Here is a 144,179-nt window from a genome sequence, read left to right as displayed (position 1 = left end):
CCCACCCCCCATCAACCCTTAGTTTGTTCTCAGTTCTCAACAGTCTCTTATGCTTTGGCTCTCTCCCACTCTAACCTCTTTTTTTTTTTTTTTTTTTTTTCCCCTCCCCCATGGGTTTCTCTTAAGTTTCTCAGGATCCACATAAGAGTGAAACCATATGGTATCTGTCTTTCTCTGTATGGCTTATTTCACTTAGCATCACACTCTCCAGTTCCATCCACGTTGCTACAAAAGGCCATATTTCATTTTTTCTCATTGCCACGTAGTACTCCATTGTGTATATAAACCACAATTCCTTTATCCATTCATCAGTTGATGGACATTTAGGCTCTTTCCATAATTTGGCTATTGTTGAGAGTGCTGCTATGAACATTGGGGTACAAGTGCCCCTATGCATCAGTACTCCTGTGTCCCTTGGATAAATTCCTAGCAGTGCTATTGCTGGGTCATAGGGTAGGTCTATTTTTAATTTTCTGAGGAACCTCCACACTGCTTTCCAGAGCAGCTGCACCAATTTGCATTCCCACCAACAGTGCAAGAGGGTTCCCGTTTCTCCACATCCTCTCCAGCATCTATAGTCTCCTGATTTGTTCATTTTGGCCACTCTGACTGGCGTGAGGTGATATCTGAGTGTGGTTTTGATTTGTATTTCCCTGATAAGGAGCGACGCTGAATATCTTTTCATGTGCCTTTTGGCCATCCGGATGTCTTCTTTAGAGAAGTGTCTATTCATGTTTTCTGCCCATTTCTTCACTGGGTTATTTGCTTTTCGGGTGTGGAGTTTGGTGAGCTCTTTATAGGTTTTGGATACTAGCCCTTTGTCCGATATGTCATTTGCAAATATCTTTTCCCATTCCGTTGGTTGCCTTTTAGTTTTGTTGGTTGTTTCCTTTGCTGTGCAGAAGCTTTTTATCTTCATAAGGTCCCAGTAATTCACTTTTGCTTTTAATTCCCTTGCCTTTGGGGATGTGTCGAGGAAGAGATTGCTACGGCTGAGGTCAGAGAGGTCTTTTCCTGCTTTCTCCTCTAAGGTTTTGATGGTTTCCTGTCTCACATTCAGGTCCTTTATCCATTTTGAGTTTATTTTTGTGAATGGTGTGAGAAAGTGGTCTAGTTTCAACCTTCTGCATGTTGCTGTCCAGTTCTCCCAGCACCATTTGTTGAAGAGACTGTCTTTTTTCCATTGGATGTTCTTTCCTGCTTTGTCAAAGATGAGTTGGCCGTACGTTTGTGGGTCTAGTTCCGGGGTTTCTATTCTATTCCATTGGTCTATGTGTCTGTTTTGGTGCCAATACCATGCTGTCTTGATGATGACAGCTTTGTAGTAGAGGCTAAAGTCTGGGATTGTGATGCCTCCTGCTTTGGTCTTCTTCTTCAAAATTACTTTGGCTATTCGGGGCCTTTTGTGGTTCCATATGAATTTTAGGATTGCTTGTTCTAGTTTCGAGAAGAATGCTGGTGCAATTTTGATTGGGATTGCATTGAATGTGTAGATAGCTTTGGGTAGTATTGACATTTTGACAATATTTATTCTTCCAATCCATGAGCAGGGAATGTCTTTCCATTTCTTTAAATCTTCTTCAATTACCTTCATAAGCTTTCTATAGTTTTCAGCATACAGATCCTTTACATCTTTGGTTAGATTGATTCCTAGGTATTTTATGCTTCTTGGTGCAATTGTGAATGGGATGAGTTTCTTTATTTGTCTTTCTGTTGCTTCATTGTTAGTGTATAAGAATGCAACTGATTTCTGTACATTGATTTTGTATCCTGCAACTTTGCTGAATTCATGTATCAGTTCTAGCAGACTTTTGGTGGAGTCTATCGGATTTTCCATGTATAATATCATGTCATCTGCAAAGAGCGAAAGCTTGACTTCATCTTTGCCAATTTTGACGCCTTTGATTTCCTTTTGTTGTCTGATTGCTGATGCTAGAACTTCCAGCACTATGTTAAACAACAGCGGTGAGAGTGGGCATCCCTGTCGTGTTCCTGATCTCAGGGAAAAAGCTCTCAGTTTTTCCCCATTGAGGATGATGTTAGCTGTGGGCTTTTCATAAATGGCTTTTATGATCTTTAAGTATGTTCCTTCTATCCCGACTTTCTCAAGAGTTTTTATTAAGAAAGGGTGCTGGATTTTGTCAAAGGCCTTTTCTGCATCGATTGACAGGATCATATGGTTTTTCTCTTTTTTTTTGTTAATGTGATGTATCACGTTGATTGATTTGCGAATGTTGAACCAGCCCTGCATCCCAGGAATGAATCCCACTTGATCATGGTGAATAATTCTTTTTATATGCCGTTGAATTCGATTTGCTAGTATCTTATTGAGAATTTTTGCATCCATATTCATCAGGGATATTGGCCTGTAGTTCTCTTTTTTTACTGGGTCTCTGTCTGGTTTAGGAATCAAAGTAATACTGGCTTCATAGAATGAGTCTGGAAGTTTTCCTTCCCTTTCTATTTCTTGGAATAGCTTGAGAAGGATAGGTATTATCTCTGCTTTAAACGTCTGGTAGAACTCCCCTGGGAAGCCATCTGGTCCGGGACTCTTATTTGTTGGGAGATTTTTGATAACCGATTCAATTTCTTCGCTGGTGATGGGTCTGTTCAAGCTTTCTATTTCCTCCTGATTGAGTTTTGGAAGAGTGTGGGTGTTCAGGAATTTGTCCATTTCTTCTAGGTTGTCCAATTTGTTGGCATATAATTTTTCATAGTATTCCCTGATAATTGTTTGTATCTCTGAGGGATTGGTTGTAATAATTCCATTTTCATTCATGATTTTATCTATTTGGGTCATCTCCCTTTTCTTTTTGAGAAGCCTGGCTAGAGGTTTGTCAATTTTGTTTATTTTTTCAAAAAACCAACTCTTGGTTTCATTGATCTGCTCTACAGTTTTTTTAGATTCTATATTGTTTATTTCTGCTCTGATCTTTATTATTTCTCTTCTTCTGCTGGGTTTAGGCTGCCTTTGCTGTTCTGCTTCTATTTCCTTTAGGTGTGCTGTTAGATTTTGTATTTGGGATTTTTCTTGTTTCTTGAGATAGGCCTGGATTGCAATGTATTTTCCTCTCAGGACTGCCTTCGCTGCGTCCCAAAGCGTTTGGATTGTTGTATTTTCATTTTCGTTTGTTTCCATATATTTTTTAATTTCTTCTCTAATTGCCTGGTTGACCCACTCATTCGTTAGTAGGGTGTTCTTTAACCTCCATGTTTTTGGAGGTTTTCCAGACTTTTTTCTGTGGTTGATTTCAAGCTTCATAGCGTTGTGGTCTGAAAGTATGCATGGTATGATTTCAATTCTTGTAAACTTATGAAGGGCTGATTTGTGACCCAGTATATGATCTATCTTGGAGAATGTTCCATGTGCACTCGAGAAGAAAGTATATTCTGTTGCTTTGGGATGCAGAGTTCTAAATATATCTGTCAAGTCCATCTGATCCAATGTCTCATTCAGGGCCCTTGTTTCTTTATTGACCGTGTGTCTAGATGATCTATCCATTTCTGTGAGTGGGGTGTTAAAGTCCCCTGCAATTACCACATTCTTATCAATAAGGTTGCTTGTGTTTATGAGTAATTGTTTTATATATTTGGGCGCTCCGGTATTCGGCGCATAGACATTTATAATTGTTAGCTCTTCCTGATGGATAGACCCTGTCACTATTATATAATGTCCTTCTTCATCTCTTGTTACAGCCTTTAATTTAAAGTCTAGTTTGTCTGATATAAGGATGGCTACTCCAGCTTTCTTTTGGCTTCCAGTAGCATGATAAATAGTTCTCCATCCCCTCACTCTCAATCTAAAGGTGTCCTCAGGTCTAAAATGAGTCTCTTGTAGACAGCAAATAGATGGGTCTTGTTTTTTTATCCATTCTGATACCCTATGTCTTTTGGTTGGCGCATTTAGTCCATTTACATTCAGTGTTATTATAGAAAGATATGGGTTTAGAGTCATTGTGATGTCTGTATGTTTTATGCTTGTAGTGATGTCTCTGGTACTTTGTCTCACAGGGTCCCCCTTAGGATCTCTTGTAGGGCTGGTTTAGTGGTGACAAATTCCTTCAGTTTTTGTTTGTTTGGGAAGACCTTTATCTCTCCTTCTATTCTAAATGACAGACTTGCTGGATAAAGGATTCTCGGCTGCATATTTTTTCTGTCTAGCACACTGAAAATCTCGTGCCAATTCTTTCTGGCCTGCCAAGTTTCAAAAGAGAGATCAGTCACGAGTCTTATAGGTCTCCCTTTATATGTGAGGGCACGTTTACCCCTTGCTGCTTTCAGAATTTTCTCTTTATCCTTGTATTTTGCCAGTTTCACTATGATATGTCGTGCAGAAGATCGATTCAAGTTACGTCTGAAGGGAGTTCTCTGTGCCTCTTGGATTTCAATGCCTTTTTCCTTCCCCAGTTCAGGGAAGTTCTCAGCTATTATTTCTTCAAGTACCCCTTCAGCACCTTTCCCTCTCTCTTCCTCCTCTGGGATACCAATGATGCGTATATTATTTCTTTTTAGTGTATCACTTAGTTCTCTAATTTTCCCCTCATATTCCTGGATTTTTTTATCCCTCTTTTTCTCAGCTTCCTCTTTTTCCATAACTTTATCTTCTAGTTCACCTATTCTCTCCTCTGCCTCTTCAATCCGAGCCATGGTGGTTTCCATTTTGTTATGCATTTCGTTTAAAGCGTTTTTCAGCTCCCCGTGACTGTTCCTTAGTCCCTTGATCTCTGTAGCAAGAGATTCTCTGCTGTCAGCTATACTGTTTTCAAGCCCAGCGATTAATTTTATGACTATTATTCTAAATTCACTTTCTGTTATATTATTTAAATCCTTTTTGATCAGCTCATTAGCTGTTGTTATTTCCTGGAGATTCTTCTGAGGGGAATTCTTCCGCTTGGTCATTTTGGATAGTCCCTGGCGTGGTGAGGACCTGCAGGGCACTTCCCCTGTGCTGTGGTGTATAACTGGAGTTGGTGGGCGGAGCCGCAGTCAGACCTGATGTCTGCTCCCAGCCCACCGCTGGGGCCACAGTCAGACTGGTGCGTGCCTTCTCTTCCCCTCTCCTGTGGGGTGGGGTGGTCTGTCTGGGCTACTTGCACACTGCCAGGCTTGTGATGCTGGGGATCTGGCGTCTTAGCTGGGGTGGGTAGGCAAGGTGCACAGGGGCAGGAGGGGCAGGCTTAGCTTGCTTCTCCTTAGGTGATCCACTTCAGGAGGGGCCCTGTGGCAGCAGGAGGGAGTCAGATCCGCTGCCGGAGGTTTGGCTCCGCAGAAGCGCAGAGTTGGGTGTTTGCACGGAGCGAGCAAGTTCCCTGGCAGGAACTGGTTCTCTTTGGGATTTTGGCTGGGGGATGGGCGGGGAAGATGGCGCTGGCGAGCGCCTTTGTTCCCCACCAAACTGAGCTCTGTCGTCCGGGGGCTCAGCAGCTCTCCTTCCCTTTTTCCTCCAGCCTTCCCGCTTTCTGAGCAGAGCTGTTAACTTATGACTTCCCAGACGCTAAGTCGCGCTTGCTGTCGGAACACAGTCCGTCAGGCCCCTCCGCTTTTTGCAAGCCAGACTCGGGGGCTCTGCTTGGCCGGCGAGCCGCCCCTCCGCCCCGGCTCCCTCCCGCCAGTCCGTGGAGCGCGCACCGCCTCGCCGCCCTTCCTACCCTCTTCCGTGGGCCTCTCGTCTGCGCTTGGCTCCGGCGACTCCGTTCTGCTAATCCTCTGGTGGTTTTCTGGGTTATTTAGGCAGGTGTAGGTGGAATCTAAGTGATCAGCAGGACGCGCGGTGAGCCCAGCGTCCTCCTACGCCGCCATCTTTTTAATCCCTGCTCTCACTTTTGGTGTCAGATTAAAAAAAAATCATCACCAAGATCTATGACAAGAGCTTAACACCTATGTTTTCTTGTAGAGGTTTTATGGTTACAGGTCTTGTGTTTAAGTCATTTTTCCATTTTGAGTTACTTTATGTGTATTCCTGACAACATTTACTGAAGAGACTGTCCATTCCCTACTGTATACAGAATACTGGGCTCTGTTGGTATAAATTAATTGACTATATATACATAGGTTTATTTTGGGGCTTTCTATTCTCTTCCATTGATCTGCACATTTATTTTTAGTCAATATGGTACTGCTTTTATTACTATAGCTTCATAATATAATTTGAAATCAGAGAGTACAATACCTCTAATTCTGTTCTTATTTCTCAAGATTGCTTTGGCTATTCAGGGTTTTTGGTGGTTCCTTACAAATTTTAGAACTATTCTATTTCTGGGGCGCCTGGGTGGCGCAGTCGGTTAAGCGTCCGACTTCAGCCAGGTCACCATCTCGCGGTCTGCCAGTTCGAGCCCCACGTCGGGCTCTGGCCTGATGGCTCAGAGCCTGGAGCCTGTTTCCGATTCTGTGTCTCCCTCTCTCTCTGCCTCTCCCCCGTTCATGCTCTGTCTCTCTCTGTCCCAAAAATAAATAAACGTTGAAAAAAAAAAAATTAAAAAAAAAAAAAAGAACTATTTCTTTGAAAAATGCCATTGGAATTTTGATATGGATTGCACTGAATCTGCAGATTGCTTTTGGTACCTATTAAACTATAACACCTTAAATCCCCCTTTCTTTAGCCCTAGAAATCATCTATTCTCTGAATAGAACTACTCTAAGTATCTCGCATAAGTATGGTTATACAGTATATGTCTCAAAAAGAAAAAATTTTAATAAGATTTAAATGTTTGTTTCTTTGTTTATTTATTTATTTATTTGGAGAGAGAGGGGGTCAGAGAGAGTGGGAGACAGAGAATCCCAAGTAGGCTCTGCTCTGTCAGTGCAGAGCTGGATGCAGGGCTCACACTCAAGAACCATGAGATCATGACGTGAGCTGAAACCAAAATTTGGATGCTCAATTGACTGAGCCACCCTGACCCCACTCAAAAGAAATTTTTTAAATTGTAGGAACATCAAGGATCAATGGGTGTAGATCAGTGGATGTAAAAAAAAAAAAAAATATTTGGGGGCGCAAAAAGCATTCTAAGTGCCGCTAAAATCACATGACACATGTAGCCAACTATTTGATATGTGCACATATATAACTCACTTTGACCAAAATGAAAGGAAAAATCTTATCTAAACTGCCAATGTACCCTATAATAAGCAAAAACAATATATGAAATGTATATTTATGTATGATGTAATAAAACTGATGTTTAAAAGTAAAATGATTAAAGCTTGATAATTAGCAATAATTTCTATAGTGTTTTATACTTAAAACACTTTAACATTTTGGATGTCATTTTTTTGTTTCCATAACATCTTCATAAGATGAAAAGTGGAGTATTATTACAGATAATAACATTTACAGAGGCCAAAATGTTTTTTTAATATTGTTTAATGAATATTTTTGAGAGAGAGACACAGGCAGAGCACAAGCAGGAGAGGGTCAGAGAGAGACAGAGACAGAGAATCTGAAGCAGGCTCCAGGCCTTGAGCTTTCAGTACAGAGCCCAGTGTGGGGCTTGAACTCATAAGCCATGAGATCATATCCTGAGCCAAAGTCAGACACTCAACTGACTGAGCCACCTAGGTACCCCACAGATGCCAACAACTTAACCTGGGTCCACGGTCAGAACCTAGGAAGCCTTCCACCTATTGCAACTGTATTAAATTTTCACTCATGTGGCTTTATAAAAATGGTACAGGTGAAGTTAGATGAAGGTCTTGTGCCCTAAGCTTGCTGTGTCCCAGGCACTGTGTTCAATCTGCCATGGATACTGTCACATGGGCACACATTGCAAGTTCACTGCTTACTAGCTGTGTTACCATGAGTATATTATAAGAACTCACCAAGTCTCTGGGCCCCTTCCTGAAAAATGGAAATCATACCCCAGCCTCCCACTTTTCTTTTGTCTTTCCCTAACCTGTAGCAGAGGTCTAAACAAAGCAGATACCAAGTGCTATTATGGGGAAAGCATGAAACGCCCTGAAGATTTTGATGTGCTGCACTAACATAGACACAAGTCTGCAAACTTAACCACAGTACAACTGTGAAGAGCAAAGGACTATATATCACTTTAATTTCTCTAAAATTTCAGTGGTATTCTTCCTCAGCCAACCCAGTCAATGGGTGAGGCGAGGTAGGGGACAACATTTATTTGAATCTGAGTGTCTTAACAGCACTCCATAGTTTTAGGAGTCTCTTTAGATAAAGCAGCTTCTGGATGAATTATACATCTTTTGGGGCTCTGCTCCAATCCTTTCCCTGGTGGAGTCTGGGAAGAAGTGTACATAGTCACATGGCCTTAATGGGAAAAAGCCCAACTTCTCTGGGCCTTGACTGTAACTTAGCAGATACTAAAAGATGATAAATTTTGGCTCTGTCCTTCTTGTTCTGGTAGGTACCAGTGATTCTTTCCAGCTAACATAGCTTCTCCTTAGCTTTTGCTAGTGCTGAGACCTTCTGAAGTTCTGTAATATCTTTCCATGTCAAGCCTAGACCACCCAAAAGCTGTAGGGGCACCTCAACAGCTCTCCTTATCTTATCTCCTTGAATATCCTCCTCCCCATCTACCTCTACAAAAAGCTCCATGACCTACCCATTGGCTTGCAAACTACTGTCCCTGCCACATAGGGGCTGGATCAGGGCAAGGATACAAACTAGCTACTCTCTCCCTAAGCCACAAAATCTCATTCTAATTGCATTAGGGATGTCCCATGTTTGCTCCAGATATCCCTGTATGGTGGTTCCAAAAGCATTTAGTTAACCTGAGTATTCCCCCCTAACCTGAGTAACACATTTCCTCCCATTTTGTATTTCAAAGCCCTTTAAACAGGAAGGTTGAGCTCATAAGTTACCACATTCTCTCCAACTGTCCCTCCTTTCTTAACTCAGACATTCTTTGTCATGAAAGGATTGGACTCTCTCTCTCTCTCTTTTTCCTTCCAGGTTGTATTCTCCTGTTAGCTGAGCTACCTTTATCATCTCCCATTCCCTGAAGTTAAAATGCAGAACAAACTCTGGTAAACAATAAGGGGAAACAGAACTATAGGGATAACTTGGAAATGACATATCAACTGCACCCACATAGGATTTAGGTATTTGTATTGGTCTGCTAGGGCTGGTACAAATACCATAGGGAAGGACCACAGTCAAATCTTTGTTGCTGTCACATGAGGAAGCCAAGGCCTGGAATGAATAGTGACTTGCCTAGGTACACACAGTTACTGTTGGCAGAGGTCAGTTGGAGCTTGGATACAGAACCTCAATTCCTCGGTTTCTTCCTCTACATCATTTTGCTCAGTAGAAAGGTATTTCACATGTGCTACAGTATACAGATATATAGATAAGTGCCTTAATTGAAAATTCTGTTAATGCAATAAAAGGAATCAGTACACAATCAGATATATGAGGGAAGTTCATTTCATTGTTTTGCAAAGACTAAAAAATAAACCATTATTTTCTCATTTGGTACCATATGGGAATAAAAGGAGAAATATTAAGAGTAATATTTAAAAGAAGATGTTTCTAAACATTTTACTTTTTCCGTCATATTTCTTCAATTCATATAAATCATTATTCATTAATGAGGAGGCATAAATAAAAGCCAATTTATCACTCTTTCTCTGAATAATCCTAGTTATATTCTTTTGAAGGTCTATGATGCTTTTGACTATATTATTTCAGAATCAGTAGTACCCAATAGACACATGTATCTATCTCTTTTCTATGGGGCAACTGAAATATCAATCTTTATGCACACTGCGTTCTTTGTCCAATGACCTTGAATAACATAAAAGCCAAGATTAGTGAAAACATTTTTAAAACCTGACTTATCAATAGATCATGATATTGCCTTTGCCTTTGAGCCTTATTTAAGGGTCTAGATTGCTGGAGCTGGAAGGTCCCTCAGAGTTCAGCTAGGCCAACACCCTCATTTTCCAGATGAGGAACCTGCACCTGGGAGAAATGAAGTGAATTACTCAAGGTCACACAGAAAGTCACTTTCTGAGTCCTGCTAACATTCACGTATTTTGACATGAGTTCACTTTCCAATATGCCAAGATGTCTCAATATTAATAAAACACAGATGGTATTTACTAATATTCTCTAGATGAGTTTAATTTATTCCTTAATTTCTATTTACCTCTTACCTCTAAGACTTAGCTTCAAAAATTAGTGGAAGTAGGAGAATGTGGGCATTGAGTTGTCCAGAGGACAAGGAAATCCCATAATCAACTTTCTTTCAAGGATGACTTTTTTTTACCTTCTTTTATAGAAGACAGCCTTGAAAGTAAGGCTTTATGGAAAACCAAAGGATTATCAAAATTCATTTTCTTCTTCAACATATAAAGAAGTAAGCTTAGAGTCCCAGGTCCTGGAGACTTCTAGGGAAACTGTTGGAATGAGGAGAATGCCCAGAATAGACAGGCCTCCTCTACATGTCATCTAGAGCACAGCCAATCTTGAGACTTCAGTATGGCTTAGTGCTTATGGAGAAAGATGATTTAAAATTAATTAGAGCAATGACAGATCCCGACTGAGAACTTCTTGAATGCACCTGGAGGATGATCCTGGAGTTAACTGAGGATTTGGGATGCTTGCCAGAAAGGATCACTGACAAAGGGCCAAAGTGGTCATGCCTCTGAGGTATTCGGGGCTGGCTTCCAAAGCCAGATACCAGATATCCATTTCTCCCTTATCTCACACCCTTCCTCTGACAACTACCAATCTGTTCTTTGTATCTATGAGCTTACCTTATTTTTAAACTCTCCATAAAAATAGATCATACAGTATTTGTCATTCTCTGACTTCACCTGTCTCAATATGCCCCACATCTCTTCTGAGACCGTGGATAATCTGGTTGCTCTCTTGTCTCAGAAGATCCCTCCATTATTTTTCTCCAACCCTCTTGACTACTCAGGGTGTTTGCATCTATAACTATCCCTTTAACCCTGCATCTCCTTTCTCTTTGCTTCTTTGTACAGCTTTCATTTTTTGCTCTGTTGTTCCCCATTGATGAACAATCATAAGTGATATCTGCCATCTTCCTGAACCACATGTCCCTTTCCTGCTATTAATGTCTTTGTTCTTTTTTATTGATGGAATCTTTGAAAGACTTTCTGTGAAAACTGTCACATTACCTGACTTTATGGCCTTCACAGTTTAGCAAGAGAAAGGTAGAATTTAACAAATAAAGACACAGGTTAGCATATAATTATAAAATTTATGTTGATAGAAAGATTATAGATAGATGACAAGTAGATACATACACACACGCGCACACACACAGAGAGAGAGAGAGAGAGAGAGAGAGAGAGAGAGAAGAAATCTAACTCAATAAAATATTTAGTTTTAGTTTGAGAGTAACAGATATGCTCAGATATAGAAGGTATCTGGAAGCATATTACACATGCACACTTTTTAACAACTGAGAATTGAGGGAACTTGTCAGAAGGGACCTCCAACAGGGGCAAAATCAAACTGAATAAAAAATTGTATTCACCAGAGGTAACTCAACATGGAAAACTAACTATTGAAGAAGTTGTATGTGAGGAGACCAGCAGCGAGCATTGAAGCCATGTAATCATGGATTTAAATCTCAGTAACTATAGTGAAACTTAACCTTTATAACTATGGAGAAAAGATAAGTGAAAAACAGTAATTTTTATGCAATAGTTAGTGGCAGAAATCACAGTGCATGCTAATTATGAGATAAGGGAGTGAGTGAGAGATTGAAAGGAAGAAGGGCAAAGACGCCAATGCATGTATCTTGCCTCAACAAGACCCATAGAGACCATTTCATTTCTGATTATGCTAATTTGGTAAATAAGTATAAATCCAGTTTTGAAAATAAGCAAAGAGAAGGAACTATGAGAGATTACAAACAAAACAAAACAAAAATACCCACAGTCTTCTGTCATGAATTTGAGATAGAAGACATACTTTCTAGAATTTTTAATAAAAATTACATTATTTTAATTAAAACAGCAACATAATATAAACATAAACTGGATTAGATGCTCTTTGAAAATAAACTTTGAAGAAAAATATATAGATAGCAATTTTCTATTGATCTTGTTTTCTGTTATATTCATTTATTTATTTGTACTTCCCATTTCGTGACTTCAAAAATAAATCTTTAATTTTCACTCATGCTTCCTTGTTTGAAACACTCACACCCCCCACTGCCTCCTCTAAGGATTCATACTCCATGAGTGCTAAGAGCATTCAGACTTACTGGATTGCAAACTTCAGCAGAGTTGAACACAGATTGCTGGGCCCACCCAGAATTCTGATAAAATTCCAGGCAATGCCAGTGTTGCTGATCTGGATCACTTTTTGAGAACCCCTGTTCTGGAAAATAGAGGCCCAAGTTTCTCTTCCCAATAATAGATGAGGTTTGGATTCTTGGCTCCGTTATTAACTCCCTTATCCCATCAGCTTAATAAAACGTATTAGTGCGGTGGCATGGGGAATGGAAAGACAGTTATATTGGTTTTATTTCCTGGTCTTATCTTCACTGCTGTTCCTACATGTGGAAAACAGAAAAAGACAATTACATGCAGACTGTTTTTTTCCACATCAGAGAGATACAACAAAACTTTATTTTCTCATCAAAATCTTGAGTTTATCTCTGGGCCATGTGGGAAAAAGTTGAAAAGTACATAGTCCTTTTCTTTTTGTATCCCTTAGTGAGGGTGATTAGATGTTTCTGTGTAATAAAACTTAATTACAGTGATTCCCTGAGCCATGGATCTAACTCATACATACACCTGGGTCAAACACAAAATATATTCTGATAGGGAGATTTTTGCTTACAAATCTAAGTCTATGCTAAAAATACAGTTTTGAGGAAGAATTTAAACAGGATTTTGTAAGATTTTATTGGATACCTTTACTTTATACATTAAACACTGCTGTTGATATGGAAGATAAAGGCATAAACTGGCTTCAAGGTGCAGTACTAAGACCACCTACATCAGCATCTCTGTTTAAAGTGTAGATTCTGGGGGTGCCTGGGTGGCGCAGTCGGTTAAGCGTCCGACTTCAGCCAGGTCACGATCTCACGGTCCATGAGTTCGAGCCCTGCGTCGGGCTCTGGGCTGATGGCTCGGAGCCTGGAGCCTGTTTCCGATTCTGTGTCTCCCTCTCTCTCTGCCTCTCCCCCGTTCATGCTCTGTCTCTCTCTGTCCCAAAAAAAAAAAAAAAAAAAAAAAAAAAAAAAAAAAAAGTTGAAAAAAAAAATTAAAAAAAAATAAATAAATAAAGTGTAGATTCTGACCTAGAGGATGAGGACCACTTAGGGCGAAGCCTGGGAAGCTAATTGTTAAGCAGTCTTCATACCGTAGCGTGGAAACTCTGGATGGAATGTCCCTGCCTCCTTCAACCCTTCTCCATCAAGGCATTTAGTCATCAACTTTGGTTTATGGTCGGGACCCAGGCCCTACTCATTCCTCTTCTTCCCCATCTGTACAATTTTTTTATGTTTGCATTTGCCTGGCAACTATTCCAGTAACATATTTGAAAATTACATTTGCATGTAGATTTTCCTGCTAGATTTTGAGATTTCTGTGTGCAGTATCATGTTCATTTTGAATCCCTAATGGCTAGCAGAGTTCTAGACATATAGAAGTGTTCATAAACATTTATAAAATGAATAAATGGAGGAATATATGGATGAATTAATGAATGAGAAAGTAAAGTAAATAAGGCAATTTGTGGCATATGTGAGGTAGAGATCATCAGAAGATAAGGAAAAGCAATATTAAAAGGAGTGGAACAATCCATCTGAAAAAAAAAAACAAAAACAACATTAGATACTCACAGGAGGGTTCATTGAAACATTATTTATGATAGCCAAAACCTAGAAACAACCTACATATATATCAATAGCGCATTGGAGAAACAAATTATGATGTATTGAAAAAATGAAATGCTATACACCAACAAAAATGAGCATACTATTGATACACATTACCACATGGATAAATCACACACACACACACAAATATTATGTTGAAGGAAAGAAGCCAGAGGCAAAGTAGTGCAAACTGAACAATACCATTTATAAAAAATTCAAGAACAGTTGAAACTATGTTGAAAAAAGTCAAAATAGTGGTTACTTTGGAGGGATGGCTTTGATTGGAAAGGGGAATGAGAGAGTTTTCTGGGGATTTAGAATGTTCTGTGTCTTGATCTGCCTGGTGGTTATACAGTTACATACATAAGTGAAAATTCCTCTAGCTGTGCACTTAAGAGTTGTACATTTACTGTGTGTAAGCTATACTTCAGTTAAAAGAAAAGAATCCATACAGGGAAAGCCTCAGAATGGGAGTCTCAGCAACAGGACAGTGGAAGATGCAGGATGTCTGAACACACCAACTTGGGGATGTGCAGTTACCTCAGACCTGCTCTTGGAGGAGCCTCGGGGGAGTAAAAGCTGTACTTGGAAGGCTATATTTGCCAATGCATGTTGAGATGGCTTATTTCTTCAGTCCATAGAGACTTCCATGACCACTCCATGTAAAATAGACTGGGTCCTGGCTGTCTTTTGCTTTAGTTTTCTTCACAGTCCTAAACACTTCCTGGCACGTGAATATTTATAATTATCTGTCTACCCACCACTTTATTGTGAGCTCCATGAGAGCAGGTATAGTCTATTTTGTTCCTATTACATCCCCAACAGAATTCCTTACATGTGGATGGCACTCAATGTGTTTGTTAAATTAATGAGAGAATAAGGGAGAGAATGAATTAACCACGCATGTCTGATTAGGGGAACTGATTAGAAGAAATAAGAAGGGAGACATTTTAGAGCAAGTTAGAGTGAGACAAATTTTCTTCAACTCTGGCTGTGCCCAGGGGCTTGTGAGAGGTTCCTAGGGAAAAGGGAGATCTAAAATACAATAAGTTTCAATCAACTAAAAACTCTCTAGTCTTTGGAGCGTAGAATATATCCTGGAAAGTAATGGAAGTTGGGGCAAAGGGGTTCACTCATGACCTGTAGTAAAAGGGGAAGGAGGCAATGTTATCCCTCCTTCCGGTTTGGTTGGGGGCGAGGAAACAATGCTGTCTCCCTTCCTATCTCACCTACAGACAGAAATGTGGCTAATGGATACCTGTACTAGACCATTTCAAAGCACTGGAACCTGTCCCAGTGCCTCCATTTCAGCCAAACTGAGAATCCTACCTGAACAAACATCAAGGCAAACAACCTTTGATCGTTATCTCTTGAAGTGACCTTGTTTGTTGATGACTAAATGCCTTGGATACCCATCTTTCATGCACTCAAGTCAGCCTTTGTATGTGTTCTCCCTGCTTCATTGTGCTAGATGTGGGTGTAACTCTTGGCCTTTCACAAAGGTGTATCTCAGAAATACCTATCTCACTTTCTTGTCCTGGATGAACTAGGCAATGATATTCTGCCTTACTTTGTGTCTCTTGGGGCTGTAACCCTTAACTTGAGCTAGGTGGATTGGTTCCCCTAAGGCCGACAACTTCCCTGGGGCCCTGAGGTTGTGAGGAAAATGGGAAGTCCACCACGAAGTAGCAGAGGGGAGATGGCAAAGACATTAAGAAGCATGTCTATTGTGTATTAAAATGTCACATGTCCTCTCCCTGTAATCCTACTATAATTTCTCTGAGGTGGGAGAGGTTATTAAGAACTTAACATTTATGGATTTCTCTGACACAGGAGGCAGGTATGAATTTGTTTTTATTAAGGTATAATTTGTTGCATACAGTGAATTGCCAAAATAAATTAATTAGAATCACCACCCAAATTAAGATATAGAACATTGCCAGGTCCCCAGGAATGCCCCGTTCCCATCGTGTACCTACTCTAAGGTCATCCTTGTTCTACGTTCCATCACTATACAGGGTTTCAATTGTTCCTTCACATTAAATAATTAATTCTACAGTATGTCACATTTTGTATCTACATTATTTTTTTCAACATAATATTTTTAAGATCCATCCATATGGTTATATATTTTGTTCATGTTTATTGCTCTGTCATATTCCATAGTAGGATATATCACATTTTGTTTATTCAGCTCTCTGATTGTGGATACTTAGGTTATTTTCATTTGGGGATTATGAATAGCACTGTTATGAATATTCTTGTACAAATGTTTTTATGGAACCATGTTCTCAATTCTAGAGGATGAATACCTAGGAGAGAAATTGTCAGGACATAGAATAAGTATATGTTTAACTTTGTTGGACCTTTTTTTAGTCAGAGCTCCTTATAGGGGAAAAAGTATGTATCAATGGAGGGGGGCGGATCTTTGTCTATCTAGAGAGATATTAATTACAGGAATTAGCTCATATGATTATGTAGGCTGAAAAGTCCCAAGATGTTCCATCTGTGAGCTGTAGAACTAGGAAACCCAATGGTAGCGTAATTCAGCCCTAGTCCAATGACCTGAAAGCCAGGGGACACTAACGGTGTAAGTCCCTATCTGAATCCATAGGCCTGAGATTGTACATGATTTTATAATATTATTATAACTCAAATTCCTGCAGTCAGGATTTGTCTGAACAAAGGATTATGCTTATTATGAATACTGTTCAAGGAAAACTTTATAGATGAAAATAGGCCACTGTATTTCTTAGTGAAAAAGTGAACTCACATAGGGAACACAAAAAGTGGGGTATTATTTTTTTTAATGACCTCAGACAGAACCACTTATGGGGGATTCTAAAATGTACCAAGGGTAAAACGTCTGTGAAAGCCAAGATAGAATCTTCTACAAGGAAGCAAATTCTGTGGCTGGGCCAGTCCTCATATGAGTGTGGAGGGATCAAAGCTTTCATCATCTATCCCTTTCTTGCCCAGATGCCTAGCATTTCCATGACCTTCACTGGTGGCCTGGATTTCACAGTCTACTTGCTCTAGACAGTGGCCCTCATTGGATAAATCTACCTTTAGACTTTGAATTCCAAAACTCTTGGTTTCTAAATCTCATTCCAGGCCCTGCTTGGGATGATATCATACAAGGTCCATGTGGTGATGCCAATGACGTTACCAGTCCCTTGTCATTTCTGATGCCACAGTGGTAATCCCAATTACCAGAGTCTTAGCAGATTGTACTAAGTGGCCTAAAATTTAGAACGCTAGAATTACATAGATGAGGTTTATTTTTTTCCAGCAAATACACATCAATGATGGACTATTTATATATGAAATATGACTATATAAATTCTGACTATTTGTCCTCTCTAACATATATTTAAATATAAGAATTAGAATATGCATAATACATGAATAGATAAATATATGATCTGGTTAAGAAGAAATATATAATAGAAATGAGATGATCAAACATCCAATAAAATAATAAAATCCCATCCTAATAGCAGTTTTACCAAAGACCAAAATGTGCTTAAGCCTGTCACTTCTCACCATGTTGTCAGGCCCACTGAAACCTTTCTCCGACAGGATTCTGTCAGCACTGATGCCATTTAGACCTTAATACCTAATTAAAGGCACTTTTATTTTCTTCACAGCCCATTTTTCTTTGACATTCTGTAGCAGCTTTCCTCAGATATGCTCCCACATTGTCCCCACACTATAGAACATCATAGAACACCCTCTTCACTACATACTTAATACAAAAAATATGTGGTTTGGTGTATATTTAGTGTATTTGGCTCATGTAATTAAAACACGTGTTTATCATACAGTAATTTTTTAGCCTGGCTTTAGTCACAATGTATAACTATAGCTACTTATTTATTCACCTTCCCTTTCAAGTGAGGGTTGCCTCATCTGTAGCTTAACCTATTTACATTGTTTGAAAATGGAACAGCATCACACAAATTTCTGGTAAAAAGAATAAATGGAGAGGTTTTTCTTTTTTTCTCAATTGAAAAGAAAAAGAATAGTTAAAAGTTAATAGCTTTCAAGTAACTAATCGATATTATATCAAATGTTTCTGTACTCTATCCCTAAACAACAAATCTCTTATGGCCTAAGGCATGCAGATACATACTCATGCCACTGAGTATGTGTATTTTGAATTTTTACATACATACACATATGCACTTTTCCCAGAAAACGTTTTTTTTCTAATTCATATTTGCATAGATTATGTAAAATTCCCATAAGATCCCTAGATTATAACTCCCATTTGAGGGAAAGACTGAATTATTCATAGTCTTTGCTCATAATGCTGCAAACATGAGTTTCATACAGTAAGCACTTAATTCATATTTGGTAAACTCAGTGTAAAGTACTTTAAGAGAGTTGAATTTGCTATACTCTAACACCTGCTGGATTGGCACCTACCCTTACTCTGATCAACTAAAAGAGACAATGTATACTGAAAGATAAAATGTTCAAAAAAAGGTAAAAATATGAAAATTATGACATATTTATTAATGTTAAAATAAGCTAAGTTCTATGGTGCATAGAAATAGATACAAATGCCAAAGTATTTCCTAAGTGTCAAACTGATTAACAAGTCAGCTCTTTAGTGATTGGCACAGAGGAAGTACTTCACAAACTCTTGCTGAGTGAACAATATCCATGTGTTGGTATGTGCTTTCTATATAAAAAATCAAAACTATTTATGGAAACTAGCCCACAAGTAGATCAATTGGTAATGCTGATTGATCCAAATAATAGATACCTTAAAAACTATTTTTACTGTGATGCCTGGGTGGCTCAGTTTGTTGAGCGTCTGACTCTTGGTTTTGGCTCAAGTTGTGATCTTATAGTTCATGGGATTGAGCCCCTCATCGAACTCCATGCTAACAGTGCAGAGCCTGCTTCAGATTATCTCAAGTCCTCTCTCTCTGCCCGTCTGCAACTTGTACTCACGCTCTCTCTCAAAATACATAAATAAACTGAAAAAAAACTTTTACCTACCTCGTATTTAACTGTGTTAGACTAAAAGGAGTATAAGTTTTATCAGGTTCCAATATTATTGTTATGTTAATCTTTCTTTGAGCACATTCTGACTCAACTTTGGAGAAATGCCTCCAAAACTCTGTTGAAGACCACCAGTTCCCACTTGTCTATTATACATTGTAGTAGGTTTGTAGTAGGTCTTGTTAGTGTCCCTGCCACATCCCCTGTTAATAGCTCACTGCTACTCCTTCTCTGAGAAATTGCCCTGGTCTAAACAAGAGCCACCTTGCCCCAGAGGTTACATCCCCTCCTCTCTGGGCAGCCAGCAGCCAATGACTAACTAAATGGGGTACAAAAGGCTGCCTTTGCCTCAGTGTGGGACAAACTCAGCACAGTTCACACTCCAGAGCTCCCAGTGTAATTAAAGTAAAACTAGACTCCAGCAAAGATCACATCCTTGCTTAGTTCATTTTCTCTTCTCTAAGACTGCACTCTTGATAAATCACTTTCACTAGAATTTCACATGTTCCAAGTTCTGCTTTTAGGAATCTCAACCTAACACAGTTGATACAAATGATAGTCTTAGGAAGAGGACTAAATATGGGATCTTGGAGATTGACCACTCATCAGCATGATGGCCTGATGGCAATGGGAGGCCTATTGGGAGTAGTAGATGGAGTATTGATAGTTGCTGGGTTATTTAGAAATATGATAGCTAAGATTTTCATCTGAAGTGACTGGAAGGAGATACAGGTGGAAGAAGATGCACTAGCTGGTGTAAAGTCTCTGGCATTTGATAATTATGGGAAAATAGTAATGATAAGGCCTAGAAATGGGTGGCTTATGGCTATTATTCATGGATGAGAGAATCACAACAGGGGAAGAATGAATAATCCACAACTTGAAGCATTTAATGAAACACTTTTTCCTGCAGTTAAAGAGCAGACTAAAGACCAGGCAAAGGACTTAAAAGTGGTGAAACTTCAGAGAAAGGTGAATCTTCAGTCTAAGAAGATCTACTATGCTCAAATCAGGACTCTGATAGGGAAGAAATGGAATCCTGAGACTCATAGTAGAAATATACAAGTAGATGCACCTAAGACCCTTAAATCTCCTGATTGCCCCGATCACTTAGACCTGGAACCAGCCCTCCTTTTTAAAATATACAGCATTCTCCTCCCTGCTTGAGAAGTATACAGCAGCCTCAAATAAAGCAGGCCTTACAAGGGGAATGCTTGCCATACTGGAGGTTTATTTTTACCTTTATTCTTAGCTATCAGATGAAGAAGTAATATCAAATGTTAGTGTAATTCCGTGGGGAAATGCTGGGTCTCCTAAGGGAGAGGAGGGATGTTATACAAAAAATGCTTCAGGATATGTCCTACATATAAGAGTGGATCCTGAGGGATCTAGGGGACTATCAAACTGCATTAGGGAGATAATAGGGTACACTCTCATTGCACAGGGCTTAACATTTTCCATGGGCCCTGAGAGAAGTTCAGAAAAGAGATGGTGCTTACTGGGGCATCTGGGTGACTCAGTTAAGCCTTCAACTCTTGGTATCGGTCAGGTCATGATCTTGCGGTCGTGAGATCCAGCCCCTCATTGGGCTCTGTGCTGAGTGTGTAGACTGGGATTCTCTCTCTCCATCTGTCTCTACTCCTACCCTACCCCCAAAATAAATAAATAAACTTTTTTTTTAAAAAAAGAAGAGGAATTGTACTTACTAATTATGAAGAGATGCATGAAATGCGGTGGCAAATTCTTAAGTAAAGACTCAAATTCTCAGAGAAGTGGGCATACTAAAAGGGTTTTAGTATATAAGATTGGAAGACCTAGCAGTTGACTATCCCTCCAGAGGGCCAGAGTACCCTTTGTATACCAACATGATTACATGATTAAGAAATGCAGCGATGAGGGAGCACTAGATTTGCTGAGGAATTCAATGATTGTTGTCCTCTGTCAGGCTGGAATCAATAAAGGAATAACGTTTCAGGACTGTCCTCCATGGTAGTAATAAGACCATAGGAGCCTAGAATAGCAGAGACCAGGTGGCAGCACTTAACCAGCAGAAGCAATGTGGTCATAATGACTATAATAGGCAATGAGGGCAGAATGGCAACAGGGAGCATAGCCCATAGTGATCTACAAAGATGGTTAATAGAATATAATGACTTTGTTCTTTTTAATACTCATCAGAAAAGGATCAGAGCAGTTTGTAATCAGATTGGAAAGACAACAGTCTCCTTTCCCGGGGCTGTATAAATTGTCCTGCCCTCTTTTTACAATCTGAAGGGACTTGATTGGACATTTCAGAGAACATTACAATAGCCCATTGTATCAATGACACCATGTCAATTAAACCTCGTAAGCATGAAGGAGGAAATATGCTAGGTTTTTGAAAGGACACAATTACTCCAGATGGTGGGACATAAATGCAACCAAGGTACCTGATATGTCAATGACATTTTTAAGGCTGAAGTAATATTGGGCATGTTGAGGCATCCCTTCCAGAGTACTGGCAACTTACAGCTTGTACCTTCTACTACCAAGAAAGACACAATATTTGGCAGGCTTCTCTGAGTTCTGGAAGAACGTATTTCACACGTGGGAATCCTGCTCTGATCTTGTTATTGAGTTGCATGGAAGGTTGCCAGTTTTGAGCAAAGAGTGAGAGAGAATTTTGCAGTAGATCCAGACTTTGCAAAGCAGATTTGTCACTTGAGCAATATGACCCATAAGCCAGAAAAACCCAAATGACTAGAGATATATATAATCAAGATATATGCCAGATTAAGCCTCTGGTAGACTTCAAAAATAGAATCACAGGATGGACTCTTCAGGTCCTGGAAAGAGGCCATGCCATCAGCAGCAGAGATCTACAAACTTTTAGGAAAACAGGTCTTAGCATGCCACTGAGCCCTGGTAGAACATCAAGTGACCATACAAGTAGAGTTATTCACCATGTGCTGGCTATAGTCAGACTCCAAAATTGGTAAGTTCAGGTGGGGCCAGCAGAAATCCATCAAAAAATGGAAATTGTACATCTGAAAGTAGGCTCAAATGGATTTCTTTGATGTGGCATCATCCCTTAAGGAGGCTAGCCAGCCTTAGAAACCAGGTTTGGAAAGGGTCACATTTCAAGCTAAGTTGGACAATTGCTTATGGGTTTGCCTTTCCTGCCCCCAGTGTCTTAGCTACCATCTCTATCTGAGGACTGAAAGAACATGAGATCCTGCATATTAATACTTCAGACCAAGGGCTCACTTTATAGCAATGGAGTATAGCAATGGGCCACAATCTTTGGATCTATCTCTCCTAGCACATACCACACCATCCAGAAGGTGCCAGTCTAATAGTACACTGGAATATCCTCTCAAAAGTGCAGCTCATCTGTGCCTCACCCTGTGAGGATGGGGTGCCATTCTCCAGAATACACTTTAAATCAGTAGTCATTATGCATACAATGCTATGTCCCTGATAGTGGAGTGCATTGGTCTGGAAACCAAGAGGTGAAAGTAAGGTGCCTCTGCTTATTATGAGCTTCAGTGACCCACTTTGGAAATATGGGCATCTAGTCCCTACCGCACTATTGGTTCTGGGCCCAGAGGCAAGATGTTTCCACCAGAGAATACAATAAGAATGTGGTTTAATTTAAGCTGTGGTTGTCTCAAGTTTATTTTGGTTTCCCCCTGTCAGCAGACCAGCAAGAACAAAAAAGAATATTTGACCCCAGTCATCATGAGGAGGTAGGATAGTGGGAGCAACAGAAGTATGTCTGGAATGCAGGTGATCCACTGGAGCATGTGTTAGTACTCTTATGTCCTGTAAATACAAATGGATAGTATATAACCATAGCATGAAGAGGGCATGGTATCAGGGAGCCACATCCCTCCACAGTGAGGTTCTGAAGACTCTACCAGCCAACTCATCCAACCCAGTAAAAATGCTGGCTGAGGATGTGGGAAGTCACCCATCCTAGATGGGTAGGATAGATGATGAGCATTTAGGGGGCCTTTCCACTCTTCTAGATTTTCCCAGAAATTATGACTAATCAGAATCCCGGATTAGCTGTGTCTGGATGTGAACTTAATGTGAGAGCTAAGTGGATGTGAGTGGTACAAGAGGTAGACTTTAGTGTCTGTTGTTTTTACCCTACTCATCTTGCCTTTACCTGACAGTGCACCCATCTTCCAGTATTTCCATCCCCCAGCAACTGTAACATCTGCTCATAACTTCGTGTAGCTTCCCCCCCCCCCCCATTTTTTGATCCCCTCTGCTGAATGGGAGCCATCTCTTACCTGGGAGCGTCATCTTGGATATGACCCCTGCCATCTCCACTTTTGCCAGGTAACAGTCAGCAAGCAATGACTGAACCGTAGTAAAAAAAAAACCAGCTTTCATGGCCCAATCCTGTGGTGTCAGTCAGCCTCTGGGGTTCCATGTGAGTCAAGCTGAAGCCAGTCTCCACTACAGAGAACACTTTTGCTTAACTGTCTCTTTAACTATCCTTTGTGTTGTAATCCTCTTGTTAGATCCCATTCTCAACAAACTCCTTTCAATAGAATCCCCATTTGGGCACCGCTTCTTGTGAACTGACTGTAAGAGATGCATTTATTGAAGCAAACCCAAATTAAGGAATTGAATGCTGACCATACTTTTCTTTCCTAGCCTAGATGATCTTATAGTCTTCAAGCACTGAGCATGTAAAAAGGATTCCACCCTTTTGTTATATATGAGAGAAACAGCAATTAAATACTCATTCCTGTCATGCACTTTAAGAATAATATGTCCAAAGATATTTTTTTTTTTGTCTTTGAGATATATGGTATCCACTTGGGCAGCTAAAACTATGTCCAGAAATTACAAAGATTAATGAACATAATTGTCAGACACCTTTACTCTCTAGATATATATTATTCAAAGAGTCTAGAAAATAGGTTTTCTAGATTACAGAGAGTTTATGGGTGAAACATTAACATTAAAATCATAACCGGTTTGGATGGGAGTCTATAAATTTTTATTACAGATTTGCATGCTTTCTTAGACAGAGGATATTGAATATTATTTCAACAGTTCTTGATGACTCAAAGTTACTGTTATTAACAGCTATTACTGCTGGAATGTACTATCACGGCGATGCCTCTGACTCTGCTTAGATGTGCTTGGATCTGTACCAAATGAATAATGATAGCTTTGTTTTGGGTTCTTATGTCTGATTTTGATTGCTTTGCTAGCTCTTTCCATTACTTTACAATGTCACCTATCTCTATCATGAGTGTACCTACTCCTGGCAATTCCTCTCTCCCTTTCAATTTGTTATTGTTAGTATTTGGAAAATAAATAATAATTATTATTATTGAATGCTTACTATGCACCAGCCAAAGTCTAAGTGTTTTATATATTTTAGCTCATTTAATATTTATAAACTCATCAGTATGTTTGTAAATTAAGAGTAAGTTGGTCCTGCAGAACATCATACATGGCTCTCTTTTGTACCATGTATATAAATTTTAGTACCTGAACTTACTGACATTTATTTATTTTATTTTCTCAGAAATTTAACTTTTGTGTCCTTCTAGATTTTTAGTTATACTTTGGATAAGTAAGACAGGTAAGATATTCAGAGAGTTCAAGCTATGCCTATAAACATAGGAAATTATGTGACTGAGACAAAGAATGCAAGGAAGTTGGAGTATAAATCACACTCGAGTAGGTGTTGGAGATTTGCTTGTGCAATGCAAGAATGAAGGGCATTCTTTGTAAGAAATCATTTTTATGATGCTACATATTAAATAACAAGTTTGCAAAATAAACCACTGAATAATCATAGACAAAAGTTATGAAATAATTCTCATTAACTCCATTAGTTCTAAAAGGATGTCCTTTCACATGGGTCTTGGTCATTCTAAAGTGGACCTCCTCTTGTTTTTGCTAATTCATATAGCTTTACCAGGAATTTTTCTTAAATTTAAACAAGCAAAACTTAATCATGTTTCTGTGAACAGTTTATAAAGAGTGGATTTTTTTTGTGTGTACATCTGGATGTGTTCTTTAATATATGTTTCAGCATTTGCTTTGGTTCCAGTTGGAAACTGTTGTGATACGCTGACCATCCTCCCACATCTTTGAAAACAGGGAAGAGGCCAACCCAGAGTCATTGATCTTTTCTCTTCCTTTATTAGTGTTCCAGTAAAAGTAATATAGTACCACCTATATTATCCAATAAAAAGTAAGTTTCCTCTCTGGTTGAGTTCCTACCTCTTCCTCCAGGGGATGCTGGATTAGTGTCTTCTTGGCCTCCCATTAATTTAAGACATTCTTTTCATACATGTGTATAACACTCCCTAAAGTATTATTGGTTTATAAATTACACTTGTTGTTTCAGGGCAATAAATGGAATGATGAATGCATGCTTTGTTCAGTCACCTTTTTATTCATGAAAGGCAATACCAAATATTCTAAAAACATTTATCTACATCAGGAATAAGCTATAAACCTTTCAGAAATGCTCCAAGTAATTCGGAAAGGAACCACTAATTACTGTCATAACAAAAAAGATTCAACAGCACTAAATGCTCATGGAGCAATAGAATGTCAGAGATGAAAATCAAGTCCAGCACCCTCCTTTTACCCTCCTAATGCTTTTGAGAGGAGAAATGATTTACACAGTCGTCCAAATAGTCATTCATGGCATCAATCCTAGGTTCCATGTGACCTGACTCCAAATTCATTGCAGCTTCATGGGGTCACAAGTGTTGGGGAAGGAGCTAGAGTAATGATACAGACCACTTTATTCCCTTCTGAGTTTATTCTCTGTGCCGATGTCTATTTGTTTGAATGAATCAGAACCCCAAAGGACAAGAGGTTCTAAAGAGACAATTCTACTCTGAGCAAAAATATCTTTTAAATATTCCAATTTTGGGGGCACCTGAGTGGCTCAGTCGGTTAAGAGTCCAACTTCATCTCAGGTCATGATCTCATGGTTCATGAGTTCGAGGCTGCATCGGGCTGTCAGCGCAGAGCCGGCTTCAGATCCTCTGTCCCCTTCTCTCTCTGCCTCTCTCCCGCTCACTCTCTCTCTCTCTATCTCTCTGTTTCTCTCTCTCTCTCTGTCTCTCAAAAATAAACATTAATTTTTTTAATATGTCAATTTTGTAAGAATGTCCTGCAAACTATTTCATTTAATGAAACATGTCAATTTACCCAATGATATGACTAAGCATTCTGTGGCTTCCATCAGAAATGGGTTTAAAGTTAGGGGTGGCAGGAGAAGAGATGGCTTTTTATGCAATGTTAGAAGAAAGGCTACCTTCTCCTCAAAGCTGAATTCCAAAATACAGACCTTAGTTCTCTACTAATCTATCTACACAAATACTATCCTATCACTTTCTCATTTCGTCTTGAAAAAAAAAAAAAAAAAAAAAGCCAAGAAGAGTAATTCTTCTATATTCCCATAGGCATAGGATGTCCTATGGTTGAACAATGTAAGGTATATTTTTTATAGATTAACATCCATTGAAAAGGGTGGCTAATGTCACAAGACCATCAATATTTGGCTCTGTTAAATCTGCCACAACACACTATCATTGTCCTATTTTCTACCTTGGACCAGCAGTTATCTGTCCTTTTTTTTTTTTAAACTCTCTCTTTTTTTTTTAATAATTTCAAACTTATAAAGAATATACAGAGAAGTCGCAACAGTAGTATGCTTCACCTAGGTTTCCCAACTGGTAATTTTTAAAAAAATATTTTTTATGTGTACATGTATGTATACACAGTTGTAATTTTCAACCAAGTGACAATATGTTGCAGAGATGATGCTCCATCACTCACTAAATACGTGTGTGTATTTCCTATCAAAAAGACACCTTCCTACAAGTTATACTACAAACATCTTATTTAATAAATTAACATTCATAAAAGACTACCATTTTATACCCCCTCTCTTTTGTCTTTCTTTCCTGCTTGAATAACAGCTATGTAATCCCCTTGTACAGCACCTAAGAGATTTAAAAAGTCTAACTTATGAACCTATATGTATCTACCATTAGCATATAATCTTTTTGAAGATAGAATCTAAGTTAATCTTATTAACTATCATACCTATAGGTTCAATAAATATTTTTAACAAATCAATTGCACTTTTAAAAAATGTTTGCATTTCATATGAAGCTAAGAAGGATAGTCAATTGATGGATGATGAAATGAAGATTGAAAACACAAGAGCAAATTAATAAGATGATATTTATACAGTAAAAATGGCAGTCTGGACAGCAAACATGGGTTTAAGGAAACTTAACAATTTACATGAAATGGGTTTTGTGGATTTCCTTGATTGATGTTTATTCTGTATGCCAGAAAGCAGGAGTACTCTCAGGTTGCATCTGATTAAGAATTAATGGACTTGATTAGTCCACTCACTGCTTATTCTATTGGGCAGAGCATATCTGGAGCATGATACTCAACTGACATCTCCAATGTATAGGCAGGATGGAAACTGACAGATCAGAAGGACAGACAGAATGGCATGATTGTTTGATGTGAGGAAAGGATGGAGGAATCCAGGTTGTAGAATGTAGAGTACCAGAGCTTGAGCATGGCTGCTCTGAAGCATGTGAGCAATACTATTAGGTAGATAGATGATAGATTAGATGATTGATAGATAGATAGATAGATAGATAGATGATAGATAGATGATAGAGATAGATAGATAGATAGATAGATGATAGATAGATAGACAGATACATAGATTTTGGCTTCAAAAGCCAGGCAGGTATCAGCACAATATAATGCTAACTATAAACAGAGATGCTAAAAATCAGAATTATCTACTTGGTGAGATATCAGTGGAAGAATTCCACAGGGTGGAGGAAGACTGATCTTCAGTCATCTTAGCAACAGAGGAAAGTCTAGAGAGAGTGGCACAATCCCATCCCTGTTTCTCCTTTTTCACGTGTAATAGATGTCATCAAGTCTCCATAGTGTTGTCCAAGCGGTATGGTCCAGTTTTGTGGTTCTATTCCCAGCATTTTGTCTTCTCTCTGAGATCTCATGCAGGTTCCTCTTGAGCAGCCACTGTCTGCCCTGGTCTCTCCTCTCCCTTTTCAGTAAAGTTATATGCCAGTGTGTCCATAGAGTAGGTATAACTGAATCATCAAACTTGTGCATTTCCAATTAAGATTGCATTCTTTGTTTCAAAATATTTGATTTAATGGACTATCAGTAAGTCAGGAAGGAGAATGAACATTTGCTTTTTTTTTTTTTTTTTTTTAATTTTTTTTTTCAACGTTTATTTTATTTTTTGGGACAGAGAGAGACAGAGCATGAATGGGGGAGGGGCAGAGAGAGAGGGAGACACAGAATCGGAAACAGGCTCCAGGCTCTGAGCCATCAGCCCAGAGCCCGACGCGGGGCTCGAACTCACGGAGCGCGAGATCGTGACCTGGCTGAAGTCGGACGCTCAACCGACTGCGCCACTCAGGCGCCCCAGTAAGTCAGGAAGGAGAATGAACATTTGCTGGGTAGCTTTCATGTGCCAAGTAATTTCAGGTGCTTTACATATACATTTGCATTCTATCATCAAATAATTGTTTATCTTAATTTTAAAGATGAGGATAAGAATCAAATATGTCACATCCTTTTTGCCTTAATCTCAAATGATCTGTCAAGAAGATATTATTTTGGGGGCACCTGAGTAGCTCAGTCAGTTGAATGTCCTACTTTGGTTCAGGTCATGATCTTGTGGTTCATGAGTTCGAGTCCAGCATCAGGCTCACTGCTGTCAGCACAGAGCTTGCTTTGGATCCTCTGCCCCCCTTTCTCTCTGCCCCTGTCCCGCTGGTGCTCTCTATCTCAAATATAAATAAATAAACAAATAAACAAATAAACAAAATAAACAAACAAATAAATAAAATAAGACACTATTTTTCTCATTTTATAGAAGTGGGGATGAGACTCAGAAGTTAGTTTCCTTGACAAAGGCAGGCAGATCATACAGGATTTGAAAGCTTCCTCTTTCTAAAAACAAAGGTTAAAATATAGAGTTTTCCAGGTAACATAAATTGAAGTATGCTTAAAAACATCCCCCAATTATTTTTCTGTGGTGCCCACATTTCTACTGTTAGCACTTAATTTTTTTTTTTAGGTTAAGACAAGATGTTTCTTAATAGCATACAAATGTTCCCAAGAGGCTCTGAATATTGTTTTTGTTTTTTGATTTGAGATTAGAGTTAAAAAAAAAAAAGAGAAAGAGAAATATAGAGTGCACACCTAAACATAAAGTCTGGCAAGGATGAGCACTCAATGTGGATACCCAGAAGAGAAGTTCAGCATGAAATTCAGGGTACACCAGTGATTCCAAAATAAAGGAGTAAGAAAGTGCCAAAGGTAATTTCCCATCCTTTATAGTTGCTAAAGATGAGTCTTTGCAGAACTGTGCACTGACAGAGGCTCCATAAAGTTCTTTTTGATGGTGATGATATTGAAAAATATGATTTAACTCCTTGCATGTATCTTTAAAGGTGAAAACACATTAATAAATTGAAAGTTTCATGAATAAAACTGTCTTTGGAATTACCTGCCTTATTTGTGTGAATACACTCAGTGAATTTACGATGATTAATGGTAATACGATGAACACCAAAGCACATAATAATGATTTGCTACTTATTATAAAACATTGCCAATATTTTGTACACCCAAGCAGCACAACATGCAAGAAATTCAATGAAACCTTTTTAAACAAGCCATGGGGAGAGGGAAGAGCAGATCAAGCCACATATACTATCTCTAGGGACAGAGGCCTCTCTTCTATCATAAATTGATTGCTCTGGCACCCATGAAAGGCAACAGGGGCAGTTAGAGGACTGCATAGAGACATGACTGTCACAAAGAAAGTAGAGACAGAAGTCGGCCTCAAAGGAATGTATTGTTTCTTAACCCTTGAGAGTGCAAAGACAAAACTTCCTTCAAATTCATAGCTTGTGCATTCTGGATAGCTGAAGATAATATACAAAAAAAAAGAGAGAGAGAGCGAGAGAAACCCTTATACCTTCAAAATAATTTGAAGATGTGAAATACCTTAACTTCAAAATAACTGTAATTTTTTTAATGCACCAAATCTCAGCAGGCAATCTCTCACATTCACTTCATTCTGCAAGGTTTGTGGCAAGCCAGTGTCAGCCAAGAAAAACTGTGGGAATGGAAACACAGGAGAGTTACTCACGGGAATAATGTTGACATAAAAGCCCTGCAAGAAAGCTTAAGTCCACGTTATGTGTAAAAGTATTAAACATTAAAAAAGTGTCTTGATAGATCAGAGCACAGTCTAAGTCTATAAGAAAGGGACTTAAAAATGCATATGACTTGAAGTAACAGTCTTCAAAATACCTAATTTCTGGAGGACACAAAAAATCAAATAAAATGGGAGGGAGAGGGGCTTTTTTTTTAAGTAAGTGGTAAAGGGTAAAATATGTTAAAAAAAAAATGGAAATTCAAAGTCCCGTAAGACCAAGACAGCCAAAAAAATCAGTGGAAATACATATCACTCCCCTGCCCCCACACACATACACGTGCACAGAAATCCATTAAAGAATATGGACTTTGCCCATCAACTGATGAATGGATAAAGAAATTGTGGTTTATATACACAATGGAATACTACGTGGCAATGAGAAAAAATGAAATATGGCCTTTTGTAGCAACGTGGATGGAACTGGAGAGTGTGATGCTAAGTGAAATAAGCCATACAGAGAAAGACAGATACCATATGGTTTCACTCTTATGTGGATCCTGAGAAACTTAACAGGAACCCATGGGGGAGGGGAAGGAAAAAAAAAAAAAAGAGGTTAGAGTGGGAGAGAGCCAAAGCATAAGAGACTGTTAAAAACTGAGAACAAACTGAGGGTTGATGGGGGGTGGGAGGGAGGAGAGGGTGGGTGATGGGTATCGAGGAGGGCACCTTTTGGGATGAGCACTGGGTGTTGTATGGAAACCAATTTGACAATAAATTTCATATATTAAAAAAAAAAAAAGAATATGGACTTTGCTACAGTGAAGAAAAGAGGTCACCATCAAACATCATATAAGAAATTCCCTGAACTATTTTTATATCAAAGAGTGAACAGAAAAACATTGATAAGGCTATGCAGAGTTATCTTAAAAATCAGAAAATGATGTTAAATATACCTCAGGTGATGAGATTCCCCATGAACAAACAACCATATGTTAGAAGAAACTGTAAGAAAGCATTCGCATTAAAATGTACTCAAATAATAGGAAAACCACTATGAATTAGAAATTTGAATTAAAGAAGACAAAGTGGCCAAAAAGTGAAGTGCAAAGAAAGAAATGAAAGAAGTTGTTTGCTCTCAGAAAAGAAATAGAAGGAAAAAAAATTTCACCTAGAAATAAAGACTAATTTACAAGATGACCAAGCACCAAGGATTGAAAGAATATTTAATGAGTCATTGAAAAACCAAGGAAACACCCAAAAGAATGTAATTGAAATGGAAAAAAAAAAAAAAAAAAGTAAAAATTCCAGAGGAAAAGTGGTAAAAATTAAGGACATCTAAGATGGATAATGTTCACATGTTTGGAGTCCCTAGAGATAACAAAACAATGTAACAGTACTAATATTTAAATGTACCATCCAGGAAAATTTTCCTTAAGTAGAAGAAGACCTGAATCTATATACTGAAGGAATGTCACGGGTACATAGAAAAATAAGCCTGGGGTGCCTGGGTGGCTCAGTCGGTTAAGCGTCTGACTTCAGCTCAGGTCATGATCTCACAGTTTGTGAGTTCGAGCCCCACTTCAGGCTCTGTGCTGACAACTCAGAGCCTAGACCCTGCTTTGGATTCTGTGTCTCCCTCTCCCTCTGCCTCTCCCCCACTTGGGCTATGTCTCTCTCTCTCCCTCTCTCTCTCTCTCAAAAAACAAATAAATAAAATGTTAAAAAAATTGTTAAAAAAAAAAAAAGAAAAGTAAGCCTGGAAGGATGAATTATGAGACATCTATACTATGGAGTATTAAACAACAATAAAAAAATGAAGAAGATGATCTTTATAAACTGATATGAAGTGAATCTAGGCTGTATTTTTACGTGAAAAAAGCAAAGTGAAAGGAAGGTGTATCTATGTCCTGCTATGTTACATGAACTGTATGAAAATCTACATGTACCTGATCCTTTATGCAAAAAGTGAAAGATAAAAAAAGTAAGCCAGATTAAAGAGATTCATTACCTTTAGGATACGTGGGAGGAACAGGGTTGGCATAAAGAATGAATTGGATTCATACAGAAGGGATGAGAAGCTAGTGACTCCTCTTGGGTGGCTTTTTGTATCATTTCGTTATTTAAAACAATGTTAACGTTTCATATAGTCAAGAAAATAATTAAATGATCAAGCAGGGTTTGGGGGAATTCAAAATGGAACATAAACTGTAAGAAAGGAATCTAACTTTATTCCAAATAAGCTGACCATAATGAATGGGATAGAGATAAAAAGGACGAACACAAATAATTTTGGGAAAAAAGTATTTTGATACATACTGTAATGCTTAAGACTAAAATAACTGTACACAAACATTATCCTGTAGTTAGTAAGTTAGTTTTTCACAGTGGTATGGGCTAAAACTTTCTTTCTCTTTTTTTGGCTAAAATTTTTTAAAGTAATTTATATGCATTAGAAGATTGGAAGCATATGTAAATATATTTATGTGGCTACTGAGAGCCAGTTTTTTCACTGTTGGAAAAGGAATTACAAATAAGTAGAGGGAGAAAACTAGAATGAATCCTCTGGTGTTTGACTGGTATTGGATATATGAAGTAAGAAATAATGATTTTCAATACATATGCAAATAGATAGCTATAAAAATATAGATATGTACGTGTGTGTGCGATGCATATATAACCAAGCTCTGTTCATTAAGAGAACTTAGAACTAATGACACTCAAGTACAATGAACACAGCTAATGTCCATATTTTGGTTTCTAATTACAATTCCCTACTAAAACAAAACAGAGTTCCTTGGAGAAGTGGCTAATTCAAGGGCTGCTAAGGAGATTAGAAGTAGAGTGAAATATTCTGAGACACAAAAAGTAAAGAAGTGCTCAAAAAATGGTGAGGATGTTTTTAAAAGATACAGGAGCAACTCACAGTAATTTTCAATGGCCAAAAATATGACAGTGTGAGCCCTCCAAAACAGATAATGAATGAATTTTTTTTTTCTTTTTTTGAGAGAGAGACAGAGAGAGAGAGAGAGAGAGAGAGAGAGTAAATGCAGGAGAGAGGGGTAGGAGGAGAGACAGAGAATCTTAAGCAGGCTCTACTCTCAGTGTGGGGCACAATACAGGGCTTGATCTCATGACCTTGAGATCATGACCTGAGCCAAAATCAAGAGTCAAATGCTTAACTGACTGAACCACACAGGCACCCCTAAAATAAATATTCTTGACTTAATACTGATGTAAATAAATAATTGAATAAGTTTTTAAAAATGAGGGATTGGGGCGTCTGGGTGGCTCAGTCGGTTGGGTGGCCGACTTCGGCTCAGGTCATGATCTTGTGGTCTGTGAGTTCGAGCCCCGCGTCGGGCTCCTTGCTGACTGCTTGGAGCCTGGAGCCTGCTTCAAATTCTGTGTCTCCCTCTCTGCCCCTTCCCCATTCGCACTTCATTATTATTATTCATTTATTCAAAAATGAATAAATGTTAAAAAAAATTTTTTTAAATAAAAAAATAAAAATGAGGGATTAAGAACAGTTTTTGGCAGTACAACGACAGTTAATAAATATAGCAGGAATAATATCAACAGAAAATTACCATATAGCAAACATCAAATCATCCTTGTTTTTGATAGGAACTGACGTAAAAAATCAGTGAGCGAAGTATGATGAAAAATAGCGTATTTTCATAGTTTCAATGTATATCCTAAAGAAACACTTCTTAGGGAGTATAGGTAACACTATTTTGGAAACACCTGGCCATTATCTTAACTAGGTGATCAAATCAGCATCACCCAAAATGGAGATAATGTACTTGAAGGTGTGATGCATGAGCAGGACATAGGATCCCTTCTATATTATTCATGCTACAAATGCAGAGCCTGATTTTAGGCATAAGGAAACATCAGATAAATCCAGACATAGGGGGTATTCTACAAAATAACTATAAAATAACTATGTATTTTTGGGGAAAAAATACAAATCTGAAAAGATCTAAGACTGAGGAACCAGATTGAAAGATACTAAGGAGCTATGACAGATAAATGCAATGTGTCATCTTGGATTGAAACCCAAAACATAAAAAAGAACATGTAGGGAGACAATTGGTAAAATTTGAATAAGGTTTGTAGATTAGCTAATAGTATGAAATCAATGTCCATTTCCTGATGTTGATAATTGAACTATGGTTGTGGAAGATGTTAACGTTTAGGAAAGCTAGGTGCAGGGCACACAGGAATTCTTTGTACTAATTTTACATTTTTTGTGGGTCTGGTACAATTTTAAAATTAAAAAGTTAAAAAATATTAAATTAGTAACTGCTGGAGACATGTTTTATATTGTTTATCTGTAACAACTACTTTCCACCTAGAAACCAGCTTCTAATGAAAATTATAAAACCACTCTGTCAAACTCAAGTTTGGTAAATGAAAGAAACTGCAAGTCAGATGGTGTAATTTAAATGTGTACTATGTTTTATAGTCTTAAAGTATCAAAATATTCTGAAGTGGGTAAACCTGGGAGATACAGCCTTAGTTAGGTGATCAGACTTAACATCACCAGGAATGAGGAAGAAAATGGCATGTACCTCCTGGTATGATGCATGGAGACAGACCGCAACATCGTGTGTGTGTATGTTCTAACCAAAATTGTCTACGCTAAAACTAATCATGAAATGTCAGAAAATTCCAAATTGAGGAACATTCTAGAACATAGCTTGCCTACTTTTTAAAAAACTAAGACAAAAGACAGACTGAGGAACTTTTCCATATTAAAAAAAAAAGAAGAGGGGAACCTGGGTGGCTCAGTTGGTTGAGCATCCGAGTCTTGATTTCAGCTCAGGTCAGGATTCCAGGGTCATGGAATCAAGCCTCCAGTTGGGCTTTGCACCGAGCTGAGTGTGGAATCTGCTTGGGATTCTCTCTCTCCCTCTCTCTCTCTCTTTCAAATAGAAATAAAATAAAAACAGGAAGATATGACAACTAAATGCAATGTGTGATCCTTGATTAGATATCAGGTTAAATTTAAAAGATTGCTATTAACATTATTGGAACAAATGGCAAATTGTGAATGTCTATAAATTAGGTAATAGTATTATAACAAACTTAAATTCCTAATTTGGATCACTGTTCTTAGGAAATATAGACAGAAGCATTTGGAGTTGAGGGGTATCATATCTACAACTTACCCTCAAATGATTCAATAAAAGTCATGATGATTAATGATAGTGTTAAGAAGAAGACTATGTATATATGGAAAGAAAATGATAGAGGGTGTGGAAAAAATTTAATGTTGGGACTATGCCAGAAAGGCATATTGTATTTTTTTGCAGTTACCATTCTTTTCAGTAAGTCTGAAAATATTTTATTTATTTATTTTTATTTTTTTAAGTGTATCTATTTATTTTGAGAGAGACAGAGAGACAGCAGGGGAGGGACAGAGAGAGACGGGAACAGAGAATCCAAGCAGGCTCTGTGCTACCAGAGTAGCACATGGGGCTTGATCTCATGAACCATGAGATCATGACCTGAGCTGAAATCAAGGGTCAGATGCTTAACCAACTGAGCCACCCAGGCACCCTAAGTGTGAAACTATTTTAAAATAAAAATTTATTAAATAAATAAGTAGACAAATAGACAAATCAATATAGGGTGTAAGTGCTGGGAAATGAGGTTGGAGAGCAACACTTGGGTGAAAATCAGGCTCTGTCACTTGCTTGTGGAATAACCTTGGGCTTCTCTATACCTCTTTTAGCTTCTCTACAAAATGAGGATAAGAATCATATCTACCTCAGGAGGTGGTTATAAATATTAAAATAGTAAGAATATTAAATGGTAAGCCCTATAAAAGTATTAGCTATTAATATTATAAACTATACTTATTTTAGAGGGTATGGAGCATAAAGAAAATATTTTATTGATATTTAGGGTCTAGAAATTTTAGGCCTTGCTAACCTAATTGCTAATCAGTGATTACAGAGGGGAAAGGGAAAGAGCTGTCCCCAGGTAACCAAAATGGACAATTGGGTGAAGGGTGGTGCTGTTGACTAGACTATGGAAAAAGGGGAGGAAGTGGAAGTCTTGACAGGGAAGAATCATAAATTCGTCTGTGTACTGAGTTAAAATGCCTGTCAGAATTCTTGCTGGAAATATTAGAAATTAGTTGGTAAGTAGGTTGGGAGCTCAAGGATATCTGTACTTGAGTTGTAATTTGAAAGTTACTAATGTGTTCTTTTCTTGCAAAAGCATATCTTCCCATTGGTTGCCAACTACCCAAGTCAGGGATCAGAGGTTCACCTTGTATCTCTGTAACAGTTTGTAGCTTGTAAGGTAGGAGCTCTGTAATCTCATTGCAATGAAATGTCCACGGTTCCTGCTAGGTGTGTCAGCATAGCAACTCTGGCAAATGACCAAGCACTCTGCCTCTCAGGGCTAAGGAAATGTGAGACTCTGGTCCTTCCAAGAACCTAATTAGTACCAATTCAACTTCATCTCTTAGGCTTCACCTAGGAGTGTGTGTGTAGCCTGCCTGTGTGATTTCCCATGCTATAAGAGAGAGAGAGAGATAAAATTTGTCTTTGTACAGATTAAAACCATTTGCCGTCCTTTCCCTATAAATCAGCTTTTGGTGTGGTCTCAACAAGTCCTATTGTGCCCAGGGCTGGGTCCATCAATACAGCTGATACTACCCTATACTCCTGCTCTGAACCTGACAGCGCCAGCCCTGCTCTCTTACTCCTCATTCCTCAGTCTTTTTTCTCATTCTGCTAATATTAAGTGAGTGCCTTTTCTGTCACAAAGTATTCTATTTTAGTATCAGAGGGAATATACAGATTAGCTTATATTAGAGTATTAGCTACTAACAAACTTTAAAAACTGTGCAAAAAAACCCCACCTTTATTATATATAAAATAAGAAATAATTTAAAAATAAGTCCCTCTGTGGTTTCAGGTATCCTGTAAGGGTGCTGGGGTAGAACAGATGGTGTAGGGAACAAATAGGATTTTCCAAAATGCCAAGTTCATCCAGTATACATACTCCTTATTTAAAGTAGATGAGGCTTCCTGGGGCACCTGGGTGGCTCAGTCGGTTGGGCATCCGACTTCGGCTCAGGTCATGATCTCACAGCCTGTGGGTTCAAGCCCTGCATTGGACTCTGTGCTGACAGCTCAGAGCCTGGAGCCTGCTTCGGATTCTGTGTCTCCTTCTCTCTCTGCCCCTCCCCTACTCACACTCCGTCTCTCTCTCTCTCTCTCTCTCTCTCTCTCTCTCTCTCTCTCTCAAAAATAAATAAATATTATTATTATTTTTTTAATTCAAAGTAGATGAGGCTTCCTGAGACTGGTTTCTGAGATTCTTTATCTTATTTCACAATTTTGGTTAAAATCAAGGAGGGCCCAAAGTAGGGGAAAAAGGAGGCAGAGTCAGAGTAAGATTTGGCAACCTTTGTTTTTACCTATTCATGCAATCCTATCAAATGAAGAAGATAGGAACTTTCTTTATTTTACTTCTCCTCTTATGAAAATATTAATGACTACTTAATTTACAATTTACAAAGGGCTTTGATATCTATAATATCAATGAAATCCTACAAGGTGAGAATCTAAGTTGAGGTTATAAAAATTAGGTTGGCTGTTATTCTAAGGGTTAAAATGAGCACAGTTGTTCCCAAATCTGTACATTAGAATTACCTGGGACAGGTCAAAATCAACTAATGCCTATGTTCCACACCCAGAACTTATGATTTACTTGGTCAAGGGTGTCACCTGGACATTGGAATGTCTAAAAGATTCCCAGATGATTCTATTGTGCAGACAAGGTTTTTAGTTTCCCAACGTTGTAAAACTAGAAAGGAACTAGACGGGAATTAATTTCAGGACCTTTGGTATCTAGTTCAGTACTTTCAATATAGGCAATAGTAATGAGAAAAAAACGTAAAACTGTTAGGAAACTCAGTAAACCATACTTTCCTTTTCCACTAATTATATTTTCATGGAGTTTAAATTTGAATGCCCACTGGTAGGTGGAAATACGTTAGTTGTTATGATGGAAGTGGATCAGGAGGGAAGAGGTGAAAAAAAAAAAAAAAAAAAAAAAAGATGCCCATGGCCATCATCATGGAAGGAGAAAACCTGAATGATGCAGTGGAACATATCCTGTGGACCTAAGGCAGAGAGCCAAGCTACTGAGCTGATGTCAAGAATCTGATGGCAACTGTGATTGATAGGCCTACTGTCTCCCATAGAAGGAGATGAAAAGTGTTTCTCATCCACTAGGAGTGAGGAGGTTATTGAATCCAGCTGTGTGAAGTAGAAATCGAAGTTGTCCAAGGTTTTCCACTTGTGGCAGGGATGGATCATGAAACATGTCCGTGGGCATTTGCCAGGGGCACCAGCCTGTAAGAATCATCAAACAAATCATTGTGCTAATTCAGAAATATGGTGCCAATTACATTGGGCTTCTACTTCAGTGTTTATAAAATTAACTTTACAGTTAGAAAAATTTAGTTAGTGCAGTTTAGTTTCTTATAAAATGGCATTTGAAAACAATGCTAATGCTAACTAATCTGCACTGAATGTTTTTGCAGTGCATATGGGCAAACTTAGCCCTTTCTGAAATCAAAAAATGTGAGACACATTGTAGTTTATAGGGAGAAAATGATTTATTTTATCTAAACTTGAAAACCTTTAATATGCTTCCCAAGAAGCTATGTGGTTAGCAAATAACAACAAATGGAAACAGAAGAAAAAAATAAACCGCTAAGAGAAAACAGCGTCGTGTCTGCAGCACCACTCCTACTTTGCCGTAGAACCAAATAATCACGCACGTATTTTTTAAATTTTTTTTTTTTCAACGTTTATTTATTTTTGGGACAGAGAGAGACAGAGCATGAACGGGGGAGGGGCAGAGAGAGAGGGAGACACAGAATCGGAAACAGGCTCCAGGCTCCGAGCCATCAGCCCAGAGCCCGACGCGGGGCTCGAACTCACGGACCGCGAGATCGTGACCTGGCTGAAGTCGGACGCCTAACCGACTGTGCCACCCAGGCGCCCCACGCACGTATTTTTTAAATGGAAATTTGAAAACTTTCAGAGTGTGTAGTCTGTAAGCTGAAGTATGACGGGCAGTTTCTCGCTCACTCTCCCAGGTGTGCAGCAACTAAAACTTTATATTTTTACAACACAACTTAATCTCTGCTTTGAGCCTCCTAGCCCACTTGATCACAAAAGACATAATCATATTCATTGCATGGCTCAAAGAATCTTCCCAGGTTTAAATTTAGTCAGTTTAGGGATTTCTTCTCTTCTGCTTAGTCCCTGGGAGCACGTATCTGCCCCAAACTGTTCAGCATTTATCTATGTTGGGGTCCACTGGGATGAACTATCACCACTCTGGCTCTTAGGGATCATCCACCTTCCAGTAGGTATTCCTCGAGGCTTCCACTTCTTACCTGGTTACAAGACCTACTTCCATGGCACTTTCTACAGTGGGTTTCCTCTGTCATGTGTCCCCCCCGAATGATGTTCAGAGGAATGAGGAAGACGCACTCCTTTCCTTAGCCTTTTTTTTTTTTTTTTTTTTTTTTTTTTTTTGGAAATCTTAGGAATACTTGGATCCTGGGAACCTTAGGTGCCATCATGAGCCCTCTCTGTCCCAGATAACCACCCCCCCCCCAGCTTAATATCATGGTGGCACAGAGACTAGAGTGTAGTTCCAGCCTCCCAGAACTCCTGTAGAAAGCAGATCCTGGGTGCCCTCTACTCTCAGATCCTGGAACACGTCATGTACATTTACCTCTGGACCTCAAGAAAGATCATCTGATTAATAAAAACATTCACTTTGTTTAACCCTCTTATTTTCTCTCTAATTCGTATTTTCTTTTCCAAGTCAATGGACTCATCATCAGTTCTATAGTAGGCAACACTGGCTGGCATGTCAGTGCACTTTCTCACTGAATATGTTAACTAGTTTCGGTTTTTCCTCAAAAACAAGGCATTTGACCTTCAAGTGGCCTTTCTGACTAACTGATGTCTATGCCAGAAAAATAAAACTTTGTTTCCTTCAGATCTGCCAAAGCATCCCATTTTCTGAAATACAAAATAGTAGAAAATGGCCTGAGGTATCTGGGAATTATGGAGGTAAGATAATATGCAGCAATATAAAATAAATATAATATTATATTATATATATTAATCCACTGCATAACATAGTGTGACAAGCGATAAATGTTGCCACCTCAACCAGTGTCTACCCTAAGGTAATAATTATCACTGATAATCAGGAGTTGTGTGGTAACAGGTAGAATACGCCTAGACAGAGCCACCTTAGGGTAGGTCGAGAGGCCAAGAAATAGCCTATCAGCCTTTGCAGATTCAGACAAGCGTATTGATTATAGTAACAATAAACAAGGTGACAGGCAAGAGACACACACAGTTGGTTAGAGTATAAACAGAGACCAAGAGGGGATCAAAGCCAAAAAACCAGTACTGAGGTTGAAGCTATAGGGCAAGCCAGGCATAAGGGATGGGAGAGCTTTGTCAGAGACTTAATGTTGAGTTACCAAACTGCACACTGGTCTTGCTTAGAGATTCCCTGCCTAGGGTCTGAATTGGTCCCAAAGTCTGACTCTGACTGAACTTACACAATATAATTTCATCTTCAAAGGGTCCACAGATTATCAAAATATCCAATGCCTAAATTCTTGTTGTCACATAATTTCCCTTTACAACTGAGAGATTAGGCTTAAAATAGAAATCCTTCTAGAAAGCAGAACTCAATGACAGCAGAACACTAAGTTGTCCATGGCTAAAAACAAGACTATTGTTAAAAAAAAAAAAGTTTAAACATGTTTTTAAAAGTTTTATTGAGATATAATTACACCATACAATTTGTCCATCTAAAGTATACAAGTCAGTGGCTTCTAGTATATTTAGACTCATGCAACCATCATTACATTCAATTTTAGAACTTTTTCATCACACTGAAAAATAAATCTAATGTCCTTTAGCCATTTACCCACAATCCACAATCCTTTTATCCCCAGCCTTAGGCAACCACTGATCTACTTTCTTTCTCAAAGGTTTGCCTGTTCCGGACATTTTAAACAAACAATATCGTATTCTATGTAGTCTTCCGTGTCTGACTTCTTTCACTTAGCATAGAATTTTTAAGTTTCATCTATGTTATAGCATCTGGCAGTACTTCATTCCTTTTAATTGTCAAACACTCTTCCAGTATATGCATATACCATTTTGATTTATTCATTCATAAGAGTTTTTATTACAAAAAATTTCAAATATGTATGAAAGCAGAGATAATATTATAATGAATAACCACAGACCTATCACCCAACTTCAACAATTATCAACTCATGGCTAATTTTGTTTTACTTATACCCACCGCCATTTTCCCATCCCAGTATCATTTTAACACAAGTTCTCCCACAAATAGTTCAATATATATTTATATACACATGCATATATAGAAATCATTTTTAAAAGCAACTACAAAATCATCATTACACCTTAAATCTTCATTCTTTAATGACATCAAATACCAGCAAATGCTAAATTTTCTCTATTTGTGTTTCTTTGCATTTGATTTATTTGAATCAACATCCAAAATAGGTTTCTCAAATTCCTTGACTCTGTTTTTGACCTCAACTTTTTTCTCCCTTTTTCACCTCCCTAGAAGCTATCATCTGTTGAAGAAACTAGGATATTTATTTCCAACAGAGTTACCATATTCTGGATTTTGAGAATTGCATCCTTACCATGTTAACACGTTCCTATTTCCCCCGTATTTCTATAAACTGATAGTTGAGGTAAAACCTTTATCAAATTCAGGTAGGATACTTTGACAATAATCCTTCACAAAAGTTGTCTGTATTTCTATGAGAAGGCACTTAAGTTAAATTAAATTAACTTAAGTTAAATTAATTACATTAAGTTAAACTTTGCTTTTCCTTCTTTTTTTTTTTTCCTTTTTTTTTAGTTTGATGTTAAAATTGACCAGGGGTTCAGTTGTTGTCAGTCATACCCATTAATTATAAAATTCCCAAACATGTGAGAAATATATGATTATTATTGAATATCCCTGAGATTTTGAAGCTATTTGTTACAATAACTGAGGATATAACTGACTCTTGCGAAATGCTACATCATAGCAACCAAATAGTTGATTAGGGAATATTTTTCTTGGTAAAGGTATTCAAGTTAATAAATAAAAAATAAATTTTATAGTCCCAGATGAAATAATGTATCTAGGTAATAGTCAACAATGGCTGTTAAAATACCAGGTGAAAAGCTAATAGGTTGGGGTGGATCTGTTGATTTTGTCTGGCTATGTTACTTTTAAACAGATAGAAATATAAAATATATTTTTAAAAGACATATTTATTCAAACAAAATCACAGGTTTTCTCTTAACTTTTTGGTATTCTGTATATGTAGTCATGTTTATCAATATTCTTCTATTATTTCTGGATTTTGAGTCATAATAACAAATGTTTTTACAGAAGAAGGAAGCATTAAAGTGAGTGGGTGACTAAAAGATAGAGGTGTATATGTGGGACCAGGAAAGGGAACCAAGAGTTACTGAAGACGAATTCTGCTATTTCACAGTTTAACTAATTGCTGATACTCTTGATTCTGGGATACGAGGATTTAAAAGGATATGTGGCCTGGGAACCTGGAACTTTTAACAGCCCCTATATTATTCCAATATTAAGCCCCAAGTTAAGAACTACTCACTTACAACTCATCTTGAAGCATGGTATAATTAAGAAATAGTAGCCTAACTCAACCCATAAATAAGCCGGTGTCCATCCTTACAGGTTTGACCCTTCACAAGTTTTACAACCGAACTTTTGTAGTTGACCTAAATTACATCTACTCTGTAGTTTTACAGGATGATGGGGAGGGAGCATGTAAAGTGATAAAGGCATTGGCTTTGGAGTCAAAGACCTGGACTAAGGTTCTGCACCTTGCTGGGTATATTAATTTCCTACTGTTGCTGTAGCAAATCGCCACAAACTTTGTGGCTTAAAACAACAGATAATTATTATCTTTTAGTTTCAGAGGTCAGAAGTTCCAAAGAGGTCTCACAGGGCTCCAGTCAAGGTGTCAGTAGTGCTGTGATTCTTCATGGAGGCTATAGGGGAGAATCTGTTTTCTTGGCCTTTTCCAACTGCTAGAGGCTGCCAACATTTGACTTACAGCTGACTTCCATCTTCAAAGGCAGCAATGACCAATCAAGTCTTTGTCACATTGAATCATTCTGACCATGACTTTTCTGCCTCCCTCAATTCCACTTAAGGACACTTATGATTACATGTAATTATGTGGGAACCTAAGGTTCCCACCTGGGTAATCCACAACACTCTTTCTGTGGTAAAGTCAGCTGATTCACAACCTTAAGTCCATTTGCTACCTTAATTCCCTTTTTCCGTGTATCATAGCATATTCCCAGGTTCCAGGAATTAGGAAGTAGGCATTTTGGGGAGAGGCCATTATTCTTCCTATCACACTAGTTATATAACTTTGGGGCAATATTTTTTTTTTTATTATGAACCTCATTCTCTTTTGTAAAACGAGCATCTGAGGTTATGTCATATCTTCCTGAATTAATGCATCCCAGTGATTCTCAAGAGAAGGAGAGGGGTGATGATCAGAACATCTGGAAAGATTTTTTGTTGGTAAAGTGTTTCCCAGGTTATATCAATATCCCACTTCTTTACTATATGCTTATTCATCCTAAAGAATTGCTCTGCAGATTATGAGAGATAATTAATAAAAACACCTGGATGTGATAAGGGCCCCATCCCGATTAGTTTTTTTTTTTTTTTAATTGCTTTCTTTGCTCCATTCTATTAATAGAGAAAGACTAATACTCAAATATCAATGAAGAATTGATGGTATATCAATTGATGGTATATCCAGGTATATATCCCTGGATACCATTAATCAAATAATTAAGATTTTTGCCTTAGTCCAGATTCCAGCTAGATATTTTTGCTCCCTACTAAAGCTGTTAACATACACCGTTTAGTTTTTCTAGTTTCTTTGTCAGAAACCTGTGGCTATAACCCTGACCTCTAGAACTCTGTCTTCTGTAGATCCACCTTTCAGATAAGATACTGAGGTACCTGCCTCCTCTTCAAATGTTGATGGTGACCAACATGTGAACCCTGCCTAGGGCAGCTCTAAGTCTCAAGCAATGTGCCTTTTGTTTTGATCTACACCTCCTCAGCTACATATTCCCAATTCTCTACCTCATACCCTGCCACATAGCATATCTGCCACCAAGTTCCTGCCCTGAAGCCAGAGGAAAACCATCACAACTTTCTAAAGACTTAGAAGATGGGATAGCCTCAAAAACTTTGAACATGGTACATCTAGCAATAACCTAGTAGCATTTACCAGGAACCATGGTTTTGGGGAGGGGTTTGTTTTTTGCTACAAAATGTATTACCTTCTTTATGCTTTCCTTTTTATCATGTTACTTCTTGGTATGTTTGTCCTGATTTTCAATTAGCAAATCATAAATCCCAGACACTAGAGTTTATATACTTATTAATCATTCTATTTCAGAGTTGTTCTACCATTGTTAAAAGGGGGACAGAAAAAGGAAGAATAAAGATTGCCGAGTCTTTGATGTTGTCTTTGGACCTGAGCTCTATAAGGGAGGACAAAAGCAAGAACTTGAATGATGTCCATGTATTCATCATTGAATGCATTCAAAGAATATTTACTGAGAATCTACCATGTATTTTGCAACATGTTAGTCTGTATGAGAAAAAAATAACAGTCTTTCCCAAGAGCTTACATGTTCTTGATGAAACAGTTATCCAGTAATTATAAATGCATGTCAACATTTTAAGAGTGACAAATACTATCAAAGATGTTCCATTGCATTATGAAAGTTTAATGGTAGGATGGTAGGAGCATATCTTATGGTGAAAACAGTAGTCATGGAAGTTGCAAGGAAAATAAGTAAATAGTCCAAGATATCTTTTAATTTCAGGTAGTGATAACTGCTATGAATAATTTAGAGGAATGAGGGAATAGACAGTAGGAGTGACAGGAGGGGTGAAAGGAACTGTAGTTAGCGTGGCCAGGGAAATTCTCTTGGAGAAGATATTTGAACAAATACATGAATGTCCATCATGAAGAGTGAGGACCATAATGATATGAAGGAAAAGTGTTCCAGGCAAGGGAACAGCAAGTAAGAAGATTCTGGAGTAGAAGAGAAATGGCTTTGAAATGAGAAAGAGTTAAGAATCTTTTAGAAAGGATGAAATGTATAATAATGTCACAAAACCAATAAAAGCCACAGAAAAGGAGTGGGCTTGGGGAAAAGATAGAATGAACTACTCCTTTAACCCAGGACCTAATATGGAATCACATTGCATTTAATTGTCATTGCCTCATTGTTTTTTAATATGTACTCAGTTCTCACTCTTACTTTGTCTTTCATATGCTCAAAATTTTTAAAGAGCTGGACCAATTATTTTATGGAAATACCCTCAGTTTGACTGTCTCTGAAGATTGCTCAGGGTAAGACTCAGGTTATTTATTGTTAAAAGGAGTATGAAAGAAGTGTGTTTTCACAGTGTCTTTCCCAGCACATTATACCAGTAAGCACATGTAGATTTGTCACACAACTGGTGTTACCCTTGGTTAAAGTGATGTGTAACAAGTTTCTCATGTGTAAAATTACTATTTTTTTCTTTGTTGCTGATAAGCAACTTGATAGGAGACTCTTTAAGACTAAACTATTGATCAATAAAAATTTTCTTGCTTATATTATCATTCATTGATGACTCTTCCTCAATCACTTATTGTCATGATGGTTGAAAAATGGTGATTTTCTAACTCCATGTTTTCTCCTACATGTATTTGTTGGCATTCTACTTTAAAGAGTAGACTTTTCTTCTCCAGTCTGTATTTATTTAGTCATATAACCATGGATTATTTTTATGATATTTTTTATTTTGATGCCCAACATAGTAGACATAATTCTAAGACGGCCCCAAAATTATCCTAAATCTTCTTCTGTTGAATGTGGAGACACTATGATAGAATATCATTGTCATGATTAGGTTATATTATATGGAAGAATTCACTAAGAAAGGATGATTATCCTCAGTAGACTTAACCTTAAAAGGAACAGAGCTCTTCCCAGTGAGAAACATTCAAAGCATGAGAGGAATTTGATGTGGGAAATTCTCCCTGTTGGCATTCAACATGGAGAAGACTAAATTTCAGGTAATGTGGGTGCCTCTTTGAGCTGAAAGCAACCTCCCACCAATAGTTGGCAACAAGATGAGACCTTGAAGTACAGTTCAAGGAGCTGGATTTGGCCAAAAACCTGAATGATCTTGGAGGTGGATTCTTACATAGAGTTACAGATATGAATGCAGACTGGCCAACACGTGAATGTGGGACCCTGAGCTGAGAACCCAATCAATCCCGGACTTCTGCCTTCCAAAACTAACAAATGGGTGTTTTTAAGTCTGTGGCAATTTTTTACCCAGATATAGAAAACTAATATACCCTCCCATATTTAGCCAGGGAGAGCTCTTTCAAGCAAATTGTTGTATCCTTTAGATATACACTGTCATTCTTAATGCACTTCCTTATTTTAAAATACAAAAACACACGACACACATACACAGAGTATTAAATCAATATTTAATTTATTGTTTAAACGTTTCATAAATAAGTATTATACTATTATTATTTCACGTGACTTCTTTTGTATTTTCAACGTGATGGTTTTTCAGTTCATCCAAGTTACTGTACATAGATGCAACTCATTTTTCACTGCAATATATCATCCATTTATAAAATTATGCTATAACCTCCTTTATATTGATGAATATTTAAGTCAATTTCTTGTTTATTTTGTTACAAATATTGGGGCATGGATTTTTCTGATCCTCGTGTGACATTTTCTGTAGGCATCTATCTAGGACTACAGTTGCTGGGGCAAAAGATGTGTGAAGCATGATGCCCAATTGTTTACAGAAGTGCTTTTACTGCTGCACCTCATCATTGCCATTACTTAGGGCTATCAAGCATTTTCATCTTTGTAAATCATGTGGGTATAAAATGATATTTCCTTTCGGTTTCATTTGCCTTTCTCTGGGTTCTAAGGGGGTTGAGTATATGTTAAAAAATTAATTGTCCATCTGTATTTCCTATTTTGTGGATGCCCTTTTAAGTCTCTTACCTGATTTCTTTTATGTTGTCTCTTCTCACTGATTTATGTTATTTATATGTTCAAAATTCAGTTCCTTCATCTATTATATGTGTTACAAATCTTTTTCTACTTTGTACCTTCTGTTTATTTTTTTTAAAACTAATGTCTTTGTGGTGTCTGTTATGGACGAAATTATGTCTAACCAAAATTCATACATTGAATCCCTAATCCCCAGTGTGACTGTATTTGCAGATGGACCATTAAGGAGGTAATTAAGGTTAAATGAGGTGACAAAGCCAATACCTTAATCCAATAGGACTGGCGTCCATATAAGTGGAAGAGACATGAGAACTAGCTCTCTCCCTGCACACACTGAGAAAAGACTACATAAGGATGTAACAAGAAGGTGCTGTCTTCAAATGAAGGAGAGAAGTCTCATGAGAAACTGGCTGGTACCTGTAGCCTCCAGAACTATGAGAAAATAAATAATGTGTGTTGTTCAGGTGCCCAGTTTGTGGTATCTTGTATGACACCCCAAGCCGGCTAATACAATGTCTTCCAATGAATGAACACTTTTTTCATTTAATTTAGTCAAATTCATCAATAACTTTCTTTATATTAATAGTCTTTGGTTTTTTCTTTACTATAATTTCCATACTTTATCTCATAGACATACTGTTTTTTATCTTCTTCTGAATAATTTAAATGTCACCTTTTATGTTTAAGGGTTTATTCCACCTAGAATTTGATTTTTTATAATGTATATAAAGACATTATGTTAGATAATATTATATAAAGTATATAACCATATATGTTATTTATAACACATATATTTATCATTACATATATGTGTTATATATATATGTATATATATACATATACATATATGTATATATATATATATATATATATATACACACACACACACACATACATTTAATGTGAACAATTCTTCCAGCCAGTTTCTATAATAATATACCATAGACTGGGTACTTAAACAACAGGCATTTATTTCACACAGTCCAGGAGGCTAGGAATTCCAAGATCATGGTGCCAGCAGATTTGGGTCCTGGTGAGATCCCTTTTCCTGTTTGCAGATAGTCACTTTCTCACTGTATCTCCACATGGTGAACAGAGAGGGAGAGAGCTCTGTCATCTCTTTTTCGTCTTATTAGGACACTAATACCATCATGGGGGCCCCAATCTCATGACCTCATCTAAACCTAATTATCTTCCAAATGCCCCACACCCAAATATCATCACATTGTGGGTTAGGGCTTCAACATATTAATTTGGGAGGGGAGACACAAACATTCAGTCTACAACACAGCCCTGTGTATTAAATAATCTATTCTTTAATCCAATGCTACACTGCCATAGTTAGTTCAGTCATGTACTATGTCTTGATACGTAGAAAATGTTGTCTCAACTTGTTCTTTAGGAAAGTCTTGCTATTTTTTGTCATGTGCTTTTCCATAAATTTTAGAATCAGCTTGTCAATTCCATTTAAATTCTATTAGAGTTTTGATTATAATTACATTGGTGAACAGGTCAATATAATGAGAATGGTCACATTTTTATAGTGACTATTGATAATTATTATATAGCTCTCTTTTCATCTTGGCTTTCTTGTATAATTTGCTCTTGAAATCTGGCATATCTTTGGTTATATTTATTCTCAGACACCTTATTTTTGGATGCTATTATAAAGGAAAATACTTTCTTCAATTATATTTTCTGAATTATGCTGGTACATAGAAATGCCATTGATTGTGTATATTGATCTTACAGCTTACAGCCACATTGCTGAACTTTCTTATTATTACTAATAATTTTTCTGTAAATGCTTTTTGGTTTTCTACATAAACAATCATAACATCTGAAAATAATTTGTTTTGTTTATATCTTTCTGATTCTTTTGTCTTTAATATCTCTTTTCTCATCTTTGCTGGCCTAGGATATCTAGCATGATGTCTGCAAATGATGATAATGGGCTTCATCGCTTTGTTTTTGATTTTAAAGAAAATACTTTAAAATATTTATTCATATGGAAGAGTATTGTCCCTGGTTTTTGTCACCCTTGTTGCTTCTCTTTATCAGGTTAAGGAAGTTTGTGATAGTATGATTTATAGTAATAAATGTACATTTGATTTTTATCCCATTTCTGGCACAAAGCTCCTAAAATTCTTGGAATTTCCTATGATAAGAACAATAAAAGTGTCTTTTAAAGGTTATGTTGATTAAGTGACTTTTGGATGACATCTAAGCACAGAGGCTGGTGGCCAGGATTAAAGGGTTGAAACTTTCCGTTCCATCTCCCTGACCTCCCTGAGAGAAGCACAAGAAGTCAAGTTCAATCACCAATGGTCAATGAATTAATCAATCATGCCTATTAATGAAGGCTCCATAAAAAAAAAAAAAAAAAAAAAGAGGGGTTTTAGTGAGCCTCCAGGTTGGTTAACATGTGGAGATTTGGGGAGGGTGGCAGGTTTAGAGAGGAAATGGAAGCTCTGTGCCCTTTCCCCATATCTTGCCCTATGCAGCTTTTCCATCTAGCTACTCCTCAATTCTATTCTTTTATAATAAACTAGTAATCTGGTAAGTAAAATTTTTTTCTGAGTTCTGTAAGCTACTTTAGCAAATTAATTGAACACAAGGAACGCGTAATGGGAACCTCCAGTCTACAGCTGGTCAGTCAGAAGTACAGGTGACAACCTGGACTTGTGACTGGCATCTGAAGGGATGGGGGGCAGTCCTGTAAGACTGATACCTTGAACTGTAGGGTCTGGCACTATCACAGGTAGATAGTATCACAACTGAGCTGAACTGTAGGACAACCAGCTTCTGAGAATTTCTTGATGTGAGGAAAAACCCACGTGTCAGAATTGATGATTCAATTAGGAAGTTCCTTATTTAGGAACCATACAAATAAGGAACTTATTTAAGGAACTACTTATTATTTCTTATTTAATGACTTTTTATCATATATTGACATTACAGTTTACCAAATATTTTTCTTTATCTATCAAGGTGTTCTTAGGGCTATTTTCTTTTTAATCTGTTTATGTAATAAATTACCTTAGTAGACAGACTATTTACTATTAAATCAAACATGCATTTTTTTGATAAATCCAACTTGATAAATCGCTAAATTTGATTTACTAATATTTCATTTAGGGTTTCTTCGCCTCCAGTAAGAATGTATTTGCTTGAAATTTCTCTTATATGTAGTACTATATATATTGGGGCAATTGGAATAATCTGCTTCCTAAGTACTGGTTAGTGATAGCAGATGGTAGCAGTGCCCCATCCTCAGCACTCACTAGTCCCAGATACACTGATAGCATTTCTTAATTTTTATATTATTTTTTAATTGAAGGATAGTTGATATACAATGTTATATTAGTTTCAGGTGTACATCATGATGACTGGGCAATTCTCTACATTACACAGTGCTCGCCATGTTATGTATAGTCATCATCCATCACCATACAAAATTATTACAACATTACTGACTATATTCCCTATGCTTTACTTTTCATCCACATGGCTTATTTATTTTATAACTGGAAGTTTGTACCTCTTAATCCCTTTCACCTACCTATTCACCCATCCTCCCACCCCTCTCCATAGATCAGTTTTTTTACTGCAAGCACTAGTAACTCTGCCTAGGGACCGCCTCTGCCTATTGGAGGCAAGGAGGTATATTTCTAAGACAGGGCAGCAGTGCGGAAGAGTAAATGCCCTTGGGAGAAACTCTCAACCAATAACAGACAGATGTTAGTTTATATGTACCCCAGTTTCCTTTCTTCTGGATGGGAAAATTTGAAGGCATTGACTACATAATTATTCAGAGGTTTCTCCCGAGATCAAGATGCAGTTGCCCACGGGCAAACCATTCACCAATTTATCTTTTATTGTATTCCTTCTCTTTTCTGCCTTCCTTTCTCACCCCTTTCAGTGATTCTTGAGATCGTCTCCTAAAGACACTGTTTCATTCAAATCCTTGTCTCAACATTAATTCCTGGGGAAATCTAATACAAAAAATTTAAAAATGTTAAATTTTGCTGAGTAATGTAATTATCTAGATATATTTCCCTTTTGCAAGGATTCTTTGTTTGTTTGTTTGTTTGTTTAGAGAGAAAGAAAGAGCATGAGTGGGGAAGAAGGGCAGCAGAGGGTGGGGAGAGAGAGACAGACAGAGAGAGTCTTAAGCAGGCTCCACACTCAATTCAGGGCCCAACATGACATGAGACATAATATTTCTCTATTTATAATAGGGTCAGATTTGGTCATTTGCATTTTTTGACTTTTCTTCAAATACATGTAAGTTTTCAAATGGATTGGAATAAAGTTGCTCATAATATTCTTCTCTTCACTTTTCTTTTTGGCAGGGAGGGGGTGGTCTACACCCAAGAATGTATTTATTTGTTGTTTGCTTGTTTAATTTGAATATAGTTGACACACAGTGTTACATTAGTTTCAAGTGCCCAACATTCTTATTTACTTTTTAATCTCTGCTGTAATTCTTATGGCTCTTCTGTTAAACTTCACATTTATTTTTCTTGATCGCTATTGTCAGAGATTTGTCCATTTCATAAGTCTTTTTAATGAATTCACTTTTAGCTTTATGAATTCTCTCATTTGTTTTTATGTTATGTTATTAATTTCTGTTCTCATTTTGAAAACAATTCTTTTTTTTAAATTTTATTTGGGTCTATTTTGTAGTTTTTTTTTTTTATTATTATGTATAGTGTATTATTGAGGGTTAGCCCATTCTCCTTTCTTAAATTAAACATTTAAACCCCTCCCCCCCACATAGTTACCTAGTTATTTGTTTCACAAGTTTTGGTATGTAGGTTTTTTATTATTTTTTCCCTAAGTAACTTAAATACACACTATGCTTTCTACTTAGAAATATCCATTATCTAAAAGTTTATTTTAATATTTTTATATAGTGTTATGTCCTTTTCTAGAAAGTAATCTGTGTTCTCCACTTGTTAAATTCAATGTTGTTTGCATGGCCATTCAGTCAAGTTTGGAACAGTGTTGCTCATATATATATTATATTGTTGCTTTTTATTTCTGCTTATTCTGATTCCTGATGTATTAACTCTTAAAATTTGATTTCAATCTATTCATATCTCTTCACAGTTTTTTAGCTTTTTATTTCATACATTTTAAAGCTATAGAATTAGGTACATACACATTTAAAACTTTTATATCACTCTGGACAATTGAAATCTTTTTTTTAATGTTTATTTATTTTTGAGAGAGAGAGAGAGAGAGAGAGAGACAGAGTGTGAGTGGGGGAGGGGCAGAGAAAGAGGGAGACACAGACTCTAAATGAGGCTCCAGGCTCTAAACTGTCAGCACAGAGCCCAACATGGGGATCGAACTCATGGACCGTGAGATCATGACCTGAGCTAAAGTCAGATGCTTAGCCTACTGAGCCACCCAGGCATCTGGGCAAATTAAAATCTTTATGTAGTAGCACACTTTATCCATAACATTATATTTTACATGATATTGGTATTGCCAAATTAGCTGCCTTTTGGTTAGTATTTTCCTAATAAATATTTTTTTAAATTTTTGTCTCCTTTTCTCAGGGTTTCTATCCTAAATAAGTCTCTTGTAAAGAGTGCATACTTGTATTTTTCATATAACCAGGCAATCTTTGACTTTAACCTGAGTGCTTTGTCCATTTATATTTATTGTAATAAGTGATACATTTGGGTTTATTTTCTTTGTAATACTTTCAACTTTTTATGTTTCTTTTTCCCATTTTCTTGACATTTACTTTTATTGACTTATTTTTCCTTGAGTAGTTATTATGCTCTATTTCTGCTTACTCTGGGGGGAACATTAATGTATAGTTATGGTAACAAAGACAAAACTTAATACATTAAAATAAAATCTTTTGTCAATATGAAGTAGTGGAACAGTTGCCAATGGTTTCAACGGCAGCTTACATGCATAGATTTTTGTTCCTATTTTATTTTAGCATTCTGAGGATTTTTACCATAAAATTTAACACTCAGGAATACTCATACAATAATTATAATATATTACAATATTAAAAATACAAAATATTACAATAATAAAAATACAAACCCAATAAAAAAAAAAAAGAAAAAAACCAAACTCTTCATAAAAGAAGATGTAGAAATATCTGTTAGGCCAATGAAAAGGTGCTTAACATTATTACTCGTCAGAATTTAACCACAAGATACATTAACACACTCCTCAGAACAGCTAAAAATTTTAAATGACTAAAATATCAAGTATTGGTGAAGATGCAGAGCAACTAGAATTTATAAACATTGTTGAGAATATTCCAGTAGTTGATCATGAAACTAAATATACATCTTTCTACTCTCTCGCTTAGTAATTTACCCTTATGTGTTTACTCGAAATAAGTGAAAACAAATGTTCACAAAAATTCTTGTATGAAAATGTTCATAACAAACTTATTCACAATAATAAAAAATTGGAAATATCAAATGTCCACCAACAGAAAAATGGGTAAGGAAAAGGTGACATGTTCATTTAATAAAATAGTACTTAACAACAAAGAGGAACATATTACTAATACATGGAAACACATTAATCTCAAAAATACACTGAGTAATAGAAAACTTTCAGAAAAGAATATACACTGTATATCTTTATGTGTGTGAAATTCTAGAACAGTATTAGTGATCAATGATGGAATAAAATCAGGATAACAAGTTCCTCTGAAAGATAGGGACACACTTTCACAAGGGATATAAGAGAACTTTCTGAGATTGCAACGTTTTATATTTTGATAAGGGTGTATGTTGCATGGATGTATGCTTTTGTCAAAACTCAGTGAAAGTTCATTTAAGAATTGTGTGGTGTTATTTTTTTTTATTTTATTTTTTATTTTTATTTTTTTGTATCTAAAGAAGAAGAACAACAACAACAACAAAAAATGGCAGACCAGAGTTGAACTCTGGTTGACTGGATGTGTGCTGGATTATCAGCACAAAGAAGGCCCATGCCTGCACCTTGCTTTGAGTCTTATTAAAGAAATGGAATGAATGGATAGATGCATGATGAAGTATAGTGATGTGTTTGTGGTAGACATCGAGAGGTGTAATTCTTTCTTTGTTTTGTGTTTTATGTTTAATGTTTCAAGCCTCTCATAGGGTGTGAGGAGAGAATAGGAGGAGAAATATTGGAATTAAGCTCCTAAGTGTTCTTTTTACTTCTCTTGTCCTCTACCACATAATATGAACATAGCAGATTAAAAAACAGAAAATAACAATTCATATAAAGTCCTTCCTTGCTCAAAAGCCTCCAATGGTTTCTCATCTCTTTCTGGAGATTCTTCCCCTATTTCTGCCTTCCTTTTTTTTTTTTTTTTTTTTTTTTATTATTTTTTTAACACATTGGCCTTCCATAAGAGATACCTTATTTTCTTTGCCTCAGCTAAATTTTTAAAAATTATAAATAGAAAACCCACTCAGACCATTAGAAAAAATTCTGTATTGTATCTGAATCTGGAGAGAGTATCCATGTAGTCATTAGGAGTGCCTTTCTGATGTCAGAGAGAGCTGGGGCCCCAACCTTGGACCTACTCCCTTTGTAATGATGTGATTAGATCCTTTTATGTTTTAATCTCTTCACAGGAAAAAGAATGGTGGGATTAAAACAGGATCCATATAACAAGGCAGGTTTTTTTTGTTTGTTTGTTTGTTGTTTTGAAATAGAATCATATGAGATCATCCACATAAAGCACTTAACATCACTTAACATTTACTAAATGTTCAGTAATTGGTTGCCTTTATCTTTGTTACTTATTTCAGGACTCCTGGTAAAACTTGCCTATAAAGTCTAAACTTTGTTCTTCAAATAAGCCATTGAATTATATATTATAAAGAGACAAAGAGAATTATGTTTGGGATCCTCCAAAATATAAGCAGAGATGGGTTTTAGAAAAAGATATAATCAGTTGCAAACTTCCTCCTAGCTTGATTCCTAAGGCTCCCTCCTGCCCCTCCAGCCACTACCGAGTATATCTCATCACCAGGCTCATATATGTGACAATGATGAAAAGGTCTGCGCTGGGAACAATATAGTGGGTAATAAATCAAGGCAGGGGTGGGGGGGCTACCAAGCAGGATGGGAGGAGGGGGGCTGGCATTGTGAATAATCAATGCAACAGACTCTGTAAGAACATGGCAAAACATCTTACTTAACATGCTTAATAAAGCTGGAGAGGAGAAAACAGTGATAATATGGAAACAGGCTGTCAGATTGCTAGAGAGCCCTATGCCCACACAGCCCAAGCAGGCTGTGGGAGAGGAAGAGAGCTGCCTCCTCTGTGCTGGACCCAGCTCTGACCACCCACCCCTGCACTGCGCTCTGTGTCTGGGATGGTATATATTCTTCCCCCTGGCTCTATGCCAGCAGTTTCAGGACTAAAGAGGAAAAAATAACCTATTTGAAAAGGCTTCAAATTGTGGTTAAATCCAGGAACATATAGCAATACTCCTATAGAGCAAAAAGACCCACTCTCCACTTGCATCAACAAACTAAAAAGAATATTAAAAAGGTACTTAGAGGGACACCTGGGTGGCTCAGTCATTTAAGCAGCTGACTTCGGCTCAGGTCATGATCTCATGGTTCATGGGTTTGAGACCCGCACTGGGCTCTATGCTGACAGCTCAGAGCCTGGAGCCTGCTTCAGATTCTGTGTCTCCCTCTTTCTCTGCCCCTCTTCTCACATTCTGTCTCTCTCTCTCAAAAATAAAATAAACATTGAAAAAAAAATTTTTTTAAGGGTACTTAGACACTTAAACTGAGATATGGCTGAGACTTGTTCCAGAATGATAGTGCAAGAAAGAATTCATGGAATACTCTAGTCCCAGCTCTCTTGTTCATGTGAAGGAGGAAATGGAAGCTCAGGGAGAATCAGGTCAGAAGGTCACACGGATAACTGGTGTCAGATCAGAGACTAGGGCCTAGGTATCCAGTTTAAGACATTAAATTCTACAATATGCTGTGCATGCAGGATATACTTCACACATGGTGATCATTTCCTCTTTCATTTAATCCTGCTTTCTTCTCTTTTCTGCATCCAGAGCTTAAAGAGAGAAGGGAAAAAATGAGCACTGTACTAGGAGTCTGAAGATATTGGTTAGAAAGCTGTTTCTTTTACAGACTGGTATAATTTGGAACAAATCACTGAATTTGGGTTCCAGTGTCCTCATTTCTAAGTTGAGAAGTTAGTTTTGTAGGATTACAAGGCCTTTTTAGGCCTAACATTGTTAATTTGAAGCATTCTCATTTTCAAATTGAATATGGCCTGTCTGCATAATGGACTGGGGGGGGAAACACAGAAGGAAAATAAGTGCTATGATATTATAATAGCATCTTGTCCCTTGGTAGCTTTGGAATAAGTGTGTTATTGTTAAATTCAGTTGTACCATCTTAGCAAGGCAAACAGAAATGTAATGTTTGCTAATTGAACTATAAAAATAATAATTACCTTTGATGTAGAACGCAAAGTCACTCAGCAGTGAGCTCTGATTGTATAAATGGAAGCAGTTATCATCAGAGCCCAAACCAGATTAGAAGGAAGCCATTCCAATTACATGTGAGTGGTACTGAATGTATACCGGGGATGGAGTGCCTTCTGTACGTGCAAGGATATTCCCCTCAGATGCTGCAGGAGAATGAGGGGAACATGGTTACTTACTGCTCTGAGTGACCTGCATCTGGGCAGAAAGCTGGAATCTCTTTAACATGCTAGCTTGGGGAGCGGGGTGGTGCGTAGGATAAAATGAGATACTGTCCAGGAGATGCTCTTACCCCATTCACAGGGGCCACCTGCAGTACTTGATTTAGTGGTCTCTAGAAGCTCGCCCGCCTAAAAATCTGTACCGGCTACCCTTCAGAAATGCAGGATGCTGACAATGGACGACAAACAGTTCCCACAACCTGGCTCAGAAGGCTCTGGACAGGGGCAGCCAAGTGACAATGAGGCACATCTCAGACACAGGCCAGCAAAGTCACTTAAGGAGAATGGGCCTGACCTTAGTGCATGTGGTGCCAGCGGAGCAGGTGGGAGCTCAGGCATCAGGCCCTCTACCAACCCTGCGTAACGTCAAGAAATTCAGAGTGAGGGCTACAGCGGTGGATTGAGCTGTGGAACAACAGGCCAGCTGTGCCCTGGAGAAATAATTCCTGAGACTTCTCTGTCCCATCTCATCAGCTCACCCCTTCTGCATGTTTATTATCCCTGTGCCCCACCCATACTCAGCACTTCCTGGCCATTATCTAAGCGGTTTGTTTGTTTGTTTTGCTTGCTTGTTTGTTTTTCTCCTGATTCTCTTGATTCAAGCCTAACAGCAATCAGGGGGGAAAATTGTGCTTACAGGATGATTGCTGATTGAGGAATTGATTGAAGATTTGATTGTTTGACTCATTTGGAATAACTTGTCCAAATCTAGCTTACCACAAATTCTCAGAGAAACTTAGGAAAGAAACCATTTTCTCTCCTAGCCTATAATATGTAAGAATTTTGTTAGGGCTCCTTGTCAGAATATTTTCAATGAGCATTTTATTATACAACAAATTTTCTTTGGAGACCTCCTTCCTCCTGCTTACAGCTCTCACTTGGCTTCTAATTTCAGCTCAAGCTGTGCAACCACCAGCGATTTCATTCCCCATCTATCTCTAGCCCCCTCCCCAACCAAATCATATCCATATTTTTTTTTCCAGAATGCAAAATATAGAAACAAGCATCTGTTTGGACAAAATCAGTTTTCACTTGTGAAAAGTGGATGCTTTGTAAAATCACAGGCAACAAGAAAAATGTCAGAGAATGGAACCAAATGTTGGAGGGGTAATAAAACCTGCAGTTCCTGCTTGGATGAGCTGAGGAAGAGGTTTGCTAAAGATTAAATACACAGGACATACAGTGACTGTCATTGGTCTTTGAGTTCCAACATCCCTAGCTTGGTTTAGACCCTACTGAGGGTCCGCTGAGGCTTGATTTCTCACATTAAAAATATGGATACGAGACTCCTATCTATACATTGTGCTGTGAGCAGATATGTGGGATCAATCGTGTGAAAAGGAGACATCTGTTTCTTTGTTTTCACAAAGTGGTATTCCAAAGGGCATTTCCTCTTCAATAAGAAAAGTCGTCCAGACTCTCACTTCCAAACAGTAATGCTTTGAGAAGTTCTCAATGTAGTGAACTCTAATTATGTCTGTAGTGCATAGAAAGGATGTTGTGTGAATACTTGATTCTTTAGTTCTGAGGTCTTTCCATCTTTATCATTTAAGCCCAATGACAAGCTCAACAAACTCTTTTTGGTTACCATTTTTTTATGTGCCAGACACCAGACAAGACGAAAAGGACACTGACTGTAGTCTTAATGGAGAAGCAGGAAACTTCACAATAACTAGCTAAAACAGAATGATATACAAGGGAAATTTGGAATAAAAGCATAGCCTCTGCAGGTTTCAAGAACTTTCTAAAGTTTTTGTGTACATGTTCACACTTCTTATGTGTCAGGACTGCATCCCCACATAGTAAGATTTCAATACATATTGGACAAGTTTTTAAAAATTTGAGCACATTTTGCCAAAGCTGGTAATTATTACACATACTCTTTGATTTCACAAAGCTAGATTCTGTGTCTTAAGAGAATGACTTTGAAATTTCTTAGGATATTTCAACTTTATTTTTTAAGGGAGTTTTAGAGACAAAGTAGGTTATATTTTACCATGCATTCCATTGCCCCCACCAGTCCTAAAGCAGAAATTGAGTGATGGAAATTATACAGCAATTTTAAGCATTTGTATTTTTAGAATTACTAGTGTTACATTTCAGTAAGTTTACCGCATAAAAACAATACTTCTTTCCCACTAACTGCATTTCTTCAATTCAAGTCAACATAATCCTCTCTACCATGAGCTCTGGACTGTACCTTGAAAAAAACAGAAACGTAAACTCTATTCTTTGACCTTAAGGAGTTTATGTTTTAATGGTGTTTATAATGTACACAGTTATGTTATTTATATAGACATAACAGATAACATTATAGAAACATACCAAGCAAACATGTAAATGGAAGATTATGCGATTTGTGTATAATTGCTGCACAAGTTGAGGAAGCTTTCCTGGAAGAGGTAGAGTTTGGATTGAACCCTGAAAAATCCAGTAACAACTAATGTGGAAGCATTAAAAGGAGGGCATGAGTAGCATAAAAACCAAAAATAGGAATGCAAATAAGCATGGTTGTATAGGATCAGGAGGGCAGGTTGGAATTTAAGGATTCTTTGGCAAATACCTCTTTTTTAAAAAATTTTAATGTTTTTATTTATTGTTGAGAGGAGAGAGAGAGAGAGAGAGAGCACGAGCAGGGGAGGGGCAGAGAGGAGACACAGAAACTGAAGTAGGCTCCAGGCTCTGAGCTGTCAGCACAGAGCCCAATGTGGGGCTCAAACTCACGAGCCATGAGGTCATGACCTGAGCCAAAATCAGACGCTTAACTGACTGAGCCACCCAGGCGCCTTGGCAAACACCTCTTAATTGCACAAAATAAAGTCAAAACTTTCAAGCCCGGAATTCAAATACCTTCAAAATATGGATCCATCCTGACTTACTTGTTTTGTTTCTGCCTATTCCTTAATGACTAAGTCAGTATTGGACTTCCCAATCTCCATGTGGTTTACTTAAATCTCCCGTTCTCTTTGAATGACAGACTAATTTCTACTTTCCATTTCATTTCTATAACACAATAATTTACCTGTGTTAGCACTTACATGAAGGGTTCTTGTCCTCCTCTGAACTCAGTTACCATTTATTGCCTGTATATTAATTTTTATTTTTGCATACATTATATTGATATTTTAATTTCTTTTTCAAAACCACTCCAAATTGGAATTGTAAACACCCTTAGGAAGGTGAACTTTTAAAAGAAGTTTACACCCGATATTTGGCCATATATTCTTATACACTCTAAGCATTCAATCAATAGTCATAGTGATCCATTTATTAGCAGACAAAGGGACATATGGAAGGCAGACATCCTTTTCAACATTTCTGAAATCTTATATAATTTCTCTTCTGACTCTGTTTCAATTCCCACACTTGTTTCTAGTCCTGATTCTACCACCATTATGTCACTATGGAACCTCCCCCACTCACCTAAGCTCTTGGGTCTTCAGAGTATTCGTTTGCAAAGAGTTAATAAGAGTTACTTTGTTGAGTTTATTTGAAGGAAGAAGGCTTGAAGAAAAGATGTGTTGTAAATCCTGACCCATTGTTTTAGACTCTCTCTCAATTTCCAAAGCCAACAGTGTGGGCAAAAGAGCACAATTTCTTTTGACGCAAATGCAAGCAGACAAGGGAGCTGAGAAAATGGACCTCAGTAAGGGAGGGAGCAATGACAAGAAGACAATCTTATCATATGAAACATTTAAGTGGCTGCAATATTGTTCCTCTTGGCAGCTGGGTCTTGATGCAACTGAGGAATGCTGAAGGCTACTTAACTTAAAAGAATTCATCCTCCAGAGTGGATGTGATCTTCCAGAGCAGACATCATTTTTCAGTTTTTTATGAACTGAATTTGGACATGACCCATCCCCTGGAACTCTAATCCCTTCTCATTATTATAAGGCTGTTTTGTGATCATAGCCTTAGAGACCTAGTATGAAGACTCCTTGCAGCTGTGGAAATGGATGTGTGGCTGGCCCCAGAGACAACTAAGTTCAACCAAGGAAATAAAGTTTGCAACCCACGACTTGGAGTCAGAACTTTTTCCTATGCCTGTGGCTGACTGTGGACACCAGTGTCCCATGCCAAGACAGCATTTAAATACCAAGAGATGAGATACATCACTGCACAGGCATGATGCCTGGCACCCACGCTATCTCCAGATGGCTTGATGTGCAGAAATAGCCTTTGGGATCAAACTCAATGTGGTGAAGTCCAAACTCGTGATCTGTCCCTTAGGGCTTCTCTGTAGTACAAGTCCCCTCAGTTGCTTAGAGGCACAGCTCACAGTCTGTTAGGGTGCAGTTGAATATCATAAATTATCCTCCTCACCAACAGCACAAACATTTATTGAGGTCCTACCATCTGTAGAACACTGCACTAGCATTTAGAATATAGAGGAATATGGCATGATCATTGCCCACAACTGCTTCCAGGCCAATAGGGGACAAAGGCATATACAAGAAAACATAAACATCTATATAGTTTGCATAATAATGCCACAAAATTTTTGCATGGAAAAGGTGAGGTAGAATTTCAAAGCAGGGAGCTACGACTTGAATTCTGTAGTGAAACACCCAAAAGACAGCCTTCATAGATGTTATTACCAGGAGTTATCTTCTAAAGAAGTGCTAGAACTTTCTGTGATGATGAACATGTTCTGTTCTGCACTGTCCAATATGATAACCATTAGCTGCATATGGCCATGAGCACTTGAAATGGGCTAGTGTTATTACTGAGAAACTGAATTTAACATTTTAATATTAATTTAATTTTAATAGCCACATAAGTCTAGTGACTTTCATATTATACAAAGCATTTCTTGGATATCTATCCCTTCTCTAGCACATGGAAACATAGGTACAGACCTGTTGTGCTGGCTATATTCAAGGAAGGGGTAAATTATTTAGAGGCTATTCTAATTCCTAGTCCAGGAAAATCTTGACCATGCACGACCTTATATTCAGTCTTACCAGGAAGAAAAGCACCATTCTCACTACATAGGATAGGCGCAGTTGCTCTCAAATGAACTTTGTGTTGTCGTTATAAAAAATAAAGGATCACTAGACTGTACATTTCATGAGGGCCGGGGCTTCCTCTAACTTATTCACTGCTATATCTCCAGCATTTAGCAGAACACATGGCACATAATAAGTGAACAGTAAATATATACAGGAATTAGTAAGCAGATTCATGGACAAAACGTTCCATGTATTATTCTAAATATCTTGAGGTGGTGAATTGAGCTAGCATTTGTGGGAAAAATTCCCTTATCTAGTTGAGAATCACTGCTCACCTGCAGGACGGGCATGAATCAGACTGCATCTAGCATGGGGCCTGGCACATCTCAAGTGCTCAATCAATATTTATTGAATAAACTTGTTATGTTTGTTTCTGTAATTGCTTCTCTCAGTTAACCATTTATAACAGGAAATGTGTCCACTTACATTTTTCTTATCCCTTGGAATGCCTATCACAGGAACTTAGCACACAAAGGTTCTCTAAACTTCAATAGAATTATATGGGCAAGCAAAGGCATTTTTGAGCAGTCACAGCTCTTTCAGAAGTAACAAGGTGGAAAGGACTAGATATTGTTTACCCTTTTTTTATAGCTTAATTTCTTATGAAGGTTTAGCAGAAGTAACTTTTCAATAGAAAGAACATAAATATCTACCTTGCACAGTGAGAATTTTGGGGGTAAGCAGTGTGAAGTCCCTATTTCTATTTTTGTAAATTTTAAAGTGCTATTTCTGCCTCATCTGTCCTCCTGTCTTTCTAGCACTTCTCTCTTAGTTTAATAATTTCTCACATACATCTTTTATATAGATAAGTCAAAATGTATTTCCGTGAAAACCAAGGAAAAAGAAGAAAAGAAAAGCTTTCTGCAATCCTGGTGCCTGTGATATGAACACACATTGATACACTTGATCTCTCCCAGTGGAACGGGCACGGGAATTAACCCACACACTGGCACATGAACTTCTTGTTTCTGCCAAACGTGTCAGCTGAGATGGGTTTGCTAATTTATTTATGGGGACATATGTCAATGTCACTCTGAGAAAATGCTTCCAGGACACACAAAAAAACTGACTGCTGTCAGGACTGACCTTATGCGTAGGTGGAAGAGCCACCTGCTCACTCACTTCTTGGAAGATTAGGGGATCCAGAGAGCCCTGCCTCATCTCAGTCCTTGTTCAAAGAGTCTTTCTAACTGAACTTCCCATGGCTGCCATCTGAGTAAATCAGTTCCCTTAGGAAAGAAGTGTGCCCTACTCTGCTAAGTGTAATCAGAGAGCACGTTTTGACAGGGGTTGGAAGCAGGCATGAGAATAAAGGGGTAATACTTAACACCAGGTCAGAGGTGGAAGGGAGGGGTATAAAATCATGAGGCTGGAGGCCAAAAAACTTCATTGTCTCTACAGATTTCTGAGACACCACAATGAAATGTAAGCAATGCAAATGGGGCATCTATTCACATCTTAATTCCAAATCTCAGATGCATCATCCAACATAAAGTTAGTCATTTTGCAGCACTAACCACAATAAAACAATTTCCACATTTCTGTTTTATGTTCCATAAGGGGCACGGTTTTCCTGCGGGTATCTGAGATCCTTATAACTTTCTTTAACACCTAGGATCCAAAGCTGCTCACACTCAGCAGGCAACAAAAGAGGTACCTGTCCTAGAATCTTTGTTTGCCTTCATGTCTCTTGTTCAATAGAACCATTGTCGCTGCCTCTGTGATCACGGAGTCTCTGGACCCTGACTGTTTGGGCTTTTGATGTCTACCTGCCTAGCTGACTTCCCTGGAATGTGGCCTATGACCTGCCAACTTCCTGTACCTTCCAGCCCCCACTTGTGTGACCAAGCCCCCAGCCCTGTCTCCTCCTGGTCTGCCTGAAACTGTCGCTGTCCTCTCCTCAGCATGCCACCCAGGGTCCTGCCTGAAACAACAAAGAGACATCAAAGCTTTACTACAAGGCTGAGACAACTGTTAGGATTGCTATCTTTGCCGATAGTCTGGTGGCAGTGGTCCTTGTGGGAAAGGAGGTAGAAAGGACATTAGAAATAGTGGCAGAAAGGCAGAATATAGTCTCTGCTATTGTCAGCTGCATGACCTTGGGTGATAGACTTAAAACTCTGAGCTTCAGTTTCCCTATCTATAATTGGGCGATACTAATATCCACCTTGATGGCTCTTGGGAGAATTAAATGTTTAAAAGTGCCCAGAACAAGTCTTGGCACATAGTAGGTAATCAATATGCAAGGGATTCTTTTCTTCCTTTCTTAAAATAACTGAGCATGAGTCCAAGGTGAAAGTTGAGATTAGCTGATACCAATTTACTCCTTTGAACTAGGACCTCTGCTTTTTACACCTCAATTCTATAGGCATTGCCCTTCTATGACGGAGTTTCCCCTTACATAGTTTTGGCAGAGGATCTGTGAAGTTCTTTGATGCCTGATAATCCAAATGTTGGATTCCCAGAATCTTCCTCCCAAATCCAGGAGTCTCAATAGGTGCATTCATTAGTTCACAACTGGCAATGCAGCTTCAGCAAAGACAGATGTGACTGAAGGGAGACAAAGAAATTATGAGAAAGACAAGATATGGTAGGATATAATATGCTAAAGGCCATGAAGGTAAGAAGAAATGTGGGAGAAAGAAGAATTAAAAGCCAGGGATTAATGGAAGGAGATAGAAAGAATGAACACATTAGGAAGGCTGGGAAAATGTGAAGAATGTAGAAAACCCAGAGAAGATTGGGGTTCCTAGTATGATTGGAGAGGTTACGAGATACTGGTAATTTGACTTCGAGGTCTCTCCTTGGAAATATTTTTTTTTACAATGGAAATGACGATGGAAATAAGAATCTAAAATAAGAAATTTTGAATCAATTCTCACTTCTTTCGAACACCTATATTTTATCTTTCTTTTCACAGCTGTTTTATCTTTGCTGAACTTTTTTAAGGTTTACCCTTCAGATTTCAAACCGACACCAGAACTGGGCCTTGTGTTGCATTAGGTTTCACATGCCTTATCCAGAATCCCTGTGTAGATATACAACTATCTGAGCCCTAAGACCACGTTTGTTGTACCCCAAGAAGGGCCTAGACTGGTGCTGTGCATATAGTGTTTAATAAACCAGGCATGGTGTTAGCTCTTCAGTCAAGCATCCATGTATCTCCTGAGAGAGTTAATGAATGATACCAACAACTTTTTTTTAATTTTTTTTAACGTTTATTTATTTTTGAGACAGAGAGAGACAGAGCATGAATGGGGGAAGGTCAGAGAGAGGGAGACACAGAATCTGAAACAGGCTCCAGGCTCTGAGCTGTCAGCACAGAGCCCGACGCGGGGCTCGAACTCACGGACCACAAGATCATGACCTGAGCCGAAGTCGGCCGCTTAACCGACTGAGCCACCCAGGTACCCCTACCAGCAACTTTTCAAAGAGGCTAGTCTGCACACAGAAGCTTTGGGTGTGAGGCACAGCTTTTTCTGGGAACTGGGAAACCACACACAATGGAAAAGGGGCTCTGAGTAAATAGGATAAAGACTGTTTAGCCTGTCATCCAAAAACAGTTTCAAAGGAGACTATCCTCAGTACTTCAGATGATTCCCTCACAATACTCACAACTGAGTTCATGCTTCCGAAGATGTGTTTGCTATTGTTGTTAGTTTTTTTTTTTTTTAATTTTATTCAGAAGTTTCTTTCCATGGGTAGATATTCATACAATCAGAAAAACCATGGCTAATGTTCCTTACAAGAAAAGTAGTCAGTAGTTTAAAGAGCCTTCTTCCCCATCTGCCATCTTAAAATTCCTATGCATTCCTTTCTCAGGAAAATATCATGGCAAAAGAAAGATAGTAACTTATAGTATGAGAACAAGAGTTTGAATTTGACTGTCTCTGATTTCCACCCCTCTGGTAAAGAATCAAATGGCAAGAATGGAATTAGCAGTGGATTAAAAGTCCTATCTCTATGAATTTGGATAAATTGGGTAATCTTGCCAAGTTTCAGTTTTCTCATCAGCTAGATGGCAAGCATTGTGCGAGCTGACACATGTAAACTCACAGAACACAGTGCCAAGTTCATGATAAAATCTCTATGAATGTTCATTTGTACATGTTGGCTTGTTTGTGTGTGTATCCTTTGTCTTGTAGGTGTTATTAAATATGGTATTGTTGGACTGGCTTGTGATCTGATTCCTATTTACTCCAAGTTTCTCAAAAAACAAAAACTCAGCATCTGAGTTTTGAGGTGGTAGCAGTGGTGCTGGAGGTGAGGGAGACAAAGAAAAAAAATCTAAGGGCACCAAATAAGACTCTTCACTGAAGCAAGATTTGCTTATCTTATCATCTAGAAAAGAAATAAGACTTTAATTAAAGTATTAGAGATAGAAAGTCTTCCACTTTACCCATAAGTGGATATATTATCAACTCATTATTCCTCTATAGCCCTTCCCAATTATTATGTGATATAATAAAAGAAAACTGGACTTGATTCAGGAGGTCTGGATTTTAATTCCATCTATGACATTTACTAGTGAGTTGAACTTGGTCTGGTGACTTAACAGACAAGTCTTAGATTCCCCATATGTACTGTAAGGGTCCTCTGCTAAAGGATCATGGTTAAAGACCGATGGGGTAGACTCATCTGGATAACTTGTGTGTAGCCACCATTACATGACGGTCTATAGAAACCAATAGTAATCTCTAAGGAGAAGGAGGCAAGTGGGATTCGTTCCATTTTTAGGTGACAAAAATAAGGATCAGTGAAATGAAGTCTCAAAGTTAATGGCAGAAGCATGATTCACACTTAGGATGCCTGATGCCTAGTTTAGAGCTGTCACCTCTTAAACTGTATAGTACTCATGGCTTTGTGAGTGGGCGCATTGGGATAGTGGAGGTCCAGTGTCTAAATAATGGGGCAGCCCCTGTCCTGGATTACTAAATGCAGCCATTCATTCTCAAGCTAAAATTTTATATCCACCATTGCATCAGCCCCAGAAGGCACAGAAAATTCATCTCTAATCCCACACCTATCTTAGGAATGACCACCACTTGCATCCTGAATTTGCTAGACCCCTGGTATTTATACCACTGACACCTGGTTTTACACCATCCCTGACTACAGATTCATTTCCTATTTCCATATTTTCATAGACAACGGAATGCATTTGTCCTATCACATTTTATACTTCTGAGATGACACTAACCACTGTTAGTCAGGTGTCTATCACAACATCATCACTGGGTGAGCACACCCATCATAACTTATAGAATGAGTTAAGCAGTTGAAAAAAAAATCTTGGCAACAATACTAGAGCACCCTTTAAGTAAGGCTGACTCATCAGTTCTTTTCATGGCACAGAGGACAATATTGCCAAATGCATGAGCATTAATATCCAATTAGAGAAGCACTGAGAACAGTTGGAGTTAGAACAGCACCAATCCCCTCCCAAACCAGTATACGTTACCAATGCTTTCTTTTCTGTGTATACAAAACAGAGATTTTCATAAAAATCTATATTTAAATAAGTCTAAAAGAACTTTTTCAATTAAAATAAACTGAACATAAGAAAACGGTGTATCAGAGTGTAATTGGCAATTTTTGTTTGTTTTTCATTCATAAAATATTTGTTTCTCTTACATCTTACAACAGAGGTCTTCCCACATGACCTGATGTTTGGTTTCTTCTACTATCAATTCATTCAGACTTCTTCCAGCAGCTGCCTTGAGTACACTCTCAAGTGTTGACTCTGCCTACAAATGTGATGGCAGTGCTCTCTGTAGCTTAGGGTGAGAGAGTCATTTTCCACTACTTTTCCTTGCACATATCTAGTTAGATCAGCCCTCTGTCCCAGGGTGAGATCATTTGTACAAACTGTATGCAAAACAGATTTTGTAATTGCTTCTTCAGATACATTAGATTTACATTTAATTGTTACTATGAAGAAGAAAAAGCATAGACAATCTTATTCTGGAGTCAGTTTTCTTGAATTTCTCATCTTTAAAATGAGTTTTAGAGGGGCACCTCAGTGGCTCAGTCGGTTGGGTGACCGACTTCAGCTCAGGTCACGATCTCATGGTCTGTGGGATTGAGCGCTGTATCTGGCTCTTTGCTGACAGCTCAGAGCCTGGAGCCTGCTTCAGATTCTGTGTCTCCCTCCCTCTTTTCTCCTCGCCCCTGTTGTGTTCTATCAAAAATAAATAAACATTAAAAAAATTTTTTTAATAAAAAAATAAGATGAGTTTTAGAATGTTTTGATTTGTGGGCATCCTGAAAAGTTTATGTAGAAAAATTCATATGAATATACTTTTTAAAAATAGAGGCACCTGGATGGTTCAGTCGGTTAAGCATCCAACTCTTGATTTTGGCTCAGGTCATAGTCTCCTGGTTTGGGGGATTGAGCCCAACATTGGAGTCCATGCTAACAGCGCAGAGACTGCTTGACATACTCTCTCTCCCTCTCTTTCTGCCCCTCCCCTGCTCATGCTCTCTCACTTTCTCTCTCTCAAAATAAATAAACAGATTTTAAAAAAGAATATACTTTTCAAAAATAAAAAATACACATTCAAAACTTACTCTTCACTCTTATTATTTTGCTTTCTTATGTCTGAAGATAATTTTGCTAAAAGTGCTAACAACAAAATAAGACCATTAAGCTTTAAAATCAGTTAATTAAAAAAAAAAAAAAAACTTGGTGAAGAACAGCTGGCCAAGGTGCCTTTGCTAAACTGGAAAGTTATGAGGAAAGTATAATGAGATTATGTGGAGAACACAGACCCTCACCCCAGCCCCCCTTTGCTTCCAAGTCTGAGTGACCACAGTCTCATATAGATGGCATCCAACTCCATTTGAACTTGCAAGGACTAAGGAGAAAGGAAACTCAAAACCTCAGTCATGGACTGCCAAGATTTTGAAATATTATTAGACCTTGGATCATGAATCTGAAGGCAAAAATGAATCAATCAATTCAATATTTATGTGCAAATCACTCTGCTAAAACCAACAAAAAATATCTTGATCTTTATACACTAAGACAAATGATTGAGAGGTAATATGATTGGAAGTAGACATAATAAAAACAATGCCTTATGTTTATGTAGTGACTTAAAATTTACAAAGGAATTTCACACACATTCTTATTTTGTCTTCACAATAATTTGTGGAAGAGGCATTATTCCCATTATAGATGAGAGAGATTAATCATTTTCTCAAAGTCACACAGATTAGTTAGGTGGCAGAAGATAGGGACTATGGATAATTCACTGGTGCATCTCCAGCCCCTAGCTACCACTGTGATATGTATTTTATGTGACAAAGGAGTATTTCAAAAAGCACGAGGTATAGTTCTGATGAGTCAAATAACTCACTAGGCTAGTTGGTTAGGGAATGTTTCATAGATACCATGAAACTTACTTAGGGACAGAGGGGGTGGGAAAAATTCAAACATCCCAAGGGAGTGGCATATAGATATCCCAGTTGGAAGGAATTAAGAAAAAAAAAAAAAAGCAAAAGAAGTAGGAAATTGTGTGGAATGTTCCAGAGGATTCATGTAGTGGCTCCATGGCTTGACCTCCATTGATCAGATTCATTCATGACCTTTGACTTTTATAATTTTGGAATGAATCATATGACTTGACCTGGAAGCAATTGTTTCAACCATCTGAGTCACTGGGGGCCAGGATGAATTGGTGACATTGCCAGTAGGGACGTATTGTTGGATACAGTGGTATAGCTGTAGTGCTCATGGTAGAAGTGAAATTAATAAGCAGGAGGTAAAAACTACTTAGTCTGTAGAAATAAGAAATAATGAAACTGGGGACCCTTAACATGCCAAACTAGTGCAGGGCTGTGGGGCTTGGCACCTGCCTGCCCCTGCTGTACATATATAGCCGTCAGCTTCCACAGCTAATAAGCAAGCAGAGGGAATGACAGGCTTTACCTAATGAAAATGGCAGCTATCAGTCTGTGACTCAAAAGGTCTGGCTCCAATTCCTCTTACAGTTGATGATTTGATCCTTGTCGAATTAGCGGGGTTGTAACAAGGAGGCTACATGTGAAAGCTGCCAAGTGTTCCTTTTAAATCCTCTCCAACTTTTTCTTTTCATGCTTTTCCACAGAAAATTGTGTCTACTTGTAATAGTGTGTGTGTGTGTTTTACTTCCTCTCCCTGGAAAGAATGTTATTCTTTACTGAATAACTATTACCAATAGCAGCATCAACTTACAATTAGGAAATTTCAAAAATGTCTAGTTGGGTCAATATTTAACTTAAGAATGTAATGTCTTTTGTCAAGTATCACATTTACCTTGAAATTTTGTTCACCATCCAAATGCAAAATCACATTGTGTGCTCATCATTTATGGTCTCATTGTACACCATGTGGCTTCTAGCTCTGACCTGATTGGTACTGAAATAAATTTGGTCTCAGATGGTTGCTTTTTACAACAGACTCCCTTCCACAACATGGCTTGGAGAGCTAGAATGAACAGCCACTTAACTGATCTGCCTTACATAGGACAGCACAGTGTTTAAGTTATAAGTTACTGGAATGCTCTGAAATGTACCAACTGCACTGGCCACACCGCAGACCCTTCCTCCTCACTGTCAGAGCCTCTCGCATTTTCCAATCTCTAGTTCTCACAATTGGGAACATATGTTTTTAACAATTAATGTACGTTTTTCAATATTTTAACAGATTGCTCAAGATACTCAACAGAGGTAGGTAGAACAGGAATTTTCAACTTATTTTAGAGATGTAGTGAGGCAAAGGTGTTTGAAAAGACTTTTGGAGATCAGATCCCTCTACCTGACTCTGAGTCCAGTCCTCTTTCGATCACTAATATTCTATGATTCTTTTCCATAATTCTGACTTAAAATCTGGTCAGAGAAAGCTATGAAGGAGAGAAACATCAGAGATCACATATAAAATAACTGGGGTTACAGCAGTTTCTCAAAAAGCCAACAGCTAGTAAACCAGGGAATAAGTACTATACCTCAGGGCTTTTGAATTCAAGTGCAATAATGTGGCCTTTCTAGTCACTATAACACCTGATCAGAAACAGGTAACAAGCTAGGGTAGCCTTAAATCACACTCCATGCAGACTTTTGAGAGTAACCCAGCAGTAATCAGACAACAAGCAGTGGTATGGTCAGCTTGTCCGCTCTAGATTCCTGAAGAACAGGCTCCGCTTGAAACAAACAGCAGAAACATGAAGTGCTTACAAAGAAATCAAATCAAATCAAATCAAATCAAAGCAGCATTTGACTCCTTAAGGAAATGTTCTCCGAGGCAGCAGCCAACATGGCTGTCATGTAGGGATGTGTGGTGTGAAGGCAGCCATCCATTCAGGCCACTGGCTACCAACAGCTGACTCTAGGAGTAGTATTTGAATCTACCCTGAGGGGGGCCAGAGCCCACAGACAGCTGGGCCATCTGTTCCGATAATACCACATTACTCTCTACACTCAGTAATGAAGGCTCCTGAGTAATCTTTCATCAGAATGACTTCACAGCATTAAAAATGTATTTCAATACATAGCTTGTTTAAATATTTAACCCTCTTCGGCTTTGAGAGATTGATTCAGAGCTGCAGTGTTTATATGGGCAGGAAACATTGATTTTCATATGCATGCATGCATTAATTCAGGAAGACTTGGGCACACACCAAAGGTTTTGATAAATGGATCTTTAAATCTCGGACTTTAATGGAGAATATTGGTTTGCCGCCCAGATCCCATCCCTCTGCCAGTATTTAAATATTTTCAATTCTCATTTCCCGATGGTGAGGGGGGAAAGTCAGTAGATGAACAGATTTTAGAGAATTATTTTGGGTAAAGTTTGTTTACACAACACACACACACACACACACACACACACACACAGATCTTATTCATTTTGCTGGCCTGCAGTGGGAGCTATTTGTGCACAGGGCTGTCCAACTTTTATTAGATCTGTCGGCAGCTCACCTTTTGCTGATATCTTGTCAATAAATCTGAAGACTGCAGTGTATATTCAGCACATGCAGGACCCAGGGACCGAAAACCCTCTTATGAATTTCTTTGTGAGGTGGCATCTTTTAAACTGATTCCAGTACCCAGACTTACCTTATTTGTTCTACCTTCCCCACTCACTTTATTGAGCCTCCCACGCTGGGAGTTCTGGTTAACTCTGACGATCTTTGCAAACTTAAACACCTCACTGTGTTTGAAAGACCAGTCTTGATATTCAGGAAGGTCTGTAAGACTTCTAAGGTTTCCTTAGCTTTCACCTGCTAGGTGCTGGATAAATAATCATTATTAACATCACACATGCAATCCCTTTACCTGTATAGATTACTACTCAATATTACCACCTTCATCTTCTCCCTAGATATTAGCAACAGTCCCACGAGATGTTTAGCTAACATTATCACCACTGAGTAAATGGGGAAAAAAAGCCTCAGAGAGTTTAAACAACGTTTCCAAGTGCAAAGAGCTGCTGAATGGGTATGACTTAGCTTTTTAAATTGTTCAACATGTGGTTGAAGACAGTTCAGTCTTTTAAGATACATATGCATGGATTAATTAATACACTTAAAACAAGATCTATTGATTGCATATTAAGTATCAGACACAGTTTTGGCACTTGGAATATAGTGGTAAATAGGATAGAGTCCTGCTCTGAAGGAATCTAAAGAAGGAAAAAGGTTTGGAGCAGAGAATTAGAAAATGCGTGAGCAGAGTGATAAAGATTAAAATGGTTATCATGGAAAGAGACACTCTGCAGAGATGATCAAAATTCAGTGTTCAGTTCAATGTTAACAAATCCCAAGTGCAGACTTTCTCCACCTATTCATCAAGAGAATCAAGTCCTGATGACTTAAGATATCCAATGAATGTGCTAAATTAACTTCTTTACCATGCATCTAAAATGGTGCTACTTATTGTGTTATTCTTGGAAGAAATGAGAAAATGGTTGCCCATCATTTTCTATGTTTTTTGGTTGAGTCCAGGAGAGAATTAGTGGACTGGATCATGAAAAGTTTTCTGGAAGAAAGAGAGAAGAACTGAAGTTTCAATTTTATTTATTTATTTTTTTATGTTTAGCTACATAATACATATGCATAGTTAAAAAAAAATAGTTCTAGGGGTGCCCGGGTGGCTCAGTCGGTTAAGCGTCCGACTTCGGCTCAGGTCATGATCTCGCGGTCTGTGGGTTCGAGCCCCGCATCAGGCTCTGTGCTGACAGCTCGGAGCCTGGAGCCTGTTTTAGATTCTGTGTCTCCCTCTTTCTCTGACCCTCTCCTGTTCATGCTCTCTCTCTCTCTCTCTGTCTCAAAAATAAATACATGTTAAAAAAAATTTTTTTAATAAGAGAAAAAATAGCTCTGAACGGCAGTCTCATGCCCCAGTACATCTCCTCTGTAGCCACTCAGGCTGTGTCTTCTGGTAATCACCCCCATGTTTCTAAACATTATGCATATTGTACTATGTCTTATATTAATGTTATACATAATTTCTCATACATCATCTGCATCTCGTCTCCCACATGTATCCAAAATTGCATGTCGATTTGTTAAAACAATAGTTATATTAACATTGTAGTAATTATATTAACAGTGCTCACTACAGAGCCTGGTAATAATGTTGTTATTGCCTTCTCTTTCTTCATAGCAATTTGCTTTCCATCGGTTTTCTATTTGCCTTTCCTTTTCTTTCTTGCTCCAGTAAACACAAAGCCTATATTTTTCCTAAACATTCTACCATATCGGATGTACTTTTATCTCTTTATTCCTTGAAGACTTCCGTACCACACCTCTCTATCCTCTGACTATAATCTAGGCCTAAACCCTATCTCTAAGAATGTTTCTCATTATAGTCTAAGGAATTCTTTTAAATTCTCTCCTACTATGATTACATTTGTTCCTGGATATGATGTCTTAAATTTTTTCCTGGTTGACTAACTGCATATTTCCAGAGCGCATCTTTAAAAAAAATTTTTTTTAATGTTTATTTATTTTTGACAGAGAGAGAGAGAGACAGAGCATGAGCGGGGGAGGGGCAGAGAGAGGAGACACAGAATCCAAAGCAGGCTCCGGGCTCTGAGCTGTCAACACAGAGCCCAACACAGGGGTGGAGCTCACAGACCACAAGATCATGACCTGAGCCAAAGCCGGACGCTCAACCGACTGAGCCACCCAGGCGCTCCTCCAGAGAACATCTTTATGCTGCTTCTCACAAAAGGGTGATTGGTAGGTGAATTTTTCTGAGCCTTGTTTGTTTTTATTTTGTCCACATATTTAATTAATAGTTTGGCTGTCTACCTTAATTCCAGGTTGAAAATAATATTTACTCAGACTTCCAAAGATATTAATTTCTAGTATTCATTCCTGCCGTTTTGAGAAGATAATCCATATAAATTATTACTTTATGTATAACTAATAATTCTATCAACGCTTCCTGTTCTGAAACATCGTGATGATTTTTCTTAGGGTCATTATATTATTTTTCATTATGCTGAACACCAAATGAGCATTCCTCTTTCAATGTAGAGTTCCATACCCTTATATTTGAAAAAAAATCACCTGTTGTTATTTTTTGGATATAGCTATTTGTTATTCTTATACTTTCTTATGCTCTGGAGTATATCTGCTGCTTAGGCCCTAGATGGATAATGTAAATCCTTTGTCTTTTTTCTTATAGTTTTCATTTCCACTGTTTTTGCATTACACTTCATGGAAGATTTGACTTTATCTTCCAACTTTACTTTGTTTCTCAAAAATAATATTTTACTCTTGCAAAAATGTATTATTTTTAATATTAAACTTTAATGTATCTATTTTCATTGAAGTGCAGTTGATATACAATATTGTATTAGTTTCAGGCGTACAACAATAGCAACTCGACTCAATGTTTATATACATTATAAAGTGATCGCCAACCTAAATGTAGCTGCTGTCTGTCAGCACACAAAATTGTTACAATATTATTAGATATATCCCCTGTGTTGTAAATTGCATCCCTGTGTTTATTTTACAACTGGAAGTTTGTATCTTTTAACCCCCTTTCCTTATTTTGCTCATTCACACTTCTCCTTTCTGGCAGCCACCAGATTGTTCTCCATTATCTATGAGTCTGTTTCTGTTGTATTTTGTTCATTCATTTGTTTGTTTTTTAGATACCACATATAAGTGAAATTATAATGTATTTGTCTTCCTCTGTCTAATGTGTTTCACTTAGCATAATACCCTCTAGCTCCAACCATTTTGCCACAGATGGCAAAATTTCATCATAATCTACCATTATCTTGGCTATTGTAAATAATGCCACAGTTGAACATAGGGGTGCATATACCCTTTTGAATTAGTGTTTTCATTTCCTTCAGATAAATACCCAGAAGTAGAATTGCTGGATTGTATGGTAGTTCTATTTTTAATTTTTTGAGCAACATCCATACTGTTTTCCAGTAGTGGTTGCACCATTTTGCATTCCCATAAATAGTACATGAAGGTTCTGTTTCCTCTGCATCCTTGCCAACACTTATTATTTCTTGTCATTTTGGTAATAGCCATTTTGAAAGATGTGAAGTGATATCTCATTGTGGTTTTGATTTGCATTTCCCTGATGATTTGTGATGGTGAGCGTCTTCTCATGTATTTGATGGCCATCTGTATGTCTTCTTTGGAGAAATGTCTGTTCAGATCCTCTGCTCATTTTTTAATTGGATTGTTTGTTTGTTTTATATTGAGTTGTATTAAGTTCTTTATCTATTTTGGATATTAACCCCTTATTGGTTATAGTAAATATTCAATGCTATTTATAAATAGCATTTTTTGTCTTATCTATGGATTTGGTTCTTTGTAGGTCTGAAGATAAATAATGAGGTGGTGTTTGTTTATTTATTTTTGTTCCCTACATTATCTATCTCCATCAGGCTGATATTTTCTTCTTCCTTTGAATTCTTCTAATGTATTTGGTGATTCTTCAGTCTCTAACACCTTTTAGGAATGAGGCATAATAAGAGTGCCAACTGAAAAATTACGGTCTTCCAATAGAAATTATGGCATAAGTTCATTTTTCAGTAAATTCCCTCTGTCTCAACCATATAGAATGACTAATAAAATTACCTTTAAAATGAAAAATAAAGCTGTATTAAAAACAACATAAATATCTCGGTGAACCAGAAGGGGATAAAATACTACAATAAGTGCGGCTAAAGTTCGGATTTCTTTTTTAAAATTTTTTCTTTTTAATGTTTTTTTTATTCATTTTTAAGACAGAGAAACAGAGCATGAGTGGAGAGGGGCAGAGAGAGAGGGAGACACAGCATCTGAAGCAGGCTCCAGGCTCTGAGCCGTCAGAACAGAGCCCGACATGGTGCTCGAACTCACAAACTGTGAGATCATGACCTGAGCCCAAGTCAGATGCTCAACCAACTGAGCCACCCAGGTGCCCCTAAAGTTCTGATTTCTGAGTGCTTACAGGAAGCGGCAAGTCTTGTGGATGAAGGGGAAAGGAAAATGTCTGTGTAATGTAATGCCTAAGTCCAAAGGTGAGGTGGGCTCCCTCACTCATGAGAAAAAGAAGCTTAGAGAAGCTCTGTCAAATATTTCCAAGTTTGTAGCTTAGCCTCCTAACCAGGAATTGAGCAAATATGTTAGTTGTGTCTGCGCAGGTAGTGAGACCTCTGAATTCACCATGGGACAGGAGATCCAGGCTGCCATTTTAAGACACAATATTTAACTGGAGCTCTAGGACGTGTTGGATGCACCTGCAGAACCTCTACAATGGGGACTATAACTGAATGGAGTGGGAGAAAGAGAGGGAGAAAAAAACTAAATAAATCTACAATAGAAATACAGAAATATAAAATCAACCTAAATCTGCCAACAAGATAAAAAAAATCAACAAAGTCCAGATGAAATCACTCCAGATGAGATCACTGCTATAAAGGCAAACTTTATAAATAAACATGATTGCAATGCTCAGAGAAAGTGGGAGGAACTTCCTCCATTAAAACACACTCACAAGATACTATGAAATAAAACATCAGTAAAAAAAAAAAATGGTAGTTTTTTTCAAGAAATTGCTCAGAAATCTTGGAAATAGAAAGTGACAAAATTGAATCAAAATGCTGTAAATGGGATAAATTTTAAAAATGAAGTCCAAGAAGGAATTAATGAATAGGAAAATAGTACTGAGGAATTAATTCATAAAAAGCAATTGAAAGATACAGGAAACAGAACTGAAAGACTCTGGACTAACTTCACTTGGAGTTTTAGAAAATGAAGTGAAATAAATAGGAGAAGACCTGTATTAGAACAGACGAAGGCTCAAAGTTTTGCAGAATTTTAAAAAAATATGGTTAAGTCTCTGATCAAAATTTGCTCTGTGTGCCAAGAAGGATTTTACATTACAGTAAAATTTCAAAACACCCAAACTTAGTGGAAAATCTTAAAAACTACTAGAGAAAAGAGGACAGCTAACCTGAAAGCAGACACAACGTATTTATTTGTAACTTAAGGAAATTTCTCTTTGCTTAGCTTATGATGACTTTTAAAACTGAGTCTTGGGGCGCCTGGGTGGCGCAGTCGGTTAAGCGTCCGACTTCAGCCAGGTCACGATCTCGCGGTCCGTGAGTTCGAGCCCCGCGTCGGGCTCTGGGCTGATGGCTCAGAGCCTGGAGCCTGTTTCCCATTCTGTGTCTCCCTCTCTCTCTGCCCCTCCCCCGTTCATGCTCTGTCTCTCTCTGTCCCAAAAATAAATAAATGTTGAAAAAAAAAAAAATTAAAACTGAGTCTTGAAGTGACTTAAAACATGCAACCAAGAAAGTATTCCAAGCAGTCATTTAATTTAGCCCGAGTTTGTTTTCAAATGCCTTTCTCTTTACACTCTGCTTGACTAGCCCAAATTTCTCTTGTGCTTATCTCTTGGAAAAGAGTGCTAAGTTATCTGATGTTTCTTCCTCATCTCCCTTCCTCATGTTTTTGTTTGTTTGTTTGTTTGTTTGTTTTTTGTTTTTTTGTTTTTTTGTTTTTGTAGACAACTGTTCTATTGGGAAGTGTGAATGAAGTCACAGAACGATCTTAGTGTCGGGATCTAATTCAGGCATTTTTCCCAAAGTGAGATCTGCAGGAAGATGATCTATGACAAAAAAGGGGGCTCTGTGCTCCCCTTTCAGTTTGAGAAGTATTTCATACTATGTATCTTACTCTTAGAGGTATACAATTCGTACAAGGATATCAAAGGCTGTGCAAAATTCTTCACTAACAAAGCCACATAAATTAATTTAATATCTTTTTTCCTAAATTTTTGGACATAGGACCCACATTTTTAAGTATATACTATATTGTTACATGTCCCCCAGGAACATATGTATTATTTAAAAACATAGTGCCTTAGTACACCAAGAAAATACTGTCATCTAATAAAAACAAACTTTTTAATCCCATTGGGAATGATAAAACTGAGATTTTAATCTGAGTTCTGCCACAAGCAATGTGTTACTTCTTTTCTAAAAACAGGATGATAGTTCTTTATGTTTTATAGTTTTAAGATTAATTCTATGAATAAAACATTATTTCTTTTTTTTTTTAATTTTTGAATGTTTATTTTTGAGACAGAGTGTGAGTGGGCGAGGGGCAGAGAGAGAGGAAGAGAGAGAATCTTAAGCAGGCTCCATTCTGGGTGGGGAGCCCCCAACACGGAGCTCAATGCCACTAACCATAAGATCATGACCTGAGCCGAAACTGAGACGCTTAACCCACTGAGCCACCCAGGCTCCCCAAAACATATGATTTCAATGATATATGTTAAACCACAGTGAGTGATGCTTTAGTGAATGATAAAGAAGTCCTTTCTCTGTTCTCTGCAAGTGGTACATGTTGGCAAATACCTTCCTGGCTTCCAGGCAGGCTGGACTTTATGCTCAGATGTGACCAGGCTAAGCATGAGAGGATTGTGTTTTCAGAAGGGAAACATGGAGGGAAGCAATCTTGTTTGTCAAGGACTTTTTTTTTTTTTTTTTTTTTTTGAGAAAGCCTATGCTGAAGGGTAGCATGCAAGATGGGTGTTGTCACAAAATCTCTGAAGTCAATATAAAACGGACAAACCTCAAAGTAGACCCAGGCTTTGTTTCCACAAAAAGGAGTTCCCTGAATCTTGAGAAGCCCTTAGGAAAAATTAAGTTTCTCGTTGGTGTCATTGAGCAGTAGTAACAAAGGTGACAGTTCTTGGACCTTGGCATTTGAATGAGCACAATCTAAGGTCTATATATAGATTGGCTGTTGAAGCAAAGCAGCTTAATTGTTACAAACAGGGGAAGAGCCATAGCGGGGCACATGCTAACTAGATGAGGAGGGGAGGTCAATTGCAGTCATTCAACAGAACAAGCTAAATACAGTGTCCGAGAATGGTATGCTCCAATCTCTGGTCACAACTTAAACAAGTAATGGATACAGTGGCGGTTGAAGTAAAAGGGATTTCCACAAGTGGATGGAACACAAAAGTTGTATAAGATTCAAATTAACAAGACGAGCAATCAGGGGCTACTCACTGGATCAGAGATAAAGTCCCCTTAAGTTTTGGCTCATAGAAATGTCCCTCGGAGCATTTGTGTGCACCATCCCAGGTCAGAGTTGCAGAAACAGTGTAAGACCCTGAAGCAGACTTATCAAGTGTTGGAAGTATCAGATGGAAGAAACAGTATGGATCCAGTGAATACTCTAAGCATTAAACTTATTTAAAGCAGTCAGATGCCATCTGAAGATCCTGGCATCTATCTTCCTTCACGATCTGTTCTTTATGTATTGTTTCATGCTTTACAGTTTGGAGATCATTCTTCCTGATAGATAAAATGGAAGTAAAATAAGAGATGAATGATCATTCTGCCTTTGTTGTCATTTTTAACAGTACCTTATCTACCCTAAGCCATGTTCTTCTTCCTGCTCTGTACAAAGCAAAAGTCATCATTTTCCCAAATCCAGTATTTTTTCTGGCTTTTCACCTCTTCCTGGTTTTTAACTTTCCATGTGAACTTTACAAAGATGCAAGGGACTCATGAACATATCTCTTTGTTTGCACGTCCCTCTTTCTATCTTTGCTTCATGTCATTCAGAACATGAGTTCATTGGATAATTCCCATTGTAGTTACTCTGCACCTGCAGGAAGATATTTAAAATGCAGAGAGGAAGTAAGAATATGCGTAATCAACCTAATGCTTTCCCCTTACAAGAGATGAAGACATATATTAAATATCAGGAAAACATGTGTACAAATTAGCCAATATGACCACTGTTATAGAGATCAGTATGGAACTGAAGAGCATAAAAGTAAATTTTGTTATCATTGCTGCCTCTAGGAAGGTGTCTGGAAACATAGCTGATAACAAATAGGTGGTAGGAAACAGAGAAGGAGGCAGGAATGTGAATACTGATGGAGCCAGACAAAGACTACATGGAAAGCCAGTGTCCATATGACTTGCTTATTGGTACCCTCACCAGATAGATTAGGGGCACTAGGTTAACCATTAAAGAGGCCATATTTCTTCCTCAAAGTTATTAATTTCAAGATGGCATGGTCATTTTTTTCTCAGGTTCCTGTCACTGTAACCCTACTTAGCCAGGCTTTCTGTTTATCATAGTCAGTTATGGAAGCTTGATTCCTCACCCTAATGAAAGGCAAATTTAACAGCAAGGAAAGTCAGCAAAATGCTATACACTGGCCTTTGAAGGTGTAGACCTTAAACAGTTTAATTTATGAATTTACTTATTAACTCAGTCATTCAACAAGTGATATGTTTCTTAAATTCCTTCAGTGTTCCAGAATGACAATACCACTGCCCTCATGTAACTTATAGTCTAAGAAAGAGTATAAAAATTGCATAAACACTTGTGTGATGAATTGCAGTTGTGCTGAGGGCTTTGAGGAAAAGATAATTATGGTGTGATTACATTTGATAGGAGGTTTTAAGCTTATCTGAGGGATATGTTAGTAGACACAGCTGATGGATGAGAAGAGTTGGCTGAGAGAAGGGAAAAGAGCACTAGAGTAAGTAAGAGTAGTTATAAGAGAGTCCAGAGGCAGGAGAGAGCATAGAATATTCGAGAATTGATGGAAGTCCCCAGCAGTTGTATAATAAAGATGAGTTGTAGAGAAAGGCATGAGAAAAGGCTTAAAAATAGTATAACAGGGGCGCCCGGGTGGTGGCTCAGTCGGTCGAGCGTCCTACTTTGGCTCAGGTCATGATCTCGCGGTTTGTGAGTTCAAGCCCCGCGTCGGGCTCTGTGCTGAAAACTGAGAGCCTGGAGCCTGCTTCGGATTCTATGTCTTTCTCTCTCTCTGCCCCTCCCCTGCTCATGCTTTGTCTCTCTCTCTCTGTCAAAAATAAATAAAACATTAAAACATATTAAAGAAAAAAAAATAGTATAACAGAGGTGCCTGAGAGGCTCAGTCGTTTGGGCATCCGACTTCGGCTCAGGTCATGATCTCATGGCTCATGAGTTTGAGCACCACGTCGGGCTCTGTGCTGACAGCTCAGAGCTTGGAGCCTGCTTCGAATTCAGTGTCTCCCTCTTTCTCTGCTTGTCCTCTGCTCTCTCTCTCTCTCTCTCTCTCACTCAAAAATAAACATTAAAAAAATAGTATAACATATGGCGATGTGTTGAATCACTATGTTGTATACCTGAAATTAATGTAACATTGTGTGCTAACTATACTCAAAATTTAAAAATCTTTAAAAATATAAAATTTATCATCAAAAAAGAAAGAAAAGAGAAGTCTCAAATATTAGGAAGGTGTCATATCATACAAAGCTTTTCAGCCTGTGTGAAAGCATTTGGAATTTACTCAAATCCTAATTGGAAGATATTTAAGAGTTTTAAGCAAGAAAGTATCTTGAATGGATTTTTAAAAATTTTATTTATTTTTGAGAGAGAGAAAGAGAGCTGGGGAGGGGCAGAGAGAGAGAGGGAGACACAGAATCCGAAGCAGGCTCCAGGCTCCGAGCTGTCAGCACAGAGCCTGACATGGGGCTCAAACCCACAAACCATGAGACTATGACCTGAGCTGAAGTCAGACACTTAACTGACTGAGCCACCCAGGCTGTCCTGAATGGCTTTATGTGAAAAAAGATATTGCATTGGTTACTGTGCAAAGAAAGATGTGGGAGATACCAACTAAGAAGCAACTGTAAGGGCCAGAGGAGATATGACGTTCTGATGAAGACAGGATGATAACAGTGGCAACTGTTTCCATTTAGACTGTAAGGTTGCAGCAGTAATAGAGAAAACAGCTGTCATTGACATGTAAGTAAGAAGGAGAAGTGAGAAGATCCTAGAACTGCTTAAGTTTACTTACATTGAGTATGCTAAAGAGCTACAGGTAGAAGAAGAATAGAATACAAAAATATGGCTGGCCAGAGAATAGTTAACATAGATTGGGAAAAAGAAAAGAAAAAGGTTGAGAAAATTTAAAGAGAGGGATGAAAGAATGATATTAAGTACTGTGTCCCTCCTTTTCTCTCTCTCTCTCTTTCTCTCTCTCTCTCTCTCTCTCTCTCTCTCTCACACACACACACACACACACACACTCACAAATCTCTCTCACCTCTCTTATATGCACACACACAGAATAAGCCAAAAAAATTCATTAAGATTTTTTTAATATTTTATCGTATTTTTTATGTGGTTTTGAGAAGTTTAAGTCAAGTCTTAAATTGACTGACGTTTTTAATGAAAACCTGTACTGGGACTGGAAAGTTTAGGCAAGTCATTTTTATCCAGTAATACATAGGATCGAGCATTTGATTCAATATGATTTTCAAGGGAAAGAAGACGGTCTAGGACAATACTCAGATTTTTTACTTAAATAATTGCAAAAACTGTACTATCTTTTGTTGAGAAAAATATGAAAATATTTGATAAGTTCTCTATCTGCCTCTCACTGTCTACACTTTATCTTCTTTGTATATCATTTTTGTGGTCTATATTAGAAAACTGATAACCATAGATTTGGTCCAGTGCATTTCTGTACAGTATCATCTCACGGTGACGTCACTTTATTTTTCTTTTTTACTTAACCAACAAAGTGCTTTCCACTGTATGACATCAGATGAATTTGAGGATTTCTGTACAAGATTATAATAGTCTCTTTGATTACAGTGCTATTTTTTTTCACATCCTTTATTTAAACAGCTTTTTCCTCTTTTTAAAGGCACAATCTTCATTTGGTATCTTCTAATCATTTACCTAGCTTCGCTAAATTTCAGTGACACTTTCATCACTCATTTACATTCTTACGTTAAATTTCAAATTCATTCTTTGGATAATAAGAACTCAGTGCAATGGTATAGATGAGCATTATTTTTCTGTTCCTTTTTTTCTTTCATTTCTTTCTCTTCTTTCTTTCCACAAAATCTACTGAGTGTCTGCTTTATACTAGACATTTTCTTTTTTTTTTTTTTCCCCAACGTTTATTTATTTTTGCGACAAAGAGAGACAGAGCATGAACGGGGGACGGCAGAGAGAGAGGGAGACACAGAATCGGAAACAGGCTCCAGGCTCTGAGCCATCAGCCCAGAGCCTGACGCGGGGCTCGAACTCACGGACCGCGAGCTTAACCGACTGCGCCACCCAGGCGCCCCTATACTAGACATTTTCTAATCACTAGTATTATAAAAATGAACAAAGCTTGTTTGCATAAATCAGCATCCTAGTCAGAAGAGAAGAGATTGAAAGAAAATAAACATGAAGGGAGTACATGAAGATATGTGCTATTCAGATAAATAAAATAGAGTGATATCACAGTGACTTGGAAGCTACTTTAGATTGCTTGGAAGGTGATATTTAAGGTGATAATAGAGTAATAGACCATAGAAAATCCTGTGAGGGTCACAAGGGAGAGCATTCCAGGCAGAGGAGATAAATATGAGAAAGGTCTAAGGCAAGGATGATCGTAGATTTTACAAAGAAGAGAAAAGGAACCAATATAACAGAATGCTAATAAGCAGGGGAGGGATGGTTGATCTCTAACCCAGGGTCATCATACAGAGAGCTTTGTGTGCTAGGGTCAGGGGTTTTAGTATTTATCCAATTGGGATGGCACATCATGAGAAGGCTTTGAGCAAATGAATGGCATAATCTGGTTTACTGTTTTATGAAATCCATTTGCTGGCCTTTTGGAAGGTAACTGGAGCATGGACATGTGGAGAGGAATAGATTTTAATTTGGAGAGAAGTAAGAGGTTATTAAGTCTTGGATTAGAATATAGTGGGGATTAAGAGAGTGAGTCAAAATAAAAAAAAAAAGGGAGTAAGCCAATCTGAGAAATATTTAGAGGAACAATTGATAAGACTCATTAGAGGGAATGTGGTAGGTTGAGTAAAAGAGGAAAGAAGGATAATCTCTAGATTCTCAGCTTGTACAATGGAGGAGATTTTTCTTTTTCTTTTTCTTTTTCTTTTTTTGTGTAAAGATGTGGAAGGCTAGCTTTGGGAAACATTTTTTTTCTTGAAAAATTAGGAGTTGAGGTTTTTTGTGTATTTGCTTAAAGTTTATATATTTATTTATTTATTTAGAGAGACATGGAGAGAATGCATGCAAGTGGAGGAGGAGCAAGAGAGGGAGAGAGAGAATCCCAAACTGACTCTGAGCTGTCAGAGTGAAGCCCCATTCAAGAGTCGATCTCACAATCTGTGAGATCATGACCTAAGCCAAGATCAGGAGTTAGATGCTTACCTGACTGAGCCACCCAGGTGTCCCAGGAGTTCTCCTTTGCGGTTTGGGCCAAGTAAATTTTGAGATGGCTCTTAGACATCCACGTAGAATTTTTAAATGACAGTTGGATAATCTACCAGTTTGAAGCATAGGAAAAGTCTAGGACAGAGATAATGGTTTTGAAAGTTATAGAGTTGCAAAATAAAGTTTTTGAGAATATAGTCAGTAACCTGGGTCACCTAGCAGAGAGTGAGTGGAAATAAGGAGGCACCAAGGAAGATCCTAGAACACACCAAGGCTTTAGATATCTAGAGGAGGCACAGAAGCCTGGGGAGATAGAGGCTAATGAAGTAAGTGAAAATCCTCAGTAGGAGGACAATGTGTTTCTGTTGTGAAATCTGAAGAAATGGTATTTCAAAGAAAAGTTATCTTTCAATAGTTGATTGCTGCTGATAGATCAAATAACATAAAAACACAAGTGTAAGCATCAGCGCATACCTCATGGGACATTAATGATGTTCTAAATAGTTTGTCTTGTATGTTTATGGGAAAACTATTCAGCATTTCCTCATCTGTATACTAAGTACCTTTTTTCCTTGACTCAAGATCTCTTCCATTGGTGCTTTCATTAATTATTTTTGTTGTTGTTGTTGTTTATTAATATCAGCTACAAAATACTCCTCAATATAGCTCAGGGTAGTAATAATCCCTCCTAAATTCTCCCATTTCTTTACTTTGTACTCCTAGGCAAGTTAACAAAAATGAAGAAAAGCTGGTAGGATTGACAAGTCAACACAGGGTTGTTTTCTGCTTTTACTTCATGGAAAACATAGCATTAGGATCACAAGATTTGGAGTCAGACCGAATCAGGATTAAATCCCATTTCTGACACTTATTGTGAGCCCTGGGGTCAAACTACTATACCTCTCAAAGATAACATCCTCAAATGTGAGACAGGGTCAACAAAATCTACCTCATAGGGCACATGTGAAGATAAAATGATGTAATAAATGGCTAAGTGCTTAGCACAGTGCCTGGCACATGGTTAAGTGCTTCATAAATGTCCACTACCACCAATAAAAATGATGACTGCAATTTCAAAACTGGCTTGATAAGGGTGGCGGAGAATGGGAATCAGAGCAGAAAAGCATTATGGGAGGTGGAATAATGTGGGCAAATATAAGGGGATCAGAGGATAGGAATCCGTTTTGACTGGAACAGAGGTTACTCAAAGAGCAGACTTTAGAAATCCTATTTAGTTCTACCTTTCGTTTCTTAGTGAATCCACAGAAGAGGCACGGGCTTACCTGAAACCTTCAGAACAAAACTCCTGGTAAAACTAATTTTTTGTGGGATTAAAGAATGCCTACTTAGTAATGAGCCCCTCCCTGAATTGTCTGTGTCATATTTACAGATCCGCTGCAGGTCTCAGAATTCTCTCACAATGTGTCCCACATGCAGTTTTAATTTAGCTCTTTCTTTTCTCCTCCTTTTCCTCTCACGTTGTCTAAGTGCTAATAATAATAATTCAATTTAATAACATCCATCCTCACAGAGTACTCAAGCCCATCCAGTCCTCAAGGACACCTAACCCTTCCCGGGCTCACCTCTCAGCTTCTTTATCACACTTGAAGCACATCATAAACTACATCTTCCCCAGACCTTGTCATAAAGGGTGAGGCCGACATTGCAGGAATGAAGTCAGGGAAGCACAACCTTGAACTGTTTTATCTCCTCTCCTCCCTGCCCTTCTCTCCCCACCCCCCACGGCCCCCCACCACCTTGCCTTTCCCTCTTCTCTTTGACCAGGACTTTTCCTTAGCAGCCAGAGAGAGAAAAAAACTTTAAAGTCTCATTCCCGAAGGGGCTTCCTGGAATGGTTCACTTTCTGTTTGGCAATTGAAGCCCAATCTAATATGAATGATACTCAGCATTGATAGCTGCCTCAACAGTCATTAATTTGCTAATAGAAATTGCTTTTTGATGATGCAGGTCAGGATGATGGCCTCCAGTTTGTGGATAAAGAAATTGAAACATGAAATGTTAAATGTCTTCTACACAGTGACAGCGCTGAGAATAATTCAGGGAAAGGACCCACTTATCTGGCATTCAGCTTTCTAAAAACTTTAGCTTCTTGGAATATAGTAAAGGTAAAAGTTGAATATAATATTTATAAACAGCCAAGATAATTATAATAAAATGTGCTTGGAAACACTCATGCACTTGATTCACATAATTGTGCTGGTTTATTTATTCTTGGTTGACACACATATACAGTATTGTATATTCTGCTTCCCAGTACATTAAAAAAAAACTGACAGATAAACATTGTTTTAACTAATAGCTGAAAATAGAGAGACATTATTATTGTTAAATCTTTATCATTTCAGTCCTATTTTTGGCCACATTATGGGCAAGAAACCTAAGCTTATGAGAGGCTGTATCATGTAAACAAGGTCATACAGTAGGTTAAAGGAAGAAACAGAATGTACCTTCTGTGTATGTAACTCCTTACTCTATGTGTCTGAAAAAACAAGGATAGTATCTACCACATGAAACTGCTTTGAGATCATGCATGAATGTATAATAAAAAACTTTAGAAATGTAAATAGAAAAGATCTTAATTTTGCAGAAATCACTAGGAAGGGAGTACAATGTAGGATGTGATTAGCGCCTTAATTAGGATTAATTGACAGTCAGTGGGAGATTGGCCAGACTGGACAGAGAACTGTGTGCTAATGCAGGTGGAGTCCCTAACCACCACATAATGCTAAAGCCTTCGCTCTGAGAGGACATATTTTCCTTAATTCTTTTTTTTTTTTTAAACCAGGGTTCAATCTGGAATACTAGCTTATAGACATTAGATGGTATAAGACTCCTTGTCACCATCGTTTGGCATACTTCTGCCTACTGATGGATGCACGCTAGCCAGTCTAGGACCACACATAAACATGATCCAGGGATTTGGAAGAGGTACACCAGGTGGGTGTCAAACTGGGAAATAGCTACTGAAGTGTTTGGTACTTTCACATTTTCTTCTCTCAATTGCACTCTCTGTGTATTAGAGTTTTCTACCTCCAGAGATCTTAAACTATTTGGCGTTCTACCATTATACCCTATATTGACAACATATATGACAACTTTTGCTGAAAACATACCTTTCCTCGTTGAAAAGAAACTGGTCATAATTCACTTCTAAGAGCAGGGAGCAAAAATATCCATATATCTTGTAGTGGGTACTGAGGTACTGTGGTACATGGATCAGATTTTCTCATTTCCTTTAGGGGGTAAAGCAGTCCTTCTTTCTGGTCATGGGAATGTTGGTAGCTGACAGCTCTCAGATTAATTCCTCTGTGGAAATCACCTTGTCCTGAAGAGGGTCACCTTGACCATGGCCACACCCCTGTTCAAGAGCATCCCACATCAATGACCTGTCCATGTGAGTGTATATAACCCTGATTCCCTTGTTCACTATAGGAGAATTCTGAAAGGCAATTCTGGGTCAAGAGATCTCATAGAATTGTCTTAATGCCTTGTTGTGTATGCATCAAAGTTAACTTTATCCTCTACCCAGTTTATCATCTTTTAATCTCTCATATGAGTGGTCCCTCAAAGACTACAATTAAAATGCATTCAAGTATGGGGTTTGCTTTTCTTGCCTGGCAGACTCGATTCATCACATACATTTCAGAATTTGCTTCCCACATTGTTTTCATACAACAACAAGGGACTGTATCCTGCATAACACTGTATTTGACCAAGGGAGTCTTTTTACAACAGAGAAAGTACGGCAGTATACACATGATCATGGGTGGGATATGCTGGTTTTATCAGTTTCCATACCACCCAGAAGATGCCACACCAATGGAACAAGTTGCACCTGAGGCACTAGCTTGGTGATAACACCCTGTGAGGAAGAAGTGCCATCTTCCAGGACACATCAAAGATCCCAGTAGGTGGTATCATGTGTCTGGGATCCAAGAGGTGGAAGTAGGAAGGGCCCAGTTACTATCAGTTTCAGTGACTTCCTTGAGAACTTTGTGACAGCCCAAATTTGGTGCTCTGTAAGATTACAGAAAGGGGAGTCTTCCAACTGGAGAAAATAAATGAATACCATTAAACTTTAAGCTGTAGCTTCCTCCCATCACTTCTATTTCATTGTTCCAAGAGACCAGCAGGAAGGCAAGGCAAGGGTGATCAGGAAGAGAGAGGATACTGTTATACTATGCAGGCGGTTAAGAATGTGTTGAATACCCAGGTCATTCACATGGGAACTTCTTGGTGTCACTTAACTCGATGTCGATTGAGTTGTAGTCTTAAGACTACAATAATAGGAGCTCTAGTTCATCCTACTAAACTTTATCTTCTAATTCCACAGGAATAGAGGCCCATCAGAATCCTGGAGGACCTTATTACACGAAGTGTATCTGAGTGTAACAAGGGGTTAATTAGGGTAAATTATAGTGGATGCTGTGGTGTGCTGCCCAGATCCCTAGCCTTTAAGACAGAGGCACTCATTTCTGCAGCTGCTGGAATTGTAGGCTTTTTACAGTCCTTAACTTAGTTGCTCTCCTAGAATTTCTCTTTGCTGAAGAAAACCACCTCATGCAAAGGCACACGGTCTGCTCGGAGACATATCTAGTGATGGGTTCATGTACATTACTCACAACTGTGTCTCCTGAGAACACTCCCCAGTAAATTTGATGCATGCCAATCCTTGCCTCAGAGTTTCTTTCTAGAGGATACCAACCTCAACAGAGTTACATATCTATCTATCCAGGGAGACTTCAATGAAAACAAAACAAAACAAGCAGAAAGCAATACCTTTGCCACCCAAATGGAAGTTCCAAAATAGGAAGAGTTTTCCAGGTATCTCTAATATCCTAACGGAAAAATATTTGGGGAATATGGATACTTTCGGAAGGAAATTAAATCATCCTTATGCTTTGTTATTCCAAGTGTAACGCAAGAACTAGCAGCATGAGCATTACGTGGGAGTTTGTTAGAAATGCAAACTTTCCAACCACGTCCCAGACTTACTAAATCTCAACATGCATTTTACAAAATCCTCAGATGGTTTATGTGCATATTAACTTTTCAGGAGACCTTCTCTAGAATAGTGTTCTTTAAATGTTTTTAATTACATAGTCTTATTATTTAAAAAAATGAGCATGCACCAATACTATTTATAATATATATAATAACATAGCATTTATTATTATCTATTTACCACTTATATGTGATAATATATAAAATAGACATAATATCTACTATTTATAATGGTATTTTATACAATGACACTAATGTGTCCTAAGCATTTTAAAAATTGCAAATATAGAGGCTAACAAGAATAAAGCAAAAATAGGGAGGGCAGTTTTCATAGTTGACTCCCACTCCTAGTAGATCATCAGAGTAACTCCACCATGGATGTGTGTGTTCTACGTTGGAGACTGCTGCTCTATAGGCAGACATACCTCAATCCTGTGCATTAGTTAGGGACTTATGAGAGACATTAATGTGAATCTCGGGATAAGGAAAAATCAGGGATTGCTTTCTCTGTGGCCTGGGAGTGGAAAGAAAATTGGAGTGGTTTAAATTGGCATAGAGTGGTAACAGCAACTAAAAATGCCACAATTTGCAATAGCCTGCAGATTCAGGGGCTAGGGGAAGTTCTTTATTCTCCATTCTTTGTGATTCCAGTCCAGGATGTTCACCAAACTTGTCCATTTTTCACATGGAATGCTTGCTATTTGCAGGTATCTCATTGAATTTTCAGCAGCTGCTTAGCAGGTCATTTCATTTGTCAGGTAGATGAAGGTAATGAGAATTTATCAGCCCCCAGTTCAGATTCACAGCTGATCTGTCACCATGCATTTCTATAAATACTGCTCTTATTTACTCAGGATGCATTTCAAATTAGCAGAAGATTATACACACACATATTTTATGCACATATATATACATATATATATTTTTTATACACACAAATACATTATATATCTAGAGAAGGGCTTGTACCTCCATTCCTAATTTTTCTGGCATGCCAAAATGAACCAATATAGTGAAGCTGTGAGTGCCTGAATTGACAACTTCAATGATAATTGCATTAATGCTGAGGCTCAGGAGGTTGGTATGGAATCGGTTCAGGACCCCTGGTGTGGGAGCTGAGCTCCATTGTTCTACAAAGAAGAAAGCACTCTATAATTTCACTGAAAGCGGAAGGGCAGCAAAATGATATTGTTTAGAAACTGCTCAAAGTAATAGCCACTGTGTCAGCTGTCTTGTCAGCCTTTCTGTCAATGGAATGTTGCATGAGAATGTTGTTCTCTCCAAATGTGAGACAATTAAAATATTTGAGTGATTCAGGAACAGGGGGTCTAAGGAAGAAAAGCAAGAAGCTTTGTTTTCCAACAAAAGAAGTGATGAAGGAACTGATAACAGCAATACTCAAGATGGTTCAATATTCTGTGTGGTGGTCAGAAGACATTGTTCTGGAATGTCTGAATTAGATGGCCCAGTGACCAGTCACTGGTGAAACATTTCCTCAAATCAGGTGTTCATTCTGAACCCTATTAAGGGTATGTGGAGGGGGGAAAACAAGTATTTCCATTCATGACGGTTCCTCAAGTTCACTCTCAGTCAGTCATCCTCAACTCCTTACACAGGCAGTTAATGAAATTACAAAAAGAAAGAATCCATGAGGAAAAACAAAAGAAAAGTTATTAGTCAAATGTCCCTTCAGGCCCGCTGGTTCTGATGACAGAAGCAAACTATGGTATCCAGGAGTTCAGCCACCACAGGGTAAAAGGGACCAAAATGTTCCACTCAGGATTGGCTCTGCATCCAGTCTTAGTGCTGGAAGCTAGGACTATGTTGATATTGCCTTCCTTACAGAGAGATGAAAGAAAAATGATTCCCAAATTGCTTCAGGAATTATTCTTTTACTAAAAGTTATAGGACTAAGAAGGTGGGAGAAAGAAACAGCCTCGTGATGCTGAACTGAATTGAACTGACCTTTAGCTCTGTGACTAGAATTGTCATATAGCCAACACTTCTGCAGAGCAAAACCACTGAAATACCTATTAAATACCTACTTTAGAGTTAGGGGATTAAGGTGTAAATTCACCCAAATAACCACAAACTTCTTGTCAGGGAAAGATTGTACAACACAAAATAGATCTTAAACAAACCAAAATTTCAACTCAAAATGAATATACAAATCAAAGTTTCAAAAACATTAAAAATTTGAACAGTAGGAATGTCAGCCAGCACAATTAATATTACAAAAATATTTATTCCATATTAAATTTTACTGTTTGATAAAAACTTATGTTTTTTAGTCTTATTAGTCTACCTTTAGTATGATGATAATCAAAAGGTAATGATGACACTTATTTGCAAAAATTATGGAAGTCACAAATAGGAAGAAAATAAGATCAAAGATATCAGGAAAAGAACCAATCCATAAGTTGGGAAATGAAAGCTTTAGTCATTTAAATAAAAATGTAACTGATGTAATAACTGTCTTCTACTAGACATAGTAGAAGAGAAAATCAGTAGTTTGGAAAATGGCACTGAGGACAACATTCAGCATGCAGGATAAGAGAAAAGGATATGATAAATTATATGAAAGAGGAGTTAGGAGGAAATCTTTGTGGGGATAGGCAAGATTCTTAAACATGACACCAAATGCATATTCCATTAAAGAAAAAGTTAGAAAGTGGATTTTCTTACATTTCAAACTTTTGTTTTGATAAAAACAATGATAAGAGAATGACAAAACAAAGACTAAGAGAAGATACTTGCAATTCTCATGTGCAAAGAGAACTCAGAATATATAAAGAGCTCTCAAACTTTGACAGTAAGAAAACAAACAACTCCAATAAAAACTAGGTTTGGACAGAACTTTCACCAAGGAGTATATAGGCAAGTGACCACATGAAAAGTTATCAACATCAACAGCTGTTAGAGAAATGTAAATACCACAGCATATCTATTAGAATGGCTTCAGTAAAAAGTCCTGATAATTGCAAAAGCTGGAAAGGATGTAAAGAAACTGGCAACTGTCATATACAGCTGGTGGGAATGCAAAATAGTACAGGACTCTGGAAACCATTTGGAAGTTTCTTTAAAATTAAACATATTTTTTTCATGTTTAAAATTGCAATGCACTGTAGAAATTATATTCACAGCATAAGATTACAATTTAATAGCAAACTTTGTTTTCAAAGATAAAGAATTTTATTATTCTAGGCTCATGAACATCTTTATGATTCTAGTACCATGAACATCTGCATGTTATTATCAGTTCCTGTCTTGCCCAAGTCCCGCTTGGAAATGTGAATGGACCTAGATGGTTACATACAGAGTGTTGCATTATGGAAGAGGAACCCTGAGTTTTGGAACCTAAATCTTTTTCTTTTAATGGGATGCAGCAAAAGCAGATGTTGGAGTGAAATTTATACTATAAATTCTTGCATTAAGAAAAAAAAGTTCAGGGGCGCCTGGGTGGCGCAGTCGGTTAAGTGTCCGACTTCAGCCAGGTCACGATCTCACGGTCCGTGAGTTCGAGCCCCGCATCGGGCTCTGGGCTGATGGCTCAGAGCCTGGAGCCTGTTTCCGATTCTGTGTCTCCCTCTCTCTCTGCTCCTCCCCCGTTCATGCTCTGTCTCTCTCTGTCCCAAAAATAAATAAAAAACGTTGAAAAAAAAAAAATTTAAAAAATTAAAAAAAAAAAAAAAAAGAAAAAAAGTTCAAATAAACAACATGACGTTATACCACAAAGAACTAGAAAAAGAATAAACTTAGCTGAAATTTAGTAGAGGAAAGATATAACAGAGAAAATCATAAATAAGTAAAACAGAGACCAGAATAAACAATAATGTAACATTGAAAGTAATGGTGTGTTTCCAAAAAAATAAACAAAATTAGCAATACTTTAACTATATTAACTAAGAAAAAAAGAAAGAAGACTCAAAACCAATACATAGTGTGATAACAGATTACTATGAACAACTATATACTAACAAATCATATAACTTAGAAAAAAAACCATAATTCCTAAAATGTACAAGTTACCAAGATTGAATCATGAATCTTGAATCCAAGAAATAGGAAATCTTCTTAGACCAATAGCAAAAATGAAAGTTGAATTAAGAATCAAAAATCCCCAGCATAGAAAAGCCCAGGACTACATAGTTTCATTGGTGAATTCCACCAAACATTAAAAAAAAAGTAATGACAATCTTTATCAAAATCTTATAAATATGGAAGAGAGGGAGCATATTCAGAATAATTCTCTGAAGCCAATATTATCCTGATATCAAAAACATTAAACATAAACTTACCATGTGATCCCACTATCTATGCCACAGTATTTAACCTAGAGAAATAAAAACAGTACATGAATGTTTAGAGCAACATCATTCATAATCACCTAACCACTCAAATGTCCTTCAGGAAGTTAATGGATAAGCCAAATGTGGTATCATCATTAAAAAAGATAAAACTATTGATATATTTAACAGCTTGGACGCATCTCAAAGTCACAAAATAAGCCAATCTCGAAAGGTTCATACTATATAATTCCATTTATATGACATTCTCAAATAGAAAAGACATTAGATAACAGAGAACAGAGCAATGACTACCAGGCGTTATAGACTTGGAGAAGACATTATAACAAAGGGATAACATGAGGGGACTTTTTGGAGTGATATAAGTATTCTGTATCCTGATTGTGGTGGTGGCTACATGAATCTACACATTGCTTAAAATCATAGAACACCAAAAGAAGTCAAATTTATAGTATGTTATTTTTAAAAAGGAAGTTAAAATATCAGCAAAGTTAATGAGATGGGTATGTATATGTGTATGTATGTGCAAATGGTGGATAAATTGTATGCATAGAAACCACTGACCAACTATTCAGTCACCAAAAAAAAAAAAAAATGCTCAAGTAGGGAAAGAGATTCCAGTTTATTTTTTCCATAAATAAATAAGACATGGACTACAATGTACAGCAAAGGGATTATAGTTAATAATACGTAACTTCATATGGGCATGGTGAATTTCATACGGTAACTAGATTTTTCATGGTGATCACTTTGTAATGCATATAAATTTTGAATCACTATGTTTTACACCTGAAACTAATATAATATTGTATATCAGCTACACTTCAATTTTAAAAAAGGCTCAGGGGCACCTGGGTGGCTGAGCATCCGACCCTCGATTTCGGCTCAGGTCATTCATTATCCCAGGGCTGTGGAATTGAGCCACATGTCCGGCTCCGTGGTGAGCATGAAGCCTACTTAAGATTCTCTCTCTCTCCCCCTCTGTCCCTCTCCCCCAATTGCACTCTCTCTCTCTAAATCAAAACCAAACAAAACAAAAAGTTAAAGTGAAAAAAAAAGTCTTAAAATGTTTCAAAGAATCAATATTATGCAAGTTACGTCCTTTGTCCAAAAGGTAACTTACCTATGAATAAACAGAAAGTGCGCTTTGGACAAAGCGTGTATTTGGATACTTACAAATGAATTCCTGGGGCGCCTGGGTGGTGTGTCTGACTTCGGCTCAGGTCATGATCTCACAGTTCATGAGTTCAGCCCCGGGTCAGGTTCTGTGCTGACAGCCTGGAGCCTGCTTCAGATTCTGTGTCTCCCTCTGTCTCTGTTCCTTCCCTGCTCACACTCTGTCTCTCTCTTTAAAATAAATAAATATTTTAAAAAATCTAAAAAAAAAGAAATGAATTCCTAAATAACTTATGGGACAAAAAAGGAAATTAAAATTACAAAATACTTAGAAATGAATGACAATGTAAGCACAACAAATTTTCCAAAATGAGCAAGTGTAAATAAATCACTTAAGCATTTAACTCATTTAACTGAGAATACTAAGAGGACAAACCTAAGTGAGTTAGTGAGAAGAAATAATTAAAAAGGGGTCTAACAAACAATAGAGTGTGTCAATAAACTCTAACGCTCTTCCTTTGAAAAAAATAATTTTTAAATATTCAAACCTTTTACAGGAATGATGAAGTGGGAGAAAAGGAAAACAAAGGCATAAATATACAATATTGATATAAATAAATGGGACATAATTACATGGACATAGAAACTTTTTAAATATTAAGAGAATAGTATGAAAAATATTATGCACCTGAATTTAAAAACTTAAATAAAATGAAAATTTTCCTGAAAATATATGAATAAGCCAAAATTACTCAAAAATAAATAGAAAGCCTTGATAAATCACTAACAATTATTGAAAGTGAGTGTAGCAATAGGTTTTCTCACCAAAAGTTAATAGTCCCAGATATTTTGCAAATGAAGCAAATTTGGCAGGATATGAACAATTGGATAAAATTTGGTATGGGACACAAGTTTGCATTGTGCTATTCTCTGTACTTTTCTGTTTGAAATATTTCAACGTAAAAGAAAGTTAAAAGCAAATTTAAAAAGGACCCTATAATTAGAGTAGAAGGCATACATTCAGTTTGTGGATCTGTCTCTGTGAGTAAGAGACAGATCCTGAGGCTGTTTTTCATTTTTGTTGTGAAGACAAAATGAGGGTATATATGAATGTGCCTAGCACATGCATGATACATGTTCAGTGACATTTCTGAATCTGATCTGATCACCTCAACTCAAGAGGCTTAGAACCTAGTAGTAGAGACAACTAATACTGTAAGATTGTGCCAAAGAATTTGGTTTTGAATTTGTCGGACTATCAGCTGAAAGCTACATGTGGAGTATGAATGAGGCAAGATAAGAAGTAGTTCATTGTTCCTAGAATATAAGCAAATAATACATTCTGAAACTGTGAAACTCAAATATCTTTTTCTTTTAATTTTTTAGTATGCACACATTAACAGAAATGGCACATTTAGAAAGGAGAGTAATACTCATGCCTTGGTCAGAATGCACTTGGATGTGTGGAACTTACTTCTTCATGCTACAGTCTAAAAGACAAATATGTTGATTGGAGAGTCCAAGGTGACAGAGAAACTAAGCAGATTTTAATGTGAAGATCCAAAGAACGAACCAGGAAGTAACAATCTGAAGAAAGGGAACTTCAGGAGAGACATAAATGGATGGCTTCAAATGTGTGCAGACAAGAAAGGTGGCAGGCTTTCAGCTGTGTGGTGGCATTGTGAGGGGAGAGGACCTGTGTCTCTTTAAGTTTCTGTCAGAACTGCCAAAAGCAGGAATGGGATCCCATGTCCTTCCATGCATTTCCCCATCCTGAGGTCTTCACGAGCAGGCCTGGAAACTTCCTGAGAAGAAACTATTCAAGGATCAGAACCAGAGGAGCCTCAAGGTCCTGCTCAAGCCTAACAAGGTATACTTCTGAGCAGGTGCCTGTACCTGCTGCCTTTTCCCTTTTGTAGGTCAGAGACCTTTGAAAATGACACAAAAGCAGGACTCTCACTCCCACATTATTATACCTCATGGCCGCAGATTGTTTCTCCCAAACCTCATGAGCCACTCTGTGAACCAAACTATTGACCACAGGAAGGGAAGCTTATAAATGCCATCATGCCCTCCTCATACGATCTGCAAATAATTAGACATTTTTGATCCTCTAATGATCGATCCAAAATCCAATCCTTTGTAAAAACAAATACAAAATGGTGTTTGACTGTTTCGATGATACAGACTTCAGAAAACAACGTGAGGTTGGGGACTGGTGATTTGTGATAACGACCTGAGGCAGGGGTCTTCTTTGAGGCACTAGTCTTCTTTGAGACCTCCGCAATAGTCGTGGAAGGAGGACAGGCTTCACAGAAGTGACACGTGTGGTGTAACAGCTCTGTCTACTACCGCTCTCAGCTGTGTGGCTGCCATCTGCTTTGACTCTATCCAGTATCTCAGTCTTTCCAAACTTCTATTAGATCAGTGACTTTCCTACAGTTTACATTTAGCAGATGAGAGATTTTAGAAACAGAAAAATTAGGGACGCCTGGGTGGCTCAGTCCGTTAAGCGTCTGACTTCAACTGAGGTCATGATGTCATGGCTTGTGGGTTCCAGCTCCGTTCCAGGCTGTGTGCTGACAGCTCAGAGCCCGGAGCCTGCTTCAGATGCTGTGTCTCCCTTTCTCTCTACCCCTCCCCTGCTCACGCTCTGTCTCTCTCTCTCTCTCTCTCTCTCTCTCTCTCTCTCTCTCTCTCTCAAAAATAAACATACATACATACATAAATAAAACCAAAATTAATGACTTGCCTAAGGTCACATAGCAGGTTGGAGGTGACAGAACCAAGACTGAATCCTGATGACCTAATCTCACTGTCCACACCAGTCCTTCTTTGAGCCACCAAAACACGGATTAGGGGAATTCACTCGTTTGGCAACTGTGCCAATTATCGTATAGTCACATAGACTACGATTTCTATTCAGAGGGGCGAGTATGCAGTGTTACATCTCTATTGCTTGGCTCTTCCCAAAAGTGAAAAGACAATCACAAAACAATATTTTGTTGGCGTGAATTGTCCCTTTTCTTTCTGACATCAGTAGATTTACCATGATGCTTATGTTTCATTCTGGGATGATCCTAAAAGCACTTTGTATGGTAATCAGGGGCATGGCGGGTGCTGGCTTAGCAGCATCCTAGGACAAAAGAGACACATGATGAGGACTATAACCCCCAAAGGCCATACAAGTGCAAATCAGTTAGCTGAAGAGTTTCACGGTGTGTTGGAGACAATTGTGCACTCTGCAAGATTGCCTGAACAGGGAACCGAAGGCCCTAAACTCAGTGACACCCTAAGATTTTTCTCTAACTCTGCCTGTCTGCATTCGGAAAACCCTCAGCAAAGTTCCTTTCTTTATTTTCCACACCTGGGTGTTCTTGTGTCTGTAGCTACTGCCTCCGGTACAGGGCTTGCTCTTTCCTCCTCTAGGCTGCATCCTGGTTTTGATGAGAGTGTATAAATTTGTATCCTCCACCATGGCGTTTCTGTTGTCTCTCACCACTGCTTTGTTATTTGAAGTCAAGTTGCTGACAGCAGAGTATACAGCCTTCACATATGGCAGGAATATGGGTGAACCCTTTCCTGACTCTCGCTACCTGTGTGAACTCAGGCGGAATTGCCTAAGTTATGGAATCAGAGAGATCTGGTCCAAATCTGAGATCTTTTATTTATTTGCTGTGGAAACTTGGGAAATAACTTACCTCTCTAAAACATATTTTCCCCACCTGCAAATGGGCATAATGGTAACTGTATTCATTATACCATAGGACCACGTAAAATACTGTACACATAGTTTATAAGAGAGTAGGTAGCATGTATCTAAGTGTTTGATAAATGACAGCTTTTACTGTTATAATTTACATAAAGCACCTAACCCAGAGTCCAACACTTAATGGATACTCCATCCACTTCATTTCTCATCCCCATTCTTTTTTTAATGTTTATTTAATTTTGAGAAAGAGGGAGAGAGAGAGAGCAGGGGAGGGGCAGAGAGAGGGAAACACAGGGTCTGAAGCAGACTCCAGGCTCTGAGCTGTCAGCACGGAGCCCGACGCAGGCTGGAACTCAGATTGCAAGATCGTGACCTGAGCTGAAGTTGGAGGCTTAACAGACTGAGCCACCCAGATGCCCTTCTTCATCCCCCTTTTTAAAGCATATTTGAATATTTTCTTAACCCTGGGGCTTCAGCCCTAATTCTGGGCACTGTGATTGCTGCTTTAGTGGGCTTCCATGACCAGCCCCTGACTAGGCCAGCATCTTAGACCTCCGTATGCCCCCAACACTTTTCTAGCTCCACCTCCCCCAGTGAGCTAGTAACTTGAAGGCATACCTCACCTAATCCCAATATTTGAACCACAGGTAGCCATGCAAGACTCTTTTCCATGCGTTAAATTGGTGGCTGATGTTGAGAAGTTCTGGGAATATATATATATATATATATATATATATATATATATATATATACTGATTCTATTAGTTTCCCAGGGCTTCCATAACAAATTTCCATGAGCGTTGTGGCTTAAAACAACATAAATTTATGGGGCGCCTGGGTGGCTCTGTCAGTTGAGTGTCTGACTTCAGCTCAGGTCATGATCTCGTGGTTCGTGAGTTCGAGCCCTGCATTGGGCCCTGTGCTGGTAGCTCAGAGCCTGGAGCCTGCTTCAGATTCTGTGTCTCCCTCTCTCTCTGCCCCTCCCCCGCTCACACTCTGTCTCTGTCTCTCTCAAAAATAAATAAACATTAAAAAATTTTTTAATAAAAAAACAACAAGTTTATTCTCTCACTCTTCTGGAGGTCAAAAGTCTGAAGCCCAGGTGTTGGCGAGCCATAATCCCTCTGAAGTTGCTAGAAGGAATACTTTCTGGTCTCTTCTAGCTTTTAGTTTCTCCAGACAACCCTTCACTTCCTTAGCTACCTCACTCTCATCTCTGTCTCCATGGTCACATTGCTTCCTCCTCTTCATTTGTCTGTCTTCTTTTCTGTATCTTCTAAGGGCACTTGTTATTGGATTTAGAGCACATCCAGATGAAATGGGATGATCTTCTCATCTTAATATCCTTAGCTTATTTGTCTCAACAAAGACTCTATTTCCAAACAAGGTCACATTCATAGGTTCTGGGATTCAGGAAGCAGATATATTATGTTGTCTGCCACCAATCCACTTACTATACTAGAGAAAGGAGAAAAAAATAAAGAAATGAACATAGATCAACACCATCGGAGATTTGCGCATTGGCTTAAGGTTTAGTGCTACCCTCCTCCACCCTCCAAAAAGAGCAAGGTAGTGGCGGGGGGGGGGGGGGGGCGGGGGGGGGAGGGTTGGGAAACACAGAAACACAGGCAGCCAGGACTCACCTTCCTTTCTCAGCCCTCAGATTTGACTCTTCAGAAGAATCAGCCTACGGAGGTGTCATCTAAAGAGTTGCATAGAATCACTTCTCAGATGAAATAATCAAGGTCTTAATTGACCTCTCTGTTGAATTTTTTCTTCTAAGAATACCACAAGAAGTGCTTGCTTTTCTGTTTTAAGGCCATCGATCCTTGTTTGTCCATGGTCTAATCACCTGAAATAATTCCTTTCCTCACTCCTTACCTATTCCTAGTATTTAAGTTCAGTTATCATATCCCTACCCACTGCCATCATGGCTCCAGGCTGGATGTATGAAGTTCTTTTCATAATCTTTCTCTGTAGGTCATATCCTCTAATCCTTTTATCATTTTTGGATCCTCTCCAACTTATCAATGTCTCCTTCTAAAACAAGCAGCCAAAAAGCTACAAGAAGTGTTGTGCACCTTGTTGTTGTTGTTTGTTTTTTGTTTTATTTTTTTAAAGCAGAGAGACAACGGATACTCACAAAGAAGTCAGGGGATTTTCGGAAACACATTCTGGAATTAAATCACATGTATTAAGTCAGCCTTTCCCAATGCTTTATGCACTCCTCCACTGCTTCAGCAACTGCATTAATTTCTTCCGACCATCAGAGGAAAACAGACAGTTCTGGGTGGATTAGTAATGTCTAAAAAGAATAGTAGCTGCCACTTGTCCCATGATCACTCTGTGTCAGCATATGTGCTTTGCATGTGTTTGTTACCTCATTTAATTCTATGCTATCTCAGTCACACAGATGAGAAAACATAGACTCTGAGAAAAGAACACCTATGCCTATGTGTATACAGTTGTTCAGTCATGATGCTGGGATTAAATCCCAGGTTTGGTCACAGTCTGTGCTCCACAGTACCACATTTCACTAGGTCACATTTTAAACCCTAGTGAAACCCTAAGAATACCACTGCATTTAAAGAATAATTTACTATAGGCTGCCTGGGTGGCTCGGTTGGTTGAGTGACAGACCTTTGATTTTGGCTTGGGTCATGATCTCACTGTTCGTGGGATCAAGCCCCACATCAGGTTCTGTGCTGACAACATGGAGCCAGCTTGGGATTCTCTCTCTCCTTCTCTCTCTGCCCTGCCTCTGCTCATGTGCACAATCTCTCTCTCTCTCTCTCTCTCTCTCTCTCTCTCTCATAATAAATAAATAAACTTTAAAAAACTAAAATAAAGAGTAGTTCACTAAATATTCTGTTCACTGGCTGGGTTCAGCTATTTTATTTTCTCCAAAATTATTTGCTTGTCTAGATTTGGCCTTTGAATCAAGATTAACCTTTCTAAAGGGTCATTACCTTAAAATGTTATTTAATCTATACCCATGCCTTGGGGGTGCCATTCAGGAAGGCAATTCCTCAGTGTCAGTAAAGAGTTCTCTGTGCAACTTTAACTATTTCTTTTCAAAATTGTTTTACACGTACACAAGTATGCAGGAGATCCACTTACAATAGACTTCAATAAAGTCAATAAATATAATTCAGTCAACTATGCTACCCAGTTCTGATTTAAGTTCCACAAGTTTTACTTAAAAAAAAGAATATATAACTTTTGTTAAGGAACTCAGTCTTACAGAAGATATATATCAGGCTCAAGAAAATAGTAATGGGAAACACTCAAGATAGTCTATCATCCAGAGTGACATTCTGTGACACAGACTAAAGATTTGTAAACCCGTGTAATCGGAAATACCTGTATAAAAATTACATTGCAGGAACACCTGGGTGTCTCAGTCAGTTGAGCATCTGACTCTTGATTTTGGCTCAGGTCTTGATCTCATAGTTCCTGGGTTTGAGACCCGTGTCCAGCTCTGTGCTGACAGCAGGGAGGCTGCTTAGGATTCTCTGTCTCTCCCTCTCTCTCTGCCGCTCCCCCACTCTCAATAAATAAATACATTTCATAACCCCATTCCAGACCAACTGTACCGGATACTTAAAGGTTAGGGTCTAGGCTTTGGTAGTATAAAGAACAAAAACATAAAAACCTTTAGACAATTATCATCAATCAGATTTGTGACCATAGACTTTTGGCAGAATACATATTCAAAGAAAGGATACTAATGTTAGTAATAACAAGGATAATATCTTATTGCTATTTAATATTCTCAAGTTTTCAAAGTAATGTTCCACTAACTATTTAATTTGACCTTTGCAATAACTCAAAACTTTGTTCTATGGACCAGTTGCCATACTCAAGTAGCATATGATGAAGCTTTAATATTAAATCCCTATTTAGCCCTACCCTAAGTCACATAAGTAGCAAGTGGCAGAGTTGATCTGGAGCCCAGGCCTCTGAATACTTAGCCTAGTCCTTCTTTCAACACTAATTTATGCAGCCTTCATGGAGGAACGATGTAAGGTATTAAGGAAAGAATCCTATTGAGAAGAAATAAAGAACACTGGATTGGACTCCAGTCCTTCTTCCCACTTGCTACATCTTTCTAGGCCTTATAGTGTTAAAAGCATAGGCTCTGGAGTCACACCATTCTTGGTCCAACACTGGTTGTACCATAAAAGCTGAGGGATTATCAACAAGTTAATTAATTTCTCTGTGACTTGGCATCCTCACCTGGAGAAGGTTATTATGAAAATTAGATGTGTGAATGTATGTAGTGTGTGCGTGCGGGTGCGTGTGGGTGTGTGCGGGTGTGTGTATGTGCGTATCTATGTGCAGACCCAGTACAGTTTTTATAAAGTACTGAATCTTCCATTAAGTGCTAACTTAGGGAAGTTAATCAGATGAGCACAAAATTTTCATTTAACACTGACTCTTAAAACCTTAAACAGTAAGATCACATATGATAGGGAGTTTGTAAATCAGAAGTTCTGAGAGTAATCGCTATCTCTACTTTTAGGAAAAATATATTTAATGAAATTTTGTATATTGGATACCTGTGCGTGGCAAACACTGTGTTAAATGTCTAACATGAATTATCTTTGGTCCTCAACATAGCCCCATGACTTATGGACACGTTTTCATCCTCATTTTACAGGTAAGGAAACAGAAGCTTAGAGAAGCGAAGTAAATCGTCCAAAGTCACAGAGCTTGTAAGTAGGGTGGCCAGGATTCGTTCACAGGTCATTTGTGTCCAGACCCTGTGTCTTCACTACTCTCACTGCTGCTGTATGTGTAGTATCAGCAAAATTTCCAAATGGAAGAAGTTTATCTTTCCCACTTTCCATTTCTTTCTCTGATTTCCTGTCATCATCTCCTGTGCTTTTTATTCCCTTCTGAATGCCTTTCTTCACCCACACTCACCAGCAGTCTTTAATACTATCTTTTAGCTACACAAATTCTATCATATCGACCCCGGTCTCAGACCAGCCCTTACTAGAATTGATCCACATGCCAAAAATCACTTCCCCCTTCACAATGAAATTGTCGTTTTCTGTTCTCAGCCAGGTAATGAATGCAGAGAAATCTGACTATGTAATTCACAGCGAAGAATATTTGCAGCAAGAAAGGTAATCTTTACATTTCTGTGGGAATTTATTTTCCAAAAAGCGTTGGTTAACTGAACTACATCTTTACGTAGTGGAGTGTTACACTGTGATAAGGTGAAATAGAGGATCTGGCCTGGACTGGGGAGATATTGCTAGGTAAAAGGACCCTAAGAGTCCTTGACAGAACTGTGGGCACAGGCTTAAAAGGTAGACCATAGCCACATTCCAAGAATCTACACATTTGAAAGTGAAAAAGTGAACATGCCCAAGTAAGACTGGTGTTTGGAGGACAAAGATACTCTTTCATCATTTTATTAAAAAGTCACAATGTGATGGCAGGAGAGGTATTGCATGCCTTTTCTCTGGAGCAGCCTGCCCAGCTCCCTTCCCATTTTATTAAATCCAAGAAAGAAGCATTGTCCCTTGGCTGACAGTAAACTGCCATACAACATTGACTCCATGTCCTGTCCATGCCAGCGCTAAGACGTTCTCTATAGCATGATATTTACAGACTGAAGAGGGATGGCATTTCCAGGATAAAGACAGCAGCCCTCTGGTAGGATCAGCTATCAGGAAACTCACTTTGGTTAGAAACGGCTGTTTTTCCAGTTGTCCCATCACCTCCTGTTCTGAATAAAAGGTTTTTCTTTTTTGGAGAAATCTACAGGTTCACTTTAAAGTACCTCATATCGATTCTAGCCGAGAAGAGAGGGAAGATGGCGGCGTAGGAGGACGCTGGGCTCACCGCGCGTCCTGCTGATCACTTAGATTCCACCTACACCTGCCTAAATAAGCCAGAAAACCGCCAGAGGATTAGCAGAACGGAGTCGCCGGAGCCAAGCGCAGACGAGAGGCCCACGGAAGAGGGTAGGAAGGGCGGCGAGGCGGTGCGCGCTCCACGGACTGGCGGGAGGGAGCCGGGGCGGAGGGGCGGCTCGCCGGCCAAGCAGAGCCCCCGAGTCTGGCTTGCAAAAAGCGGAGGGGCCTGACGGACTGTGTTCCGACAGCAAGCGCGACTTAGCTTCTGGGAGGTCATAAGTTAACAGCTCTGCTCAGAAAGCGGGAAGGCTGGAGGACAAAGGGAAGGAGAGCTGCTGAGCCCCCGGACGACAGAGCTCAGTTTGGTGGGGAACAAAGGCGCTCGCCAGCGCCATCTCCCCCGCCCATCCCCCAGCCAAAATCCCAAAGAGAACCAGTTCCTGCCAGGGAACTTGCTCGCTCCGCGCAAACACCCAACTCTGCGCTTCTGCGGAGCCAAACCTCCGGCAGCGGATCTGACTCCCTCCTGCTGCCACAGGGCCCCTCCTGAAGTGGATCACCTAAGGAGAAGCAAGCTAAGCCTGCCCCTCCTGCCCCTGTGCACCTTGCCTACCCACCCCAGCTAAGACCCCAGATCCCCAGCATCACAAGCCTGGCAGTGTGCAAGTAGCCCAGACAGGCCACCCCACCCCACAGTGAATCCCGACCCTAGGAGAGGGGAAGAGAAGGCACGTACCAGTCTGACTGTGGCCCCAGCGGTGGGCTGGGGGCAGACATCAGGTCTGACTGCGGCTCCGCCCACCAACTCCAGTTATACACCACAGCACAGGGGAAGTGCCCTGCAGGTCCTCACCACGCCAGGGACTATCCAAAATGACCAAGCGGAAGAATTCCCCTCAGAAGAATCTCCAGGAAATAACAACAGCTAATGAGCTGATCAAAAAGGATTTAAATAATATAACAGAAAGTGAATTTAGAATAATAGTCATAAAATTAATCGCTGGGCTTGAAAACAGTATAGCTGACAGCAGAGAATCTCTTGCTACAGAGATCAAGGGACTAAGGAACAGTCACGAGGAGCTGAAAAACGCTTTAAACGAAATGCATAACAAAATAGAAACCACCACAGCTCGGATTGAAGAGGCAGAGGAGAGAATAGGTGAACTAGAAGATAAAGTTATGGAAAAAGAGGAAGCTGAGAAAAAGAGAGATAAAAAAATCCAGGAGTATGAGGGGAAAATTAGAGAACTAAGTGATACACTAAAAAGAAATAATCTACGCATAATTGGTATCCCAGAGGAGGAAGAGAGAGGGAAAGGTGCTGAAGGGGTACTTGAAGAAATAATAGCTGAGAACTTCCCTGAACTGGGGAAGGAAAAAGGCATTGAAATCCAAGAGGCACAGAGAACTCCCTTCAGACGTAACTTGAATCGATCTTCTGCACGACATATCATAGTGAAACTGGCAAAATACAAGGATAAAGAGAAAATTCTGAAAGCAGCAAGGGGTAAACGTGCCCTCACATATAAAGGGAGACCTATAAGACTCGTGACTGATCTCTCTTTTGAAACTTGGCAGGCCAGAAAGAATTGGCACGAGATTTTCAGTGTGCTAGACAGAAAAAATATGCAGCCGAGAATCCTTTATCCAGCAAGTCTGTCATTTAGAATAGAAGGAGAGATAAAGGTCTTCCCAAACAAACAAAAACTGAAGGAATTTGTCACCACTAAACCAACCCTACAAGAGATCCTAAGGGGGACCCTGTGAGACAAAGTACCAGAGACATCACTACAAGCATAAAACATACAGACATCACAATGACTCTAAACCCATATCTTTCTATAATAACACTGAATGTAAATGGATTAAATGCACCAACCAAAAGACATAGGGTATCAGAATGGATAAAAAAACAAGACCCATCTATTTGCTGTCTACAAGAGACTCATTTTAGACCTGAGGACACCTTTAGATTGAGAGTGAGGGGATGGAGAACTATTTATCATGCTACTGGAAGCCAAAAGAAAGTTGGAGTAGCCATACTTATATCAGACAAACTAGACTTTAAATTAAAGGCTGTAACAAGAGATGAAGAAGGACATTATATAATAGTGACAGGGTCTATCCATCAGGAAGAGCTAACAATTATAAATGTCTATGCGCCGAATACCGGAGCGCCCAAATATATAAAACAATTACTCATAAACGTAAGCAACCTTATTGATAAGAATGTGGTAATTGCAGGGGACTTTAACACCCCACTCACAGAAATGGATAGATCATCTAGACACACGGTCAATAAAGAAACAAGGGCCCTGAATGAGACATTGGATCAGATGGACTTGACAGATATATTTAGAACTCTGCATCCCAAAGCAACAGAATATAGTTTCTTCTCGAGTGCACATGGAACATTCTCCAAGATAGATCATATACTGGGTCACAAAACAGCCCTTCATAAGTTTACAAGAATTGAAATCATACCATGCATACTTTCAGACCACAATGCTATGAAGCTTGAAATCAACCACAGAAAAAAGTCTGGAAAACCTCCAAAAGCATGGAGGTTAAAGAACACCCTACTAACGAATGAGTGGGTCAACCAGGCAATTAGAGAAGAAATTAAAAAATATATGGAAACAAACGAAAATGAAAATACAACAATCCAAACGCTTTGGGACGCAGCGAAGGCAGTCCTGAGAGGAAAATACATTGCAATCCAGGCCTATCTCAAGAAACAAGAAAAATCCCAAATACAAAATCTAACAGCACACCTAAAGGAACTAGAAGCAGAACAGCAAAGGCAGCCTAAACCCAGCAGAAGAAGAGAAATAATAAAGGTCAGAGCAGAAATAAACAATATAGAATCTAAAAAAACTGTAGAGCAGATCAACGAAACCAAGAGTTGTTTTTTTGAAAAAATAAACAAAATTGACAAACCTCTAGCCAGGCTTCTCAAAAAGAAAAGGGAGATGACCCAAATAGATAAAATCATGAATGAAAATGGAATTATTACAACCAATCCCTCAGAGATACAAACAATTATCAGGGAATACTATGAAAAATTATATGCCAACAAATTGGACAACCTGGAAGAAATGGACAAATTCCTGAACAACCACACTCTTCCAAAACTCAATCAGGAGGAAATAGAAAGCTTGAACAGACCCATAACCAGCGAAGAAATTGAATCGGTTATCAAAAATCTCCCAACAAATAAGAGTCCAGGACCTGATGGCTTCCCAGGGGAGTTCTACCAGACGTTTAAAGCAGAGATAATACCTATCCTTCTCAAGCTATTCCAAGAAATAGAAAGGGAAGGAAAACTTCCAGACTCATTCTATGAAGCCAGTATTACTTTGATTCCTAAACCAGACAGAGACCCTGTAAAAAAAGAGAACTACAGGCCAATATCCCTGATGAATATGGATGCAAAAATTCTCAATAAGATACTAGCAAATAGAATTCAATGGCATATAAAAAGAATTATTCACCATGATCAAGTGGGATTCATTCCTGGGATGCAGGGCTGGTTCAACATTCGCAAATCAATCAACGTGATACATCACATTAACAAAAAAAAAGAGAAAAACCATATGATCTTGTCAATCGATGCAGAAAAGGCCTTTGACAAAATCCAGCACCCTTTCTTAATAAAAACCCTTGAGAAAGTCGGGATAGAAGGAACATACTTAAAGATCATAAAAGCCATTTATGAAAAGCCCACAGCTAACATCATCCTCAACGGGGAAAAACTGAGAGCTTTTCCCTGAGATCAGGAACACGACAGGGATGCCCACTCTCACCGCTGTTGTTTAACATAGTGCTGGAAGTTCTAGCATCAGCAATCAGACAACAAAAGGAAATCAAAGGCATCAAAATTGGCAAAGACGAAGTCAAGCTTTCGCTTTTTGCAGATGACATGATATTATACATGGAAAATCCGATAGACTCCACCAAAAGTCTACTAGAACTGATACATGAATTCAGCAAAGTTGCAGGATACAAAATCAATGTACAGAAATCAGTTGCATTCTTATACACTAACAATGAAGCAACAGAAAGACAAATAAAGAAACTGATCCCATTCACAATTGCACGAAGAAGCATAAAATACCTAGGAATAAATCTAACCAAAGATGTAAAGGATCTGTATGTTGAAAACTATAGAAAGCTTATGAAGGTAATTGAAGAAGATTTAAAGAAATGGAAAGACATTCCCTGCTCATGGATTGGAAGAATAAATATTGTCAAAATGTCAATACTACCCAAAGCTATCTACACATTCAATGCAATCCCAATCAAAATTGCACCAGCATTCTTCTCAAAACTAGAACAAGCAATCCTAAAATTCATATGGAACCACAAAAGGCCCCGAATAGCTAAAGTAATTTTGAAGAAGACCACCAAAGCAGGAGGCATCACAATCCCAGACTTTAGCCTCTACTACAAAGCTGTCATCATCAAGACATCATGGTATTGGCACAAAAACAGACACATAGACCAATGGAATAGAATAGAAACCCCAGAACTAGACCCACAAACATATGGTCAACTCATCTTTGACAAAGCAGGAAAGAACATCCAATGGAAAAAAGACAGTCTCTTTAACAAATGGTGCTGGGAGAACTGGACAGCAACATGCAGAAGGTTGAAACTAGACCACTTTCTCACACCATTCACAAAAATAAACTCAAAATGGATAAAGGACCTGAATGTGAGACAGGAAACCATCAAAACCTTAGAGGAGAAAGCAGGAAAAGACCTCTCTGACCTCAGCCGTAGCAATCTCTTACTCGACACATCCCCAAAGGCAAGGGAATTAAAAGCAAAAGTGAATTCCTGGGACCTTATGAAGATCAAAAGCTTCTGCACAGCAAAGGAAACAACCAACAAAACTAAAAGGCAACCAACGGAATGGGAAAAGATATTTGCAAATGACATATCGGACAAAGGGCTAGTATCCAAAATCTATAAAGAGCTCACCAAACTCCACACCCGAAAAGAAATAACCCAGTGAAGAAATGGGCAGAAAACATGAATAGACACCTCTAAAGAAGACATCCGGATGGCCAACAGGCACATGAAAAGATGTTCAGCGTCGCTCCTTATCAGGGAAATACAAATCAAAACCACACTCAGGTATCACCTCACGCCAGTCAGAGTGGCCAAAATGAACAAATCAGGAGACTATAGATGCTGGAGAGGATGTGGAGAAACGGGAACCCTCTTGCACTGTTGGTGGGAATGCAAATTGGTGCAGCCACTCTGGAAAACAGTGTGGAGGTTCCTCAAAAAATTAAAAATAGACCTACCCTATGACCCAGCAGTAGCACTGCTAGGAATTTATCCAAGGGACACAGGAGTACTGATGCATAGGGGCACTTGTACCCCAATGTTCATAGCAGCACTCTCAACAATAGCCAAATTATGGAAAGAGCCTAAATGTCCATCAACTGATGAATGGATAAAGAAATTGTGGTTTATATACACAATGGAATACTACGTGGCAATGAGAAAAAATGAAATATGGCCTTTTGTAGCAACGTGGATGGAACTGGAGAGTGTGATGCTAAGTGAAATAAGCCATACAGAGAAAGACAGATACCATATGGTTTCACTCTTATGTGGATCCTGAGAAACTTAACAGGAACCCATGGGGGAGGGGAAGGAAAAAAAAAAAAGAGGTTAGAGTGGGAGAGAGCCAAAGCATAAGAGACTGTTGAGAACTGAGAGCAAACTAAGGGTTGATGGGGGGGTGGGAGGGAGGAGAGGGTGGGTGATGGGTATTGAGGAGGGCACCTTTTGGGATGAGCACTGGGTGTTGTATGGAAACCAATTTGACAATAAATTTCATATATAAAAAAAAAAAAAGTACCTCATATCACACACACACACACACACACACACACACACACACACACACACACGTAGCAAGCCTGGCAGGAGCCTGAAAAGAAGGGAGAATTCTATTTAACACAACATCTTCGGAGTTTGGGGAGGAGGAAGAACCCTGGGTGCCTCTGTTTCTCTGCACACTGGCTGGCTGTCTTCCAGAAATATCTTGAAGAATCTCCTCTGTGAAGCCAGCTGTGATGGGACAGTCAAAGATGTCTCTAAGTAAATACAAAGAAAGGAAACTAACAGTCCAAGAGTCAGGTAGTGAGACATAACAATAAACTCCATGTTGAAAGCACATGATATTGAATACAGATGGTAACAACAGCAGGAATAATTCTCCCTTGATTGTTCCCTGCTAAACAATGTAAGTATGCATGTGAGTGGGTTGTATGTATATGTGTGTATATGTGAGTATGCATATGATTTGCACGCAAATATTTACGTACATATGTATATGTATGTGTAATATAGATATATTTAATTAATCTCCTTAACTACAATATAAGTTGTTCCTATTAGCACCTAAGGACACGAGGACTAGGGAGGACTTTTCCAAAGGCATTTAGCTAGTAAGTAAGTCACAGAGAAATTCCCAAACCAAGCTTTGTCAGACTCCAGAGCACATGCTTTTGATCCTTGTAATACTACCTTCTAATAGTACAGTAAATGCAACGATGGTTTAAAGAAAAAAAAAAGTCACGAGAGGCTTCACATGATGTATGGAAACCAAGAGGTCCTTGCAAAATGGGTAGGGTCAAGATGTGAAGGCAACAGGAGGCCTAGCATTATGATGGATTAAATAGTGTGAACAAATGCACCCAGACTATGGGAGGGACAATGGGAAGATTTTGATTAGAGGATGATCTTAGGGTTAAGATTTCATCCTGAGGGCACTGGGGAGTCACAGAATATTCGTGAGTAAGATACATGGCACAATATTCTTTCCTAATAGGAAACTGTCTCCTGAAGGCTTCTTTTAAATGTGGTCATCTATTGTGGTTGTGTTAAAAATAAACACAGGAAAAAAGCCCTTATATTTTGGAGACGTATATTGAAATATTTAAGGATGAAATGGCACGAGTTTTAGTGTTTGCTTTAAAAAAAATCCACTGTGTGTGTTGAGGAAAAGGAGGCAGGAGTGAAATTTCTAAAACTCTGGTCCATGGGTACATGGAGGTTCATGATACTGTTCTCCCTACTTTTATATATTTTTAAAAATTTCCATAATAATAAGTTAAATAAGAATCATTAGCAATTCAAGTACTGCTTTAAATGGTGATTATAAAATAAAATAGGAAATAATAAAGCAACCTGTGAATTTTTAATAGTTACTATAAAATAAAATATCAATAAATTTTTCTAAAAAAAAAGTGAACTTAGTATTAGGATCAGCTCTCAAGTCTTTTCCCATTATATTATTTACTTAGAGAGGTAAATCTGATAACAAGACCTTGCATACATATAATCTTTTTCTACAAAGTATTTCACATGTGTAATTTCATGTGATCTTCATAGGAATCCTGAGTAACCGGGCTACCAGTGTAAATTTGTCCTACTAACGCATCTAGTGAGACACTTCTGGTGGAGACTTAAATATCTTACTCTTCTGAATTTTTCATAGCAGTTGAAAAAGTAGCAGAGCTACATAGGAGTGATAAAATAATGGTAATTGTCATTGGTGTTAGAGGAGGTGCAAAGACCCAAGCACACCAGCAAAATTCTGGAGATAATGATCCCAGTCTCTATTTGGTACACAGAAGTCCTTCAGTAAATACTTGCTGATGAGGGAATGATCCATTTCCATTTCCATATATGGTTAAAATAGCTACCTACAGGGTCTAAAATTCAGTCCCCTCTAGATATGTTCGCACATGAGTTTTATATTTTTTCCAAATGCCTATCAAGGGATAAATTTTAATTTCTTGCTGATAATTTCAAAAAGGTTATGAGTTTTGGGGGTTTTGTTTTGTTTTGCTTTTGCTTGTTTTTATCTTGTCTTATCCATGTCAGACTTGTATGAGGAAGAAGCTGAGAAATGGGCCAGGCAATAAGCTCATAAGCTTGGTAAGTCCAGAAAGAGTCTTTGAGAATTATGAATTTGAAAATTTGTTTTTCCTTACACATTTTCTACCAGTTTACCCTTCTTCTCCTTTCACTTTCCAGACCTCTCTTCCTATGGATACTTAGAGATAATAAGAGATAGTATGATATGCTGAAAAGAACAAGAATCTTAATTCATTCAACTTAATATTGATGCTAACAATTTTGTCCTTGGGAAAGTGTCTTTGGGTTTTCTTTTCCTAATATGCCTTGCCCACTTCACATGAGATATTGCTACAATTACTCTAAAATGATATGAGTTAACACTCATACACGTGGAGCTGGTGTACATCTAAAAAGGTGTTTTCAAGAATCAAATAAATGAAGCTCACATGGTAAAATTGGAATACCGTGTTTGATATTCTAGGCCAGGGTAACCTATGATGTGTTCTTCTATTTGTATTCCCATATGTTGCAACCTGTTCTGCCTGGTTATGAGGCTGACAGACTAGGAAGGCATCAGTGGAATGATGTCAAAATTAAAACACAGCTCAGTCATTAAACTGTCCTATTGGCAAAACTGCAGGCCTCTTTTCATGCATTGCCAACCATTACTTTGGTGTTTTAGAGGTTGGCCATTAGGTCATTAAATGCTTTGAGCTCCATTTTCCTTCTCTATAAAAACAGTATGACACTGATGACTAGTGGGCTGTTATATTTATGTCAGCATGAATAATGTAGTAAAAGTAATAACAATCATATAATGGTCATATTTTATATGATAGTTACTTACCATGGTATAATTAATGTATTCTATCTTCATTATTTAATATGGGCCTCCTGCCTTGTTTCATGTAGACAGCTGTTTATGTGAGGACCCAGCTGCTGACAGTATCTTCCTTGCCATTGCTAAAGAGAGAGGTAAGAAAGGGAGCCATCCAGCTAATAAATTCCTAAAGCTTTCCCTTCCCACTCCCCTGCAGTTGGTTTCTATGACTTTCAGCTTTGGAATAGGGCTGGCCACAGATTCTGCAATATATGATTGGTAGCCCATGACAGACACGTGATGTGCCAGGTACATTTCCACATTTGTGGAGTGGGTACTGATATTTTACAAGAAAAGTGTTCAGGCCTGGGAGCAACTTGACCCAAGACCCAGAGCCAGAAAGTGGCAGAACTAATACTGGGTCAGGCTCACTCCATGCCCAGATACTTTTCACATTCCACCATTTCCCTTGGTCATGAAAGTGCCTTGGTAGGAGGCCAGGCAAGGAAGCTTGTTTCATAACTAAACTAGGCTAAGTAGCATGGTCCATCATTACCCTTGGAAGCTTGAATTAATTTACATTTTTTTGTTCAAAATTCAAAGGCAGGTGATAAAAAAACAAAAACAAAAGCATGGAAATGTTGAGAAGGTTGTTTAGCACAGCAGCGTGGGTTGTGGTAAGTGCATGCTGGCACCCTGAGGGATGCACAGGGCATCCTCCTGGCCTCCATGGATCTCTGCATCTGATGGACACTCCGTTACCCCTGCTGACGAGGGGCTCACCTCTCTTTTGAAAATGGTGAGTTGTTGCCTTAGCAGACTCCACCCCATCCTGATTCTGCCCTGCTTGCTGCTTCCTGCTCATTGTGTACATAATTGCATGAATAAGCTGACCTGTCAATATAATGGGCCTGCTGAGATTATGGCACAGGAAAAAATTGGGCTGTTTGTTTTAGAACTTCCTTTCTGTTTCCATTTTTGATTAAGCTCTGGCTTTGGGTATCAAAAACGACATAGTTTCCTTGGCAGCAGGTCTGTATAGCAGTTGCTAATGAGGCTACCACAGTGAGTTTTCTTACTGAGGAGATGTGTGGGAATGAGCAAGTCTTGCATTGCTCTTCAAGTGAAGCCGTTGCCCAAATCTGTCCTGTCCCCTTAGCTCTCCACTTTAGATATCTGTAGAGTGATACTGTTCTCTGTTAAGCATCTTGGGGGAGGATCATAGTTGGTAGAGAAAAGATATTTGGAAGTAACTGAGTGAGGGTTTCGGAGACCAGCTGAGGAATAGACAAGATCAGTGGAACATCTCAAACTCAAGGGGGTTTGCTAAACACTAATACTCTACCTTTACCCACACCCAGGCTTCTACTCTCTGCATGTATGTGTGCATGGAAGGGAATAGGGACAATGGCCAGGTAGATAATGGAATGGCAGGAGAGAACAAGCACATCATTTGGAAAGCTCTTTTAGGTGAATGCCAAGTTGTTGGGGAGGGAGGGTAATTAGAGATATAACAAGCATGGTTCTTAGTTATAACAAATATAAACTAGCTTCAATAACTTAAGACCTGTATTAAAGAATATTGGATAGCTCACAGAGTCTCTGACTATGCAGCACAAAAGAATGTCAAAGCCATACCACAGAACTGGCCCCAGTGGAGACAGTCTGGTACCTCTGCCAGGTATAGATGTTATGGAAGCCAGTCCTGGATGCTTCTGCAAGAACCTTAGCGAGCACTGCCCGTGGAAACTGGATGTAGCTACCACTACCATCTCCCAAAAGGATTCCATGTGGAATCTACCTCTTTAAATTATTATCTTCCAAGTAATCATCCATCCATTGAGTCTGATTGAGAGAGTGTGGGTCATATAAGTGTGCCCCAAGTGCAAAGGATGCTGGGGAATTGAATACATGGTTCTCACCAAGAGTCAAAATATAGGAAATAAATGACCTCAACTTAAAGAGGGTGTTCAGAGTTGCTGGAAGGCCTCAAAATTGACAAATATCTGTTGTAATAGGAATCTGTGCAAGGCAAATGGCAAGCAGAGAATGGGATTAAAAGGAACTAGATGACAAGTAAACCCCAGAGAGGTGAAATGAACTAATAGGGAACTAGAAGGGCACCAGGGACTATGAACAGAAATCAAGTAAGACAGATTGATGACTCATTTTGGGGATCAAGGAGACTTCTGGGTTATGTTAAAACAAGTGTCCAGGGATGCTGGGAAACATGCTAGGAGCAGCTAGCTAATTAATGTCCCATTCTATTGGATATTAAATCCTTATGCCGGGCTCTTCTTGATTTAGGGGCAGAGTGGGTCTGTGGGGTTTTTTGCTGTTGTTTTGTTTTGTATTTTTTGGTTTTGCTTTTGCTTTGTAATTTTTTGCTCTGGCTTTCAGAGGAGTCAACAGGAAGGGGCAGATCTTATATTAATTCATTCAACAAAGCTACTGTGCATAGAAAGGAGTAAAATACCATCTCTATCTTCAGTATACTTAAAATATACGGAGAGCAGATGCAAAATGGTGGGACAAGTCAAGATGGACTGGAGAGTCTTTATGGAGAAGCCATTGTTATTCTTTTGTCCAGCTTTCTATCTATCATAGATATTATCTCAGCTGGAACTTAAACATTTATTTGATTATTTATTTGTTTTGAGGATCTCTCTCTCTCTCTCTCTCTCTCTCTCTCTCTCTCTCTCTCATTGGAATGTAATGGAAATAATGGCAGAATTTCTGTTTATCGTTCTATATCTCTCCACTGGTATAAAGTAGATGCTCAATAAATCATGTTGCAAGAGGGAATTAATAGATGGAAATGGACTATGAAGTGAGTCTTCCTAAGTGAGTGTTTCCAGGTAGAAATTAGATAATGGATATATGGAGTAAATTTTAGAAAGAGGAGCCGGTACCATCAAGAGCATGGTAGTATAAAACACCTAGGTAAAGGCCAGAATCTACAAACCACTTGGTGCTATTGAAATATAAAGACTGAGTCCAGTTAAGATGACTGATAAGGTTGGAAATCAATAGAAATAAGACATGAAAGGCCTTTGCATTAGTTTTCTCTGGTGACTGTAACATATTACCATAAACTTAAAGTTTAAAACAATACACATGTTTTCTCTCATAGTTTCTATGGGTAAACAATCTAAGCATAAGTAAGTTGATACCTGTATACCTGTACTGGAGGTCTCACAAGGTTTCAGTCAAGGTGTGACTGGGGCTAGGGTCCCATCTCGGTCTTGAGGCTCTCTTCCAAGCATATGTAGTTGTTGGCAAAATTCACTTCCTACCAGCTGTAAAACTTACAGTGGCTTACTTCTTTAAGGCCAGAAGAAGAGTCTCATCAGGAAGGGGCAGTATTTTTTTTTTTAAAGTTTTTACCTGATTAAGATAAGCCCATCCAGTACAATATTTCATCCAGCATAACGTAATCATGGGAGTGACATCCATCATACTCATAGGCCCCAGGCACATTCAAGGGGAGGAGATTAGCAGCCTGATTACACCAGGGCATAGAAACTTGGGATCCACCTCAGAATTCTACCTACCATATCACTGAACATTAGATAAAGGGGCTTGTAATCTCTCCTAATTAATGGGGAGTCATTGAAAGGTTATGAGAACTGGGATAATGAGAGCTTTGTTTCCTCTATGAAATTATGCTGTCAGTGATGTGGATGGCAGATTTTAGTGGGCCTGAAGTTTTGTGGAAAAGATATTGGACTATGGCAGAGATCTCAGTGAAAGATGATGACGTGGGCTTGAGAATGAATGATACCACTGCCCATCTGTCATTCAGATCAGAAACCAAAGTCTCAACTCTGATTTCTTTCACATCCCATATCCAATCCATCAGCAAGGTGTATCAACTATAACTCCCAAATATCCAGAGAATATGTAACTTCTCTCCACAGCTATCACCTAGCCCAAGCCACCATCATCTCTATTGTTCATTCTTCATATCTTTTAAAATATAATTTAGGTTTATATTACTATCCTTCCCAGACCCTTCTAGGACTTCTCATTGCCTTTGTAATGGATCAAAACTCTTTATCACAGCTCACTAGGCCTTTCCTCTGCTTATCATTCAGCTGTAATGTTAGTTTGTGAAACCACAATCCCACTATGCTCCAGCCAAAGGTACTTTGTTCTGTCTTAAATAAGTAGACTCTTCATCACACTGGGCCTTTGCTCCTTCTGTTCCTTCAGCTTGGACTGCTCTTCCTCCAGGTGTTTGTGTAGCTGGCTCTTCACATCATCTAGGTCTCAGCTTAAATGCCACCAAGTTAGAGAGGAGGACAAGCAATTCCCTTTCAATCATAATACCTCATTTTGTCATCTTTGTGAGGTGTCTATATAGAAGTTATCTTGTTTATGTATCATTTGCTTCTCCTACTAAGAAGCCTCACCCTTTTCTCTCTGTATCTTTAATGCACAGACATGCGGCTGATACATATCAAATTGTTTAACAGGTATGTATTGAATCCATGTATGCATTTGAGGAAAATTTTAAATCACTTGGACTTGATGATTAACTAACTGTGATTGGCAATGCAAATGAAACGTGAAAGGTTTATGGCGTTTTAATTTTGGTCACTGAGATAAAAAGTAGAGGGTGGAGTGGGATCTGGACAGAAAATATAAGGCACATAATGGAAACAGAAAGACATAATGGACAAAGATGACACATGTAAGAAACCCTTGTAAAGAGCTTTATGAAATTTAAGAAGAAAATGGATATCAAACACTATTTTTATGATTCGGTGGCTATGATAACATAGCCATTCCATGTGATATAAAGAACCTACTGGTTTCTTTAGGAAGAGGGATTTCCTTGTCATCTCTGGGATCAGGTTGAAGGCTGGGAAAACTTGAAGTAGCCCACTACTATGAGTCATTTAACTAAATAATTGTCAACTGAACAATTATTACCCACTAAGCTAATACCCTGTGCGACCAGAGGGGTGTAGAATGTGGTGTTGGAGAAACACACTCTATCTGTAGGAACACACACCTTTATTCTCACTGGTTTAACAAAGGAGTGGTTCTGACTACTCAGATTCTTGTTCTTGTTCTTGCTCAGGGTGTGTAGCTATTTCATCTGAAATTCTCATGCCCAGCATGTTTTGCTCCAAATGTTTTTCTTGCCTTTCTGAAAGGCCATGTTTATTTAAAGGAAAATCTAATCTGTCTGTGCCTGATGCTTTTCCTTTTAGCTCAGCCAAATGTTTCTTTCCTAAGAATTACGTGCTGATCGAGTGATGTCGTTGCTTGTCAGAAGTGAAAGTCACACTTACCCAGTGAAAATCTCCTGACCCCACCAGAAAGCATGAATTCAGTTTGAGATGCGCCACCCCGGGGAGTCTGCTCTGGGTTATGAGCTTAAGAGAAGTGAAACAGCCTCAAGTGCCCTTTAGCTAGACTCCAGCACTGAAGACGAAACCGCACTGGTCAACCCTATGGCCAGTTTCTGTTTTATTCCATGGTACACCCTCTCTTTGGTAGTGAGCCGTGTAAGTTTCTGTGCTTCAACTTTTCTTCCTGAGCTAGTAACCACTTATCTACTGACTTCCTGGAGTATTGAGAGACAATGTGAAAATGAGGAAGAGGACACATTAGTGGAGTGTTGGGATCAGATTATAGGCGTTCCCCATCCCCCCATCTTGAATCTACTCCCAGCTCATGAAAGAGGATCCAGTGCTGAAGATGATGAGGCTGCACAAAGCCTGGTTTAAACTGAAACTAGGAATGTGGATTTGGATGAAGTTTTTGCTTTTGTTTGGTTTTGTTTTCTATCTTGACTTTGCACTAAGAACCATTTCACTCAAGGTAAATAGTCACTAACCCCTTTTGTGACCTCCCCTGAACTTTGGCAGAGGTTGGAAGATGCTTATGCTCTGCTCTCCCTGTCACAGGGGATTTCCACGGTGTGCCAATGGTGGTTTGAGCAAAGGAGACACAGCTCAGTTCACTGGCTCTTCCTCCAGTGGATTCTTTCTTTGACATTCATCTCTGTGCAATGGCTACCCAGCACAACTTCCCAATCTTTCCTCGTTTTGTGATCCACACCCCAATATCTGAATGGATTCACACCATCATGCTCAGTTTCTCACTCTCTGTTCCTCCCATCTTACTGCTTCTCCTTGTGGAAGACTGTCCATCAGAAATGATCTGAAGCTACTATAGGCAAAGACTGATAGGCCAGGGAGATGGTTTACAGATCATTCTTCTCAGTGGCATTGTGAGTGCTTCACATTTATCTATAGTTTGCAAATACCTATTTTGCATATAAGTTAGAAAGAGCTAAGATTATCCCTTTAATAGTTTAACACTTTCCTTGGACTCCTATATACTTTAATGAGTGGGAAAGAAAGGGCTGAGCATTAGCCAGTGCTAGGAATGAGAACTGAACATAAGATTGGCTTCCAGGGGCCAAGTCACACATGTGAATATCAGTCCTGGCTTCAGAGAAAGTAATGGATACCCACTGAACTAAGCCAGCCACTCTCTGGGGGAGATCCTGGGTCTCCTGCTACCAGGCCGCTGTTCTGTTCATTATACCATGGGTGCTCAGTTAGCAACTGTTGCAGGCATGGGATTGTATTTTCCCAATATACATCAGCAAGTGCCACAAAAGTGCCACATTTGTATGAAATTAACTCCTCTCGACCCTCCTATCCCCTAATTCCCTACTCCTGATTACATGTCTGCCAGTTAAATATGTGAGTCCTCCCAAGTGCTGTTCACATGTACTTAAAAACAATTCCCTGTCTCCCTTTGCTTTTAAGTATCCATACAGTTGTCATGACATGGCCGTCTTCAGTGCTGTCCCCAGGAGATCTCCACCCTGCTGAGAACTAAGGAAACATTGCAATTCTGGTTTTGCCTAGAAGGGACTTCCCAGGTTTCCCCTGGCCTCACTGTATAAACTGCTCCACTTCCAACACAGCAAAGGGTAGACTGTTACCTTTAGTAAGAGTTTACTGAAGGGGTGCCTGGGTGGCTCAGTCGGTTGAGCGTCTGACTTCAGCTCAGGTCATGATCTCACAGATCATAAGTTTGAGCCCCGCGTCGGGCTCTGTGCTGACAGCTCAGAGCCTGGAGCCCACTTCGGATTCTGTGTCTCCCTCTCTCTGCCCCTAACCCACTCTCATTCTGTCTCTGTCTCTCTCAAAAATAAATAAACATAAAAATAAAAAAAAAAAAATAAGAGTTTACTGAATGTTGAAATCTAGACCTAAAGATAGGTTATTAAAGACAACTAAATGCCAAGGATCATGGAGTCCATAGGTTTAGGGATATCCACAGGATTCACTCCATGTATCAGAAACAGCTGCATACAATGCTTAGAGTACTCTGAGCACCTCTGCTCCAGAGTCCAGACCTAACTGCCAACAGACTAAAGAAAAGAAGGAATTGTTTCTTCCCTCTGGTTTAATGCCTGCTTCACCATCTCTCATTCCCTGATCCAAAGTACGTCTTATGTTAGGGCAATTGGCAGGAAGGACAGAGCCTTTCAATCTGAGGAAGACTACTCCCACACACAAGGGAATAATCTTATACTATGGTCTCCAGCAGGACAGTTTAATCCAAATGTCTTAGCTTCAAATTGGTGTGTTCTGAGCTGTGTGTTCACAAATATAGCAATATATGGATGCATTCATTCATTCGTTCATTCATTCATCCATCCATCCATTCAATCATCAAACCAAAATTTATTGAGCTTCTAATACCTACATCCAATCATTGTGGCTGGCACATAGTAGCTGCTCTGTAGATATTATTCTACTGAATGAATGGATGAGCCTGAAGCTTTCACTTGGATAAGGTAGTGGTTTGTTAAGATAACTCTCCCTGAAGTCAGATAGCCTGAGTTTAAGCCATGATTCTGTCCTCTTATAAATGACAGTGGGAAAGTTACCTAACTTCTCTAAACCACAATTGCCTTATTTGTAAAGATGAAGATGGTGATGGTGATAGTGATGGTCATGATGATGATTATAAAATAATGCCTTTGCAGAAAACATGAATAGACACTTCTATAAAGAAGACATCCGGATGGCCAACAGGCACATGAAAAGATGCTCAACGTCGCTCCTCATCAGGGAAATACAAATCAAAACCACACTCAGATATCACCTCATGCCAGTCAGAGTGGCCAAAATGAACAAATCAGGAGACTATTGATGCTGGAGAGGATGTGGAGAAACGGGAACCCTCTTGCACTGTTGGTGGGAATGCAAATTGGTGCAGCCGCTCTGGAAAGAAGTGTGGAGGTTCCTCAGAAAATTAAAAATAGACCTACCCTATGACCCAGCAATAGCACTGCTAGGAATTTATCCAAGGGATACAGGAGTACTGATGCATAGGGGCACTTGTACCCCAATGTTTATAGCAGCACTCTCAACAATAGCCAAATTGTGGAAAGAGCCTAAATGTCCATCAACTGATGAATGGATAAAGAAATTGTGGTTTATATACACAATGGAGTACTACATGGCAATGAGAAAGAACAAAATATGGCCCTTTGTAGCAACGTGGATGGAACTGGAGAGTGTGATGCTAAGTGAAATAAGCCATACAGAGAAAGACAGATACCATATGGTTTCACTCTTATGTGGATCCTGAGAAACTTAACAGAAACCCATGGGGGAGGGGAAGGAAAAAAAAAAAAAAAGAGGTTAGAGTGGGAGAGAGCCAAAGCATAAGAGACTCTTAAAAACTGAGAACAAACTGAGGGTTGATGGGGGGTGGGAGGGAGGGGAGGGTAGGTGATGGGTATTGAGGAGGGCACCTTTTGGGATGAGCACTGGGTGTTGTATGGAAACCAATTTGACAATAAATTCCATATATTGAAAAAAATAAAATAAAATAAAATAATTCCTTTCTTATAGGTTTGTTGTCACACATTCAAGACAGGGTGTAATAATACTAGGATATTAGAGGGCTCAGCATAGTTATGGGTGAGATCTGGAATTAATCTTGTGATTTCCTGAGTCTCATGTGCCTGGGAAACTGCACATAGCTCATAACCCTCATCACGATGATATTTTCCTCTGCTAAGCCTCATGTCTCAGTTTTCTGTGTACTATTCTGGATGTCTGTGTAAATGTTCCTCTATGAATGGGGCCTCACTTGGTTGGGACCAATTTGTTCATGTAGGAAACAGAATCCTTCTACTTCAGTTTCTGTGTAAAGATCCATCTTGAATGCACTCACTGCCTGGAATTCTAATAGGGGGCATGCCTAGTCTCCACTGCTGCCTGCCTCCATGCCTACCAAACAGAATCACTTTGATCATTGACGCTGAACAAGCCTGTCCTCACCTGGTAGTTGTTGCTTTTTAGGAATAAAACTAAAATCTACATCAGAGGTTTATTTTAAAGGTTACATGAGAAAAGACACATGAAAACATTTAGCACAGTAATTTTACTGAAAAGATTCAGTGAATTATAACTCCTTAAATAAGCATGTGTTCTCATCACTTCCACTTTCCATTCATCCTCTTCCTTACCTCTTTCGACCATCCATTCAGTGATACAAAGTAGCTGTAGCTGCATCTGCATGGATTCTTTGGTAGATACAATCCTCAATCCCTACAATTCCCAAAGAGCAAAAGGGCATCCATAACCACATTCATGGTGATACTGGGCATAAAACTCATGCCTATAGTATCCTCTGGACTGATTTATCTTACCTTGTCTTATTTTTAATGTAAGACTCATTGAACCATAAGGGTCCCCTCTGCTCCAAGAAATGCTTGCCTATAAATTCAAATTTCTTCCTAGAATCTATCAGGTATCAACATTTTAATATTTTATGTACTCCAACCATACCTTCAGGACACGCAATTTGTTTACATAGCAAATGAGCTATTGGGAATTCCTTTCAGGAGAAGTTTTCATTCTTTGAATAATTCTAATGATGGCTGAGTTTCTGGGAAAATCTTCTTGAGGTTTTGTATTATTCATAGAAGGAACTATGCCTCCCAATTTATTGAACACCTAGATTTATTCCAAGTAAACTCACAGTGAGGTTGGTGTAAGAAATATGGTAACAATATGGCCTTTTGCAATCAAGCTAGGTATTTTTTTTTATACTAAGTAGATTTACCTAGGTTTTAAGAGTATAAAGGTAGAGATCTATCAGATAAATTGAAGTAAGAAAAATAAAATTCCTGGTCTGTTTTGTCTTCTGAAAAAGAAATATATTTGTGGATAGTGTTTGCATATATTTGGACCATGGGGGTGGGGAATGGAAAGCTGAACTCCCTTCTCCTATATTCCTAATGCCCTCACTGTCATACATTGTACACTTCTGGAGCAACAGACTTGTATCTAGCCTTGTCCTTCAAAGTACCTATCCCAGTGACTCTTATAATACTGGCATCAAAAGATTTTCTTAATACATTAATAAATCAATAACTAATGACATAGGAGTTTCTTTCTTTCTTTCTGAATGCAAGAAACAATAGGAGGCAAATGTAGAGAAGAAAAAGTGAAGGGGTGTGGAAAAAATATCAGGAGGTATAAGAGTGTCTATATTTCCTCTGAGACCTTCTAGAAAGGAGTAAACCCAGTAAAATGTCAATCATCATCATCATCATCATCATCATATTTTTATTTGAGAGATATTTAAATATCTAGCTTTTCAGTTGAGTTGGTACTTTCTATCTTTAACCTGTGCCCTATCTGCCTTCTACCCCCATGCTTACGTTTCACAGAAATACAGTAAGATTCTCTAATCATTTCTGTTTAGACTCCCTGCCAAACTCCCCATCAGATTCCCCTTCACAGTGAGCTGAAACGGGCACAAAAGTAATCTCAAAGATTCCACTTATACCTTTATTTGAAAGTGTGACCTCTGCCCTATCTCAGGAAGCCTCCACTCTTTTTCTGAGGCTAACTTACCACTCCTACGATATCAAAGTAAAGCCTTCTCCAAAATGAAAACATGTCCACACCCACATTTCTACCCAAAATGCTGCATGGATGAGTGAGGGGCTTATTGCTTCCCATTCTTTCTCCTTACTATTTGCTCTTATTTCTGAGACTGTTGATGGGAAGGTCTATGTCATAACCATCATCTCAAGATATCAGGTTTGTATGGATTCTCAAATTTTTCGGTAATGACTGAAAAATGACTCCATTACAGGTACTAGAGGTCTCTAAGGTCCCTCCCCTAATGATGTTAAGGTTAGAAGGAAGAGATTTTACATGGAGATAACTTATCCTTATCCCTCAGTTACCTGAAAAGAGATCAAGAAATTATAAGGAATAAGCTGGGAGGAAAATGATACATGTCAAAACTCCATGCCTTAAAATTTATTCAACTATTTCTTGCTATGAATTACATTCAAATAATAGCTCATAGTTTACATTTTCTACCATTATACAAGCACTGGATTTCACAAAACACTTACACTTGCCACATGTGTTGAACAAAATATTTTCAATTATATTTTCTATTCTATTCTATTTATTTAAATAACAAAAGTGAATCCTGACCACCAAATTGATTTCCCAACTTATTAATGGATCATGACCCACAGCTAAAATGCCCTGTCTCAAAAACTCACACTCTGTGAATTTATATTTCACAAATAATTAATAACTTTAATGATTAATCCCAACATACAGAAACCAAAAACAGCCAATTGCACAGGGTTAAGCAAGATTGATAGAAATAGGAATGAAAGCAAAGAAGTGAAGACTTCCAGCAAGGGATGTGAAAGAACAAAAACAACTCCCAAAGTGCTCAAATGGGGACCATTTAGTGCTAGAAAAATAGTTCCTCATACTTCACCAGAAAGCCTGAGGAGACAGCTGCATTATAGCTCCAGTCAACAAGGATGTTGATAATGATAACCCCACGTCACCAAGAAAACTTTAATTGATGCTCCTCATAACATATTTAAAGCAATTCAGCAAATTATTGAACAACTCCTTTACTAAAAGTGTTGCATTTAAATAATGTACAGACTATTGTAGAATTATTCTCAAGAAAAATATTTATTCCAAATATAAACAACAAGAATTTGGTGGTTTTAAAACAACATGGCTGGTGTGGAAAGCTTCCAACTTGCAGGGATTCCCCACTCTGTAAACCATTCCAGTAACAGAGCCTCCCACCCAGAACACTAATAGTTTAACAATCTGACGACTGGACCTGTTAGGATCTGCTTTTTTTTTTTTTTTTTTTTTTTTTTCATTTTTCATATCATTCCACAACTGCTAGAGTGGCTAATGTTGAATCCATACCTTCTAAATTCTCCAAGTGACCTTCCCCTGACATATTTGGGTACCTCACAACTCAGTCTCACCGTCTTCTCTCTGGCCCACCCTCTCCCTCATCTCATCTCAGGCACGGAGATCCCTGTTCAGCCATATCAGCACCTCATGAAATGTTATGTTTTGTTTTGTTTTGTTTTGTTTTCTTTCTAACAATTCGGTCTTTTCTTCAACTCTTTGTATTCCCTTGCAAGACATTTTCTACTTTCTCTTCTACCCAAGGTTAGGTGTTCTTCTTTACCTCAGCAACATACATTCCATTTTTATTTCTCTACTTTAAAGAGTCGTATTAATTCTATACAAAGAAGCTAGAAAGAGGGAGTGGTGAAAAGAGGGATGGAGACAAGCTAAGATTTGCTTTTTGATATCGGACTCTGGAGTTCCTTGAAGTCTGTGGACCTCTTAAGAGTAATCTTAAGCCATCTGAAATATTGACTTGTGCAGAACAGGTTTTTTTCCCAAATGATGCTGTAAAAGTACTCCACCTGCTTTTATGTGAGCAAAGTTCTCATACTACTTTGCTGGTAGAATTTTAGGACATCCAGTGCAACATGTGATTGTTCCCACAACTTGATAGAATGCATCAGTCTAGGTAAGACTGAAGAGAAAGGATTCTACAAAGACTTTCCTAGTTCCAGAGTGTCTGGAGTCTGAGTGCTTAAGGAGCATGTTATGACTTTGAAAATGCGTATTTTCCCAACCCAAATCCCAGTAAGTTATTTTGTGGATACTAACAACTGATTCTAAAGTTCAAATGGAAAGGCAAAAAGATCCAGAGAAACCACCATAATATTGAAAGAGAAGAACAAAGACAGGAGGACTGACTGTACCCAAAGTCAAAATTTGCTGTAAGCTGTAGTAATAAAGTCAGCGTGACACTGGTGAAAGAATGCACAAATAGATGAGTGAAACAGATTAGAGAGCCAAGAATAGATACATGCTAATACAGTCAACTGATCTTTGACAAAGGAATAAAGGTCATTTGAAGGGAAAGAATAATATTTTCCAACACATGATACTGAAACAAGTGGGAATCCATATACCAAAAAAAAAAAAAAAAAAATCTAGACATAGACTTTTCACAAAAATTAATTCAAAATGAAAAATAAATCTTAGACCTAAATATAATACATAAAACTGTAAAACTTCTAAAAGACCACATAGGAGTAAATCTAGATGATTCTGGCAGTGATGATGACTTTTTAGATAAAACACCAAAGGCATTACTTGACTTGTATGTCACAAGTTTGGTATAAAGTAGTATTTTTATCTTTCAATTTTAACATATTTATGTGTTCCATTATAACTTCTTTGAACTATAGGTTATTTAGAGATGTATTATTTTATTTTGTGGGGTACCTGGGTGGCTCAGTTGGTTAAGCATCCAACTTTTGATTTTGGCTCAGGTCATGATCTCCCAGTTCATGAGTTTGAGCACCGCATCAGGCTCCATCCTGACAGTGAGGAGCCTGCTTGGGATTCTCTCTCTCTCTGCCCCTCTCCGACCCGTGCGCTCTCTCTCTCTCTCTCTCTTCCTCCCTCTATCTCTCTCTCTCTCTCAAAATAAATAAATAATCTTCTCAAAAATATTTTTAAAAAAGAGAATTTTAGGGTTAGTTTTTGGATATTACAGCTTAATTTTAATTACAGTCAATAAACATGCTCAGCTTTTGAAATTTGTTAAAAATTGATTGATGACCCAATGTCTAGTAAATTTTAGCAATGATTTCATGAAAGTCTGAAAATAATGTGTGTTCTGTTGTTAAGAGATCCATTGGGTCATGTTTGTTCATTAAGTCAAATTTGTAGAGAACGTGTTCAAGTCTCCCCTATCATTGAGGAGTTTTTGCCCACAAGTTCTAACAATTATTGAGAGAAGTTTAAAATCTACCATATATTTGTAGATATATCTCTGTCTCTTTGTACATCTATCAAATTTCTTTATATATTTTCAGTCAATGTAGGAACATATATTTTTAACATTGTCACATTTTTCTGGTGAATTAAATCTCATAATTATGAAATAATTCTTTCACCTTTTATTTTTTAAAGCCTCTTTGATATTAATATTATAATATTTTATATATGACACACCTTATCTTTTATTTTATATTATATATAATTTATGTATTTATTATTACATTATATATTATATAAAGCATATAATATATAATTCCTTCACTTTACATATCCTGTTAAATGTGTTTCTTATCAAAAATATATTGCTGGCTTACTAATATTTTATCTAAGTTGACATATTCTATCTTTTAATTGGTTTATTTAACCTTAATGTAAATTTTTATCTAATGTAATTCTGACCTAATATGTTTATATCTATCATCTTAGTTTACAATTTTTCTTGTGTTTTATTTCTTTACATCCTCTCACTCTCTTTTTTTTTTTTTTTTTTAATTTTTTTTTTTTTCAACGTTTATTTATTTTTGGGACAGAGAGAGACAGAGCATGAACAGGGGAGGGGCAGAGAGAGAGGGAGACACAGAATCGGAAACAGGCTCCAGGCTCTGAGCCATCAGCCCAGAGCCCGACGCGGGGCTCGAACTCAAGGACCGCGAGATCGTGACCTGGCTGAAGTCGGACGCTTAACCGACTGCGCCACCCAGGCGCCCCTCACTCTCTTTCTTTTGTATTAACTACTATTCCTTCTCAGTCCACTTTAAAAGTTTGGAAATTTCACCTTCTATTTTCTTAGTGGTTGCTCTAAAACCTAAAACTGGCACTTTTAGTTTATCAATGTCTAAAGTTATTAGTACATTGTTTTCTGATTTATTTTGTCACTATTAAGAAATCAGTTGAACTTTTAATGTTTTTTTTAAAAAACTAATATTTTATTCATGTCTTTTGTATTGTGTAGTTTCACTATAATTTGCATGGATGTAGATTTCTTTTTATTTATCTTCATTCATATCATAGATCTTCTCAAGTTGGTGCCTTTAATCATACCTTAAAAATTATTATCTCAAGTAAATTCCAAAATGGATCGCTACATTTTCTCTTTTCTCTGTGTTTATTCTATGCTCTTGGTTTTTCAACCTTTCATCTTTTTAGTCCTGTCTCTATTCTACAGCTATATAATTCCTTCAGACCATATATTTTAGTTTACTAAAAATCTTCTACTAAATTTTCTACAAAAGGTTTTACTAAAACATTTTATATTTTATTAATTTTGTAGTCAGCTATGTCTAATCTGCTATTAAACCTTAACTTCGAGTTTTTTATTTCAATTATTTTATTTTTAATATTTATGAGTTCTGTTTTTTCAAACCTGAGTACCTATGTGTGATTTCTTTTAAAACTTTGCTTATTTTAAAAAAATTGTAATGTTTATTTTTTTAAGAGAGAGAGAGAGAAAGAGACAGAGTGTGAGTGGGGGAGGGGCAGAGAAAGAGACCGAAATACGGAACCCAAAACAGGCTCCAGGCTGTCAGCATATAGCCCAATGCGAGGCTCAAAACACACAAACCGTGAGATCATGGCTTGAGCTGAAGTCCTACACTTAACCCACTGAGCCACCCAGGCTCCCCTGTTTCATTATTTAAATACAGTAAGTATAGTGTTTAAATTAGAATTTAAACTTATAAACTAAACTTATAATTAAAATGTCAAAAGTCTTGTTTTGCTTTGTTTTGTTTTGTTATCTGTTACTACTGCCTTTTTTTCCCAGAACAAAGTTTTCTTGTTTTGTGTGTGTGTGTGTTTATTTTTATTTTTTGTTAATTTAAACCAGTTTATTAGATGGAAAACCCATGAGTAATTTTGTCATCGCTAATTTGTTTGTTTAATGAATAATTATAAGGCCTTCTAACCACCACATAAATTAAGAAACAATGATATAAGCCAGACCAGGATGCCCTCCATGTGTCCCATATCAATCACAGACCCTAGTACTCTTGCAAAATATAGCTGCTAACTTGACTTTTATAGTAATTGCTTCCTTTTGTTTCCTTATGATTTTATAATCTAATTTGCATTCCTAAACACTACAGTTTAATCCTGACCATTTTTACATCGTCACCATTTTCTAAAATATGTTATATATATATTTTAAAATTTACACATTCCTCCTCTATCTCTTTCTTTTTAAAATAATCTATCTGAGTATTTCTAGATATTTGACCTGTAGAAAACTTTTGACTTGGCTGATTGCTCTTTCTTGGTATGGGTCTACATGTATCTTTCACTGTCTTCTATATCCCTCATTACTGGCAACTGAATCCAGAGGCTTGGCATATAATGTCTTGATTATACCTTTTATTTCATTTGTCTTGTTTTGGCAGGTGTTAGTACTCAGTGCTTAACTGTACAAGTTAATTGGAAGTGAAATTATAATAAAATAATATATTAGAATAAATTACCTTGAATTAATTACAGATACTTTCCTCATATACTACTTAGCTACCCAGTTGTACAGTTAATATGAAAAAACACAAGTTAATGCTTAATTTGTCCCTCTCGTCTATCCAGTTTTAATAGTATAATGATTCCCTTTTATCTTCAGAAGATGACAAATTGTATTTTACAAAATATTCATCATTAATAACACAGACTTCAATATATTATACTAGTTTAAATCTATTGAAATTGTTATCTCTGTTGAAGTTCAAAGTTTCCCATTTTTGGCCTGTGTATATATAAAAATGTTTTCTCTTGAGTCTTTTGGGCATAATTCTAGAAGGCTTTGGTAACTTTCTTGTTATCTGAATGACAAGATATTCCAGACTAGACAAATCAGATTCAGCTGTTTCTCCATGAAGTTCTGATTTCTTTCAATGGGAGATAATATTTCAAGACCACAATCTGAATTCCAGAAATGTTAGGTACTGGCCTATAAATACCATTTAAAATAATACTAGTATTTCTGCTTATATAACATTATGTATTCTTTTTTTTTCCATACCAATGACTTTTTAATCATTTAGGTTGTCTGAAGCTTGAGGTCTAGGCAATTCCTTAGGAAAGGATCAAGATAACAATATTCTCTGAGTTTTTGCATGGTGATAATAAATCGTAAGTGACTTTTACTGGATATAAAACCTTTCACTCACATTTTCTTCCCTTAAATATTCTAAATATGTTACTACCTTTTTATCTGGCTCAAAACATTGCTATTAAAAAGTGTAATAGGAATCTAATTTTTGTTTCCTTTATGATTTGTAAGCCCTTTTTGCCTGGATGTTCAAAGTTATTTTTATTTTTCTTTAAAGACTGATATTGTAACTAGAAAACATCTTGCTGCTAGTAATCCTGTGTTTGTATTATCAAGTGCATGTTATTTAATTTCAATATGTATTTAACTTTTTTTAATTTCAGAGATTTTTCTTAAACAATAGATTCTGATACTTTTTCTTCCTCCTTTCTTGCTTTGGTTTGCTTTTCAGGGTCTCCCATTATACACTTTGGATCTCTTTTGTCTGTCTTCAATCTCTCACTTTCTTGAATTTTTTTAATCTCATTTTTAATTTCTTTAATTTTTTTTTCCTAGAAATACAATTTGTTCCTTTTACTTACTTCTATATTCCTTCTAGTTTAGTATTAATATCTAAACTAGCATTTTCTTCTAAATTCTTGAATTCTGTCACTAAGTTCTGAATTTTTTCATGCTGATTTATGTTATTTTTTTCATGTCTTATTTAATTTTGTCAGTATATTTTAGATAATTATACAACAGCACATTATAATTTTTATGTCTGTATTATCTATATATTGTTTCTGGTATTGTTTTACTCACGGCAGAGGTGCTATCCTCCTTCATTTCTCTTTCTTCAGAGTAGCTTTATATGGGATTTTGCCTCAATGTTTTCTTGTTGCACAATCATCTGTAAAATTAATTTCCCTGAACTTGCAAATGGAAACTTGATTCAGATACCTTTGCTACTTTAAAGAGTTAAATTCTCTGTTGTCGTAGTGTACTGTGAACAGAAATATGGTGGTTTGCTTTCTAAGATATCCTGGCTCTGTTTCCCTGCCCCTTACATCTCCTCTTTATCTCTGTTCCTATCATGCCCAATTTTTATTTTACTCCAGTAGTTTTCTCCTCAGTCTTATGTCCTATATGGAAGAAAGCCCTGGCTGCTTATTTTAAAAAGCTAATAAGGACCAGAACTCTCTCAGTCCTTTTGGTCTTATCTCAGAACCCTTGCACTTAGTTACTACTAGAGTATACAGAACTCTTTTCATTTTTAGCTGCTGTTCTCAAACTGGCCTGCCAATCTTTCCAGTGAATGCCTTTTACCTTTGGGGGTTCTTTTGTTCTTAGGTTGGTCAGATATTCTATCAATTCCTTTTCTTTCATCACAGACTCTGGTACTGTGCGGATCTTGTAGTTGTCAGTTGTTTGCCTCTACAGGCTTGTAATTTGGACTACATAGGAAACCTCGTTGTGTGGCTTTCATATAAATTTCATTCACGCATTTTTCTTTTGCTGGCTTGTTCCTCTGTTCTTAAGTGAGATAAAGGAAAATTTAGATGATACTGCCATGTTAATGTTAACTTCCCAGATTTCTCTGGTTCCTTACGTTTTACTATGAGCTAGTCATTTTCTTGATAAACTGTGGAAATTCTTTGAAGCCTAGCATGAATGTACATTACTGATGTTATCTGTTAAAAACCGTTAAAAATAAACCCATGGGTTTCCAATTCCAGACAAAATGGACCAAACATATTCTATCCTATTTCTTCCACTAATTAAAATTATAACCCTGGAAAAAATATAAAGCATTGATCAAAAGACTATGTAAGGTGAAGAAAAAAAGGCAGTCTGTTTAAAGAAATCAAGATTCAAGGACAACACAGTGATGAATTCCATCAAGTATAATTTTCCTGGGGCACCTGGGTGGCTCAGTTGGTTAAGTGTCCTACTTTGACTCTGGTCAGAATCTTATAGTTCATGAGTTCAAGCCCTGTTTCAGGCTCTGTGGTGACAGCTCAGAGCCTGGAGCCTGCTTCAGATTCTGTGTCTCCCTCTCTCTGTCTGTCTCTCTCTCTCTCTCAAAAATAAATAAACATTGAAAAATATATACATATAATTTTCCTTTTCCATTCTTTCTTTCTTTGCTTTTTCTTTCTTTTTCTGTGTCAGAGATCAGCAATGTTTATCATCAAGGGTCAGATAGTATGCATTTTCCTATTTGTGGGCCATGTGGTCTCTGTTAGAACTACTCAGTTCTGCCTTTATAGCAAAGACATTCCAACAAATGGTTATACAACTGCATTCCAATAAAATTTTATTTGCAGAAACAGAGAGTGGGTTGGATTTGGCCCACAGCTTGTAGCTTGCCAACCTACATGTCCCAGTGAGAATGACAGAGAAGTCCAGAACCGAGAAATGCCCATGAGAACAAAGAGTTTCTGGAAAAGACTGTTGTCACTAATCAAAGGATGAGAAAGAGGTATAGCTACATCCTATCTCACCTGGTGCTTCAGAGACCTTGTTAGAGCCCTGTCCATCATTCCCCCTACACTAAGGGGAGGCAGAGACAGCATCCTTTCCCCTCTCTAAATGAGGAGGTAAAACCACATTGTCTATACTTGCTTAAGTAAGCAAATGATAAACTAGATGAGGACCTTTACCTACTGTCATTACTAGAGTATCTGAGTGCATTATGGAAAGGAGAATCTAGTGAAAAGAATTCTTTAAACCTGTGCATACAATTCTAAGCAAAACACTGAACTTCCCATGGTGAAAAAAAAACAGAATCAATACAGCAAAAGTTTTGAGAAATGAACTATAGTATGAAATGCTGCCCAGGTTTCAAATTAGCATCAGGATATCATGCAAATGGGACAGACTAGAAACTGTACAAGATTTTGAAAATTCAATTAACAATTGAACCACATTCTATAAACATGTTACACAACATGTTATACATGTTAAACATGTTAGACTTGTATACAAATCTCGAATTACGCATTCGAGACTTAAATAGGCTGATTGCCTGGTTGGGTACAATATTAAAATAGAACCTACACTTTCATACATAATGCCAAAAATATACAGAATAAAAGCCAAGTTTATTTGCCATATCAAGAGCCAGTAAAATTTCAACTCAAATGAGAAAAGACAATCAACAGATGCCAAGACAGAGATGAGACAGATGTTTGAATTATTTATAAACATTGTAAAGCAGCTACCACAATATTCCATATGATTACAAATATGCTTAAAAATGGAAAAAAATATCTTAGCCAAGTATTAGAAGATACAAAAAAAAGAACAACAGTAAATTTTAGAATAAAAAAATATAGTTATTGACATAAAATACTCACTTAACTGGTTCAGTATAAGAATGGAAATGATAGAAGAAAGAATCAGTGAACTTGAAGGTAAAAAGCAGAAATTATCCAATTTGAACATCAGAGATAAAATTAATTTGGCAAAAAAGAAAAGAAAAGCAACCTAAGAAACTGGAACATTAATAAAAGGTTTAACATTCAGGTAATTGACATCTCAGGAGAGGAGAAAGAGTTAGGGGCTGATAAAATATTTGAAGAACTATAACCTAAAACCTTCCCCCAAATTTTGAAAAACACATAAACATACAGTGTAAGAAGCTCAGTGACTTAAAAAGATTATAAATTAATTATTATTATTATTATAGTTATCATTGTCATTATAAAATATACTAGTATTATTAATTTAAAAATCATGCCAAACACAAACAAGTAAAATTTCTGAAAACTATAGATAAAAAATAATGCCTTGAAAGCAGCCAGAGAGAAACATTGCATTAACCATAAAGGAACAATTACATAAGTAACTGCAGATTTATAGATCCAACACAACCTCTATCAAAACCTCTATCAAAAAACCTCTATGCAGATTTTGTTTTTTAGGGAAATTGACAAACTTGAAGCTGATGATAAAAGCTGTATGTAAATGCAAAAATTATTGCAAAAAAGATAAATGAGAGGATTTTACTGACTAAAACAATATAAACAATAATAATCATGAGTATAACTGGCATAAGAATACACATATAGATGAATGGAACAGAGTTAAGAGTACACGAATAAACCCTTTTATGTATGGTCAAGTGATTTTTGGCAAAGATGATAAGGCAATTCAATGAAATAAAAGATTATTTTCCTAGATAATTTGTGCTACAGCATTTGGATATCCATTTAATAGTTGCCTGAGTCCAGAGGTGGGTATTGACTGCCATGGAGTATGAAGGTTCTTTTTGGGTGATGAGAATGTTCTACAATTGAATTGTGATGTTGGTTGTACAATTCTGTAAATATACTAAGTAGCATTGAACTTAAAATGGGTGACTTTTATGATTTTTTAAGTCATATCACAATAAAACTGTTAAAAAGAGAGATAAAAAGAAGAAATAAGTAGTCAATCAATACTAGATTTTCAATATTTAGCTATTTAAGTTTTAAAATGAGAAAATGAAAATATGCAAAGGAAAAATTAACAAAGGAACAATTTTAAATAATTTCCCCAAATTGAAAGATAAGGTAACAAATCCAATCTAAATAAATAAATCAAAATCTACACCTGACACCATACTTAAAGGTGAAAGACTGTTGGGATGAGTACTGGGTGCTGTATGGAAACCAATTTGACAATAAATTATATTAAAAAATCATAAAAACAAAGGCGAAAGACCAAATTCTTGCCATCTATGATTGGAAGAAGACAAAATGTTCACTTTTACATTGCTAAGTTTACTCTTACTACTCTTAATATCATACTTGGGATTCTAGCCAGTGTATTAAGGCAGAAGAGGGAATAATAGGCATATAGATTGGAGAGAGTAAAATAAAACATTTCTATTTAGAGACCTACACAATCCCAAAGATGTAAAAGAAAGCTGATGAACTAAGCAATGAGTTTAGTTAGATCACAGGATACAAAGGCAACATACAAAAGTCCATTTTACTTTTACAGACTTACAATGACCAATAGAAAATTAAAATTAACTAAATTATAACATTTATTATAGCTCCAAAAATCATGGGCTATAAAATATTATGTATAGATATTATGAGATATTAAAAGATCTGTATACTGGAAACTGAAACATTGATGGTAAATCTAAGACCTAAATAATTGTTGAGATATACCATGTTTAGAAATTAGAAGACCTGACTTTATCAAGAAGTCAGTTTCTTCCCAATTAATCTATATGTTTAAAGAAATCATAATCAAAATCCCATTGGAAGGTTTTTTTTTGTAGAAATTTACAAGAGGACTCTAAAATACATTTGGAAACAAAGGAAAATGTTTCTGCAAATGGAGTCAATCATCAAAGGAAGGAATACATGGGATCATTGCAACACAAAGAAATATGGAGGACATTCATAGGGTAATAGTGCTAGAGATTCCAGGAAGACAACTGTGAAGCTGGTCCTGAGTGCAGTCATTTCAGATAGTAGCAGTTAAACACAGTGTTCCAGAAGGGAAATCTCCAAAAAACTTGCACTGCTATTTTATTTTAGATGACAAGTTAATCTTGACGAGACTGAAATTAAAGATGTTTTACATCTCTGACATAGAGCTCAGGGAGATATTAATAATTAAAACAAAAGAAAAAAAGAAAAAAGGCCACAACTGTATATTTGTGGAAGAAAATATGCTACAAAAGAAATGCAATTTGTGTGTGTGTGTGTGTGTGTGTGTGTGTGTGCGCGCGCACCTGCACCTGCACACCCATGTGTAGTGGTGGTAGCATAAGTGCTAAACCTTTTTGTGGCAGAGTAGGAAGTCAAGAGAATGGAATTTTTAAAAATCAGGATATAAACGCTGTACTGTAAAAACATAGTGTTAAATAGCTGAAGAAACACCTAAAATAAATAAAAGCAAATCTGGGGGGGGGGGCATTGCATGGAGCAAGAGACTGCTGTTTATTGTAATAGTTATATTATCGTATGTATATCTTATAAATTTTTTACCATATACTTGCAATATTTCTTAAATATTTATGAAAATGTAGCATATGGATAGAAGAATATATATTTCTAGTGTATATTTTTCACATAATGAAACAATATCTTCTAAATTTTCAAAACCTAGATAATGTCTGATACCTTCCATGAATCTTCTTACCTCTAGAGCCCTAATAGTTTCACCATTTATGTTAGGCATCATAATTGCTACTGCTCATTTAAGTCCAAATACTGACTTGTATGACCTTCCAACTACTACATAATGTGCATTACTTACATAAAAAAAATTTTAAGTCCTCTGAGGATATATATCTCATATAGTATGAATTACACTCATATAGTATGAATGGGTTATAATATGATAATATAGTATTATCTCATATAGTATGAATGAGAACCAGTTGTTGAAGTGGACCAGACAGCCAACTGCCTCAATCACTTATGCAATATGTTCAGTAATGACTGGGATAGAGGTTTTGATTCAAGATGGTGACACAGGAAGATCCTGAACTCACTTCCTCCCATAGACATACAAAACCTAAAGCTATATATGGAACAATTTCCTCTGGGGAAGAAAACACTAAAAATTGACAGAATGACCCCTTTACATCAGGCAAATGAGAGGGAAACTTCATCAAAGCAAGAAGGAAAGGCTGAGACACAATCTTACCAAAACTCCTACACCCAGAAGGATAATCAACAGCCAGGAGGAAGAGAAGTCAAAACCTGAAGCTTCTCCCTAAGGAGTGAAAATTTCATATTCACCATGGGGCATCACAACTTTTATGACTGACATCTGACAGATATGCCCCCAAAGCATCTGGCTTTGAAGACCAATAGGGCTTATGCCCAAAAGGCCCACATGGTAGTGGTAAATTGAAGAACATCTCTAATAAGGATTTGCACACAGACTCACCTGCCCCAGGGCCCAGCAAAAGAAGCAGCCCTTTGAAAGATGCTTAGACTCTGTGTGAAAGAGACTCATTTCCTAATTTTAAAGCATAGGTCTAAGGGGCAAGGGCTTGCAAGGATACCCACCAGGAAAGGAGGCTGATGGGAACCATCTTTCTGCTCTATCTGCACCTGGCTAAAGCTGGTAAATACTTTTTTTAAAATTTTTTATTTTCCATGAGTACCATCTTTATGCTTCATCTGGTGGGGGCCAACTTTGTGCTCTAACTCTGCCACACTCCAAATCATCAGTACCTCCCAGGGGTGAGCTTCTACACATGTCTGTTGCCTTGGTTTTATATCTGGTGACCCAGATTTTGCAGTTGCCAACCTGGAGATGTCTCTTTCTCACTGGGCTCCCACATCTCCCAGAGGGGAGCTCTTATATGCATTTGGTACCCCAGTTTTTATGTCTGGTGCCCTGGTTTTTGTAGCTGCTGCCCAAGGAATATTCCCTGGTCACCTAGCTCTGGTGGCCAGGAGGCTTTGTTCTTTGGTCCCATAAGATTGTAACAATTAGAGAGACAGTTCTTGGCAGACTACCATGCCTAGGACACTAGACAGATTGAAACATAGCTGGAACAATCACAAAGGTTAAGGTTTAAGAGACAAGTAAATGCTAGGGCAGGGTGAATGATAAAGTTCATCTCCTACACAAGGCCAACCCTTTATAACTGGGAAAGAAGGCTGTTTCATCCAGTGCATAGGAACTAACACAGAGTCAAGCAAATGAAGAAACAGAATAATATGTTCCAAACGAAAGAAAAAGATAAAGCCTTAGAAAAAAAGCCTTAATGAAACAGAGATAACTAATGTACTTGATAAAGAGTTCAAAGTAACAGTCATAGAGATGCTCATAGAACTTGGGAGAAGAATGGATGAACACAGTACTTCAACTAAGAGATAGAAAATGTGAGAAAGTTACAAACAGAAGACAGAGCAGAATAATAACCAAATGGAAAAATGTTCTAGAGGGTTTCAACAGCAGACTGGATAAAGCAAAAGAAAGAATCAGTGAACTAGAAGACAGGACAGAGGAATGCACCCAATCAGAGCACTGAAAAGGAAAAAAAGAATTTTTAAAAAGTGAAGATATCTTAAGGGACTTAGAGGACCACATGAAGCAGATGAAGGTTTACATTATGAGTCCTGGAAGGAGAAAAGAGAGCAAAGAGGCAGAAAACTTATTTGAGGAGATAATGACTGAAAATTTTTCTAACCCGGAGAATGAAACAGATCTCCAGACCCAAGAAGCTTGGAGAGTTACAAATAAAGAGACAAGGAAAGAATCTTAAAAGCAGCAATAGAAAAACAACTTGTTTTAAACTAGGGAAACATAAGATTATCAGCAGTGTTGTTTGTTTGTTTGTTTGTTTGTTTGTTTGTTTGTTTTAGCAGAAACTTTGCAGGTCATAAAGGAATGGCAATCCCAAATAGCCAAAGCAATCCTGAGAAGGAAGAACAAAACTAGAAGTATCATGCTCCCTGATTTCAAACTATATTACAAAGTTATAGTAATCTAAACAATATGATGTTGACATAAAAAGGACACAGATCAATGGAGCAGAATAGAAAGCTCAAAAATAAACCCACATATATATGGCCAATTAACTGACAACAAAAAACCCAAAAATAGACAATGGAGAGAGGACAGACTCTTCAAAAAATGATGTTGGAAAAACTGGATAGCCACATGCAAAAAAATGAAACTTGACCAATATCTTATACCATACACAAAAATTGACTCAAAATGAATTAAATACTTGAATGTAAGACCTGAAACCATAAAACTCCTAGGTGAAAGCATAGGCAATAAGTTCCTTGGCATCAGTCTTGGTGATGAGTTTTGGATTTGACACCAAGAACAAAGGCAGAAAAACCAAAAATAAACAAGTGGGACTACATGATACTTTAAGTTTCTGCACAGCAGAGGAAACCAACAACAAGATAAAAAGGAAACCTACTGAATGGGAGAAAATATTTGCAAATAATATATCTGATAAAGGATTAATTTCCAAAATATATAAAGAACTCATCTAGCTCAGTAGAAAAGCAAACAATCCAATTGAAAATTGAGCAGAGGATCTAAGTAGACATAAAGAATACACATGGCCAACTGACACATGACAAGTTGGTCAACATCACTAATAATCAGGAAAATTCAAGTTAAAACCACAATGAGATGTCAACTTACATCTGTTAGAATGGCTAGTATCAAACAGAGAAGAAATAACAATCACTGGCTAGGATATGGAGAAAGTGGAATCCTTATACACTGTCGATGGGAATGTAAATTAGTGCAGTCATTATGTAAAACAATAATAAGGATCCTCAATAAATAAGAAGATACAACTACCACATATCCAGCAGTTCCACTTTTGGATAATTATCTGAAGAAAATAAAAATGCTAACTAGAAAAGATATATACACCCCTATGTTTATTGCAGAATTATTTGCAATAGCAAAGATATGAAAGTAACCTAAGTGTCCATGGGTAGATCATGGATAGAGAAACTATGGTATATATGTGGAATATTATTAAGCCACAAAAAAAAAATGAAATCTTGTCATTTGCAACAACATAGATCGTCTTTGAGGGTATTATGCTAAGTGAACTAAGTCAGACAGAGAAAGACAAATACTGTATGATCTCACTTATATGTAGAATCTTAAAAAAACAGACAAACAAACAAACCAAACTCAAAGATACAGAGGATGGATTGGTGGTTGTCAGAGGAAGAGGGTGAAGGTTGGACAAAATGGGTGAAGGAGGTCAAAGGTGCAAACTTCCAGTTATAAAGTAAGTCATGGGGATGTAATGTACAGCATAGCAACTATAGCTAATAACACTGTATTATTGCATATTTGAAAGTTTCTAAAAGAAATTTTAAAAGTTCTTGTCACAAGAAAAAAATCAGTAACTATATATGGTGACAGATGTTAACTAGACTTACTGTGGTGATCATTTTGCAATATATAAAAATATCGAGGGACATCTGGGTGGCTCAGTCAGTTAAGAGTCTGACTCTTGATTTCAGTTCTCGTCATGACCTCACAGTTTGTGAGTTTTAGCCCTGCATTGGCTCTATGCTTAGTGTGGAGACTGTGTGGGATTCTCTCTCTTCCTCTCTTTCTGCTCCTCCCAGACTCATGCTTTCTCTCTCTCTTTCTCTCAGAATAAATAAGTAAACTTAAAAATTTTTTTCAAGTATCAAATTGTGTAGCAAGTTATATAATGTTGTATGTCAATTATACCTTAATAAAAAGATTTTTAAAATAATAAGATAATGAAAAATGATAAGATAATGACTGGGACAAATCTGAACTATTTTGCTAGTTAACTCAGGTTTTATTATCCAAAGCTCTGTGTGTTTGTATTTGTGTGTATACAAACTAGTACTCAGCCAAGCAAAATACTGCTACCTTTTTCTTAATTAAAAAAAAAAAATTCTTGTAATCCTGACTTTTTTCTAAAAAGGTTGAGTCCTAGCTATTGTCAGATCCTATGTTTGCTGATCACAAACAAAATCTATATCCTGGAAATAATATTTTCCACATTCTTAAATATACATAGTGGGTAAGGTTACCTAAGTGTGGAAAAAGAAGTAATGAAAAAGCTTATTATTTCACACAAATAAAGGAGAAATGAGGTGGCAATCTTGGGAAGGTACTGGTCCTGAAAAATCTATGGAAAGTGGAATACACAGACCTACTTGCTTTGTGAGCAAGAAAAGAAACTTGGGCAAAATAACATGTAATTTTATTTTTCAGTGAAATGCAATGTAAATGCTTTCCACTATTCTCCCAATAAAACGTTCAGTAAATTCCCTAATATATATTAATTTTATTTTGAAAATGAGAATTTACTTTAGGGAAACATATAAAAAGATATTAGAGTAGTAAGTATAAGAGCTACAAACCTTTGAGGTATATTCATTGAAAAGAGGTATATATACATTTTTTAATGAATAGAAGATGGATTTGTTTCCATCTCCACTGAAACAATATTGAACATATATTTAAAATCATGGGTTTTAGGAGGAACTAAAGTATTAGACTCAAGTGATACTGCATGTATCTGTTTGACCCTGAATTTTTCTCTTCAACAAAGTTTATTCTAATGTCTTCATCCCCCCTCCCCCCAACCCTCCTCCAAATATTTATTATATGCTTTGCTCTGGGGAACTAATTAAACTGGTTTGTCTGGAACTTTCCTGATTTTAGCATTGGAAGTGCCGCTTCTGAGAAACCCATCACTTCGGAGCAAACTGGGAATGTTGGTCACCCTAGAACTCTAGGATCACGTGGCTCCACATCAGCACTGGAGAATTTTAATAGAGAATCGTGGACTGGATTGAAGAGATGAGGGGATGAAGAAGTGTCAAGGAATCTATGCTGCTTTAACTTCGAGGTTAGCTTAAGTTGAGGGAGGGATTGGATCACTTGAAACTCTCTCTCAGGAAGCTACATAAAACCACAACACCGGATTATAGGCAAAAAGTTTGCTGTCACACTTGCTGTTTTATCCGGCTTGCCTGGCTTTGCTCTGAAGCCTGTCTTAAAAGCAGCATCCTTGCATTCTCAAGAAAACCTGAACTTAAGTGACAGGACATAAATAGCTGGAGAGAAAAATCTAGTTCAATATAGGCCAGAGAAAATCCAAACCCCCACAAATCCCCACCCATAAATCCTCAAGCTGGAGGAGTTAAGAGCATTACATCACCAGTGACTGCTTCCATTGGTTGATGGTACCTGAAGGATCAGAATACCTGCTCCTTGGACTAACTCTTTCCTTCCCTTGCAAAGCATCAGAAATGTGGGTATCATAGACTAGAACAAAGGCCCTGAACAAGGACATCCTTTCAGAAGGGCACACCCTGCTGGGTCACTGCTTCACCATGCAGGTCAGTGTGTGCATGTCTGCAGGCAGGACACAATGAGCCCAGGCAAGTACTGTCCTCCTTAGGAAGCCTTAGGAAGATGCTAGTTTGACTGGGAGTTGAAAGAGATCTCCGGTGAACTAAATGTGTTTGCTTTCTTCTCTCACTAGTGCTATCGGAAAAGATTCTCATTCTAATAAGTTTTGACAAGAGCTGGCAAGGGGAGCAGGTGCCAATGAATCCAACTAGTCGGAGGCATTAGAGACTTCGTGGGCACCAGAGGATAGAGGTGTTGCCATGGGAACCAAATGAAAGGTGTTTGGTGGTGGCTGGTTAGGAGGTTTGTTTTCTTGTTTAAGACAGAGCTGAACAGCTGCAAGTCACGCTCTCTGTTTTCTACTTTAGCATCAGTGGGTAAATCCCCCTGCTCTTCTTCCCCCCATCCCAGCCTTAAATAGGATTTGAGGAATTTAATTTCTCTGCGAACATGAATAATGCTTAAATATGAGGCACACCAAAAGCCTTTGCAAAAGGTATTTGCAGCAAATCAGGACAGTTCTAATCACAGAACTCTTTATGTTGGAGAGAAAATTGTTGCTTCAGGGTCAGAGTAGTGTTGTTTTTGGTTTTTGGTTTTTGTTTTTTTTTTTTTCAGCAGGACTGGAAGACATCATTTTGAGCTGCGAAGCCCTCGCCCTAGCTTTCATAAAACATCTTTCCATCATGCACTTTTTGGCATTCATACTTCTAGTTTTTAGGATTCATACACCCTGGGAATGACTCAAAAACACAGGACTGCCTAATGAAGAGGATGGGCTCTCTGAATTTTGCACGTCTTTTTGAAGTCTTTTAAGCACATAAAAGATAAAAGGAAGGCCAGGAGTTTAATAATAGTAATTACCCAACAACAAGTGTTATTCTCAGGGCTGCCTTACATCTAGTCTTCTCAGAGCTGTGGAAGACACAAAAGGAAGGTCAAAATTAGGACTTTTGTGACCTGCCAGACTGAGGGAGCAATGGAATTCCCTAGACCAGAAAGACAGAGGAACAGTGAGGGGGACAGGCAAGCTCTGAGCTACAGGAAACTGGAGAAGCCAATCACAAGGATAAGGAGCTCATATCCTGATAGTGGGTGGAAAGCGTCCGGTCATTCAAGCAAGGTTCAAGGAGATAGCGGATGCTATATGTTCAGTCACATCAGTGCTAGCAACTATTACCATCACACCAAGTATGGAAGAATTATGCCATTGAGCAGTTAAAACAGAAGCCTGGGTACTGAAATTACAGTCCAAAATGCAAGCTTAGTTATAGGAAACAGGACCAATACTGAGTGCCAATATCCATGCATAAGATTAAAAAAGGACGAGCAACCCATGGTTGCACAACTCTGGAAATTTGTTAACAATTATTAAATTGCAAACTTAAAATTGGTGAGTTTTATGGTATGTAAAGGATACCTCAATAAAGATGTTTAAAAAAAAAGACTTGCTACCAACTCTGAGAAAATATTGGATAATCACATATCCAGAGTATATAAATAACTCTCCAACTCATAAAATAGGAAAACAACACAATTAATAAATGGGCTAAAGACATAAGAAGACAATTCACCAAAAACATATATAAATGTAAAATAAACACTTAAAAAGGTGTTAAACATT

Source organism: Puma concolor, chromosome D3 (genome assembly GCF_028749965.1).
Source record: "Puma concolor isolate L17-30 chromosome D3, mPumCon1.1.hap2, whole genome shotgun sequence".
Lineage (NCBI taxonomy): Eukaryota > Metazoa > Chordata > Mammalia > Carnivora > Felidae > Puma > Puma concolor.
Note: the sequence above shows the minus strand (reverse complement) of the source record.